This window comes from Oryctolagus cuniculus, chromosome 2 (assembly GCF_051225735.1).
Source record: "Oryctolagus cuniculus isolate XC-2025 breed Fujian yellow rabbit chromosome 2, ASM5122573v1, whole genome shotgun sequence".
Lineage (NCBI taxonomy): Eukaryota > Metazoa > Chordata > Mammalia > Lagomorpha > Leporidae > Oryctolagus > Oryctolagus cuniculus.
In genome coordinates this window covers 99,260,883-99,405,061 of record NC_142868.1, presented here as the reverse complement: position 1 = coordinate 99,405,061, position 144,179 = coordinate 99,260,883, and the positions used below count along the sequence as shown (strand labels likewise).

General features: G+C 40.2%; 1 long non-coding RNA gene across 5 annotated transcripts; it reads right to left on the bottom strand.

Annotated features, from left to right (window-relative positions):
* Positions 1-53,871: 53,871 nt before the first annotated feature.
* Positions 53,872-94,585, bottom strand: LOC138848218 (uncharacterized). 5 transcript variants are annotated; one of them, XR_011386036.2, is made up of 5 exons: positions 94,353-94,555; positions 89,271-89,518; positions 83,059-83,180; positions 69,091-69,230; positions 57,059-58,825 (listed from the first exon to the last, which is right to left on the bottom strand). It is a non-coding gene; the product is annotated as an uncharacterized LOC138848218 (long non-coding RNA). The 5 variants fall into 5 exon arrangements; XR_016230116.1 differs by lacking the exons at positions 57,059-58,825; positions 69,091-69,230 and adding an exon at positions 53,872-55,495; XR_016230115.1 differs by lacking the exon at positions 69,091-69,230.
* Positions 94,586-144,179: the final 49,594 nt, after the last annotated feature.

The window sequence follows — 144,179 nt, the reverse complement described above, 5'->3', positions numbered from 1 at the left end:
GGTAAAAGCAGTTAGAAAACCTCTCTGTGTGTTCTTGGATATAACATATTTGAAATGCAGTAAACCTAATGAAATAACTTGTGATTTCCTAAAACGGTGGCTTTGAAGACAAAGCCACACCATTCTTGCAGACAGTACTACATTGAAAGATGACATTCAAGGGACCAGCACTGTGGCATAGTGGATGAGGCTGCTGCCTGCAGTGCCTGCATCTTATATGGTCATTAGTTCAAGTCTCAGTGGCTCCACTTCTGATCCAGCCCTCTATTTTGGCCTGGGAAAGCAGTAGAATGTGGCCCAAGTCCTTCAGCCCCTGCAACCACATGGGAGACCTGGAAGACACCCCTGGCTCCTGGCTTTTATTAAATTGGTAATATTATTATTTAATTAATCCTCAACATTTTACCTGTTTCTAATTTTTAAGGTCCCATCTCTCTATCAGCACAGTCTACACCTGGCATTTTCTCAGCCCCAGGCCCAGGGAGTTATTGGTCTCTAGAAAATAAGTGGCAGTAACATCAGCAGAAGCTACAGGCTGTGGGGGCTGTAGGAAAAGCAGGGTTCATCCCTCGTGGAAAGGTGTTCTGCTTAACACTCTTATGGAGGAAATATCTTGAACTGGGCTGCCCACTTGACTAGGTACTCTGCCAGCTCCTGCTATTCCGTTGCAGCCTGCATCTCTCCTCATAGCTTCTCCTGCTGTCTTGCCCCTGACCAGGCTGGCAGCTTCTGGCCACAGTTGGTTTCTGGGTTGGCCTGTTATCCTTGTACCTGGGAACTCGGTTGAGATTGTGAAGTTGGCCTGCAGCATAGGCTCCAGGATGAGAATGCATGACATGGGGCTGGTCTCCAACAGCCACACCTGTTTTCTGTAACACTCCTCCCAGAATGTTCCAGAGATTGAAGACAGGAAAGCCCATCCTGACTGGATTCTTAAAGCATGTGAGAGTGAGACCGGAAGGCCATATGGAGGAGAGCAGAGCACAGTTGCAGGAGGCTGAGTGTGCTGCCACAGATGGTGCTGCTTAGTCCATGCAGTGTGTAGTGGGGAGGATCATCTGGGAGCTCCCCAGCTACTATGCCAAGAATGCTATGGATCCACTCTGAGGTTTGCAAGTGGCAAGAATTGGTGCTCACAGCCTTGAGAACACAGTCCACACAATCCAGGTCATAGATGGACTCAGCCGACAGGGTTCCTCTAAGTTGATGTTGCTACCCACGATGCTTGCACTCAGGTCAGGGGTCACAGCAGGACCACAGCTGCAAAAAAGAACATGGTTCAAATATCATGGGCTCCTGTTGCTTTCTGAGGCACTGATGTTTGAAGGCCCCATGACTGATGCACTGATTAACACAAGTGCCTGCTTTCTGGTAGAGGACTTGACCTTGGCCTTGCTTGTGAAGACTCCAACCAACACTCATTCCTAGAAGTTGTCCCTTATATGAGCAGTGGCACCATGGAGCACTGGCAGCAGCTGGCCTGCAGGTTCAAACTGTGCAGGATGATCCTCAGGGATATTTCATGGCAGACCTGGCATTCAAGAGCTATGACATTGAACTTGCTACAGCAGGTCTCTCAGCTGCTCCCTGCCAGCACCACCATGTTTATTCAGGTCAGGCACAGCAACCCTCCTTTGCTCACAGCCTGCAAGGCTGCATCCAGGAAGGGGGCAGGGCTGCCTAGGGGTCCACATGGATGACATTACACAGCTCTGTTTGATACCCTCTGGATCTGGTGATGCAGTATTCAGGGTGAGGCTATATCAGATATACCACTTCATTGAGCTTCACATGGCAGCATATAAGACTTGTGGCCCTGCAGGGGCATCATTGTTAACCATGGGTTGGAGCTGGGACACCTCTCAGGTGAATCAAAGCATTTAATCCAGAAGCCACAAGGCTCTGGAGAACTCTCAATCCTCCCTCACAGATTCCCCTCATAGCCACTGTTGAAGGGTGATCCCCAGTCCCAGGTTTCCACACTCTTTTTGATTCAGCCCTTTCCTCATCTTTCTCTGACTGGTCCACAACCTGTTTCTGCAGGTCCTTCTTGCCTAGCAAGCTAGTTGATCACAACTCACATCAGATCCCCATGATTTTCCTATACAGGGTGCTAGAGGACCTTATTGGTGTTGGGAAAGGTGATTGTCTCAGCCCCCTCAGTTTTTGGCAGTTCCTGAGCCTCAGGTGGACTCTCCTCCATGGAACACTCCATGCCTTTCTCCATTGTTGCTGGATTCAGTGATGCTTGGAAAGGCCCCTGCATAAACTTGGCTGCACAGAGACTTCTTTTGAAATATACAGAACTGAATTAATCTCTGCACCTTTCCGCTGCTTCTAAAATGTGATGTAATAATGTAATTAAATATACTTGAAGTGATAAATATTCTAGAATAATCACCCATGCAGTTTAATTTTAAACATACATAATACTATGTCAAATAACCTTGTTAGGATAAAGGCATATTGTTTTAATAGATCAATAGTAATATTATTTTTAAATTTATATTTTGAGAGACAGATAAAGATGAACAGAGAGACCACCATCTGCTGGTTCTCTTATAAAATGCCCACAGTGGCCAGAGCTGGACTAGGACTAAATTGGGAGCTTAGAATTCAATCCAGGTCTCCTACTTGATTGAAGGAATCCAGTTTTTGAGCCATCTCCTGCCACATCCTGAGGTGTGCATTAGCAGGGCTGCACAGTTCAGAATGAAAATGTGACTCAAGCCTAGGATGTGGAACTTAAACTGTGATATGGAACTCAAGCATCCCAATCCATGTGTTAATTTCTAGCACAAATATTTATCCTGAAAGTACTGTTATTATTTGTGACTTTTTAATACATTTTGTCTGTAGAAATGTGGAAGCAATGAATAATCTCATGTGTTTAATATAATTGTTCTTGGGGCTGGTGCTGTGGTGCAGTAGGTTAATCCTCCACCTGCGGCACCAACATCCCATATGGGCACCAGTTCTAGTCCTGACTACTCCTTTTCTTATCCAGCTCTCTGCTGTGGCCTGAGAAAGCAGTAGAAGATGGCCCAAGTCCTTGTGCCCCTGCACCCAGGTGGGAGACCAGGAAGAGGCACCTGGCTCCTGGCTTTGGATCGGCACAGCTCCAGCTGTTGCAGACATTTGGGGAGTGAACCAATGGAGGGAAGACCTCTCTCTCTCTCTCTCTCTCTCTGTAACTCTACCTCTCAAATAAATAAATAATCTTTAAAAAATGACCGTTCTTTATTACAAGGAAAGGTTATTCCTGCTTTGACATTTCTTTCTAAATACCTTGTATCATTTTTATCATATACTTTTTTATTTTATGTAGACAAAGTAAATTGTTTCTATATAATTTGGTTAATTACTTTTATTTTAAAAAATGGTTTGTGCATACAAAAATATTAGGACAAGATTTTTATTGAGGAATTATAGTAAATATTGTGAGCTCATCAATTATTTTTTGTCTGAGAGTCAGAAACTTACCAATAGATACAAACAGAAAGAGAGATAGATATCTCCCACACACATGTTGACTTCTCAAATGCCTACAATAGCCCAGGTGAGGCTGGGAACAAATGGGAAGTCAATCCAGGTACCCTACTTGATTAATCACTTGCTGCTTCTGAAATGAGGGGTTAGTGTTGGGATTCAAACTCAGCATCCCACCATTTAATGCAGGCATATCAACTGTTAAACAAATGCTCACTTCATAATTTTAAAGTTATTTTGGCTATTTACTCAAATGGAAATTCTTTCTAAAATTGATTTCAGAAAGGCTGATGCTGTGGTATAGTAGGCTTATCCACCTTATGTGGTGCCAGCTTTTCTTATGGTGTCTAGTTCATATCCTGACTGCTCCTCTTCTGATCCAGCTTTCTGCTATGCCTAGGAAAGCAATAGAAGATGGTCTGAGTGGTTGGGCCACTGCACCAGCAAGGGAGACCCCAAAGGAGCTACCGGCTCCTGGTTTTAAATTGGCCCATCTCTGGCCATTGTATCCAATTAGGGAGTGAACCAGCAAATGGAAGACCTTTCTGGCTATCTCTTTCTGATCTTCAAATAAATAAATAAAATCTGTAAAAATGATTTTAGAATGGTATTTTCTTAAAATTATCATATTTGTACATATTTATGGGGTATGGCAAGATAAGGGAACACCTCAGGTTAGCACTTTCATCTTTTTTTTTGATTTTAGAAAAATTACATTTTTATTAAAAACAAATTATTTTCTTAATTTAAGAATCTTTTTTTTAACTTTTATTTAGTGAATATAAATTTCCAAAGTACGACTTATGGATTACAATGGCTTCCCCCCCATACCGTCCCTCCCACCCACAACCCTCCCCTTTCCCACTCCCTCTCCCCTTCCATTCACATCAAGATTCATTTTCAATTCTCTTTATATACAGAAGATTAGCTTAGTATACATTAAGTAAGGATTTCAACAGTTTGCTCCCACACAGAAACATAAAGTGAAAAATAATAGATGATTTTTTTAAATGATGATGAAATCAGATCAGACCTATTGTCATGTTTAATCCCAGTGAGAGTCAAGTTGGGAATTGATAATTTCTTTTTTTTTAACAGAAGATCAGTTTAGTATGCATTAAGTAAAGATTTCAACAGTTTGCACCCCCATAGAAACACAAAGTGAAATATATTGTTTGAGTACTCGTTATAGCATTAAATCTCAATGCACAGCACATTAAGGACAGAGATCCTACATGAGGAGTAAGTGCACAGTGACTCCTGTTGTTGACTTTACCAACTGACACTCCTGTCTATGGCATCAGTAATCTCCCTATGCTCCAGTCATGAGTTTCCAAGGCTATGGAAGCCCTCTGAGTTCTCCGACTCTTATCTTGTTTAGACAAGGTCATAGTCAAAGTGGAGGTTCTCTCCTCCCTTCAGAGAAAGGTACCTCCTTCTTTGAAGACCTGTTCTTTCCACTGGGATCTCACTCACAGAGATCTTTTGCCAGAGTGTCTTGGCTTTCCATGCCTGAAATACTCTCATGGGCTTCTCAGCCAGATCAGAATGCCTTTAGGGCTGATTCTGAGGCCAGAGTGCTATTTAGGACATCTGCCATTCTATGAGTCTGCTGAGTATCTCACTTCCCATGTTGGATCACTCTCCCCTTTATTTATTCTATCGGTTAGTGTTAGCAGGTACTAGACTTGTTTATGTGCTCCCTTTGACTCTTAGTCCTTTCATTATGATCAATTGTGAACTGAAATTAATCACTTGGAATAGTGAGATGGCATTGGTACATGCCACCTTGATGGGATTGAATTGGAATCCCCTGGTATGTTTCTAACTCTACCATTTGGGACAAGTCAGCTTGAGCATGTCCCAAATTGTACATCTCTTCCCTCTCTTATTCCCACTCGTATATTTAACAGGGATCACATTTCGGTTAATTTTCAACACTTAAGAATAACTGTGTATTAATTACAGAATTAAACCACTTTCATCTTCTTAAACATTAAAATGACTTTATTGATAATTGTATATATTTATGAAGTGTAATGTGAAATTTCAACAAAGGTGCATCATGTGCACTGGTAAAATTAGAGTCATTAATATTTTCTCATCTTTGCCTTTACTTGACTTTTGCAGCCAATGAGAACCTCTCTTTTTTTTCCTCAAATAATATCTAATAGGATATTATGAAATATAGCCACCCCACTTGCTTGTGTATCATTAGGAATTTATTCCTTCAAAATCTGATTTGGAACCCATTATCCAATCTCTCTTTAATCTCACACACACACTTACCACACTACAATTATCACTATTTTGTATACGGATTGACTTTTTTAGCTTCAACACATGTAGGAGAAAGTGTAGTATTTATCTTTGTCTGTTTTGCATATTTCAATTGACATCAAGTTTTCCAAATCCATCCATTTTGCTGAAAGTTACAGAATTTCATTCTTTTTATGGCTGATAGATTTCCATTGTGAATATATACTGCATTTTCTTTATCTATTCATCTTGTGATAGCCATTTTGCTTTATTCCATATCTTCCTATTGTGAAAAGCCTCTATAATCCAAAAGTTGTACTTTTGAAATTTATATTTATTAAATAAAAGTTGAAAAAAACCATGATTTTTCATGCCATGATACCTGTTGACATCAAAGTGGTTTTAATTATATTGTAGTTGATTATAACATCATATTGGTAGTTTTGTGACATTACAATGGAATCTTAGGATATCAAAATATTGGTTCATGATTTCACAATTGATGGTGACATCTCAATAGACATTCATGTCATTTACACCCAGTGGTCATTTATTACATTCCAATTGAATATTACCTCATGATGTAGTTTTATATCAGAATAATATTCATTTCATCATGACTACATAATGTTTGGTCTATGACATCACAATTGAATATTTATGGCACGACAATATTAGTATATGACATGAAAATGATTTTCAAAATATCAGAATTTTTTATAACTTCAATATTGTGATTTCTTACATTTTATTATGCCATCAAAATGGTGGTTTTTAACATAGTAATTGACTAAGATATTATAACTATAGATTTATGACATCACAATGGTTTTATGAATTCATAATTGACATAATAGTTTATGGGATCACTATTAATTATGATGTCAAAATGACAAGTTTATGATGTCCCAATTATATCAATGATTTCACAATTGATTTTGAGACTACAATGGTAGTTTTGTGAGATCACAATCATTATGAAATCACTAGTGTTGTTTAAGACATCACAATTGATCATAATCTCACAATGCTAGGTTTATGATACAGGAATTGTTGTTTTATGTAATCATAAGTATTTTATGACATCAAAATTGATTATGACATAACAATGGTAGGTTTATTGTAGTACATTACATTTTATGGCATCTCAATATTGATCTATGACCTAATTGTTTTTATGACATCACTTCCAATTACAGTATTACCATGGTGGCTTATGACATCTCAATTGATTCTAATGTTACATCATTGGATTTATGACATCACAATGGCTTTTATGACTTGGTAATTGATAATAACATCACAGTGGTTGGTTTATGATGTCACAATGGTGATTTATCAAATCCTGATTGATTATAATATCACTAGGATTTTGAGGATGCCACAATTGATTTTATCATAACAATGGTAATTTTATAAAATCACAGATTATACATGTCACAGCATTGGATTTATATTCACAATCATTTTATGACATCACAATTAATTATAACAGGAGGAGGATAGTGAATAAAAATTTATTATGCCACTAGAGTGTTTGTGACATCAGAATATTGGTTTATTACATAAGAATAGTTTTAACATCATATTTTATTATTGCATGGAGGTTCATAACATCATAATTGATTATGATATCAATTATGGCAAGTTTATGATGTCCCAATTGGTTCAATGAATTAACAGAGGTAGTTTTATCATATCACAAAAAGTTATTTTTGATACCACAAAAAGTTATTCATGACATCGCAATTTATTACTACACTACATTGTAGGTTTATGACACCACAATGATTTTTACAACTTTTCTATTGATTATGACATCAAAATAGTAGTCTTCTAGTCATTGTTTTGTTATCACAATGATGGTTTATGACATCACAGTTGATTATGAATCCATAATGGTCATTTATAATGTCATAGTTTTTTTATGATTTCACAATCATTCATGATATCACAACTATAGTTTTATGATACAATCATGGTTTTCCACTTGGTCTGGATGGATGATCTTTCTGATGTGTTGTTGAATTCTATTGGCCAGAATTTTATTGAGGATTTTGTGTCTATGTTCATCTGGGAGATTCTCTGTGATTCTCTTTCTCTGCTGCATCTTTTTCAGGTTTAGGAATTAAGGTAATGTTGTATTTGTAGAAAGCACTTGGGAGGAATACCCTCTCTTTCAATTGTTTTTAATAGTTTGAGAAGAATTGGAGTTAGTTCTTCTTTAAATGTCAGATAAATTCAACAGTGAATCCATCCGTTCCTGGGCTTTTTTTTTTGTTGGGAGGGCCTTTATCACTGATTCAATTTCTGATTGGTTTATGGGTCTGTTTAGGTTTTCTATGTCTTCATGGTTCAATTTAGGTAGGTTGTATGTGTCCAGGAATCTATCATTTTAATAGATTTACCAGTAGTAATTTCTGATGAGTCTTTATTTATGTGGTGTCTTTTGTTACCTGTACAATTTCTTTTCTGATTTTAATGATTTGGGTCTTCCCTCTCCTTTTTTTGGTTAGTTGGACCAATGGTGTGTCAATTTTGTTAATTTCTTCAAAAAACTACCTCTTTGTTTTGATGAGCTTTTGTAATGTTTCTTGGATTCAATTCCATTGATTTCTTCTCTAATTTTAATTATTTCTCTTCTCCTACTAGTTTTGGGTTTGGTTTGCTGTAGCATTTCTATATCCTTGAGATGCATTGATAGCTCATTTATTTGGTGCCTTTTCAATTTCTTGATATAGGCAACTATTGTTATAAACTTTCCTCTTAACACTGCTTTTGCTGTAGCCCATAAGTTTTGATATGTTGTGTTGTTATCTTCATTTGCTTCCAGAAAGTTTTTGATTTATTTTTGTTTTCTTCTATGACCCAGTGTTCATTCAGGAGCATGTTGTTTAGTCTCCATGTGTTTGCATATGCTCTAGGGATTCCTGAGTTGTTTATTTCCATCTTCATTTCATTGTGGTCTGAGAGGATGCACGGTATGATTTCAATTCTTTTGAATTTGCTGAGCCTTTCTTTATGGCCTAGTATGTGGTCAATCCTACAATAAGTTCCATGCATTGTTGAGAAGAATGTGTATTCTTTAAGTATAGGATAAACAGTTCTGTAGCTATCTGTAAGATCCTTTTGGTCTATAGTGTTGATTAAATCTTTTATTTCCTCATTGATTTTCTGTCTGGTTGATATGTCCACTGCTGAAAGTGGAGTATTGAAGTCCCCCAATACTATTGCACTGGAGTTTAAGTCTCCCTGTATGTCTCTTAACATATCTTTTATATATTCTGGTGCTCTGTAATTAAGTGTATATATGTTTATGATAGTTACATCTTCCTGTAGAATAGGTCCCTTAATCATTATATAGTGCCTCTCTTTGTGTATTTTAACAATTTTTGTATTAAAGTCTATTTTGCCTGATATCAAGATGGCTATGCCCACTCTTTTTTGATTTCTGTTGGCATGGAATAACTTTTTCTGACATTTCATTTTAGTTTGCATGCACCTTTGTTGGAAAGATGTGTTTCTTGTAAGCAACAATTAGATTGGTTTTATTTTTAATCCATTCAGCCAGTCTGTGTCTTTTAACTGGAAAGTGAGAATTATTTATTCTATAGACAGAGTTACAGAGAGGGAGATGCATACACAAATGAGAGAGAGAGAGAGAGAGAGAGAGAGAGAGAGAGAGACTTCTACCCACAGATTTACATCCCAAATGACCACAGTAACAAGGAGCTCTGGGCCAAGCCAAAGCCTGGAACTCCTAGGTCTCCATGTGGGTGATATGGACCCAAATGTTTGGTACATCCTCCACCCCTTTTGCAGGTGTCTTACTAGGGAACTGTATTGGAAGTGAAGCAACTGGGACTCAAAACAGAAGCTCATATATGATGTTGGCATTGCATGCCACAGTTTAACATTCTTCACTACATTAGCTCCAAATAACAGTTTTTAAAGAATTGTTTGGCAATTTTCCTGGTTTAAAAAACAAAAAGAATAATATTATTTCATGACAAATGGAAATTATATGGAATTCAAACTTGAATGGCCATAAAATTTTATTGGCACATGGCCAGGCATTATTGTCTATTATACCTGAGACCAGAGTTGAGTAGTTGTGACAGACACTAATGTGGCATACATATCTCATTTTCTTCATTATTTGCCCATGTTTCCACAATCACTGCCTTTTTAGCAATCTATAGTACCCTTTTGTGTGAAATAAGTTGAGTGAATTTCTCTGCTTTCAACCTCTGTCCAACAGGATGAGTGAACTCTTGCCATTCATTGGTTGCATCATGGATTTATTTCTGCATACCCAAGCCATCACACCATCCACTTTCCCTGGAGTACCCCTCCCTTGTGCATCTGGAAATTCCTGGTCATCTTTCAGGTTCTAATCCAAATCTCATCTTTGTAAAGTTTTTCTTGAGTCCTCCAGAAATCATAGCACCTATACCTTGCTTTCACAGTGCTGCAGATGGATTCTAGTGCTTCTGTGAGGGACAAGGGTGAAGGAAAGGGATTCAGAACTTCACACTCCTGCCCCTCTGATATATCCATGTATGCACCTTCCCTTCTAGTCTCAATGGAGTTGGCATGTGAAATCATTGTTTAGAGAAAATGAGTGATATGAGATGTGAACATTCATTACAGTGAGCTGGTAAGTCTCAGCTTCACTCAGAAAATGCTCCAGATAGCCTCAAATCACTTGATGTATCCATTATAGAATTCTCTCTTTTTATTTCATTGCCATTGGTAGGCCAAGCCCTGAGACAAGGAAGGTGTTTTCTATTTCTTTGTTGCTCTATCTCCAAAATGCAGGCACACTCCATAGATGTTGAGAGAATTGAGTTGTATAAGGTGCTTTTTCTCCCAGGATCTTGATATCATGCCACCATCTTGGCAATAGGGCAAAACTACATATGACTTCATATAAATAAATGTTGATGTATAATGAGGGCACCAAAATCTTTAAAAATAGTGGTTCCCAAACTTCAGTGTATATAGAATTTAAAACACAAAAATTCTCTAATAGGCAGATTTCAGAATCTCACCCCAAGCATGATACTAGCATGAGGTCCTAAAATATACTTGATGGTTGGCTTGAACCTTGTAACTCAGGTAGTCATAAGTTGTACTATTTGCAGACCCAGAAACATGTCACTTATTTAGTTTAGGGGGTCACATAGACTCTCACCTTCCTAAACTATTCTCAGGTGTTTACAAAGATATCTTTTTTTTTTTCTTTTTTGACAGGAAGAGTTATAGACCCCAACCAGGACTAGAACCTGTGGTGCAGGCACCACAGGCAGAGGATTAGACAAGTGAGCCACGGTGCCAGCCAGGATATCTTGCTTTAGGATAACTTTAAGCTAAAAGAAATTTATTCAGGAGACAAATCAGATTATATTACTTATATTGCAAACAGATCATTTTAGGAAATATTTGCTACAGGTGTCCATTGAAAGATCCAGAAACCCTGCATAGTCTTCAAAATTGGATATTATTTCAAACATGATTTACACTCAAGTTTTCTAGAACATTGCTGTTGTTATGGCTCTTAAAATTCACACTCATATGTAAATTGCCCAAAAATGTTTTGCTCCCCCGGTGTCTTCTTAAAAATATGATATCATAATGGTGGTTTATCACATTCCAATTAATTATTACATCACCAGAGTCTTATGTCATCACAACTGATTGAGACAATGATGGCAGCTTAGGACATCAAAATGTTTTACAGCATCACAACAGATTTTGATTTCACTCTGATTTCTATGATATCATAAATGTTTATAACATCATAACAAGTTTTATGGTATCCCAAAGTTCATAACATGACAACATCACAATGGTGGTTTATTATATCACAATTATTACATCACAGTGGTATGTTATGCCACAACGGCTTTTATGGCTTCAAAGTTCAATTAATAATGACAACATAGTAGCTGGTTTATGAAATCACATTTTTCTATTTATCACAGTATAAATCACAATATTACTATATGTCATCACAGTGGTTTTCATGACACCACAATTGATTATGACACCAAATGGTGGTCTATGGAATAACAATGACATCACAATGCTAGATTTATAGTGTCACAATGGTATTTTTGACTTTACAATTGGTTATGACATCACAGCAGTTGGTTTGTGACATGACAATCTTTGGTTTATTGCATCATAACATTGAAGGCAAAACAATGGTTTTCATGATATCACAATTGATTATCCTACCACAATGGCAATTTAACACATCAAAATTGATTATCATACCACGATGGTAGTTTAACACATCACAACTGATTATGACTTCCTAAAGTTAGATTTGTGACACTATGATGGTTTTATTAGTTCACAACTTACTATGACTTCACAATGGTATCTTTATAGCATCACAATGCTTTATTGACATCAGAATTGGTTTTAGTGTCGCAATGATAGGTTCATAACATCAATGTGGCTTTTATGACTGCAATATTGATCATGATATCAAATGGGGTATGACATTGCAATGATTATTTATATCCCAGTTGACATATGACATCACAATTGATTATGATAACAATGATAGCTTTATTGCAACACAATTGTATGCTATGCTATCACAATATTGATTTATGGAATCAAAGTAGATTTTATGATATCACAATTGGTTTCAGCATGATAAAGATGTTTTATGACATCACAACTGATATGACATCACAATAGCTTATACAGCATAAATGTTGCTATTATCATAACTATAGTTTATGGCATCACACACTGATTTAGACTTCATTCTAGTGAATGTATTACATCATAATGGAGTTTGTACGTCAGTTGATTAGGACATCACAATTGTAGGTGTATGATTATCATATCCTAGTTGTTTAGGAATTTATAGGATTTTTATGATATCAGAATTGATTATGACATCACAATTATAGCTTTATGTCATTTATATCGTGGTTTTTCATATAATAGGTGTTGACTTCAAAATGATTTTAATTACATCATAGTTGATTATAACATCATATTGGCAGTTTTATGACATCAAAATGGAGGCTTATGATGTCAAACTATTGGTTAATGACTTTACAAATGATGATGGCACCACAGTGGAAAGTCATGACAATACAGTGTTCATTTATGATATCCTAATTGATTATTACCTCACAATGGCAGTTTTATGACATCACAATGATATTCATGGGTTCACTATTTTGTCATGGCTACATAATGTTTTATCTATGATATCACAATTACATATTCATGGCAGCATATTAGTGTATGATATCAAATGGTTTTCATTATAGCTGAATTGGTTATAATATCAATACTGTGTTTTATGACATCACAACTGATGATACCATCAAAATGCTGGTTTATGACATAGTAATTGACTAAGAAATCATAATTATAAGTTTATGACACCATGATGGTTTTTATTATTTCACAATTTAATATGACATTATAATGGTTACATTATGAGATCACAATTAATTATGATGTCATAATGGTAAAGTTATGATGTCCCAATTATTTCAATGACTTCACAATTGATTATGACACCAAAATGGTAGTTTTATGAAATCACAATTGTCATTATGACATCATTAGGATTGTTTATGCATTGCAATTGATCATAATGTCACCATGGTAGTTTTGTAACATCAGAATGGTTGGTTTCTATCATTAGTACTCTGTTTCATTGCAGTACAATACTTTATGCCACCACAATACTGATTTATGACATCACGAGTGTTTTATCGCATCACTACTGATTATAGTATCTCAATGATGGATTAGTATACTTCAATTGATTATGATGTAACAACATTGGATTTGTGGCATCACATTGGCTTTTATGACTTGACATCACAGTGGTTGGTTTATTTTTATGTGTGTGCGTGTCTATTTTTTAATTTTTTTTTATTTTATTTATTTTTTGACAGGCAGAGTGGACAGTGAGAGAGAGAGGGAGACAGAGAGAAAGGTCTTCCTTTGCTGTTGGTTCACCCTCCAATGGCCACCGCAGCCAGTGCGCTGTGGCCGGCGTACCGTGCTGATCTGATGGCAGGAGCCAGGTACTTATCCTGGTCTCCCATGGGGTAAGGCTTTTATTTAATGAATACAATTTTCATAGGTACAGCCTTAGGAATATATTGGCTCCCCCCATACCCACCCTCCCTTTCCCACTCCCATCCCACCTCCTACTCCATCTCCCATCCCATTCTTCTTTAAGATGCCATAAACAAGAGTGTCAATTGGTAAAGTCAACAATAGGAGTCACTGTGCACTTACTCCTCATGTAGGATCTTTGTCCTTAGTGTGCTGTACATTGAGATTTAATGCTATAACTAGTACTCAAACAGTATTTTTCACTTTATGTTTCTGTGTGGGAGCAAACTGTTGAAATCTTTACTTAATGTATGCTAAACTGATCTTCTTTATATAAAGAGAATAGAAAATGAATCTTGATGTGAATGGAAGGGGAGAGGGAGTGGATAAGGGGAGGGTTGCGGGTGGGAGGGATGTTATGGGGGGGAAGCCATTGTAATCCATATTCTGTACTTTGGAAATTTATATTCACTATGAGAAACAGTGACTTGCTCAGCATAGCCCTGACTGTTAATGAACAACTTATTACATTATCCCTCTTAGTAGTTTTTTTGTCTGTTCTACTTAATACGACTGGTTTAATTCTGTAATTAATACACAGTTATTCTTAAGTGTTGAAATTTAACTGAAATGTGATCCCTGTTAAACATAAGAGTAGGAATAAGAGAGGGAAGAGATGTACAATTTGGGACATGTTCAAGCTGACTTGCCCCAAATGGTAGAGTTAGAAACATACCAGGGGATTCCAATTCAATCCCATCAAGGTGGCATGTACCAATGCCATCTCTCCAGTCCAAGTGATCAATTTCAGTTCACAATTGATCATAATGAAAGGAGTAAGAGTCAAAGGAAGCACATAAACAAGTCTAGTACCTGCTAATACTAACTGATAGAATAAAGGGGAGAGTGATCCAACATGGGAAGTGAGATACTCAGCAGACTCATAGAATGGTGGATGTCCTAAACAGCACTCTGGCCTCAGAATCAGCCATTAAGGCATGCGGATCCGGCTGAAAAGCCCATGAGAGTATTTCAGGCATGGAAAGCCAAGACACTCTGGCAAAAAAAAAAAACAAACAACAAACCAACCCTAAATGAAAGATCTCTGTGAGTGAGATCCCAGTGGAAAGAACAGGTCTTCAAAGAAGGAGGTACCTTTCTCTGAAGGGAGGAGAGAACCTCCACTTTGACTATGACCTTGTCTAAACAAGATAAGAGTCAGTGAACTCAAAAGGCAAAAGGCTTCCATAGCCTTGGAAACTCATGACTGGTGCATAGGGAGATTACTGATGCCATAAACAGGAGTGTCAATTGGTAAAGTCAACAACAGGAGTCACTGTGCACTTACTCTCATGTAGGATCTCTGTCCTTAATGTGCTGTACATTGAGACTTAATGCTATGATGAGTACTCAAACAGTATATTTCACTTTGTGTTTCTATGGGGGTGCAAACTGTTGAAATCTTTACTTAATGTATACTAAACTGATCTTCTGTTAAAAAAAATAAAAAAGAGAAGAAATTATCAATTCCCAACTTGACTCTCACTGGGATTAAACATGACAATAGGTCTGATCTGATTTCATCATCATTTAAAAAGTCATCTATTATTTTTCACTTTATGTTTGTGTGGGAGCAAACTGTTGAAATCTTTACTTAATGTATGCTAAACTGATCTTCTGTATATAAAGAGAATCGAAAATGAATCCTCATGTGAATGGAAGGGGAGAGGGAGTGGGAAAGGGGAGGGATGCGGGTGGGAGAGATGATATGGGGGGAAGCCATTGTAATCCATAAGCCGTACTTTGGAAATTTATATTCATTAAATAAAAGTTTAAAAAAGTTAAAAAAAGATTCATTTTTAATTAACTTTATATACAGAAGATGAACTCTACACTAAGTCAGGCTTTCAACAGCTTACACATGTACCTACACACAATGTAAAAAAAATTTAGAACAAGTTTTGAAGTTCTTATAGTACAACTCATTAAGGACAGAAGTACTACATAGGGAGTTAGTACAGTGACTTCTATTGTTAATTAAACAATTTAAACTCTTATTTATGACCTCAGTGATCATCCGAGGCTCTTGCCATGAGCTGTCAAGGCTATGGAATCCTTTTGTAACCACACACTCTGCCAGTATTTAGACAAAGCCATAAGCAAAGGGAAGTTCACCTCCTCACTTCAGAGAAAAACACATCCTTTTTTAATGGCCCCTTCTTTCCACTGGGGTCTCATTCACAGAGATCGTTCATGTAGGATATTTTTGCCACAGTGTCTTGGCTTTTCATGCCTGCATTGCTCTCATAAGCTTTTCAGCCCCATCTGAATGCCTTAAGGGCTGATTCTGAGTTCAGAGAGTTATTTAAACCCATTGTCATTCAATGAGTCTGCTGTCTGGGCTGCTTCCCATGTTCCATTATGTTTTTTTGTTATTAACAGGCACTTGACACGATTTATATGGTCTCTTTAACACTTAATCCTATCTCTATGTTCAATTTAACACTTAATATGGTCACTTTAACAAATAAAATGGCATTTTACAACTTTACAGTTAGAAACTTTCTCCTCCCTGTCTTATCCTCTTTATTTTTACTGAAATCCAATTTCAATTGAATTTAAATATATATATATGACATATAGGAATTTACATATATATACATATATATGTTTGATTAACTCTATGTTAAAGAGTTCACATATAGTATGAAGAAGAGAAAAGGAAAATTTTAAAAACAAATAAATAAATAAAAATAAAAAGTTCCCCAAAGTCATGACAAGGACTGTTCAAGTCCTTGTTTCTCAAAATGTCAATTTCACTTCTACAGCTTTCATTTTAGATGCACTATTAGTTCTCATAGACCAGGGAGAACATATAGTATTTGTCCCTTTTGGGATTGACTGATTTCATTAACTATGAAGTTTTTCAGATTGGTCCACTTTGCTGTAAATGATGGATTTATCTTTTTTACTGCTGTGTAGTATTTCATAGTGTACATATCACATAATATCTTTATTAAGTCTTTTATTAGTGGGAATTTAGGTTGATTCCCTGTCTTAGCTCTTGTGAATTGAGCTGCAGTGAACACTGAGGTGCAGATAGCAATTTTGTTTACTGATTTCATGTCCCTTGGGTAAATTTCCAGGAGTGAATTGCCTGGGTCATATGGTAGTCTATATTCAGATTTTTGAAGTTTCTCCAAACTGTCTTTCATGGTGTCTTAACCAGTTTACATTCCAACCAACAGTGGGTTAGGGTAACTTTCTTTCCACATCCTCACCATCATTTGTTGTTTTTTTCATTTCGATATGAATGCCATTTTAACCCTCTAAATAAATTATTTTAAAAACATTGAAAATGGGCCGGCGCCGCGGCTCACTAGGCTAATCCTCCGCCTTGCGGCGCCGGCACACCGGGTTCTAGTCCCGGTCGGGGCGCCGGATTCTGTCCCGGTTGCCCCTCTTCCAGGCCAGCTCTCTGCTGTGGCCCGGGAGTGCAGTGGAGGATGGCCCAAGTGCTTGGGCCCTGCACCCCATGGGAGACCAGGAAAAGCACCTGGCTCCTGGCTCCTGCCATCGGATCAGCGCGGTGCGCCGGCTGCAGCGCGCCGGCCGCGGCGGCCATTGGAGGGTGAACCAACGGCAAAGGAAGACCTTTCTCTCTGTCTCTCTCTCTCACTGTCCACTCTGCCTGTAAAAAAAAAAAAAAAAAAAAAAAAAAAAAAAAAAAAAAAACATTGAAAATGGAACTAAAAGATTAGCTCATTTTGTTGACAAATTTAAAATCCAGAGAAACAAGTTCTTCAAAAGTTTATGGAAATATTATGAATTATCATGCATAAATTTCAATATTTTGCAGCTAAATAGACATCCTGTATTTCTATTTTTCTCATGAAACTTCAAATTACCCACGTGTATGTAACACAAAATGATAAATGTATAAAATTTAGGTAGAATGAGTGCCATATTTAGTCTGTTCCACAGCAATTGGGAGCTGCTTTCTCATTTATCCTTGTGATTTCTCTGACAGCAGGGTCTGCATTTGGATCTGGGTAAATGCGCTTTAGAATGTAGCTCCAGGGTTTCATGAAAAATCATTGTAGGATTCACTACAGTCTTATGTCTCCAAGCATTTGGTAAATGATTGCATTAGTTTTGACTCCTCTGAGTTGTCAGACTGCATTTGAGAAAATAGGAAGGATTCCTTGTTGTTTGCTAGTTTTCTAGGGCTTCCATCACAAAGCCCCATACCCTGGATGATTCCACACAACACATGTGCACTACCCCCAGTTCTGGAGTCTGCAGATCTGAGATAAAGCTCATCAGGGCTGGCTCCTTCTGAGGGCTGTGGGGAGTATTATGCTCCAGGACCCTCTCCTAGTTCCATGTGGATTATTCACAGTCTATGATGTCCTTGGCTTGCAGACATGTCACCTTGATCTCTGCTTTCACTTTCACATTGTATTCTGCCTGTGCCCATGTCTGCCTCCAAAACTCTCCATCTCATAAGGACACCTTCCATATTGGATTGTGACCCACTGTGTTCTAGTATAACCTCACCCTGATAACATAATGACCCTCCTACCAAATGAGGTCACAGTCTAAAGTACTATACATCATAATTTTAACACAGAATTTGAGTGTTAAGGGGAACAATTCATCATCAGTAGTGACTGTCACCCTTCTGATCTATGTTCCTTGTTTCACACAAATTTGAAAAATGGAGATTGAGGAAGAGTAGAATCTCCTAATGTTAATATGCATAAAACAGAATAGATCATGTCTAGGATTGCCCTAAGTGGACTCAAAATCTTCTAGACATTCAAAATAAGCATGAAATCTATTTACCATGAATATTGCTTAAATAAAGGCAGGGGCTGCCATCATTCACCCTAGAGGTTAAGATGCCTATTAGGACACCAGAATCCTATTTCAGAGTGACTTGATTCCATTCCCAACTTGAACTCCTAACTACAGCTTTCTTCAGATGCAGACCCTGGAAGGCAGTAGTTGATAGCCCAAGAAGTTGAGTCCCAGCCACACACACTGGAGAAACAGATGGAATCCCTGGCTTCTAGCTTTGGCACAGCTTATCCCTGGTTGTTACAGGTATTTTGGAAGTGAACCTGTGGATAGAAACACTCTCTTTTCTCTCCACCCTCTCCTCCTCCCTTCTTGCCTTCTACTATTCTTCTCACACTCCCTGTCAGGTATAAACATAAAAATAAATTTAAAATTAAAAAACATGTTAGGGCTCAATAGAATAAGAAATCATCAGGCTTGGATGTACTGTCCCAATACCAGGTGAAGAAGATTAAAAAAACCTTTTCAGTATGGTCCTTCTTTGCTGTACACAGCTCATACATGTGTATAGTATACATATACTTGCATAAACAACAGATATATTTTCCTTGAAAGCATACACAGCAGGTTATAATTCTACCTTTAAATGTTAAAAAAAATCAGAAATTGCATTTAATACTAACAGCACCTGCTAAAATAAAAACACCAGTACCAACCAATACTGGAAGCAGGATACACAGCAGACTCATAGAATGGCAGATGCCCTAAACAGAACTCTGGCCTCAGAATCAGCCATTAAGGCATTCAGATCTGGCTAAAAAGCTCATAAGAGTTTCACAGGCATGGAAAGCCAAGACACTCAGGCAAAAAAAAAAAATGATCTAAATGAAAGATCTCTGTGAGCGAGATCCCAGCAGAAAGAATGGGCCATCAAAGAAGGAGGTACCTTTCTCTGAAGGGAGGAGAGAACCTCCACTTTGACTATGGCTTTGTCTAAATAAGATCAGAGTTAGCAAACTCAAAAGGCTTCCATAGCCTTGGCAACTCATGACAAGAACCTCGGATGATTACTGATGACATAAACAAGAGTGTAAATTGGTAAATCAACAACAGGAGTCACTGTGCACTTACTCCTCATGTAGGATCTTGGTCCTTAATGTGCTGTACTATGTGAATTAATGGTATAGCTAGTACTCAAATAGTACCTTGCACTTTGTGTGTCTGTGTGGGTGCAAACTGTTAAAATCTTAACTTAGTATATTGTGGGGAGCAACTCAGACTAGACTAAGTTACTGGAATTAAGACTTATTCTATGCATCTGCTCTCCCACAATATGGCACTGAGAGAAAGAGACCAAACAACTTCTACACAGCTGCCTCCAGTTCAACCAAAAACCTGCAGGAGCTGATCCTGCTCCTGATTGGAGGAGAGCAGTGTACTCGGCGTGTGGGTAGCAGAGTTGGGATTGGTGGAAGAGGACTATAAAGGAGGAGAGAGACAACATGCAAAGGGAACATCCGGATAACATCTGAGCAGCCCCCGAGAGAGCCGGCCGGTGGTGTGCCGCTCCTCCGTGGAAGTGCAGGAAGTGACAGGGGGAGCCGCCCCTCCACGGAGGTGGAGGGGTCGGCAGCCAACCCGGGAAGGACCAGCAGCAAACCCGGGAAGGGCCGAGCAGACAAAAGAACAGCGCAGGGTCCTGTGTTGTTCCTCCGCGAATGGGGGAGCGACAGTATATACTAAATTGATCTTCTGTATATAAAGATAATTGAAAATTAATCTTGATGTGAATGAGATGGGAGAGGGATCAGGAGATGGGATGGTTGAAGGTGGGAGGAGGTTATGGGGGGAAAAGGCCACTGTAATCCAATGGCTGTGCTTTGGCAATTTATATTTATTAAATAAAAGTTAAAAGAAAAATAAAAACACCAGTAAAGTATCAGTATTTGGATCTAACCTACTGAAATTTCAAAAAAAAAAAATCAAAGGTGATGGTACAGTTCCATAATGATTCACAATTACTATGAAATCTGATACCTTGAAGTGGGTAATGATCAGATTCTCCTAAAATGGCTCTGAAAAACTGTACATGAAAGTTCCCAGAACAACTTATACAATTCTGTGGTAGTTGATAACCTCATAATGAAAACACCAAACCACATGGCCTAAGGTTCACAGGGGTAGGATTTGCTGAAAATAGATTACTAAAGATATACATGGGTGATAGTTACAAGAACAGAAAAAATGATAAACATAGAGATGCTATGAAATCAAATATACTGTAAGAAAAATAATTTTAGAGAAATAATAGAACAAGTAGATGTAAGTATTTGGCTGGAAACTATATGAATACAATTACCCTTAAAAGGAAAATGGATGAAAAAATTACAAAATGGAAATCAAACAAAGATCAAATAAGTTAGCAGTAAAAATTCAAAGAAGTCTGTGTCTATAACTATTATAATGCAACTCTCATACACTGATAGTAAATGTAGAGTCCCTTAAAATTCCACAAGTTAAAAATATGTTGCATGGGATCCAGCATCATGGTACAGCAGGTAAAGCTACCATCCATGAAACAAGCATCCCAGATGGGTGCTGCTTCCTATCCTTGGTGCTTCATTTCTCATCCAGCTCCCTATTAATGGCCTGAGAAAATAAGGGAAGAAACATCAAGTGTTTGGGCCACTGCCTCTCATGTAGAAGATGGGAAGAAACTCCTGGTTGCAGCCTAGCCCACTCACCCATTGCAGCAATCCTTAGAATTAGGCCAGCAGATGGCAGATCTCTGTCTCTCCTCTCTCTGCAACTCTTTCAGATAAGTAAACAAATTTTTACAAGAGAAAAGAAGAAAAGATGGCTTTAAAATTCATTACATGGATACTGTGAATTATCAAGAATGCCAAGATTTCTCAAAATATATGTACATGATGATTGTCAGTACAACTTAAATAATTTTGTTGGAATTCATGACCTCATAGTCAAAATTCAACTTTTTTATAGGTTCACAATGGAAGGATAAACTTAGATCATGATATTAAAAACACACACAGGTAGTGGTAATAGGAAATATGAAACATAAAGCATTGCATGATTTGTGAAATAAAATATTTGTGATTAAGTGAGAAAAAATGTGTAATCCAGTGGGAGAAACAATAGATTGATAAAAGACATATGGAAAATTGTTGATAACAGACTATTACAACACATTAAAGAAGGAAAATAAAGACTCAAGAAAAACAAAATCAAAGACAATAGTTCTTACCAGAATAGTCTTCAACTTCTTTAACTTTCACAACTAAAGATAAATTTAGAACCCCATAAATATCCATAAAGTGTACAGAATATATTACCTGGAAGTGGTGAATGATTACTCCATCCTAAGGTTTCTCTGAGAAACTCTGTACTTGAAAGTTTCCAGGACAGCTTACAGGACTTTGAGGCAGCTTATGACCTCACAATGTAAAACCAAAGCAAAATGGCCTCCATTCCACCAGGCAAATACTGACTTAAACTAGGATGTCAAAGACACATATAGATGGTATGTAGAAAGTCAAAGAACAAAAAGTTCAAATGTGCTGCAAATATTATGAAATAAAAAGCAATAAGCTGTCATTACTGTGAGAAGGAATGAATACTTTGTTAGAAACAATAGAAATGTTAGGAGGTAAGAGAAGTTTCCTAAAAATAGCCAGTAAAAATTACATTAAATCTATATGGGTAGTTGTTATATATTTAAAGACAGCAACAAAACATAAAGGTTGCAGATGTTTTAAAATAAAATATGGCATTTATCATGAGAAGAAATGATTAATTTTATAGGAGCATTTGATTTAAAATTAAAAAGCAGGATTATGTATTTTCAGTCCTTTCAGAATTTCACTTTTCTAGTGATTAATTTACATTTTACTTAATATTAAATGTTACAAAATATCAATCTACACTGCAATGGGGAAAATGCTGGTCCTTTCTTACAGGTGGCTAAAACAGCAATGTTCTAGCAACAGTCTAGAATGCATTATTAAAAGCTTATTTACATTATACAGAGTACAAATATTTAATTAAATGAATAGTAAACTAATTAAAAGATTAATTCATTTATTTGAAAGGCAGAGTTACAGAAAGGCATAGGGGAAGAGAGAGAAAGGGGGAGAGAGAGAGAGAGGTCTTCTACCCACTGGTTCACTTTGTAGATGGCCAAAATGACCAGATTTGTGCCATTCTGAAGCCAGGAAACAGGAGCTTCTTCCAGGCTTCCCACATGGGTATGGGGTCCCAAGGACTTGGACCATCTTCTATTGCTTTGCCAGGCCATAGCAGAGAGCTGGATCAAAAGTAGAGCAGGTGGAACTTGAACTGGCACCCACAAGGGATGCTGGCACTGCAGACAGTGGCTTTGCCCACTACACCACAGTGCCAGTTGAATAAATTCATTCTTAAGAGAAGGGCCCATAAGCTTTCTATTTATGCCCATATTCCATTTCTCTGAGAGCATGCAGATATGCATATTACTAATTTAATTCTATATTTTCAGTATATATTTACTGTATCACTCTGTGTTCTTAATAGAGGAATTTGCATTAACAAGCATAATCTCTCTTACTAGTAGATGGAAGATGTTAATCATAGCTACAAAATATCTACACAGCAACATCAATAACAATGTTTTGCCAGATTCAGCAAAATAGTGCAACTAAGTTGACTAAGTTGAGTTGTTGATTACAATATTCTCTGTCAATACGGAATCCATAATATGTCCTTAAACCAAATGTAAACTTGAAATAAATAAAATTCCTTCTCCATGTCAAATGATACAACTATACTTAGAGCAAAAATGTTGGTCATTCTTTACCTCATGGAAAAATTTTCATTTCCAATTGGTGTACAAAACAAATCATTCCACTCAAATACTGTCATCATGTTTAGTTGCACTAAACAACACATTGCAAGTTTCATTAAATCTTATTTAAGACTGTGAGAAGTAAGCTGTATGGAGATTTAAAGATTTTATATAAGTAATTATGCCAGAATCCAATGACCTGGGATAGGCTGGGAAACATTCTTAAAAAATGACTGCATATTGGGCTGTACCTAAGTTGCTACCGAGAAAGAAGGCTGACAGTTGGTAGGCATGCATAAGGCAGCATATTTTGCACTCCTCAAACTATTTTACTTCATAAAAAAACAGATCTGCTGGATGGCACTGTGGCTCACTAGGCTAATCCTCTGCCTGCAGCTCTGGCACACCAGGTTCTAGTCCCAGTCGGGGCGCTGGATTCTGTCCTGGTTGCTCCTCTTCCAGTCCAGCTCTCTGCTGTGGCCCGGAAAGGCAATGGAGGATGGCCCAAGTGCTTGGGCCCTGCACCCACATGGGAGACCAGGAGGAAGCACCTGGCTCCTGGCTTTGGATCAGCACAGTGCCAGCTGTAGTGGCCATTTGGGGGGTGAACCAACAGAAGGAAGACCTTTCTCTCTGTCTCTCTCTCTTACTGTCTAACTCTGCCTGTCAAAAAAAAAAAAAAAAAAAAAAAAAGATCTGCTGAACTTTAAGCTGGACCCAAACATGCAAAGAATTTTGTAGTAATTCTGAGCTGTGGATTGTAAAACCAAAACTTGGATTATAAAACCAGGAAGATACTCTGGTAGCAGAGATATTCCTGGTGAGTAAATACTCTTTTTTGTTTCATGGCTAGCCTTGATAGCATCACAACACAAAAAACATTCATGTTCTCAAGAAAGAACTTTTTTTATCTATAGCAGCTAAATATATACCACTTGAAAACTAGCTCTTGGTGTGCTCCTGGGTTCTAGTAAGGACTGGGAATTTGACTATGCTGTATCAAGTGACTATGAGACCAAATAAATAGTCTGTCAGACCTACTAAGTTCTAAAAAAGAGTGGATGGATAGATGAATCAAAGCTCAGGCACCTGCAGGCCCAAAAGGCATATTTAAACTGACAAACAGTGGGCCTCACCTCCCTCTGAGCAATAGTGATTGCATAGATTCTACCATATAACTGTCAGAGAAAGAAAACAAAAAAAATTGTGTCTTGTTCATGGATGGTTGGCTTAATATATTAATATCAGTTGAAAGTAGGTGCATAGAGGCCAGTGCTCTGGTGCAGTGGGTTAACATCCTGGCCTGAAGCGCTGGCATCCCATGTGGGCGCTGGTTCTTGTCTCAGCTGCTCTGCTTCCAATCCAGCTCTCTGCTATGGCCTGGGAAAGTAGTAGAAGATGGCCCAAGTCCTTGGGCCCCTGCACCCATGTGGGAGACCAAGAAGCTCCTGGCTCCTGGCTTCAGATTGGTGCTGCTCCGGCCATTGCAGCCATCTGGGGAGTGAACCATCGGATGGAAGACCTCTCTCACTGTCTCTGCTTCTCTGTATAACTCTTTCAAATAAATTAAAAAATTAAAAAAAAAGAAAAAAAAAGTAGGTGGATAAAGTAGTATCCTGTTAAGGGTCCTGTAAGGTAGTGGTATAAGCAAAGCTCTGGGTATTATAATAATCTATTTCATGGAGAAAAATATGGAAAAAAACATTGATAATTATAGTTTCACAGACAGGACATAATAGTTTACCTGGTTGATCAGAAGAATGAAAATTAAAGATGTGTAACATGGAGTTTTGAGTAGGAGGCATGAAACATGTCTATCAGAGTGGCTATTATGTGTGATCTTTATACTGCTAACTAATGATAACCAGACAGTAACCATGGACATACAGCCAGTAAGTTTCCACATAGACAGAATGAAATGGGCCATTGATTTCAACAGGCCTCTGCCACTGCCCAGTCCCATTTATTACACAGTGGATACACAAATACAGTGACCATGGTGGCCAAAATGGAAATTGATCATAGACTTATTAAACATAAACTTGTTAGCATGGGCTACCACTCACTAATGCTGATCCAGGTGTTGCCACTGGTGTTTTTGCAATCTGCCATCCATAGGGGCAAACACTGACTCTGTGCTTCCCTATTTCATGAAGTGACCATCAATGTAATTGATTGAAAATTAAGAAAATTGTTTGGAATCTATAAACATATCTTAAATCCTAGTTTGCTTTTCTCCCTGCAGGTCTTCAGCCATCACTACTATTTAAGGAATTACTGAGTTTTGACACCATACATGGAATTATATATACAATGAGATTACATGTGCAATTTCCTAGGCATAGAAATAGCATTTTATTTCAAATAAGCTGAGGCAATTGACTAAATATTTACATCCACTGTTTCTGTCATAAATGCCACTACCCAGAATTTGTCATCATAATATGATTTCAGATGACATGATGCTATGAGACAAAGGTGGCATGTAGATCACTCTATATCTTTGAAATTAATGGACTTACAAGGTATTGGCAACTTATTCTGTAGAAGGCATATATTCAAGAAATAAGAATGAATGAAGAAGTATCATTGCTTATCATGACTCCTACTTGGCATTTTTGTTGTTATGGGCACCAAGATTTTAGTTTCTGTGCCCTAAATGTTGTCATTCTCAAAGCAGGAATGCTTTTACAGGGAAGAATATAAAAGTTTAATGAATTTGAATGTGTGGCTGCTGCCAAGTCACTTTGAGCTACCTGTTGTCTCAAAAGACCTGATGCCAAGAAAGCTTTTGTTTCTGACAACAAAGACTCTGAGCATGTAATGGTTGGGGAAAATTTTTCCTGTCATGGGATTTTTGGATATTTATAATATCATCACAGGCCAAACAATTTTATTAACTTAAAGATTAGCTTGCTATAGATTTATTGAATTATGAGACCTTCCTGTGGTTGCCTAGGTAGGACACATCAAGTGATTTCATGGGAATCATTTGGTCTGTGGGCCATACATTCTGATAGGAAAGGTATTGCTACCAAAATGCATATGTTTAGTATATTCATGCACATTAGAATGACTTCTGCTTTTCCAAAGTCCAGTTGTAGGGTATGTGCACTAATACAACAGTCACTTTCTTAACAGCCCACAAAGCTTAGTGTTGTGAGTTTTAACCATCTTAATCACCACTGTAGATTGTAACATAATAGATTAATTTGTACAAATTAACATTTTATTGTGTTGATGGAATAAAGCAAGAATTGGCAAAATTTTTCTATAAGGAGTCAAATATCATCAGGTTTGTGAGTCATAGGATTTCTGTTATGACTTATCAAACTGTTTTTTTAGTGTAAAACCAAGGGTACACAAAGTAAAAATGAGAAGCATGGTAGAAATTATCTCAACTGATATTTGGTCTATATGAATAGATTCACTGTAATACTATAAAGATAATCATACATAGATAATACCATAGAATTTCAAGAAGCTATCATTTTGTTTGGATTTACATTGTAATTTAAATTCTTGTTATTAACATGAGTTCTTTCTGTACAACTAAAATTTGTAATTTAAATCACTTAGTGCCCATTTACTGAACAATACATATTTGTTATATTCAATGACAATGACTAGAAATACCATCTTAAATGATTCAAAAATATATTTATAAATGATTCCCAGAGCTTATACTACCATAAATATGGTAGCCATAATTTCAAAGATCTCTGGGGACTGGTGCTGTGGCATAGAATGCTAAGCCTTCACCTGTAGCACTGGCATCCCATATGGACACAGGTTCACATCCTGTCCCTTTTCTGATCCAGCTGTCTGTGTGTGGTCTAGGAAAGTGAGAGATGGTCCAAGTGCTTGGGCCTTTGCACCCATGTGGAAAACCCAGAACAAGATTCAGGCCCCTGGCTTTGATCCACTCAGTTATGGCTGTTGTGAATATTTAGGGATTCTAGCTTGTGAAGCCAGCTCACTAGGAATGCATTAATGAGTAAGGATAAAACAACTTGAGTTCAGTTCAAACATTGTAAGTTTCGGTTACCTTAAATATAAGAATTACTGATGCCATAAACAAGGGTGTCAATTTGTTAAGTCAACAACAGGAGTCACTGTGCACTTACTCCTCATGTAGGATCTCTGCCCTTAGTGTGCTGTACGTTGAGATTTAATGCTATAACTAGTACTCAAACAGTATTTTTCACTTTATGTTTCTGTGTGGGAGCAAACTGTTGAAATCTTTACTTAATGTATGCTAAACTGATCTTCTGTATATAAAGAGAATCGAAAATGAATCTTGATGTGAATGGAGGGGAGAGGGAGTGGGAAAGGGGAGGGTTGCAGGTGGGAGGGACGTTATGGGGGGAGAAGCCATTGTAATCCATAAACTGTACTTTGGAAATTTATATTCATTAAATAAAAGTTAAAAAACATAGAAAAAGAATCACCAAAATGCAAAAAAAAAAAAGACCTGAAAGAGTTCATTAGAAAAAAAATGAAATTTTTTTGTATGTACAGGAAATTCAAAATTCCTACTCATTTATTCAAAATACAGACTTTTAAACTTCTGTTGGCTGAGGGATCATCAGGCATCACATTACAAAGAAGCATCTGAATATAAGGCTGGATAATACATGCACTTTGGGAAGTCTTTGATGTACAGAGTTGAATCCATAAGACCAAATGCCTGAGAGTTGAATAGGATCTGAATTCCATCATTGAGGAAAATATTACCTTGAGAAAGAGACCCAGAAAGAACAACCAAAGAATGGAGTCAAGAAACTAAAGAGGGGGGACACAGTGACATAAAAGGTAAAGCCATCATCTGCATTGCAAGCATCCCATATGAGCATTGGTTCAAGACCAGGCTGCTCCACATTTGAACTAGCTCTCTGTTATGCCCTGGGAAAACAGTGGAATATGGTCCAAGTCCTTGGGCCCCTGCACCCATATGGGAGACTCTGAGGAATCTCCTGTCTTCTGGCTTTGGATTGGCCCAGCTCTGGCTTTTCCAGTCATTTGGGGAGTGAACAAATGGATAGAAGACACTCTCTCTCTCTCTCTCTCTCTCTTTCCCTCTGCTTCTGCCTCTCTCTCTCTGTAATTCAGCCTTTCAAATAAATAAATAAATAAATATTTAAAAAGAAGCTAAAGGAAAAAAGGAGCTTCATAAAGAATCAGTGTTTAAGAGTGACTTATATGATTGAGAATTCAAGTAAGGTGAGGATGAGGAATGTCCACTACATACCATATGTTAACAGTGATTATAATAATTATTTCACATGAAAAACAGAACATTTCTCTGAAAGAATTTGATTTATGTCTGTGGCTATGACAAATAATGAGGACAATTAAAGTAAATTTAGTTAAATCAAAAGAAGAGGGAAGAAATAAACCTGTGTGTAGTAAGAATCTGTTAAGTAGAAATTTATGTGTTTATTTGCATATTTTGAGTTTTCTAAGAATTTTTTCAGAAATATTTGTTTATTTGAAAGGCAGAGTTACAGAGAGGCAGAGGCAGAGAGAGAGACAGAAAGAGAAAGAGAGAGAAAGGTCTTCCATCAGCTTGTTCACTCTCTAAATGGCTGCAGTGGCCAAAACTGGGCCAATCTGAAGCTAGGGTCCATGAGCTACTTCTGATCTCTCACCTAGGTGCAGGGGCCCAAGGACTTGGGCCATCTTCTACTGCTTTCCCAGGCTATAGCATAGAGCTGGATAAGAGTTAAAATGTAATGAGATGAGAAAACAATCCCTGGAAACTAAGGAAAGAGATGAAATATAAGTAGTTCATAGCAAAATTTTTCATATACATTATTAAAAGTGAAAATAGTTGAATACAATAATACTGTGGTATTTATCTACAAAATAGTATATCAGAAATAGTACATTTTATGTTTTTCTTCTTACTATTTATTGAATTCTTAACTTAATGTAAATTTACTCTTACCAGTATTAAATGGAAAGTAGATCATCATAATAATGAAAATAAACAATAAGAAAGGGAGGAAGAGTGAGGGTGGAAAGATGAGGAGGAGGAAGATTAGGGTGAAAAGTATTAATATGCTCCTTTGTCTGTATATATAAGGTACATTAAATTTTTTCACTTTAAAAATTTTAAATATCAAAAATAAAGAGGAATAATATATTTTAAAAGGGGCTATTTTAAATATAACTTGGGACTGAAAAATCTTTGTTACTAGAAGAAATATAATTTAAACATTTAAAAATTGTACAATTTACAACTATGTGATGACATGGTGGGTGAGATGAAGCCCTATTTTTCTCTATTGTGCTCTATTTGCATGGAAAACATTTTTAGAGCTAAGAAAAGAGAATGAATCTTGGCTTCTTTGAATTGAAGTCAACAAATACTGATGGGATTATGTGAGGAGTAATTTTTTTTCTACTGGCTATGATTAACTATGTCCTTAGTTACTGAGAGAAGCTGAAAATATGAATGCCAACAAGTGTCTATGCTCTTTAATTATTTTTCAAATTAAAGAGACTGAACATGTATTTGAACCCCAAAACTAAACTACTAGAAGTAGATTATATTCCTTCAAGCTCAGAATTATTCTATTTAGTTCTCCATATAATATTCATTATAAAAATGCCATAATACAATGACATAAAAAATTCCAAGAAAGTTTTGCATATATAGGACATTCTTCATGATAATTATTATGAAAAAATACAAGGTACCTGCTATTACAATGAGTTTTTTGTTTGTAGCTCTCAGATACTGGAATATTCCTTGAGAATAAGTGACTCAGCTCATCCTGGCTCTGGCTGGTGGCTACATCTCATGCTCAGACTCCCTCTGCTTCTAGGAGGGAACTATGATGCACACTTCACACACTCGTGTGGGACAGGCCCTAGACTGTTTTAAAAACAATGACTCTGAAACTTTGGTCTTTAAGATCCTTCTTATCCCAGGGCCAGTGTTGGGACATAGCAGGTAAAGCCAATGCCGGCAGTGCCAACATCCATTATGGCTGTTGGTTTGAGTCTCAGCTGCTCCATTTCCCATCCAGTTCTCTGCTATCATCTGAGAAAGCAGCAGAAGATGGCCCAAGTGTTTGGGCCCCTGCACCTTCATGGGAAACCCAGAAGATGTTCCTGGTTCCTGGCTTCAGATCTGCCCAGATCTCTGTTGTGGCCATTTGTTTAGTGAACCAGTGGATGGAAAATTTCTCTCTCCCTCTGTCTCTGCCTCTCTGTAACTATGTCAAATAAATAAATAAATATTTATAAAAAGATACTTTTATCCTATTAATGACTATTGCAGATACCAATGAGCTTGTTTAAGTGAGTTATTTTATTTATGTTTCGTTAATATTAGAACTGAAAAAGTTAAAAATAAGCATTTCAGTAGCCATTAGAAAAATTACCATTAAACAATAGAGTTAATGGTGTTAAGAAGTCATGTCTGTGAAAAACCCCACTGGACATTTTCAAGAGAATTACAGTAAACATGCAAATAACATTTAACATGGACATAACTTGAACTCCAGGGATGCTGAGATCACAATTTTGGGTAATCATTGTGAACCCTATATATAAGGTTTGTGGATAGCAGATAATAAAGAGATTTTAATTATGGAATGATTTTTAAATTTTCACTTCTATCTCCTGGCTTTTATTCACTCATCCTTAAAAATCTTACATATAATTTTGCTCATAAAGGAAAATTTTGTTATATTTCTGTTTTCTGTCTCATTGCCTTATTTTCTATTAGAAGCTAGCATGGATCTAGAATTATCCTCTTATTACATGGGGACAATTGTTTCATTAAGGTTATGATTATTCATATAAGTTTTTAATGATTGTCTCATGCTTAAAAAGTGTATTATGGGGACCAGCACTGTGGCATAGCAGGTAAAGCTGTCATCTGCCATGTCGGCATCTCATATAGGCTCCTGTTCAAGACTTGGATGCTCCACTTCTGAGTCAACTCTTTGCTATGGCCTCAAAAGCAATAGAAATTGGCCCAGGCCTTGGGCCCCTGCACCCATGTGAGAGACCTGAGAAAAGCTCCTGACTCCATGTTTCAGTCTACCCAGCTTCAGCCATTGTGGCAATTTGGGGAGTGAATCAGTGTATGGAAGATGTCTCTCTGCCTCTGCATCTCTGTAACTCCACCTTTCAACTAAATAATTTTTTTAAAAAAATATATTATGAAGATATTGGTTTATTAAAGAAATGTCATCTCATTTAATAAGTTTTTAAAGTTCTATATTCATTAAAAGTATTCAAGCTCATGTCTAAACCATAGACACTATTTTGAAGCATATCTACATGTAAACCAGATACAAACTTTATTATTTAAAAACTATGTATTCATTAAGAATTTTACTTGTTATGAAACAAAGCTGTCATTTAAAAATGAATTATATAGTACAAATTCCTGAGCCAATCAAAGCAATACCAAAAAAATGAAAATGCACAGGAGAGATATTAGTTTAACTTACCTTGGTGAATGATAAGTATAAGACATGTAATATACAATAAGCTATTTATCAGTAGTGTGAGAAAAAAGGGAAGATGTGGGACTACTTTTCTGATGAAAGGGTATATATAATTGACTCAGATTTATATTATTATAAAATATAAATTATATACATTTATAAATATATTTATAGTTATATATAATTATAATTTATAAATATATATAATTTATAAAATATGAATTATAATAATTGAAAACTCTTATTGTGACATTTTTAGTTTATGATTCAGACAGTATGACCTTCTATATTAAGACTTGTCTGGGGCCGACGCTGTGGCATAGCAGGTAAAGCTGCCACCTGCAGTGCCAGCACCCCATATGGGTGCCACTTGGAGATCCAGCTACTCCACTTCCAATCCAGCTCTCTGCTATGGACTGGGAAAGCAGTAGAAGCTGGCCCAGGTCCTTGGGTCCCTGCAACTGAGTGGGAATCCCCAGAATATCCTGGCTCCTGGCTTTGAATCAGCACAGCTCCAGCCATTGTAGCCATCTGAGGTGTGAACCAGCAGATGGAAGACCTCTCTCTCTCTCTCTGCCTCTCCTTCTTTCTCTGTTTAACTCTTTCAAATAACTAAATAAATCTTAAAAAAAGATTTGTCTAAGATATGGTAATTTGAAAGTCTATGCATATACATTTGTATACCAAAGGAATGATCAAAAATCAGTCAACATCCAAAAAATTTGGAGAGATGAGCTTGATATATTAAGAAATTTGAACATTACAGTTGTGGGATTATTAGGAAATTCTACTAGAAAACTAAGAGAACAAGAAAAGATTACAGAGGATTGAGAATACAAATATAGAGTACCTCCACATGACTTCTTAATATGATAGTTCTGGGCTTTTCAAAAGTCATGCTGTGGCAAAATTACTCTAGTTTATTTCTCTTACGTTACCTGTATTCTTCTAACAAAACTATATGTAAATAACAAACAGAAATCAGGAAAATGCTAGTTGAATTTATGCTTATATTAGCATTAATTTGATGGCACATAATAAGATTATGTTTCACTTCAACAGGTTTCCTTTTTGGTGTTCAGTCAGTTGTCACCAATCAGGGAGAACATATGGTACTTGTCCCTTTGGGACTGGCTTATTTCACTCAGCATGATGTGTTCCAGATTCCTCCATTTTGTTGCAAATGACTGGATTTCGTTGTTTCTTACTGCAGTATAGTATTCTAAAGAGTACATATCCCATAATTTCTTTATCCAGTCTACCGTTGATGGGCATTTAGGTTGGTTCCAGGTCTTGGCTATTGTGAATTGAGCTGCAATAAACATTAGGCTGCAGACCGCTTTTTTGTTTGCCAATTTAAATTCCTTTGGGTAAATTCCAGGGAGTGGGATGGCTGGGTCGAATGGTAGGGTTATATTCAGGTTTCTAAAGAATCTCCAGACTGACTTCCATAGTGGCTTGACCAGTTTGCATTCCCACCAACAGTGGGTTAGTGTCCCTTTTTCCCCACATCCTCACCAGCATCTGTTGTTGGTAGATTTCTGTATGTGAGCCATTCTAACCAGGGTGAGGTGAAACCTCATTGTGATTTTGATTTGCCTTTCCCTGATTGCTAGTGACCTTGAACATTTTTTCATGTGCCTGTTTGCCATTTGGATTTCCTCTTTTGAAAAATGTCTATTGAGGTCCTTGGCCCATCTCTTAAGTGGGTTGTTGGTTTTGTTTTTGTGGAGTTTCTTGATCTCTTTGTAGATTCTGGTTATTAACCCTTTATCTGTTGCATAGTTTGCAAATATTTTTTCCCATTCTGTCGGTTGTCTCTTCACTCTCCTGACTGTTTCTTTTGCAGTACAGAAACTTCTCAATTTGATGCAATCCCAATAGCTGATTTTGGCTTTGACTGCCTGTGCCTCCCGGGTCTTTTCCAGAAACTCTTTGCCTGTGCCAATATCTTGAAGGGTTTCTCCAATGTTCTCTAATAACTTGATGGTGTCAGGTCGTAGATTTAGGTCCTTAATCCATGTTGAGTGGATTTTTGTGTAAGGTGTAAGGTAGGGGTCTTGCTTCATGCTTCTGCACATGGAAATCCAGTTTTCCCAGCACCATTTATTGAATAGACTGTCCTTGCTCCAGGAATTGGTTTTAGATCCTTGATCAAATATAAGTCAGCTATAGATGTTTGGGTTGATTTCTAGTGTTTCAATTCTGTTCCATTGGTCTATCCATCTGTTTCTGTACCAGTATTTTGTTAATGAAAAACTTAATACATTATCCCTTTTAGTAGTTTTTTTTTTGTCTGTTCTACTTAATATGACTGGTTTCATTCTGTAATCAATACACAGTTATTCTTAAGTGTTGAAATTTAACTGAAATGTGATCCCTGTTAAACATAAGAGTGGGAATAAGAGAAGGAAGAGATGTACAATTTGGGACATGCTCAAGCTGACTTGCCCCAAATGGTAGAGTTAGAAACATACCAGGGGACTCCAATTCAATCCCATCAAGGTGGCATGTACCAATGCCATCTCACTAGTCCAAGTGATCAATTTCAGTTCACAATTGATCATAATGAAAGGAGTAAGAGTCAAAGGGAGCACATAAACAAGTCTAGTACCTGCTAATACTAACCGATAGAATAAATAAAGGGGAGAGTGATCCAACATGGGAAGTGAGATACTCAGCAGACTCATAGAATGGCAGATGTCCTAAATAGCACTCTGGCCTCAGAATCAGCCCTAAAGCCATTCGGATCTGGCTGAAAAGCCCATGAGAGTATTTCAGGCATGGAAAGCCAAGACACTCTGGCAAAAAAAAAAAAAAAAAAAAAAAAAAACCAACTAAATGAATGATCTCTGTGAGATCCCAGTGGAAAGAACAGGTCTTCAAAGAAGGAGGTACCTTTCTCTGAAGGGAGGAGAGAACCTCCACTTTGACGATGATCTTGTCTAAACAAGATAAGAGTCAGAGAGCTCAAGGGGCTTCCATAGCCTTGGAAACTCATGACTGGTGCATAGGGAGATTACTGATGCCATAAACAAGAGTGTCAATTTGTAAAGTCAACAACAGGAGTCACTGTGCACTTACTCCTCATGTAGGATCTCTGTCCTTAATGTGCTGCACATTGAGAGTTAATGCTATAACGAGTACTCAAACAGTATATTTCACTTTGTGTTTCTATGGGGGTGCAAACTGTTGAAATCTTTACTTAATGTATACTAAACTGATCTTCTGTAAAACAAAAAAAGAGAAGAAATTATCAATTCCCAACTTGACTCTCACTGGGATTAAACATGACAATAGGTCTGATCTGATTTCATCATCATTTAAAAAGTCATCTATTATTTTTCACTTTATGTTTGTGTGGGAGCAAACTGTTGAAATCTTTACTTAATGTATGCTAAACTGATCTTCTGTATATAAAGAGAATTGAAAATGAATCTTGATATGAATGGAAGGGGAGAGGGAGTGGGAAGGGGGAGGGTTGCAGGTGGGAGGGATGTTATGGGGGGGAAACCATTGTAATCCATAAGCCGTACTTTGGAAATTTATATTCATTAAATAAAAGTTAAAAAAAAGATTATGTTTCAAATTCTGACTGCATAAGAAAACTGGGTAGAAATTTAACAATTGCCTACACAAACACAATGTGGAATGCTTTTACTCTATTTTTATAGATTGGATTTTACAAGTACTAATTTGAACAATATGCAATGATATTTTAAAAGCTAACTTTAATGACAATGTTAAATTATGTTTTTCCTAGCATTAATGAGTATGACTCTCCTATTAATGGGTCTGAGAACTCTCATATAATATCTAAAATGCTGTATCTACACAGTCTTTCACTGTATTTCAGTGAATAATATTCATAAGAAATAGTAGAAATACAGAGTTATGTATCATTTCATAATAACATAAAATTTGATGTTTTAGTTCTAGGACACTCTAGGTTTATCAATGGCATCTATTCTATGTGTTCTATTTTAACAAGGCATCATCAATCATATTGTTTTGGTCAGTGATAAACCACATATTTTCATCCCTCTTATAATTTCTTTTACTATCTTTTCTCTTACTACTAACATTATATTTCATAGAAATTTTCAATTGCATTTTATAGTAGTGACTGTAGCCATAACTCTGGAAGGATTTAACTATCCAAAGCAGTGGTTTCTCTTATCTGGGAGATCCAAAAAGCAGGACATTTATAACTAAAGGAGAAGGACATTTCAAATCAAATACCTAAACAAATTTTCTCAAATTTTCACAGGAAGGTGTGAAAAGGGAAAAAAAATGTAAACACAAGCAACTTAAACAGCTCATTTAAGTTTTGACAACGGGGAGATTTATAATACAGTGATCAGATGTTAGTCTTCCAATGACTCATATTTGTTCATCTTTCTCTTTTTATAACTGATTTCTTTTTTTTAACTTTTATTTAATGAATATAAATTTCCAAAGTGAAGCTTATGGATTACAATGGCTTTTTCCCCCCATAACTTCCCTCCAACCCGCAACCCTCCCCTCTCCCTCTCCCTTTCCACTTCCGTTCACATCAAGATTCATTTTCTATTATCTTTATATACAGAAGGTCAATTTAGCATATATTAAGTAAAGATTTCAACATATAACTGATTTCTTACTGAACAGATTTTTATTATATGGTAAGAAATTGTCTATATGGTAACCAGTACTTAGTTATTCTGAATACCTTTGAAGCCAGTTGATTTTGTAGATTTTTTTTGATTTATAAATTTTTTTAACTTTTATTTAATGAATATAGATTTCCAAAGTACAGCTTATGGATTACAATGACTCCCCCCCCATAACTTCCCTCCCACCCGCAACCCTCCCTTTTCCCTCTTCCTACCCCCTTCCATTCACATCAAGATTCATTTTCGTTTCTCTTTATATACAGAAGATCAGTTTAGCATATATTAAGTAAAGATTTCAACAGTTTGCACCCACATAGAAACACAAAGTGAAAAATACTGTTTGAGTACTAGTCATAGCATTAAATCACAATGTACAGCACACTAAGGACAGAGATCCTACATGAGGAGTAAGTGCACAGTGACTCCTGTTGTTGACTTAACAAATTGACACTCTTGTTTATGGCATCAGTAATCACCCTAGGCTCTTGTCAGGAGTTGCCAAGGCTATGGAAGCCTTTTGATTCATCTTTCTCTTTTTTTAGGTTTTTATAGTCTTACAATTAATTTGAAAGGCCTAGTTATAGAGAAATGTAGAAGAGACATTTCACTGCAACTCTGGCTCCATGTGCATTTTTCTTTAATAATTCATTCAGTAGTAGGTACTGACAATATTTCTGGTTATTTTTCCTCAGTTAAGGCCTGAGTTTTGCTTATTTTCCATTCTAGTCTTTTTATTCATCTCACTGCATCTATCCTTGGCCCTCATTCAGAATTTAGAATAATATATTCTCAATGAAAATATGACCATTAGCGATTATTTAAAACCTTAACTTTGAAGCATGAAACATTATGTGTTATGCTTTTAAAATCTATATTCTGTCCAACTCTACTTCTTATTCCTTTCCTGCCTACCCACTGCTTTGCCATTACTGATCTGTTTATTATTACCCTTCTCAGTATCTATATTTTATTTTGTCCATATATAAACTAATATTCTACTTAACATTATACAAATTTAAAAATTAAATAACAAAATGAAAATGTGTACCTTTTACAAGTGTGAGATTAATTAAAATTAAAATTTAAGAATTTGTTTTCTTGAGTTTAACTTATTTGACTGCTAATAATAACAATAAATTTTTCCTGTTAGTAAACTTTAGAAAAATGCCAAAGTGAATTGTGAGTACTCATTATTAAGGATATGGTGAAATAAAGTATTTTAAAGTGAAGAAACTATTCTTTTCTGTTCTAAATATTTTATTATTTTTGTAATAAGGTAAAAAAATAGTGTGTCTACATTAGGAAAATGGAAAATGCAAATAAGTAGAAAAAATAAGGCATTCATAACCCCACCAGTAAGAAACTCTCTATTTCAATCCTTCATAAACCTTCTTATTTCTGTATCTTCCTCTATGAATGTAATTGCCTGTATTATAGATTGTCTCTTCTTTTCTAGATTCAAAATATGATAATGAGATTTGAATAAGAGAATAATGTAGCAGTGGTAAGAGCATCAGGTTAAACATATAAAGATGACAAAGGTATGTCAGAAAAATGCTACTTCAAAAATTTTCTAAGCAATATACCAGCATTAAAGCCATATCAGAACAAAACAACAAATGATTTCTTCAGTTAATATGCCTAGACTGAGTTTAGTCCTCAGTGTAACAATTAAAGTTGGATATGGATCAAGAAGACATTATGACTACATTCATTTGAATACAAAGATCAAGGAGGAACATGCTGATAGTGTTGTTATAGGCCCATAATCCCTTGTCCATGCTGTTTAAATCTGAAAGACCCTGAGAGTGTGGGCCTTTGGCACAGTGGTTAACATGTCACTTGGGAACCCACATCTCATATGTGGAATTTCTGAGCTCAAGTCCTGCCTTCAGTTTCAGCTTCCTTCTAACATCCTTTATCTGATGGCTTAAGTGTTTGGTTCTTGCCTACTATACATGAGACTCAGATTGAGTTCCTAGTTCCTGGCTTCAGCTTAGCCCAGCCCATTTCCATCTGCCAAGCAGCCAGAGAGTAAAGTAGAAGATAAAAGATCTCTGTAGATCTCTCTCTCTCTCATAAAATGAAAACAAATAAACATTTAAAGCCCTGAAAATCTGGTTTGTCAAATAACTTTCAGTGATTAAATTGCACCCCAAATGACCTGATATGAGCCTCCATGTGATTCATAAAGCTACTAATATGATGCTATAATCAAATATTATATAACTGAAACCATTTTAAAGTCAACAATTATTATGAAATAAAAAGTAATTTTATAAATGACAAAGCTATCATTGTTATGTCTTAATTAATTGTGATTGATTTTGAGGTTTTTTTTTAGACAGTTAAGCCCTAGAAAAATAAAATGCAATCTCTGCTGTGCTAGGCTCTCTCATACTAATGTCAGAGAGCAGATGATTGGCCCATTCTCACAAGGTGTGTGGATTGTTCCTTGTGTTTCTTTTGTGGAAATACCATAGAGTAAGGTGTTATCCCATTTCTCTTCCCATCTTTCCATTCTGGTAGTTTGGAATTGGTCACAGGAGCCATATTCATGTAGTTCTTTTGACCCCATTTCATGTGAATATTTAGGCTTTGCTGCAAAGGTCAATGTGCTTGGCTATGGAAAATTAACTGTGTTTCCACTTGGGGAGAGACATATTTACTACCTTTCTAAAACTGAAACAATCTGAATACCAGAATCACTGTCTTAAGAATTTCAAAGAGATTATAGGCTGATATTATCTTCAAAAGAAAGAGAAAATATGATGTTGCAGATGTATCATTTGAGTAGATAGAAAACAGTATTCTCAAAAGGATATGTTTAACAACCCACTGAGACTGGCCAACAACCAATCAAGGGGATTTTCTGCCTTTAGTAGTTCACAAGTATCCAAGATATTTCACTATCAGATCAAGCTATAAAGTATATTCTCCACTCTAAATTTTCACTGAGAGTTGATTGGGTAACAAAAGACTTGCTAAGGTAAACTGTTCATAACTTGTAATTGATTGCTCATGGAAGCAACAAGTCTGGCCATTAAAAGAAGTGTGGTGAACAGTGTAATAAAGTAGAAACATAAGTGATGTGAATATGTATGCTAGTCCTTTTCCATGCATGATTGAGCCTCTCCCCAAAAGTGTTGCTGAGTGTACCTATTTATCACCAAACTGAGAAAGATGGGATGAACTTGCCACAGTTCTCTCACTCTAATACAGTGTGGAGGAAAGCTTAGCACTTAGTCCTATGAATAAAAATCTGGATTTGTATACCAGCTTTGCTTCTCTGTTGTATGTAAATGAATCTCCCTGGATGTTAGTAACTTCATTTGTAAGATAAAAAAGCTGAGATTAGCTCCTTTCTGAGATTTCTTCCTGCTGTAGCATTCAATTATACGCCATTATCAATGTCATACATTAATTTGAACACAATAGAGAGCATGCTGTGAGGGCCATATTACTTCTGAGAACTTAATCATGGACTCTAGATGTTTGAGCCTAAGAATGCTTTACAATACATTTTGAGCTAAGTTTTGAGAGTGTGAACATTTTGTTAAGACAGTAACTTAGAGTACACATATTTCCATAGCTGACTTTACAGAAAGGTACATGAAATCTGTTCTTGTTTTAGCAAGGTAGCTTCTAAGCTGCAGGAATCAGCCCTGGAAAAATAAAATGCAATCTCTGCTGTGCTAGGCTCTCTCATACTAATGTCAGAGAGCAGATGATTGGCCCATTCTCACAAGGTGTGTGGATTGTTCCTTGTGTTTCTTTTGTGGAAATACCATAGAGTAAGGTATTATCCCATTTCTCTTCCCATCTTTCCATTCTGGTAGTTTGAAATTGGTCACAGGAGCTGTATTCACACCAGGGAATTGGCAAATACTAAAAGTCATGGCTTGATTTATTATTTTGTTGATTGTCTTAGAGTAATGAAGTGATATTAATCATGCAAATGAAACTTTAAAACTTAAAATGTGTTGTGCTGTAGCCATTACATGTTGAATTGCTTCTTGAGGTCATGCTTTGTCAATATTTGCATGGTATTATATGATTCAATCACAAGATTACTGTGTTGTTGACAGATGAAGTTAAACTATGTAACTCAACTCACTCCTGTTTCAGTCAGTAACATAGACAAATGTTAACATTCATGCCACAAATACACTCATTTCTAAATGACATAAACAGTGTCTTTACTTAGTTGGGTAATTATCAGCCATTTATTCATAGTCCTTAAGGATAGTGACTCCCAAGTTTTAGTGTGCTTAGGATTCATCCACAGAAATTTCCAATTAGCAGATTTCAGAACCTCATCCCAGGCATTCTGAATGTTACTAGCATAAAGTCCAGAAATAACTTGCTAGTCAGTTTGAACCTTATAACTCCAGTAATCTTAGGCTGCAGTGTCTGGGAATGCAGAGACATGTTGCCTATTTACTTTGGAAGTTCACATAGACACACTCCTTCCTAGAATACCCTCAGATATATACTAGGATATCTTGTGTTAGCATAACTTAAGTTAAAAAAACTTATTTGGGAGAAAAAAGAGATAGTATTTTTACATTTCAAATTGATGTTCATTCTTTGAAAAGATTTGCAATAAGTGTCCATTAAAAGATCCAGAAACCCATCAAAGTCTTGAAAATTGGATGTTATTTTAAATATCATTTACATTCAAGTATTCTGGAGCATTGCTGTTGTTATGTTCCTTAAAGTTCACATTCATATATAAATTGCCCAAAAAAGTAACATTAATTCCATGGTAACATTAAAATACTGAGGTTTATCATATCACAATGGTAGTTTATCAATTCTGATCTAATATTACATCATCATGGTGTTTATTTTTTTTTTTTTTTTTTTTTTTTTTTTTTTTTTTTTTTTTTAACTTTTATTTAATGAATATACGTTTCCAAAGTACGAATAATGGATTACTATGGCTTCCCCCCCATACCGTCCCTCCCACCCACAACCCTCCCATTTCCCACTCCCTCTCCCCTTCCATTCACATCAAGATTCATTTTCGATTATCTTAATATACAGAAGATCAGCTTAGTATACATTAAGTAAGAATTTCAACAGTTTGCTCCCACACAGAAACATAAAGTGAAAAATAATAGATGATTTTTTTTAATGATGATGAAATCAGATCAGACCTATTGTCATGTTTAATCCCAGTGAGAGTCAAGTTGGGAGTTGATAGTTTCTTTTCTTTTCTTTTCTTTTTCTTTTTTTTTTTTTTTTACAGAGGATCAGTTTAGTATGCATTAAGTAAAGATTTCAACAGTTTGCACCCCCATAGAAACACAAAGTGAAATATATTATTTGAGTACTCGTTATAGCATTAAATCTCAATGCACAGCACATTAAGGACAGAGATCCTACATGAGGAGTAAGTGCACAGTGACTCCTGTTGTTGACTTTACCAATTGACACTCCTGTCTATGGCATCAGTAATCTCCCTATGCTCCAGTCATGAGTTTCCAAGGCTATGGAAGCCCCTTGAGTTCTCCGACTCTTATCTTGTTTAGACAAGGTCATAGTCAAAGTGGAGGTTCTCTCCTCCCTTCAGAGAAAGGTACCTCCTTCTTTGAAGACCTGTTCTTTCCACTGAGATCTCACTCACAGAGATCTTTTTGCCAGAGTGTCTTGGCTTTCCATGCCTGAAATACTCTCATGGGCTTTTCAGCCAGATCTGAATGCCTTTAGGGCTGATTCTGAGGCCAGAGTGCTATTTAGGGCATCTGCCATTCTATGAGTCTGCTGAGTATCTCACTTCCCATGTTGGATCACTCTCCCCTTTATTTATTCTATCGGTTAGTGTTAGCAGGTACTAGACTTGCTTATGTGCTCCCTTTGACTCTTAGTCCTTTCATTATGATCAATTGCGAACTGAAATCGATCACTTGGACTAGTGAGATGGCATTGGTACATGCCACCTTGATGGGATTAAATTGGAGTCCCCTGGTATGTTTCTAACTCTACCATTTGGGGCAAGTCAGCTTGAGCATGTCCCAAATTATATATCTCTTCCCTCTCTTATTCCCACTCTTATGTTTAACAGCGATCACATTTCAGTTAAATTTCAACACTTAAGAATAACTGTGTATTAATTACAGAATTAAATCAGTCATATTAAGTAGAACAGACAAAAAAACTACTAAGAGGGATAATGTATTAAGTTGTTCATTAACAGTCAGGGCTATGCTGATCAAGTCACCGTTTCCCATAGTGTCCCTTTCACTTCAACAAGTTTCCTTTTTGGTGTTCAGTCAGTTGTCACCGATCAGGGAGAACATATGGTATTTGTCCCTTTGGGACTGGCTTATTTCACTCAGCATGATGTGTTCCAGATTCCTCCATTTTGTTGCAAATGACTGGATTTCGTTGTTTCTTACTGCAGTATAGTATTCTAAAGAGTACATATCCCATAATTTCTTTATCCAGTCTACCGTTGATGGGCATTTAGGTTGGTTCCAGGTCTTAGCTATTGTGAATTGTGCTGCAATAAACATTAGGCTGCAGACCGCTTTTTTGTTTGCCAATTTAAATTCCTTTGGGTAAATTCCAAGGAGTGGGATGGCTGGGTCGAACGGTAGGGTTATCTTCAGGTTTCTGAGGAATCTCCAGACTGACTTCCATAGTGGCTTGACCAGTTTGCATTCCCACCAACAGTGGGTTAGTGTCCCTTTTTCCCCACATCCTCGCCAGCATCTGTTGTTGGTAGATTTCTGAATGTGAGCCATTCTAACCGGGGTGAGGTGGAACCTCATTGTGGTTTTGATTTGCATTTCTCTGATTGCTAATGACCTTGAACATTTTTTCATGTGCCTGTTGGCCATTTGGATTTCCTCTTTGGAAAAATGTCTATTGAGGTCCTTGGCCCATCTCTTAATTGGGTTGTTGGTTTTGTTTTTGTGGAGTTTCTTGATCTCTTTGTAGATTCTGGTTATTAACCCTTTATCTGTTGCATAGTTTGCAAATATTTTTTCCCATTCTGTCGGTTGTCTCTTCACTCTCCTGACTGTTTCTTTTGCAGTACAGAAACTTCTCAATTTGATGCAATCCCAATAGTTAATTTTGGCTTTGACTGCCTGTGCCTCCCGGGTCTTTTCCAGAAACTCTTTGCCTGTGCCAATATCTTGAAGGGTTTCTCCAATGTTCTCTAGTAACTTGATGGTGTCAGGTCGTAGATTTAGGTCTTTAATCCATGTTGAGTGGATTTTTGTGTAAGGTGTAAGGTAGGGGTCTTGCTTCATGATTCTGCACGTGGAAATCCAATTTTCCCAGCACCATTTATTGAATAGACTGTCCTTGCTCAAGGAATTAGTTTTAGATCCTTGATCAAATATAAGTTGGCTGTAGATGTTTGGGTTGATTTCTGGTATTTCAATTCTGTTCCATTGGTCTATCCTTCTGTTTCTGTACCAGTACCATGCTGTTTTGATTACAACTGCCCTGTAGTATGTCCTGAAATCTGGTATTGTGATGCCTCCGGCTTTGTTTTTGTTGTACAAGATTGCTTTAGCTATTCGAGGTCTCTTGTGCCTCCATATAAATTTCAGCACCAATTTTTCCAGATCTGAGAAGAAGGTCTTCGGTATCTTGATTGGTATTGCATTGAATCTATAAATTGCTTTTGGGAGAATGGACATTTTGATGATATTGATTCTTCCAATCCATGAGCATGGAAGATTTTTCCATTTCTTGGTATCCTCTTCTATTTCTTTCTTTAAGGTTTTGTAATTTTCATCATAGAGATCTTTAACGTCCTTGGTTAAGTTTATTCCAAGGTATTTGATTGTTTTTGTAGCTATTGTGAATGGGATTGATCTTAGAATTTCTTCCTCAGCCATGGCATTGTCTGTGTATACAAAGGCTGTTGATTTTTGTGCATTGATTTTATACCCTGCTACTTTGCCAAACTCTTCTATGAGTTCCAATAGTCTCTTGGTAGAGTTCTTTGGGTCCCCTAAATAAAGAATCATGTCATCTGCAAAGAGGGATAGTTTGAGTTCTTCCTTCCCAATTTGTATCCCTTTAATTTCTTTTTCTTGCCTAATAGCTCTGGCTAGAACCTCCAGAACTATATTGAATAGCAGTGGTGAGAGTGGACATCCCTGTCTGGTTCCAGATCTCAGTGGAAATGCTTCCAACTTTTCCCCATTCAATAGGATGTTGGCTGTGGGTTTTTCATAGATTGCTTTGATTGTATTGAGGAATGTTCCTTCCAAACCCAGTTTGCTTAGAGTTTTCATCATGAACGGGTGTTGTATTTTATCAAATGCTTTCTCGGCATCTATTGAGAGAATCATATGGTTTTTCTTCTGCAGTCTGTTAATGTGGTGTATCACATTGATTGTCTTGCGCACATTAAACCATCCCTGCATACCAGGGATAAATCCCACTTGGTCTGGGTGGATGATCTTTCTGATGTGTTGTTGCATTCTATTGGCGAGAATTTTATTGAGGATTTTTGCATCAATGTTCATCAGGGATATTGGTCTGTAATTCTCTTTCAGTGCTGCATCTTTTCCCGGCTTAGGAATTAAGGTGATGCTGGCTTCATAGAAAGAATTTGGGAGGATTCCCTCTTCTTCAATTGTTCTGAATAGTTTGAGAAGAATTGGAGTTAGTTCTTCTTTAAATGTCTGGTAGAATTCAGCAGTGAATCCATCTGGTCCTGGGCTTTTCTTTGTTGGGAGGGCCTTTATTACTGTTTCAATTTCTGTCTCAGTTATGGGTCTGTTTAGGTTTTCGATGTCTTCCTGGTTCAATTTAGGTAGGTTGCATGTGTCCAGGAATCTATCCATTTCTGATAGGTTTCCCTGTTTGCTGGCATACAAGTCCTTGTAGTAATTTCTGATGATTCTTTTTATTTCTGTGGTGTCTGTTGTTACATTTCCTTTTTCATCTCTGATTTTATTGATTTGGGTCTTTTCTCTTCTTTTTTTAGTTAGTTGGGCCAATGGGGTGTCAATTTTGTTTATTTTTTCAAAAAACCAGCTCCTCGTTTGGCTGATTTTTTGTAATGTTTTTCTTGATTCAATCCTGTTGATTTCTTCTCTGATTTTAATTATTTCTCTTCTCCTACTAGATTTGGGTCTGGTTTGCTGTAGGTTTTCTAGATCCTTGAGGTGAATAGAAAGCTCATCTATTTGGTGCCTTTCCAATTTCTTGATGTAGGCACCTATTGATATAAACTTTCCTCTTAACACTGCTTTTGCTGCGTCCCATAAGTTTTGGTATGTTGTGCTGTTATCCTCATTTACTTCCAGAAAGTTTTTGATTTCTCTTTTGATTTCTTCTATGACCCATTGTTCATTCAGGAGCATGTTGTTCAATCTCCATGTGTTTGCGTATGCTCTAGGGATTCCTGAGTTGTTCATTTCCAACTTCATTCCTTTGTGGTCTGAGAAGCTGCATGGTATGATTCTAATTCTTTTGAATTTGCTGAGACTTGCTTTATGGCCTAGTATGTGGTCAATCCTAGAGAAGGTTCCATGTACTGCTGAGAAGAATGTATAATCTTTAGCTGTAGGATTGAAAGTTCTGTATATATCTGTTAGATCCATTTGGGCTATAGTGTCGTTTAAATCTACTGTATCCTTGTTGATCTTCTGTCCTATTGATCTGTCTATTTCTGAGAGTGGAGTATTGAAGTCCCCCAGTACTATTGTATTGGGGTCTAAGTCTCCCTTTAAGTCCGTTAACAAATCTTTTAGATAAACCGGTGCCCTGTAGTTAGGTGCATATACATTGATAATTGTTATATCTTCCTGTTGAATTGATCCCTTAATCATTATGTAGTGTCCCTCTTTGTCTCTCTTAATGGTTTTTGTGGTAAAGTTTATGGTGTCTGATATTAAGATGGCTACGCCTGCTCTTTTTTCATTTCTGTTGGCATGGTATATCTTTTTCCAGCCTTTCACTTTCAGTCTGTATGGATCTTTGTTGGAAAGATGTGTTTCTTGTAAGCAGCAAATAGATGGGTTTTGTTTTTTAACCCAATCAGCCAAACGGTGTCTTTTAACTGGACAGTTCAGGCCATTCACGTTCAATGTGACTAATGATAAGTGGTAACTTTGCCCTGCCATTTGCCAAAGATAAGTTCTAATATATGCTTTGAATTCCCTGTGATCTTTTGCTGTGAGCTTTCCTTCCTTGGTTTCCTTCCTTTACCTTCTTTCATATTGATGACCGTGTTTCTTTGTTTCTGTGTGTAACACATCTTTAAGCATCTTTTGCAGGGCTGGACGCGTGGCAACAAATTCTTTCAATTTCTGTTTGTTATGAAAAGTCTTTATTTCACCTTCATTCACAAATGATAGCTTTGCAGGATATAATATTCTGGGCTGGCAGTTGTTCTCTCTTAGTACCTGGGCTATATCTTGCCATTCCCTCCTAGCTTGTAGAGTTTCTGATGAGAAGTCAGCTGTGAGTCTGATTGGAGATCCTCTGAGAGTAATCTGACGTTTCTCTCTTGCACATTTTAGGATCTTTTCTTTATGTTTCACTGTGGAGAGTTTAATTACAATGTGCCGTGGTGAGGGTCTCTTTTGGTCGTGTTTATTAGGGGTTCTGTGAGCTTCCTGTACTAGGATTTCTCTGTCCTTCTCCAAACCTGGGAAATTTTCTGCTAATATCTCACTAAAAAGGCCTTCTAATCCTTTCTCCCTCTCCATGCCTTCAGGAACTCCTAGAACCCGAATGTTGGGTTTTTTAATAGTATCCTGAAGATTCCCGACAATATGTTTTAGATTCCTAATTTCCTCTTCTTTTCTTTGGTCTGACTGTATCCTTTGCTGTTCTCTGTCTTCTAAGTCCGATATTCTCTCTTCTGCTTCTCCCATTCTGTTTGTAAGGCTCTCTATTGCGTTTTTCATTTGATCTATTGAATTCTTCACTTCAGTCACTATCCCAGTTTCCTGTTGTACTAGTTGTTTCGTTTCATTTTGATTCCTCCTTAATATTTCATTTTCACGAGAGAGATTTTCTATCTTGTCCATTAAGGATTTCTGTAGTTCAAGAATTTGTTTTTGAGAACTTCTTAATGTTCTTATCAATTTTTTGAGATCTGCTTCTTGCATTTCTTCTATGTCATCATCCTCATAATCTTGAATTGGGGTGTCTTTTTCATTTGAGGGCTTCATGGTGACTTCCTTGTTTTTATTACCTTGGTTTTTGCGTTTGTTATTTGTCATATTGGAGATATTTGGTTTCTTCACTGTGGTGCTTTTTCTTGTTATACTATGACTCTAGATTAAGTGGACTATCTGTTTTTGATGGAGCCTTAGGGCTTGAGATGGGTGTGGCCTGAGAGCTCTGTTTGGTGTGCCAAAGGTGACACTCCCAGGTTAGGCGTGGTAAACCTCTCTCTCTCTCTCTCTCTCTTTTTTTTTTTTTGATTCAACAGGGAAGTTATTCTGCACAGCTGAACAAAGTTGGAGGTAGTTAGCAGGCAAATGATATACCCACAGGAGCCAGAGATCAGAAGCTCTTTCCCAAGGACCACACAGGGAATCTGTTCGGCCCTTAGAGTGGGCTCAAATTCTCCTTCAGTCTCCCACTGGGTTGCCAAAGTTACGGAATTGTAGCGTCTCTGGAGAGTGCTCACGTGAATTCCGTGAGTTCTCTCCCCCACCGTCTCTTTTTTCACAGTCTCAGTTCAGTAGCACCATAAATTTACTAAGTCCTAATCTCCTGTTAATTCGCCCCACCCAGAGTCAGGTTTTACTGCTAGGCTCAGGGCCGGTGCAGACCTGAGGTCGCTCTGCTTATGACGTATGTCCAAGGTGGCGCCTGCTCTTTGTCTTGCTCGCCCTTGAGAGGTGAGCGGAGAGAGAGAAACCCGTGTCCATACCAGTCACCTTTTTCTTTTTTTTTCCCTCTCTCTCTCTTCCAGTTAGCTTGGTGAAGTCCCCCCCGCCCCGGGGGTCGTTCCCTCTAGTCTCCTCTCTCCGCTTGCCTGCCGGTGTCTCGGGTTATTGAGGTTCGGCTCACCTCGCGTTCCAGCGCTGGTGTGTTGAGTCTGCCGCTGATGTCCCGAACTGTGGGCTCCCACGCTCTCCACGCAGGTCTGCTCCCCTTCCAGCGCCGATGTGTGGACTCGGAGCCCTGGACTTCCCAAGTCTCCCCGCTGTTGCACTCCCCTTCGAGCACTTGCGCACAGCTCAGTCCCGCGGCTCGGCTTCCGCGGCTCCGTCCCGCGGCTCGGTCCTGTGGTTCGGCTTTCGCGCGCGGTGGGCGACCTTGTTCTCCCAGTAGGTCCTCCGATTCACGCCCACTGGATCCAGAAGAGTTTTGTCTGCAATATTTTCCTGGTTCTTTTTTCTGAGGCTACCGTAACTCCCCTTTTATTAAACTAAATTTTCCCGGACTATCGGTGCGCGCCCTCACTATTCCGCCATCTTGGCTCCGCCCCTCATCATGGTGTTTATGACATCACAATTGATTATGAGACAAAAATGGTAGCTTAGGACATCACAGTGCTTTATAACATCAAAATAGATTTTGATTTCACAATGATTTCTCTGATTTTATTGATTATAACACAATAATAGTTCATGGCATCACAATAGCAGTTTATAACATCGTAATAGTGACTTATGATATTGCAATTGAATACTACATCACAATGGTAGATTTGTAATGCCACAATGGCTTTTATGGCTTAAAAATTCAATCAATAATAACAACACAATACCTGGTTTGTGAAATCACATTTTCCATTTATCACAGTAGAAATCATAATATTGGTATATGTCATCACAGTGATTTTATAACATCAAAATTGATTATGACATAACACCCGATTATAAAATCACAATGGTGATTTATGGAATCAAAATTGTGACATCACAGTGTTAGGTTTATGATGTCACAGTGGTATTTATGGCATAATGCTTGATTATGACATAACAATGATTGGTTTGTGATATGACAATTGCTTGTTTATTGCATCACAATATTGGTTTATGAAAAAACAATGTTTTTTTTGACAGGCAGAGTGGAGAGTGAGAGAGAGAGAGAACGGTCTTCCTTTTGCCATTGGTTCACCCTCCAATGGCTGCCGCAGCCAGCGCCACACAGATCTGAAGCCAGGAGCCAGGTGCTTCTCCTGGTCTCCCATGTGGGTGCAGGGCCCAAGAACCTGGGCCATCCTCCACTTCACTCCCAGACCATAGCAGAGAGCTGGCCTGGAAGAGGGGCAACTGGGATAGAATCCGGCGCCCCGACCGGGACTAGAACCCGGTGTGCCCGCGCCACAAGGTGGAGGATCAGCCTATTGAGCCATGGCACTGGCAAAAACAATATTTTCATTATATAAATTATCATGAAATCATATGGTAGATTTATGACATAACAATGATCATTTGACATATCCCAATCGATTATGCCATCACAGGGATGTTTATAATACCACAATTGATTATGGCATAACAATGGTTATGTGCTTCCTGGAAACACAATGGTATATTATATCATCACATTATTGTTTTATAGCATCACAATATATTTTATGACAACACAATTGGTTGTAACATGATAATGGTGGTTTATGGCATAACAATTGGTACAACATCACAATAGTTTATATGGCATAAGAATTGCTTATGATATCACAATGACAGTTTATGGTACCACAAACTGATTGTGACTTTATATGTATGACATCCCATTGGTTATTTTTTTGTTAATTGATTATGACATCACAATGATAGGTATATGGGTTATCAATCCTAGTTGATTGAGAAATTACAAAGATTTTTATGAAATCACAATTAATTAAGACATAGCAATGATAGTTTTATGTCATTTATAAAATTACTTTTTATTTCATAATAATTGTTGACTTTAAAATGGTTTCAGTTATATAATATTTGATTATAGCATCATATTAGTAGCTTTATGAATCACATGGAGGCTTATGATATAAAATTATTGATTCATCATTTCAGAATTGATGATAACACCACAATGAAATTTCATGTCCACACAGTGGTCATTTTTGGAATCATGAATACACATATATTTTCATCATGAATATACAATGTTTGGTCTATGACATCACAATTATATATTTATGGCAGCACAATATTAGTGCAAGGCATCAAAAAGATTTTCACAATATCAGAATTGCTTATAACATCAGTATTATGGCTTACAACATCACATTTTATTATGCCAAAACAACAATGGTTTATGATATAGTAATTGACTAAGACATCATAATTATAGGTTTATAACATCACAATGCTTTTTATGATTTCACAATTGAATATGAAATAATAATTATTAGTTTATGGATTCAAAATTAATTATGATACTACAATTGTAATTTATTAAGTCCCAATTATTTCAATGACTTCACAATTGATCATAATACAACAATGACTGTTTATGATGTCACAGTGGTCATTATGACATCCCAAAGGTCATTTATGGCATCACAATTGATCATAATATAACAATGATAGGTTTGTGACACCAGTATGATTGGTTTATGTCATCATGAGTATTTTATGATATCACATTTTATTATGACATAAAAATGGTAAGTTTTTTGCAGTACATTGTTTTTATGACATCACAAAACTGATATTTTTATATGTTGTTTTTGTATAATGTTTGTATGATATCACTGTTGATTATAGCAGCTCACTGTTAGCCTATAACATCTCAATCTATTATGATGCCACATCTGAATTGTGATGTCAGAAAGGCTTTCATGACTTGACAATAGATTATGACATCAGTTATTGGTTTATGATCTGACAATAATGGTTTGTTAACTCTTGGTTTATAATGATATCACCAGGGTTTTGACAATGTCCCAATTGATTATATCATAACAATGGTAATTTTGTAAAATCACAATGATTTTACATGTCACAACTATATATTTAAAATTCACAATCATTCTTACCATTTTACAACATTGAAATTGACTACGATATGATAATATTGGTTACTGACATGAAAATTTAATATGACATCAGAATGCTCATGACAGCACAATATTGGTTTTTGATATAATAATTTTTGACATCATTATTGATTTTGATATTGCATGGAGGTTCATAACTTCACAATCAATTATAATGTCACAATGGTAAGTTTTGATGCCCAGTTCAATGTTTTCACAATTTATTATGAGAACACAATGGTAGTTTTATAGCATCATAATGATCATCATGAGACAACAATAGTTGCTCATGACATCATGATTCAATATTACATCACAATGGTAGATTGATGACACACAATGGATTTTACAAATTCTCTGTTGATTATGACATCACAATAGCAGACATTGTCACAGTTTTGGGCATCATAATAGTGGCTTATGGCATCACAATTCATTATGACTTCATAATGCCATGGTTATAATGTCACAGTTTATTTATGATTTCACAATTGATTATGACATCACAATGATAGTTTAATGATAAGAGAATTGTGGTTTATCACATCCAAAGATAAGATATCACAAGGAGTTTTCAACCTAATAATTTATTAATAAATAAGAATGGTAGCTTTATTTATGTCATACTATTGTTTTATGAAATTAGTGGGATTAATGACATCACATCAGAATATAATATAATAATTGTGTTTTATGACATCATAATTTATTATGAGATCCAAATCTATTACAACTGGTAGGTTAATGATACACTAATGGTTTTGATGACTTCACAATTAATTTTAAAGTTATCATGATTTTTATATCCCAATAGATTTTGACTTCACCATGGTTTTGATAGCACCACAATTATGATATTACAATGTCAGACTTATTATTTCACAATGGTTATTTGTTGCATTCCAAAAAGTTATGGCATGAAGAGGATCCTTACATTATAAATTACTGTAACATAACAATGGTAGCTTTATGATATCACAATGGATTTTATAACCTCACTGTAGACTTTGGGATAACAATTAGATGTCAATGTTAAGATGTCACAATTTGTTTTTTTTCTTTTTTCTTTTTTTTTTTTTTTTTTTGACAGGCAAAGTGGACAGTGAGAGACAGAGAGAAAGGTCTTCCTTTGCCGTTGGTTCACCCTCCAATGGCCTCCGTGGCCAGCGTGCTGCGGCCGGCGCACCGCACTGATCTAAAGGCAGGAGCCAGGTGCTTCTCCTGGTCTCCCATGGGGTGCAGGGCCCAAGCACTTGGGCCATCCTCCACTGCACTCCCTGGCCACAGCAGAGAGCTGGCCTGGAAGAGGGGCAACCGGGACAGAATCCGGTGCCCCGACTGGGACTAGAACCCGGTGTGCCAGTGCCGCAAGGTGGAGGATTAGCCTAGTGAGCCATGGCACCAGCCAAGATGTCACAATTCATTTTAAAATCATAGTGGTGGCATGGGGCCTGCGCTATGGCTCACTTGGTTAATCCTCTGCCTGTGGTGCCAAGATCCCATATGGGCACCGGTTCTAGTCCTGGTTGCTCCTCTTCCAGTCCAGCTCTCTGCTGTGGCCTGGGAGGGCAGTGGAGGATGGCCCAAGTGCTTGGGCCCTTGCACCCACATGGGAGACCAGGAGGAAGCACCTGGCTGCTGGCTTCAGATCAGTGCAGAGCCAGCCGTAGCGGCCACTTGGGGAGTAAACCAACAGAAGGAAGACCTTTCTCTCTGTCTCTCTCTGTCACTGTTTATAAATATACCTGTCAAATAAATTAAAAAAAATCATAATGGTGGCTTATGAGATGACAACTGATTATGATATAACTATGGTGGCTTTATAATATCAAAATAGTTTTATGGTATCGCAATTAACTATGGAATTACAATAGTGATTCATGAAATCATAAGTTATAACAAATTTAATGAGTCCTTGATTGAGTGATATCAATTTACATATATGACATCACAATGGTCAATTATTGGTTTATGTCACCACAATTATTGTTATGACATCAAAATTGATTGTGATGTTACAATTGGAGCTTTGTGATATCACAATTGCTTTTATGTCATAATGTTTATGAAATCACAATGGATTTTATGCTAACATAATTACAAAACCCTATTTGTGGCTTATGACATCAGAATTGGTTATTGCATCACAATGAGGGATTTATGGTGTAATAATTGACTTATAACTTCACAATTGGTTATGACAATAAAATGGTTGGTTATCACATCTGAGTTAATTTTGATATCACAAATGTTTGTCAATATATCACAATTGATTATAACATGGAAATAACAGCCTATGATGCCACCATGTTTTTTGCATTATAACAATTTATTTTTGACCTCAATCATTTTCATGAAATCACAGTTCATAATAACATCATAATGGCTGCTTTATTACATCACAATGGAAGTCTATGATGTGACAGTTGATTGTAATTTTAGAGTTGTTGGTTATGTTGTCATAATAGTTGTATAACTTTGTAATCCATTATGACAGCACAATAGTTTATGACATTGTTTTAGTACTTTAAGGCCTTATAATATCTGTAAGGCATCAGAATTGATTATTACATCATAATACTGGTTTATAAATTCATAATTTCAACATACAACATACATCATTATAACATCATACATCATTACATCATACATTACATCATACATCATTACAACATACATCATTATAGTTTATGATATTATAATTGAATATGATGTTCAATGCCAAGTTTATGAACTTATAATGGTTTTATGAATTTACAATTCTATGAATTCACAATAGTGTGTTTCTGATGTCACAGTGATTTGGTTGACTTCACTGTAATTATGAAATCACAATTGTGGATTTAAATCACAATCACACTTTATCACATCCCAATTGATTATGATATCACAAATGGTTTTGCATCACAATTGACTAAGAAAAAGGATAGCTTATGACAAAACAATGCTTTATGACAGCATAATATGTTTTTAAATTACTGTAGTTGTTGAGACCACAATCACAACATCATAATGATAGATTTATGACAACATCATTATTGGTTTATGACATCATAGTATATTTTCAAAGCACAGTTGCTTTTGCCATCACAATTATTGGTTTATGACAGCACAATAGTACACTAATTACATCACAATATGGGTATATGATGTCACAATGGCTTTCAAGGGATCACAAATTGATTATAAATTCATAATGATGGTTTTTGACATTCAACTGATTATGACCTCACAATGGTGGTTTATGCATCACAATTGATTATGTCACAGTAGACTTAAGATTTTGTTTGATTGTGATGTCATAAGCCTACTCTCATGACATCACAGTGGTTGGTTTATGGTGTCACAATAACAGTTTATGAAATCACAATGGATTTTTATGATATTACTATTGAGTATGATATCACAATGGTGGTTTATGAAATCAAAATTACTTTGTAATGATATATTTATGATATCACAAGGTTTTAATATATTTTTCAATTGATTATTACATCAGAAATATAGGTTTTTGATACAATTGTGTTTTTTATTATCCCAGTTGATTATGACATCACAAGTGTTTACAACATCACAATTGATTATGACATGAAAATGATAGATTTATAAGAACACAATGGTTTTCAAAATAATCAAAATATTGGTTTATGACATCATAATTGATTTATGATATCACAGTTGATCACATCATAATATATGTCTATAACATAACAATTGATTATGAGAGGTCCTGTGATTCTTTTTTTAATTCCTTCCTGTAGCTACTTCCATTAGTGGCTGAGCTTGGCTCATCTGGGCACTCAATAGTAGATTTGGTGTCACTGTTTGCAAATTTGTTCTTGGAGATCATATTGGCAGCTTGAAATTGGCCTTGGGTGGGGATATTTACACCAAAGTAATGGTCTGGTGTTGTATCCCAGTGGCTCTTCTCCACCTATGGAACAGATTTATCAGCATGGTACAGCACTAATCTTTGGTCTTGTTTCTCACAAAGGCCTATATTTTCCTATCCACAGAGTATATTTAATTTTCTATTTCTGTTTGTTAGTCAAAAGCTAGTTTAAACTTCAATTTCTAGACTGGGGATAGAGTATTCATTTCTGCCTGTCTCACAGGTTCAGACCCTGTGCAGATTAAGCATTATCTGCCAAATCAGCAACAGGAGTCGCTGTGCACTTACTCCCCATGTAGGATCTCTGTCCTTAATATGTTGTACTATGTGAATTAAAGTTATAACTAGTACTCAATAAATTTTTCAACATTTCTCTTTACCCCCCAACTAGGATCCTTTACCATGATATTCAGAAAAGAATCTCAGTTGAAAACAGTTAATTCTCCAAGTACAATGACCAGGAGATGGAGGAAACACTGGTTTCATTGTAAGAAGTGTTTCCCCTTCTGATTTTAGAAAGCCATATTTCCTTCCAAGTATGTCTTTCTCTTTGAGGCTGAAGTTTAAACCCAGAACAGAACCCATTCAATGCCTGCAGAGACCACGGAAGTACTGAATACAAGTACCAGTTTACAGCTTTGTCACCTAAACAGAAATAAAACAAAAGGGAGCAAGAGATTTTTGTTAATTCATATATAGCTTGCCAGCAAAATAGGACAAATGGAGGTGAATTTACAGACCTCCTTCTTAATGTTTCTGCTGTGGCCCATATATTTGGTAGAATGTATTGTCTTCATTTGTGGAATGAAAAGTTTTGTAATTATCAGTTAAATCCATTTGATTCATAGTGTAAATTAATTCTGTTGCATCTTTGCTGAGATTCTCTCTATTTGATCTGTCCATTTCTGAAGGAGGGGTGTTGAAGTTCTCCACTGCTACTGTATTAGAGTGTATGGCTCCTTTTAGATCCATTAACATTTGTATAAATAGCCAAGTACCCTGCCATTAGGTGCACATACATTTATTATAGTCACATCTTCCCACTGAGTTGATCCTGTAGTGATTACAAAGTGTCTTTCTTTATCTCTTTCAACAGTATTTGTGTTAAAGTCTATTTTGACTGATATTAATATGACTACAGCTGCTCTTTTATGTTCTGTTATCATGGAATATATTTTTCAAACATTTCACTTTCCATCTGTGTGTATGTTTGCTAGTGAGATGTTTTTCTTTTATGCAGCAAATAGATGGAATAGATTGTTTTTAATCCATTCAGCCAACCCATATCTGTTAACTGTAGAGACTGGATTGTCAAGGTGATTAACATTCAAGGTTACTGCTGATAAGTAACAACTTTGTCCTGACATTTTCCATAAATACTCCTATTATTTGGATTTTTTCAACTTTTATTTAATAAATTTAAATTTCCAAATTACAACTTTTGAATTATAGTGGGCTTTTCCCCCCTTAACCTCCCTCCCACCTGCAACCATCCCATCTCCCATCCCTCTCCCATCCCATTCTTCATCATGATTCAAATTCAAATTAGTATATATTACATAAATTTCAACACACTGCACCCACAAAGACACACAAAGTATAGAGTACTGTTTGAGTATCAGTTTTACTATTAATTTGCATAATACAACACATTAAGGACAGAGTCCTACATGGGGAGCATGTGCACAGTGACTCCCATTGTTGGTTTAACAACTGAAACTCTTATTTATGATGTCAATAATCACCTGAGGCTCTTGTCATGAGCAGCCAAAGCTATGGGAGCCTCTTGAGTTCACCAACTCTGATCTTATTTAGACAAGGCCATATTCAAAGTAGAAGTTCTCTCCTCCCTTCAGAGAAAGGTACTGTCTTCTTTGATGGTCCGTTCCTTCTGCTGGGATCTCACTAACAGAGATCTTTCTTTTAGGTCATTTTATTTTTTGCCACAGTGTCTTGGCTTTCCATGCCTACAAAACTCTCATGGGCTTTTTAGTCAGATCTGAATGCCTTAAGTGTTGACTTGGAGGCCAGAGTGCTGTTTAGGGCATATGCCATTCTGTGTATCCTGCTTCCCACGTAGGATTATTATCTCCCTTTTAATTCTATCAATTATTATTTGCAGGCATTGGTCTTATTTATGTAATCCCTTTGACACTTAATCCTAACTTTTTGATCAATTATGAACTTAAACTGATCACCTAAACAAGTAAGATGGCATTGGTACATGCCACCTTTATAGGACTGAATTGGAATCCCCTGGCACATTTCTAACTCTACCATTAAGGGTAAGTCCAAGTGAGCATGTGACAAATTGTACATCTCTTCCCTCTCTTATTCACACTCCTATATTTAACAGGGATCACTTTTCAGTTGAATTTAAATGACTAAGAATAATTGTGTGTTAATTAAAGAGTTCAAACAATTGTATTAAGTACAATAAAAATACTAAAAGGAATAAAATAGTCACTTGGTCCTCGAACAGTCTGGACAAGTGCTGATCAAAATGTTGCTTCTCTTAGTGTCCATTTCACTTCTACATGTTTCCTTTTAGATGCTCAGTTAGTTGTCACTGACCAGGGAGAATATATGATATTTGCCCTTTGGGACTGGCTTATTTCACTCAGCATGATGTTTTCCAGATTCCTCCATTTTGTTGCAAATGATCGGATTTCATTATTTTTACCACTGTGCAGTATTCTATAGTTTACATATCCTATAATATCTTTATCCAATCTTTTGTTGATGGCCATTTAAATTGATTCCATGTCTTAGATATTGTGAATTGAGCTGCAATAAACATTGAGATATAAAAGAGATAGCTCTTTTATTTGCCAATTTAATTTCCATTGGGTAAATTCCAAAAAGTGGGATGGCTGTGTGATGTGGTAGTTCTATATTCAGGTTTGTGAGCAGTCTTCAAACTGACTTCCATAGTTGCTTTACCAGTTTGCATTCCCACCAACAGTGGGTTAGTGTCCCCTTTTCTGTACATCCTCACCAGCATCTTTTGTTAGTTGATTTCTGTATGTAAGCTATTCTAACCGGGGTGAGGTGAAACCTCATTGTGGTTTAGATTTGCATTTCCCTGATGACTAGTGATCCTGAACATTTTTTCATGTGTCTGTAGGCCATTTGGATTTCCTCTTTTGAAAAATGCCTATTGAGGTGGTTGGCCCATCTCTTAAGTGGGTTGTTTCTTTTGTTGTTGTGGAGTTTCTTGATCTCTTTGTAGATCTCGTTATTAATTCTTTATGTTTGCATAATTTGAAAATATTTTCTCCCATTCTGTTGGTTGCCTCTTCATATTCCAGACTGTTTCTTTAAAAGTACAGAAACTTCTCAATTTGATGTAATCCCAATTGTTAATTTTGGCTGCAAAAGAAACAGGAGAGTGAAGAGACAACTGACAGAATGGGAAAAATATTTGCAAACTATGCAACAGATAAAGGGTTAATAACCAGAATCTACAAAGAGAGCAAGAAACTCCACAAAAACAAAACAAACAACCCACTTAAGAGATGGGCCAAGGACCTCAATAGACATTTTTCAAAAGAGGAAATCCAAATGGCCAACAGGCACATGAAAAAATGTTCAAGGTCACTAGCAATCAGGGAAAGGCAAATCAAAACCACAATGAGGTTTCACCTCACCCCAATAGAATGGCTCACATACAGAAATCTACCAACAACAGGTGCTGGCGAGGATGTGGGGAAAAAGGGACACTAACCCACTGTTGGTGGGAATGCAAACTGGTCAAGCCACTATGGAAGTCAGTCTGGAGATTCCTTAGAAACCTGAATATAACCCTACCATTCGACCCAGCCATCCCACTCCCTGGAATTTACCCAAAGGAATTTAAATTGGCAAACAAAAAAGCGGTCTGCAGCCTAATGTTTATTGCAGCTCAATTCACAATAGCCAAGACCTGGAACCAACCTAAATGCCCATCAACGGTAGACTGGATAAAGAAATTATGGGATATGTACTCTTTAGAATACTATACTGCAGTAAGAAACAATGAAATCCAGTCATTTGCAACAAAATGGAGGAATTTGGAAAACATTATGCTGAGTGAAATAAGCCAATCCCAAAGGGACAAATACCACATGTTTTCCCTGATTGGTGACAACTGACTGAACACCAAAAAGGAAACCTGTTGAAGTGAAATGGACACTATGAGAAACGGTGACTTGATCAGCATAGCCCTGACTGTTAATGAACAACTTAATACATTATCCCTCTTAGTAGTTTTTTTTGTCTGTTCTACTTAATATGACTGGTTTAATTCTGTAATTAATACACAGTTATTCTTAAGTGTTAAAATTTAACTGAAATGTGATCCCTGTTAAACATAAGAGTGGGAATAAGAGAGGGAAGAGATGTACAATTTGGGACATGCTCAAGCTGACTTGCCCCAAATGGTAGAGTTAGAAACATACCAGGGGATTCCAATTCAATCCCATCAAGGTGGCATGTACCAGTGCCATCTCACTATTCCAAGAGATCAATTTCTGTTCACAATTGATCATAATGAAAGGACTAAGAGTCAAAGGGAGCACATAAACAAGTGTAGTACCTGCTAATACTAACCGATAGAATAAATAAAGGGGAGAGTGATCCAACATGGGAAGTGAGATACTCAGCAGACTCATAGAATGGCAGATGTCCTAAATAGCACTCTGGCCTCAGAATCAGCCCTAAGGGCATTCGGATCTGGCTGAAAAGCCCATGAGAGTATTTCAGGCATGGAAAGACAAAACACTCTGGCAAAAAAAAAAAAAAAAAACACCATCACCACAACTAAATGAAAGATCTCTGTGAGATCCCAGTGGAAAGAGCAGGTCTTCAAAGAAGGCGGTACCTTTCTCTGAAGGGAGGAGAGAACCTCCACTTTGACTATGACCTTGTCTAAATATGATCAGAGTCGGAGAACTGAAAAGGCTTCCATAGCCTTAGAAACTATGACTGGAGCATAGGGAGATTACTGATGCCATAAACAAGAGTGTCAATTTGTAAAGTCAACAACAGGAGTCACTGTGCACTTACTCCTCATGTAGGATCTCTGTCCTTAATGTGCTGTACATTGAGATTTAATGCTATAATGAGTACTCAAACAGTATATTTCACTTTGTGTTTCTATGGGGGTGAAAACTGTTGAAATCTTTACTTAATGTACACTAAACTGATCTTCTGTAAAACAAAAAAAGAAATTATCAATTCCCAACTTGACTCTCACTGGGATTAAACATGACAATAGGTCTGATCTGATTTCATCATCATTTAAAAAATCGTCTATTATTTTTCACTTTATGTTTCTGTGTGGGAGCAAACTGTTGAAATCTTTACTTAATGTATGCTAAACTGATCTTCTGTATATAAAGAGAATTGAAAATGAATCTTGATATGAATGGAAGGGGAGAGGGAGTGGAAAAGGGGAGGGTTGCAGGTGGGAGGGATGTTATGGGGGGGAAGCCATTGTAATCCATAAGCCGTACTTTGGAAATTTATATTCATTAAATAAAAGTTAAAAAAAAGTCAATATTTCTCTTTTTAAGTAAGAACCTTGAATACCTGTTGAATTGACTCTTTAAATTTGTAGATCCATTCTTTTGAAATGATTGCATGATATTCTCCTTTCTTGTGTAATTCCCCCTATTCTTCCACCATGCAGTCATCATCCTCACCCTTCACCTGCAAGGGACACCCAGTGCCTGCAGGGTTTATCTGTGAAGCTGGGGATGAAAAACTGACTTTTAGAAAATAAATATCCTGTGTGTTTGTTACAGATGTAGCATTAAAGTCCATGCTAGTCTGATACTGTGTCTTTTTAGAAATGATAAATGTTTCTGTCATTTATTTAATCCCAGGCACTATAAGATTTAAAAATGGTGACATATGATGTATTATTGCTTAATTCTGGTGTGAGCAGGGAAGCCATGGCCAATCCAGTTGGAAAACTTGGTGTTGAGGAAAACCGTGGTACCTGAAATCTAGTCACACAGCCTGCTCCATGGCCCTCATTTACTGAACTCTTATAGCACTCCTGGGTCTGGAATACATTTTGTCAGGTGTATGATAGTTAAACAGAGAGAGTTCACTTGACACTAGTCCTTGACTTTAGATTTGGACAGGGACCATTCATGCACGTGCCATCAATATATGAGAATTTTTTAGTTTAATCCATTTAAGAGAAATGGCATTATTAACATTATAATGAAGATTAACAGAAAAAAGAATCATACCCACTTTTATTTCCTACCTTAGCATTTAATAAGTGCTTACTATGCACTGGGTGAGTCCTTCATTGGGAATCACTCTTTTGTAAGATTTATTTATTTATTTGAAAGTCAGAATTGCAGAAAGGGAGACACTGAGATGAATCTTCCATCCACTTGTTCATTCTCCAAGTGGGTGCAATGGCCAAGGATAGGTCAGCCTAAATCCAGGAGACATGAGCTTCTTCCTGGTCTCCCACATGGATGCCCAAGCCCAAGTAATTGGGCCATCCTCTGCAGCCTTCCCAGGCACATCAGCAGGGAGCTGGGTCAAAAGTGGGGCAGCTGAGAATCAAACTGGTGCCCATATGGAATGCCGGCAATACTCACTATGCCACAGTACCAGGCCCAGAAATCACCCTTAAATTCACACTAACCCTGATAAAGGACCATTATCTTGTCTAATGCTGAGATGAGGAAACTGGGTTCTGGAGAGGTTAGGTGTGTCCTAGACATCATACATTAGTCAACAACACAGCTGGCATATTTAAATGAACCCAGGTCTTATGCTCTGTACTGCTAAACTATTTGAATTGCATCTTGTGCTATGAGCTCCTTGTGTTATACATAGCAATCAGTGAGTCATAGACGGTTGGGCTGGAAATGACAAAATTCTCCTTTAGTTCACTGAAGTTGGGCTTTCCCTTAAATGTCCTTTAAGACAAAATCTATAAATTCTTACTTGAAAAGAAAATGTCAATAATGAAAAATAATTAGAAGGGGCTGGCACTGAGGCATAGTGGTTAAAGCTACTGCCTCCAGGGCTGGAATCCCCTATGAGTGCCTGCTGGAGTCCCACCTGCTCTGCTCCCTGTCCAGCTCTTTGCTAATTTGCCTTGGAAAGCAGTGGAAGATTGCCCAAATTCTTGGGCTCTTGCATCTGCATAGGAGATCCAAAAGAATCTCCTGACTCCTGGCTTCAGAACGATCCATCTCTGGCCATCACAGTCATTTGGGGAGTGAACCAATGGATGGAAGATATCTCTCTCACACTCACAAACATACACACTCTCTCACTCTCTTTCTCTCTTGCTCCCTCTAACTGTGCCTTTCAAATAAATGAAAAAAATCTACACACATACACACATGCACATACGTTCATACACACATATATATGGGGGGAGGCTAGAAGCAAATGACTGTTTTCAAATTTCCTTAACTAATCACCTGGAACAATCTATTTGTTGAATATATACAAGTGTCCTTCAAAATGCCTTTGAAAAACTGAAATTTAAAGATAAGTTTATTTTGTTACAAGAAAAATATAAATCTATGCATAGTTATTTTCACCGCAAGCCATCCAGGAACTTTTTGAAATCCTTTCATAAGCAAGGATTTCAAAAGAATTCATGCAGTAAGATGAACTCACTTTTTAATTTTTTCCCATGAACATTTTGAAGCACTTCTTAGAGTGGGGTAACTCAAGCCAGTTTACATCCCCCAGTCAATACCATCCCCAAACTGTTTATCTGAGGTTCATAGTGTATTTAAAAATTATTTTAAAGATACTTTAAAAAGAATTGTAAAAATTCCAATGATTTCTTTAACATTTTTGTTTATTTTATTTCAAAGAAAGAGTGAAAGATGAAGTTAGTTAAAGAGAGTTCATCTAACTGCTGGTTCACTCCCCAAATGCCTACAATAGCTAAGGCTGACTAGGATGAAGCCAAGAGGCAGCAGCTCAATCCAGGTCTCCCACATGTGTATCAGGAACCTAAAAACTGAAGGAATCACTTTCTGCTTCTCAGGAGCATCTTAGCAGAAAGCCAGAATCTAGAGCAGAGCCAAGACTCAAACTCAAGCATGCTGATATAAGATTCAGGTATCCCATGGAGCATCTTAACCACTGTGACAAATGCTTGCTTTGAATATATTTTAATACATCTGTTCATCATAACACATTTAACACCAAAAATTGTAATTTAGTACAGTTATGCTAGTCACAAAATAGAATATTTTGGGGGAAAAATGTTTAGATGCAGTTCAATGATGGAATAAAAGCTTAAATTTTTATGATGCTTATCTATATTAACTTATTTGGAGACAACTTCAAAAGTCCAAATTAGATCCTGTAAAGCCTGTGTTTACTTGTTCATTCAACATTTATCAAAATCTGTGCCAGACACTGTCCATGGGGATGAACACAGCAGAACGAACAGCTCCCCATGGAGCTTACAGGTTGGATTTCATGAGAGGTGGGCCCCTCTTGGGAATCTTGAGGGCATTCCATGCCTAAGAACTGACACTAAACTGTAAAGTGGTCAAGCTATGATAACTCTTGATTGAATCAAGAATGTGATAATATGAGTCAAAGTGGTCCTGTGGTGAAGTATTGTTGATTAAAATGATGATATTGATATATCAAAGGGTCTTGTTTTATTTTCAGGGCCAGAATACACCAAGTTCTCGTTCACCTTGTTGCTCTGTCCTCCCAAAACATCATTTAACTGAAATCTCTATGATCCTTTAAGTTTAATTTAATGCTCACCTACTCCACACAGCTTTTGTGCTTGTCTAGCTAGAATTGACATAAATTTTTGAATACAAAATATAGTTATTTTCTTATTTAATTTTATTTCAGCAATTATTTTCTTTCTTATTTATCTTAGTACCAATTTTTGAGTCATTAAATATTTTAAAGGTTTGGTGAAGGCATTTCTTCTTCTTTTTTTTTAACTTTTATTTAATGAATATAAATTTCCAAAGTACAGATTATGGATTACAATGGCTTCCCCACCCATAACGTCCCTCCCACTGACAACCCTCCCCTTTCTCACTCCCTCTCCCCTTCCATTCACATCAAGATTCATTTTCGATGCTCTTTATATACAGAAGATCAGCTTAGTATACATTAAGTAAGGATTTCAACAGTTTGCTCCCACACAGAAACATAAAGTGAAAAATACTGTTTGAGTACTAGTTGTAGCATTAAATTTCAATGTACAGCACACTAAGGACAGAGATCCTACATGAGGAGTAAGTGCACAGTGACTCCTGTTGTTGACTTAACAAATTGACACTCTTGTTTATGGCATCAGTAATCACCCTAGGCTCTTGTCATGAGCTGCCAAGGCTATGGAAGCCCCCTGGGTTTACCAACTCTGATCATATTTAGACAAGGCCATGGTCAAAGTGGAAGTTCTCTCCTCCCTTCAGAGAAAGGTACCTCCTTCTTTGATGACCCATTCTTTCCACTGGGATCTCACTCGCGGAGATCTTTCATTTAGGTTTTTTTTTTTTTTTCCCCAGAGTGTCTTGGCTTTCCATGCCTGAAATACTTTCATGGGCTTTTCAGCCAGATCCGCATGCCTTAATGGCTGATTCTGAGGCCAGAGTGCTGTTTAGGACATCCACCATTCTATGGGTCTCCTGTGTATCTCACTTCCCATGTTGGATCGTTCTCTCCCTTTTTTATTCTATCAGCTAGTATTTGCAGACACTATTCTTGTTTATGTGATCCCTTTGGTTCTTAGTCCTATCATTATGATCAATTGTGAACAGAAATTGATCACTGGGACTAGTGAGATGGAATTGGTACATGCCACCTTGATGGGATTGAATTGGAATCCCCTGGTATGTTTCTAACTCTACCGTTTGAGGTAAGTCAGCTTGAGCATGTCCCGAATTGCACATCTCTTCCCTCTCTTATTCCCACTCTTATATTTAACAGCAATCACTTTTCAGTTAAGTTTCAGCAATTAAGAAGAATTGTGTATTGATTACAGTATTCAACCAAAAGTATTAAGTAGAACAAACAAAAAAAAAATACTAAGAGGGATAACATATTAAGTTGTTCATCAACAGTCAGGGTGAGCGCTGATCAAGTCACCATTTCTCATAGTGTTCATTTCACTTTAACAGGTTTCCTTTTTGGTGCTCAGTTAGTTGTCACCTATCAGGGAAAACATGTGGTATTTGTCCCTTTGGGATTGGCTTATTTCACTCAGCATAATGTTTTCCAAATTCCTAACAGGGATCACTTTTCTACGGCCATACCACCCTGAACGCACCCGATCTCGTGTGACATTTCTTCTTCTTAGATAAATTGTAAACAATAACAAGAGACCATGTTTATACTTCTCTTCATAATGAATGTTTCCTATAACACAAATCTATGTGTGTAAGGTGTGGAGGAACAGAAAAAACACTCAAGTAGGAAAGAGGAGATGATGGAGAAAGCCCCACTCAGGACTCAGAGCATGGCTTACTACATCAAGGGCAGCAGTTCACCTCCTCGGTTTTGGAAACTGTTTCCAGAAACAAATGGAGAGTGGTTTAATCAAAGACGCATGCATGAATGAGTTTGATGAATAAATTCAGAACATCAATCTGATAATTCACAGAAAGAAGTGAACTGCCATAAATAGTCCTATGTGCAAATCCCAATATGATCATAAGCTTGCTGAGAGAGGCCAAAGTCAGATCAAGGGAAACTGCTAAGTGATTTGAATATTTAGTGGCATCATGGGAAGAGAGTTTGATGCAGTTATCTCTGTACTCATAATGATCCTGATAATGGAATAACACTCCTGAGCATATTGTTCTCAGGCTACTGTGTAATGTGTTTATCCAGAGTTTTATAATCTGGGATAATACTTTCCTTTTAGTAACCAAATAAAATACTCCATGGGTCCGATATGGCCTGACTATTGACAACTCAGCACCTCTCAGGTATTTATGAGTTTCTCCTCCTGCTTCTCCTGTATGATCTCTCTTTTTTTTAATTTTAATTTTTTATTTTTTTGACAGGCAGAGTAGACAGTGAGAGAGAGACAGAGAGAAAGGTCTTCCTTTTGCAGTTGGTTCACCCTCCAATGGCCGCCGCAATCGGTGCACCACACTGATCCGAAGGCAGGAGCCAGGTGCTTCTCCTGGTCTCCCATGGGGTGCAGGGCCCGAGCACTTGCGCCATCCTCCACTGCACTCCTGGGCCACAGCAGAGAGCTGGCCTGGAAGAGGGGCAACTGGGACAGAATCCGGTGCCCCGACCGGGACTAGAACCCAGTGTGCTGGCGCCACAGGAGGAGGATTAGCCTATTGAGCCATGGTGCCAGCCTTGTATGATCTCTCTATTCTGCTGCTCCCAATCTCTGCTTACCATCTCACAATTCCCTCTGTGTTGCTTCAGTTCTCACTGGTCTACTTTGTCTCTTCACTTGTCTCTAACATTTTCTGAATTCTCCAGGCCAAGAAGATACTTGACATAACTAACTAGATTGCTATATATCTGTGTTACAAGGAAATTTGAAAAGAGTAAAGGAAAAAGTAATCAATCCAATCCCATTCTCCCGGAGTTTATTATCCATGATTCATAGCAGATTATGGCATTTCTCCAGTGTTGTTGGGAAACCACTGGTCTATTCAAGTCAGAGATCTCTTTTTTATGTTATCTCTTGCTCATTTTGGCCCCCAAACTTATAAGCTACCTTGTCCAATCCATGTGGAAGAGGCATAGCCCTCATTATATGATTAGAATATCATTTCCAGAAAATACTTACTGAGTCCTTACTAGATCCCAAACATGTTCTCAGAAGTATTAATCCACATACTGACACAAATGAGAACATAATTATAAAGTGAGGTTAATATTCTGAGATAATAAATGTGTTATTTTCCATTTACATTTAAAACATGTATTTAACAATGGTATCTAGTCTATGCTAAGCATCAGAGAGGTCCTCTGTCAGGGAGTCATGAAGACACCATCCATGGGCAATTAAGATATGAAGATAGAGAAAGTAATTGAAAGGAGCCCTCAAAAGTACACTGATGCCTGTAGGTTACTACATTTTCTCCAACTTCACATGATGATATTTAAAGGGGCAAGAATTACATGTTAAGTTTTATGTTCACTTGAGATTAGGATAATGCCAAGTTAGACAACTAAAAAACTTCTTACGCACTTCAAAATTAGAAAGCTAGAAAACAATGGACAATCCAGTGCCAGAGATATTATATGTCAGACAACAAATTAATAACAGGTATGAAAGAGGCAGGGAGGACAGATTTGCCAGAATGATATTGAAAACAGTTCAAGACATTATGTGTGTGTGTGTGTGTGTGTGTATCACATGGAAAAAGTGGAGTTAATTATGGTGATTGAGCTATCTCTAAAAAATAATTTTCAGTAGCATTGTGGCTAAAGCCACTGTCTGTGATGGCAGAATCCCATATGGGTTCTGGTTCAAGTTCTTGCTGTGCCACTTCCAATGCAACTCTCTGCCAATGCACTGGGGAAAGCAGTGGAATCATTCCAAATACTTGGACACCTGCACTCACATGGGAGAACATGAAGAAGCTTCTGGATCCTGGATTCAAACTGGCCCAGCTCTGGCCATTGGGTCCATTTGAAGAGTGAACCAGTGAATTTTTCATGTAGAGGTGATACTAGCTGCTCCAAAAGTACTGAATCACAAAGGTGAGCACAAATAAGGGGATGCAGTAACTCCAGGGTGATGGTGGCACACACTCTGATACACTAAAACTGTTCTCTCTCCAGTTTGTTCCCCTGCTGCAGATCCAGATACAGAACAAGATTGTAAAATTTGAGGAAGCCTATTTCTCTACACATAAGCTAAGGTAAAAGAAGTGTTCTTCTGCTGAAGAAAACATATTTATCATCAAGGCATTACCACTTACTGGGAGAGAATTCAGAGGTCATATTGTATATCCTTGTAGGTGGCAAAGATTGCCATGGTACTTTACACAATTTAAGAGAGGTGGAGTAACTTGCCTAATGGATTTCATTTCAAATGGCTTTGGTGAGGAAGTATAGTTCAAACATGCCAATAGAAAGTTGTCAGAAAAAAAAAAAGTCATTGAAATTTTTTGATGTAATATGACACCTCAGAACAGTATCTATCTTCTTTGAAGTTTTGTTTTACTTTTTACAATCATTATTTCCTTATGTTAACTATATAAATATTTCAATATCACATAATTTCCCAAAGAAGCATGACTCCTTTTATACTGATAGAAAGTTTTGGGGGATACTGCTTGGTTATAATTTTAAAAGAAAGAATTCTACTCCTGACTCAGTGGTGCACAAATTAAAAATACATTTTGCTGTATGGTGGCATTATTTTTGCAACCATCTTCACATCCTATCATCTCTCTTCTTCCATACTATATCCACAGGTAACTTTTAAAGTAGCTAAAACAGGAGTTCTGAGCTATCTTAGAGTCAAAATATTTAGAAAAAGCAAGAACTGGGACCAGTATTTTGGCATAGCAGGTTAGGCCTCCACCTGCAATGCTGTCCTCCCATATGGGCACCAATTTGAGACCCAGCAGCTGCATTTCTGAGGTAGCTCCATTCTAATGCACCTGGAAAACAGAAGAATATGGTTTAAGTGCTTGTACCTCTGCACTCGCATGGGAGAGTTGGAAAAAGATTCAGGCTCCTGGTTTTAGCCTGGCCCAGTCCTTCCTGTAGTGGCCATATGGAAAGTAAACCAGTTAATGGAAGATCTCTCTCTCCTCCTTTTCCTTTCTTTGTAACTCTGCATTTCAAATAAAAAAATAAAGAGAATAAATATTAAAAAAAACAGAAAAATAATATGTGACTCTTGTCAGGGGGGTTTATTGAAGAAATCTGCAGTTCTAAATACTTAGATTTGTGTTTCCTGACCACAAAGAATTAGGTGTATAAACAAAGAATAATATGTAGTGCATAAGCTGAGTTTATTTGAAAAACACAGAGAAAAATGTGTCAGAGGAAAACGAAAAATCACATTCAGAGGTAATCTAATCAGACTCACCCTGGACTTCTCATCACAAACCTTACAGGCAAGTTTTAAAAAAACACTGCCAACAGAGAACACTGAACCCTGCAAAGCTATCATTTATGAATGAAGGGGAAATAAAGATATTTCACAACAAACAGAAACTGAAAGAATTTGTATCTTTGCATCCAGCCCTACAACACTGGCTCAAAGGTATGCTTCATGCAGAAACACAGAAACAGGAACTTTACTACAAAAGAAGACCAATGTAGAAAATGACCCAGCTAAAATACAAATACCAAAATACATAAACAGCTCTACTTAAGGAAACATGGCAGGAAAAAGACAGTATTTATGAATAGTCACACTGAATGTAAATGGTCTCAACTCTACAGTCAAAAGACACAAACTAGCTGAATGGATTAAAAAAGAAAACCCATCTATCTGTTGCCTTCAGAAATCACACCTCACCAGCAAAGATGCACACAGACTGAAAGTGAAAGGATGGAAAAAGATATTCCAAGCTAACAGAAACTAAAAAAGAGACAGTGTGGTCATCCTAATATCAGACAAAATAGACTTTAACACAAAAGCTATTATAAGAGACAAAGAAGGATACTAGGTAATGATTAAAGGATCAATCCAACACAAATATATTACTTTTATAAATGTATATGCACCTAATTACAGGGCACCTGCTATTTGAAAAAAATTATTAAAGGATTTAAAGGGAGATGTAGACTCAAATATAATAGTAACAGGGAACTTCAATAGCTCACTTTAAGCAATGGATAGATCAACCAGACAGAAAACCAACAAGGAAACAACAGAGCTAATTGACACTAAGATCAAATAGACCTAGTAGATATCTACAGAGAATTCCGCCCCACAGCCACAGAGTACACATATTTCTTCCCAGTGCACAGAACTTTCTCTAGGATTGACCACAGGCAGGGCATAAAGGGAGCCTCAGCAAATTCAAAAAAAATTTTGAAATTATACCATGCATCTTTTCAGAGCACAATACAATGAAGCTTGAAATCAACAACTTAAGAATCTCTTCATCATAGGCAAACACATGGAGAATGAACAATTTGATTCTGAATGAACAGTTAGTCATAAAAGAAACAAAAAGAGAAATCAAAAGATTCACAGAAACAAATGAAAATGACAATGCAGCTTATCAAAATTTGTGGGATACAGCAAAAGCAGTGCTAAGAGGAAAGATTATAACAACTGGTACCTAAATCAAGAAATTGGAAAGGTACCAAATAAATGATCTTTCTATGCACCTCAAGGATCTAGAAAAACAGCAGCAAACCAACCCAAATCTAGTAGAAGAGAAGAAATTATCAAGCTAAGAGAAGAAATCAACACAATTGAAATCAAAAAAACAATACAAAAGATCAGCAAAACGAAGAGCTGGTTTTTTGAAAAAAAAAAAAATTAACACACGATTGGCCCAACTAACCAAAAAATTGGAGAGAAAAGGCTCAAAGCAGTAAAATTAAAAATGGTTATGGAAATGTAACAAAAGACACAACAGAAATAAAAATAATCATCAGAAACCACTACAAAGAGCTGTATGCCAACAAATTTGGAAACCTAGAAGAAATGGATAAATTCCTGGACACATACAAGTTATATAAATTGAGTCATGAAGACATAGAAAACCTAAACAGACCCATAACCATGAAAGAAATTGAATCAGCAATAAATGTGCTACTGAAAAAATAGAGCCCAGGACCAGACAGCTTCACTGCTGAATTCTACCAGACATTTATAGAACAATTAATCATAGTTCTTCTCAAATTATTCAAAACAATTGAAAGGGAGGGAGTTCTCCAAAATTCTTTCTATGAAGCCAATATCACTTTATTTCCTAAACCAAGAAAAGATGCAACAGAGAAAGAAAAATATAGATCTATCTCCCTGATGAACATAGACGCAAAAATAATCAACAAAATCCTGGCCAACTGAATCCAATTACAAATCAGAAAGATTGCCGGTGCCATGGCTCAATAGGCTAATCCTCTGCCTGCAGCACCAGCACACCAGGTTCTAGTCCCGGTTGGGGCACCAGATTCTGTCCTGGTTGCCTCTCTTCCAGTCCAGTTCTCTGCTGTGGCCCAGGAAGGCAGTGGAGGATGGCCCAAGTCCTTACACCCTGCACCCACATGGGAGACTGCATAGCTCCTGGCTTTGGATCAGTGCAGTGTGCTGGCCATACTGGCCATTGGGGGGTGAACCAATGGAAAAGGAAGACCTTTCTCTCTGTCTCTCTCTCTCACTGTCCACTTTGCCTGTCAAAAAAATAAATAAATTAAAAAAAAAGAAAGACCATTCACCCAGAACAAGTGGGGTTTATCCCTGGTATGCCGGGATGGTTCAACATTCAAAAATCAATCAACGTGATACATTACATTAACAAATTGAGAAACAAAAGTCATATGATTATCTCAATAGGTGCAGAGAATGCATTTGACAAAATACAACACCATTTCATAATGAGAACTCTAAGAAAATTGGGTTTAGAAGGAACATTCCTCAACACAATTAAGGCAATTTATGACAAACCCATGGCCAGCATTATATTGAATGGGGAAAAGTTAGAGGCATTTCCATTGAAAACTGGCACCAGACAGGGGTACCCACTCTCACCATTGATATTCAATATAGTCTTAGTGGTTTTAGACAAAGCTATTAAGAAAGAAAAAGAAATCAAAGAGATACAAATGGGAAAGGAGGAAGTCAAACTATCCCTATTTGCAGATGACATGATTCTATATTTAGAGGACCCAAAGGACTCCATTAAGAGACTGTTGGAACTCATATGAGTGTAAAGCAGCAGGATACAAAACCAATGCACAGAAATCCACAGCCTTAATATAGGCAGACAATGCTGTGGCTGAGAAAGAACTTCTAAAATCAATCCCATTCACAATAGCCACAAAACAATCAAGTACCTTGGAATAAATTTAACCAAAGATGTCAAAAGATCTGTATGATGAAAATTACAAGATATTAAAGAAAGAAATAGAAGAAGACACAAAAAATGGAAAAATCTGCCATGTTCATGGATTGGAAGAATCAATATCATCAAAATATCCATTCTTCCAAAAGCAATTTACAGGTTCAATGCTATACCAATCAAAATACCAAAGACATTCCTCACAGACCTAGAAAAATTGATGCTGAAATTCATATGGAGGAACAAGAGACCTCACATAGCTAAAACAATTCTATACAATAAAAATAAAGCTGGAGGCATGACAATACCAGACTTCAAGACACACTACAGGGCAATTCTAAGCAAAACAGTCTGTTACTGGTACAAAAACAGACGGATAGACAAATGGAACAGAATAGAAACACTGGAAATCAATTCAAACATCTACAACCAACTCATATTCAACAAAGGAGCTAAAACCAACCCTTGGAACAGGGACAGCCTCTTCAACAAATAGTGCTGGGAAAACTGGATTTCCACATGTCAAAGTATGAAGCAAGACCCCTACCTTACAACATATACAGAAAGCCACTCAACATGGATTAAAGATCTAAATCTATGCCACAATACCATCAAATTAATAGAGATCATAGGGGAAACACTTCAAGACATTGGAACAGGCAAAGAATTCCTGGAAAAGACCCCAGAGGCATAGGTAGTCAAAGCCAAAATGAACAAATGGATTACCTCAAATTGGGAAGTTTCTTTACAGCAAAAGAAACAGTTAGGAAAGTGAAGAGGCAACCAACAGAGTTTTTTATTTGCAACTACACAAATTATTTGCAAACTATACAACTGAAAAAGGATTAATAACCAGAATCTATAAGATGATCAAGAAACTCCACAGTAACAAAACAACCCAATAAAATGATGGGCCAAGGATTTTAACAGGCATTTTTCAAAAGAGGAAGTCCAAATGGCCAATAGACACATGAAAAAATGTTCAGGATCTCTAGCCATCAGGGAAATGCAAATCAAAAGCACAATGAGAGTTAGAGTGGCCCTCATACAGAAATCAACAAACAACAAATGCTAGAGAAGATGTGGGGAAAAGGGCACCCTAACCCACTGTTGGTGGGAAGGTAAACTGGTAAGGCCACTGTAGAAAACAGTATGGAGATACCTCAAAAATCTGAATATAGACCTACCATATGACCCAGCCTTCCCACTCCTGGGAATTTACCCAAAGGAAATGAAATCAGTAAATAAAAGTACTATCTGCACCTCCATGTTTATTGCAGCTCAATTCACAATAGCTAAGACATGGAAGCAGCCTAAATGTCCATCAAACGAAGACTGGGTAAAGAAATTGTGGGATATGTACACTGTGGAATCCTATACAGCAGTAAAAAAGGATGAAATCCGGTCCTTTGCAACAGAATGGAGCAAGCTGGAAAACCTCATACTTAGTGAGTATGATCTTTGTCCCAAAGAGACAAACACCATATGTTCTCCCTGAATTGGGAGAATTAATAGTGCAGATAAAATGAAAGCTGTAGAAGCAAAATTGTCCCTTTTAGAACCAATGTCTTCAAGAACCCTTGACCTGATTGTCGAGAGGCAGTTTACCATTGTTACTTTTACTGTGTATATCCTTTTTGTTTTGTTTTGTCAGTTTTTTCTGTTTTATTTCTTTCTCTCTCACTTCTCTACTTCATACTAAATGCTGAACTCTCTATGTAACAGAGAGTTAATTATATGTATTTTAAGGCAATTGGAAAAAGATCCCAGTTAAAAATAAGGGAGGGAATAAGAGATGGAGGAAGTAGTATAAAATTATAAAATTGTATAGTTCTGCATACAGACATATAGACTTCCCTCTCAGGGTAAAGCCTAGGAACTAGTCATGGGGCTCCAAACCCATAAGAATTGATGGTATAAACACCATCTTCACTGTTAAAATGATCATATTATATGTTAAAGGCAACAGATAGCTCAGTCCAAGTTTAAAAGGGATAATATAAATAACATCAAGTACACAGTAAAAATAATAGAAATAAAAAGGAAGGAAGGACCAACATGGGAAGCAGACCACACAGCAGACTCCTAGAATGACTTTCTCAGTAAATAACACTCTGACCTCAGAATCAACCCTTAAAGGCTTCCTGGTTGGGCTGAAAGGCCTGCCAGAGCATTTCAGGCATGGAAAGACAAGACTCTGTGACAAAAATTACCCTACGTGGAGGATCTCTGTGAGACCTCAGAGGAAAGAAAGGGTCATCAAAGAAGGAGACAGTCTTCTCTGAAGGGAGAAGTGAACATCCACTTTGCTTATGGCAGTGTCCAAATACCAATAGTCTGTGGTCACAAAAGGCTTACAGAGCCTTGGCAGCCCATGGCAAGAGGATGATCACTGATATCATAAAAAAAGAGTGTTAATTGTTAAAGGAACAACAGTAGTCACTGTGCACTTGCTCCCCAGGTGGGACCTCTGTCCCTGTTGAATTGTAATATGAGAATGGACTGGGGGGAAGAACCACTATATTCCTAAAGTTGTATCTATGTAAAAATATATTCATTAAATAAAAATTTAAAAAAAATTAAAAATTTTAAAATTTTAAAATTTTAAAAAAATTAAAAATTAAAAAGGAAGAAAAGAAAAAACACAGAGAAATCAAAATCAAAATATTCCCTGTAGAAGACAGCCATTAATGAGTGATTTCTAGCTGTTTTTTAATAGGTTGTAAAATGGGAAGTTCTTGACTGTCAGGGAGAAGGACAGTTTTGATTGGTTAATTGGGGAAAAGCTCCACTTGAAACTCAACAGACACAACAGAAAATGCGTGAAACTTTCCCCCAAGATGTGTAGAATTCTCATTATCTAAATCAGTTATGACACCACAGAAAAACCTTGATTACAAGGACTAGCACAAGATATCAACATCCTTCACAGCACCCAGCTATTGATGTTTTTAAATAGTTGTTCTGAACTTTGGTTTTTTTTTTTTTTTTTTTTTTTAAATCCTTATTTGAAGGAGATACAGAAAAAAAGGGTGAGACAGAGTGAAAGATACATTCCATCTTCTGGTTCATGCCCAAGGTGGCCAAAATGGCCAGGGCTGAGCCAGACCCAAATCAGGAGCAAAGTGCTGATGTTGCAAGTGGCAGAATTACCTGCTATGCCATAACAGTGGTCCCCATGTTGGTTGACATTTCTCAGGTCCTGAGACTCTTCTCCAGATTGGGAGAGTGGGAGACAGGAGGCTAGCCAGGATTCTATCAGTTTCTGGTGCTCTACCACCACACTACTATGAGAACATTTTGCATACTAAGATTGAGAACTAACCAAGTTATTGCTTATTATCTAACTTGCTGTATGTAGCACTCCAATATGGGAGGTTTAGGCCCACAGAATTCTACACCAATACATGTACTTTCTATTCATTTGGGATCAAGGAGAGGGGAGAGAGAGTACGCCTTTCCAATGTTTCTCCCACCAAATGCCCACAATGGCCAGGACTGGCTGGGCCAAAACCAGGGACCACAAACTCAAGCATGGTATTACAAATAGGTGGCAGGTGAAATCATTTACCTTTATTCTAAAATTATTAACTATTTTATTATTAATATCACAAGGGACCTCTCTATATAGATAAGAATTCTAAATATCAGCTTAATGAAAATAGGCAACATGATAAGTTTAGCTTTGATTTAGAGAGTGAGAAAAATACACAAGAAAAGGAGGGCTTTATGAAAGGGAAAAAGAGTTTAGAAACATGAACTGGGAAGTCAATACCAGGTAGAAAGCAGGCCAGGAGCCATGTTTGAGAAATTCATAAGCTGGAGCTGCACAAATCAAAGCATGTGATTAGGAGTTATCACAGGTAGGCTAGCCCATAGGCAGAAAAGCAGGGTAGGGGTGGCTAAAAGGCTATGGGCCTAGAGGCACAGGAAAACATGGGGCAGGCCCAGCATGTGCCACACCTTCTATTCACTTACAAAGGGGAGTGCTTATATCATCTAATCAACAGTTGGATGTATGCATGTAATATTAAGTAGGGGCATGAGATCATGCAGAGATCAGGGGTATGATTTTCCAGCTCATGAATCTAATTAATTTAATCCTATCTGCCTGCCCTTATCACAGGGACTCAAACACACGAGTCAACAACACTGTCTCTCAGAGTCTGCATTAGCAGAAAGCTGTAATCAAAAGCTAGAGCTGGGAATCAATCCCAATCCCAGGGAATCAAATATGGGATGCAGACATCTTAAAAGCTAGGCTAAATATTTACCCCTGTGTAGGTTTCACTATTTTAACTTTAAGAAAATATATTTAAAAAAGGAATCATTTATTTTCACTGTGGTACAATTATCATGAGTTATTTAAGATCAATCTTTAATTAAGCTTAATAATGGCTGAATTTTCTATATTAACAAAGTTTAATTTTCAAAATACCTATTGTTTTTATGGCTTTTATAATCATTAAACAATTTTCCAAAAATAACTTGAAATGACTGAAATATAAAGGTCTACAACCTCTGACACAAGCAAACTTACATCAGTTAGAATTTGAATGTAACATTTTTCAAGAAAAAATGTACTGGTTTGATCATTATTGTCTAATCATAGAGTGAAGAAAAGGAATTCACTTGTAATTTGTTTCCCTAACCCCCTCAATGTTGCCTGAAAATGTGCTACTTGGAAGCTATTCACAGCCTGCAGCCTTCCTCCCATGGCTGAGTGTTTGCCACCCTGACACCAGGCAGCAAAGTTTTCTCAAGACTACTGAAAAAGCTCATGAGCACCTGCTCCAATCTTGGCTAAGCCTATAGATCAGATCCATTCTACTGCACCTTCATTCTGACTTGCCTTAATAACAAGAGGAGACCCAGGGGGGAAAGCTCATACAGTCTTAGGGTCTAAAATGGTTACCATGTTCCTTCAACAGAGATAGAACACACAGACTCAATTCTTCCAGGTAGTCCTTGCTTCCTGAAGGTTTATTTTAATTTTAGATGTAAATTAAAAATATGCACTGAAAATTGAATGGACATTTGGAGAATTACACATCAGGAAAATTCATTGAGAAATCTGTATGGTTTGGTCTCTTTTCTGATACAATTTCCATATTTTGCTTTTTGGAATGGAATTTGCAAGCTATAATAGTTGAGGGAATTCTCATCTATAGATTTCAAGATTTTCTTGTCTGACATATTTATCACCCATCCAAGAGCAAAACCAAAGAAAATCTGCCTTGAATCCTTTGGAGTACTGAGCATTTGGAAGAGTTCATCTTTGGTGATAGCAGTTTAAAATAGAGCCATATTTCTTGGTAAGTTCAAGTTTTGTTTCAGGAAATTTGGCAAGATCTACCAGGTGATGACAGTACTTGACACCAGGTGGAAACATGCATTTGGAAAGGGCTATCCACACAGAAAGAATGGAACAAGATTACATAGAATTTCTTTTAAAAGGTGGGGGTGGTAAACAAAAAAAAATGCAAATACTGGCTTCTACACACTGATGGTTATAATTGTTTAGTGTTTATTTTTATCTATTAAAAAGGCAGAGCAACAGAGAGATCTTCCATCCATGGGGCACTTTCAAAATGCCCAAAACATCCAGGATTGGGCTACAATGAAGACAGGATCCAAGACTTCCATCATAGTGTCCCACATAGGTGGCAGTGTCCCAAGCATTTCCAACACAGTATCAGGGAGCTAGAGCTAAAGCAGAACAGCCAGGATTCAACCTGACAATCAGATATGGGATGCCAGCATCACAAGCAGCAGCTTAGCCTGCTATGTCATGATACTGGACCACAAGAACTCTTTTTAAATCTTATCTTTCTCACCAGTTTAGAAATTAGGAATGTAGGGGCTGGCGCTGAGGTGCAGCAGGTTAATGCCCTGGCCTGAAGAGCCAGCATCCCATATGGGTGCCGGTTCAAGACCTGGCCACTCCACTTTTGATCCAGCTGTAGAAGATGGCCCAAGCCTTTGGGCCCCTGCACCCATGTGGGAGACCCAGAAGAATCTCCTGACTCCTGGCTTCAGATTGACACAGCTCCAACAATTGCAGCCATCTGGGGAGTGAACCATAGGATGGAAGACCTCTCTCTCTGCCTCTCCTCTCTCTGTGTAACTCTGACTTTCAAATAAATAAATAAATAAATTTTTAAAAAAAGAAATTAGGAATGTGGCTGAAACTGTAGCATAGTACGTTAAGCATCCCTTACGGGCAAAGATTTGAGTCCTGGCTGCTCCATTTCCAATCCAGCTCCCTGAAGAAGACCTTGGAAAGCAGTAAAAGGCCCAAGACCTCGGGCCCATGCCCCTATGTGGGAACCTAGAGGAAGCTCCAGGTTCCAGGATTCAGATTGGCCTGGCTCTGGCCATTGTGGCCATTTAGGGAGTGAACCAGCAGATGGAAGACCTCTCTCTCTGTCTCCCCCTCTCTTCTGTAGTTATATCTCTTAAATAAATAAATAAATAATTCAAAAAAGGAAATTATGAAGAAGCGTTGTTATTTCTGAGAAAGCGAGTTATAAAAATGAATTCTCTTAACCAAAAAGCAGGAGAAGATATCTTAGTGACAGCAACCAACAGAGGAATGCTGACCAATCCTGATTTGGCCTTAAACTTTTTAAAGTACCTGAAATGTCTTAAGTTTAAGTAGTAAGAGAAGTCCTATGCACAAAATACCACCAATGTTACAGAGTCTTTAGTTGAGGTTAATACACAAATAAATAACTCTATAAGTACAATGATGGCCTACTTATTGTGCTTTAAATAATGCAAACTTACACACAACTGGAAATATTAAAGAGCTCACAGAAATCAAAGTAGTACTAAAGAACTTACTGAGAACCTTAATATAACAGCACTTACATTAATGGGGCCATTATGAAATCTACCTGATTTAATCTATATAATTCATGCATGCATGCACAGTACCTGTAATTCAGTAAGGTAAATGTTAACACTCACCAAAATATAATATCTGTTTTGGAAAGCTTCACAACTCAAGTTAGTCTCTCTCCAGACCATCAGTGTCTGACAAACACTAACCACTGACTAAATATCTGTTAAATGCAAGCATGTGATAGTTACTCTAGCACATTTCATGTTCTAGCAGAATGCCAACACAGGGTAAATGAGAAACAGCCACCCAAAGAAATGAGAACTGGAAAATGTCTTCTGGAGTCAAGACTTGTAATTACAGAAACAAAACTAGCAAAAGCCAACAGAGGCTCTGGATAAGCAATCCTATATTATTTCACTTAACAGGGCTACTCAGTATTCCAGTTCTTTTTTTAAAGATGTATTTATTTAAGAGGCAGAGTTAGAAACAGAGAGAGAGAAAGACAGAGAAACAGGTCTTCAATCTGCTTGCTCACTGTCCAAATGGCCGCAAAGGCCAGAGCTAAGTGGATTTGAAGCCAGGAGCCAAAAGCTTCTTCTGTGTCTCCTATGTGGGTGCAGGGGCTATATAACTTGGGTCATCCTCCTGTGCTTTCTCAGACAGATTAGCAAGGATCTAGATCAGAAGTGGAGTAGCTGGGCCTCAAAGCTGCGCTCTTATGGGATGCTGGCTCTGAAGGCAGACTGGGCCCACTACATGACAGTTCTGGCCCCAGTATTTCAGTTCTTGACTCAGCAAGAAATTATTATCAAGTAGTATTAGGAAAGGAGGTTGAGAAATACTTTAGTTGAGCACCTTTTTCTCTTAAAATATTTTTGAAGGAAAATAGGCAGCATAGAAAGAAGTGCAGTGTACTGGAATAATGTAGTCTGAGAGGAATCCTTCTTCCACTGCTAAATGGCTTGTGTGCTTCACTCCACCACCACCAAATAAACCACATGCACTAACTCACTCCAAATTCAGCAGGTCCAAAATACACTGGATATTATAGCCACCCAAAGCTCCAATAAGTTGAGAAAAATGTGCTTCTGGCTGCTGAATCCTACATAAATGCTGAAAAATAAGGCAATGACTTACTGATATCAACATCTTCCCATTAAAACAATAGGTAGAAAACCTCAAAAAAAAAAAATAGACTATTCCAAGCATTTAAAAATTAGATGGCATAAACTTTCTTCCATAAAGTTCACCCAAGATAAATAACTCTTTTTATTCTGAAATTGGCCCTCTAAGAAAGAGAAGAAAAATGTGACCTAAACATTTTTTCTAGGGTGGACCTATGGTGTAGTGGTTAATACATAGCTTGGATGCCTGAATCATGTATCAGTGTGCCTGGGTTCAAGTCCTGACTCAACTCCCAATCCCAGCTTGTAGCTATTGTAGACCCTGGTTGCAGCAGATGATGGAAGTGGTTAGGTCCCTGCCACCCATGCAGGAAACCCAGATTGAGTTCCCAACCTCTAGCTTCATCGACCTGGCCCAGCTCCAGCTGTTGCTGCAATTTGGGGACTGAATCGGTGGACGAGAGATCTCTGCATTGTCACACTTTCACATAAATGTATTTTAAAAAATTCTTCCATAACTCAGAAACCTATAGTACAACCAACTAAATTATTCAGATGTGAAATTACAACTTAACAGTCAGCCTGTGGTAAGGCTTATTTTATTGCTTTTCAATGAATACCTCCTAGGATGACTGCAGAGCTGCCCAGCAGGACCAAGCCCAAGATTCTGAGGATACTGATTCTGCCCAGGCCTCCCACCCAGTCACATCAGGTGATTTCTGGCTGCTGCACAACCACCACTACCAAACTGTGGTGACAATGACTTCAAAAATACTCTATATTGCAAGACATTCCAAAATGCTTGTGACTGTTTTACAGTAAAACATTCATCTTTGTATTTGAGGCAGCTCACTCTGAAACTGGTAAATGATGGAGCTCCTCTATAATAAATAGCTCCTCTATAATAAATTAGAGTGAAATGAGAATCATATGGTGAATATTTCTAGAAAGCTTCCAATTATGAAGAAAATGAAATAGTAGCTATTTTTCTCAAATTCTTGATTTTCAGAGAAAATGAGTACAATCCATTTTACCTTTTATATATTGAATTTAAAAAAAAATTCAGGGTCTGGCACTGTGGCATAGCAGGTAAAGCCACTGCCTGCAGTGCTGGCATCCCATATGGGCACCGGTTTGAATCCCAGATGTTCCACTTTAGCTCTCTGCTATGTCCTGGGAAAGAAGCAGATGATGGCCCAAGTCCTTGGGCCCTGTACCTGCGTGGGAGACCTGGAAGAAGCGCCTGGCTCCTGGCTTCAGATCGGCACAGCTTGGGCCACTGTGACCAATTGGAGAGTGAACCAGTGGATGGAAGACTTTCTCTCTCTCTCTCTCTCTCTCTCTCTCTCTCTCTCTCCCTCCCTCCCTCCCTCCCTCCCTCCCTCCCTGCCTCTCCTTCTCTATATGTGTAACTCTTTCAATTAAATAAATAAATCTTTAAAAAAAGAATTTTCAATTGGGTGGTTTGATCAGGAAATGTTTAACTCATGTTTGAATGTAAGAGCACTCAAATCCTGGTAAAAGCATTTAGCCAACAAGCTGCACTTGATTTTCATGTCTGTAGCTTATAAAAACCCAGTTCATTCATTCAACAAATTTTAAGTGAGTCACTTCTATACATTAGACAACACTCTCCAAGCTAGAGATAGAGCAGTGAGCAAAGATCCCCATCATCATGAGATTAGAGACACAGAACAAACAGAAGACAGGGAAAATCATACTTAGACCATTTGTGATAGCTGCCCAGGGAAAACACCACACAGAGCAAGGGGAGCAGAGTGACTGTGTGTGTGTGCATGTGTGGGCTTGTGCAACTATGTGTTCTCTTCTGTTTAGCATAGTCAGGAAAGATCTCCCTAATAAGCAGAGACCTGGAAAAATGGGGCTCAGAACCATAAAGATTACAGGTGGACAAGTCACCACTTAGAAGGAACAGCAGGGTCAGAGGCCTGAAGGAGCTCAGCCTGTGAAGAAAGGCTGGGGAAGCAGCCAGCGACAGATCTGCACAAGCAAAGGAAGCATAGAAGGGGATGGGGTGGTGCAAATTACATCCAACCTCATAGAATGGCATGGACACCACTGGAGGTTCTGTAAGAGTGGCAGTCCATGCCTTAGAAAGAACCCAGAGCTATGTTGCTCCACTGTAAGCAGGAGTGCAGCAGAGAGGTCAGCTAGAAGGTACCACCACCACTCAGGCAAGAGGGTGGGGAAGAGCAGCACCCAGAGAGGCAGGAGGATCATAAGCAAAGTCTGAAGACAGAACTCACAGGGGGTGCAGGGTTTAAAGAAAGTCCAGAGGACACCACATTTTGGGCTAAAATACCCAGAAATATAGAATTGTTGCTGACTTAGATAGAAAATACTGCAAGAGCACATTGAGGTGAAATAGAAAAATGGATACTCCAGAAATGTTAGGCTTGAGATCTGTATGAGGTATTCAGTGGGAGGTGGTTCAGGCAGTGTCTGGAGAACACAGAGGAGGTTTAGAGGCTCTTTGTGCCTTGGTCCATCTGTCAGCAACATGCCCTACTCATTATTAGCCCATGTGATACATGCAGCCCAAGCAATTACCACCAATAATTATTATTCACCAACTAATTCAAAAGCAGCAGGCAATATGAGACAAAGAGGGAAAGGAGAAAAAGAAATAGACATGAAGCTTACCCAGATGTTTTGGGTCAGAGGGTGTAGTGACAACACCACCATTTTTCCCCAAGTGCAGCAATGGCTAGTTCTGAAGCCATCTGTACTTCAGTATTAACTTTCCCCTTGAAGGTACCAGCACCCTGTATGAAGTCCAAATAGTCTGTTAGTAAACACAGTGGCCAAAACCAAATTAATGGCACCAGGCTTCCTTTCTGTGTTTTCCCTTTAAAGTTCCTGTAATAAAAAATAATTTCTATTTTAAATATCTGTGCTTTAGAGGCCAGCATTGTGGTTCAATAGGTTCAATTTCTGCTTGTGATGCTAGGATCTCATAAGAGCATCCACTCAAGTCCTGGCAGCTCCATTTCTGATCCACCTCGCTGATAATGTACCTGGAAAAGCAGCAGAAGATGGTCCAAATTCTTGGGCCTGGGCTACCTACATGGGAAACTTGGACAGAGTTCCAGGATCAAGATTTGAGAATGGCCCAGTCCCAGATTTTGCATCCCTTTGGGGAAGGAACCAGAGGATGAAAGATATTTCTCTGTCTCTCTGTATCTCTCTAACTCTGCCTTTCAAATAAGTAAATCTTTAAAAATTAGTAAACAAATACAGAAATATCTCTGCCTTGAAATGCTATCATTGTTTTTACATTTGTTCAGGATACTCTATTCCACAAATCTTCAGTCCTTGGAAGTACAATGGACTACATTTCCATTCCATTTTATGTACTCAGTAGACACAGATTCTTGGTCCTTCAATAAAAGGAATGTTCAGGCTTCACAACAACCCTGTGACAGGATCACTGCTTTATCAGCTTCATAGACAGGAACACTGAAGCACAGATTAAGTACTTTGCAGGGGGTCACAAAGCTGGGATTCTACTCCAGCACTCAATTCACAACATTTGTGTGAACACATTTGTGTGTTCTTAAAACACATTGCACTGCATGATGTAAATGAGATGTATTCTTACTTATCCTGCATCAGTAAGAAAAGTTGGTAAGAAGAGGTTGATGAGGTAGAGAAGTAAGCTGGAACAGCAGGAACAGAATTTGAAACTGAACTTCAGAGGACAGAAAAAAAAAAAAAACCAGAAGACAACAAATAATCATCTTGCATTCAATACTTTTATTAAAGTCTCAAAGCTGAAAATATTAGAAATGCCAGGAATGTCCTTATGTCAGTCATGTGGATCTTTGTGAAATTTCCTAAAACTTGGTGGGAAAAAGCCTGGAAGAACTACCCACATTTTCTCTCAAACACAACCAGTTATTTCAATATATTTTGTTGAAAAATTAATTTTAACTTATATGAAATGTCATATTACCTTCTAATATACCTGTTTCTCTCATGTGGGCATGGAGATTTTTTCCCCATCGAATTTAACTCTGTTCCAGAAGTAAATCCAAATATCTAGGGGTTTGCATTATTCTACTTTACATTATTTTAACTACAATACCTGAGAAGAGTTTCTTTGGAAAGAAAGGATTTGTTTCAGCTTATGGTTGGAGGCTACAGAATCTGGTGGCTCCATAGTACATCGTGGATAGACATTGCTCATGGATGTGGAGGCATCATCATATATTGTCAGGAAGGGGAGATACAACAGTTAGGCAGAGCCTGAACTCAAATGATCAAATCTCTCTTGAGAACTGCTATCTCTGTGTGCTGATATCACAGTTTCACACATAGAAAATTCTAAAGACTCTATCAAAAATATATTAGAACTTACAAACAAGTTCGGTAAGTTTTAGGATACAAAATCAGCACACAAAAGTCATTTCTATTTCTATACATTAAAAACAAACTGAAAAATAAAATAAGAAAATAATCCTATGATGGCCTTAATGCTGGTAACAATGTCACAGGTATATGCTTATCACCAACAGAGCAAGCTGTGAATACCTATTTTTATATCAATCATACCACAGTAAAGTGTTTTTTAAAAGTTTTGTGTAAGGTAAGGTCCAGAGCTGTGGCGGGCAAAGCTTCTGCCTGCAGTGCCAGCAACTCATATGGGCACTGCTTCAAGTCCTGGCTTCTCTAATTCTAATCCAGCTCTCTGCTATTGCCTGGGAAAGTAGTAGAAAATGCTCCAAGTTCTTAGGACCCTGCATCCATATGGGAGACCTGGAAGAAGCTCCTGGCTCTGGATTGGCACAACTCTGACCATTGCAGGCATCTGGGAAGTGAACCAGTGGATGGAAGTGCTCTCTCTCCCTGCTTCTGCCTCTCTGTAACTCTGCCTTTCAAATAAATAAATAAATTTTTTAAAAAATTTTTTGTGTATGTCTGTACATGCATATATACATATGTATACATATATTTTTAAAATATTTATTTGAAAAGCAGAATGGAAGAAAGAAGGAGATAGACAAAGAGATCTTCTATTCACTGTTTTACTTCCAAAATGGCTCAAATCAGTTCTGGTCAGAACAAAGCCAGGACACTGGAACTCTATCTGTGTCTCCTAGATAAGGGTCAGGGGCCCAAGCACTTGAGCCAACTGCTGCTGCCTTCCCAGGTGCATTAGCAGGAAGCTGGATTAGAGGCACACCAGCCTGCATCCTAACTGACTCACTGATATGGGATGCCAGTGCTGCAAGTGGCAGCTTAACCTGCTGTGCCATAATGCTGACTCCTAAGTATGTATTTTTGAAATCCCCTCTGTGGAATAAGAGTAATGGTGCAACAATGCCAGCATCCGTGTCAGTACTGTCAGTCAATTTCTTTTTTTAACTTTTCAACTGTTTTCTTTTTGTAGAAAACTTTTAATAAATATAAATTTCAAAAGTACAACTATTGGATTATAGCAGTTTTCCCCCCATAACCTCCCTCCCATCTGCAAACCATCCCATCCCCTACTCCCTCTCCCATCCCATTCTTCATTAAGATTCATTTTTAATTATCTTTATATACAGAAGATCAACTTAGTATATATACTAAGTAAAGATTTCAACAGACTGTACCCACACAGACACACAAAGTATAAAGTACTGTTTGAAGACTAGTTTTAGCATTAATTGGCATAGTACAACAAATTAAGGACAGAGATCCTACATAGGGAATAGGTGCACAGTGACTCCTATCATATTGTAGAATACTCACAAACACTATTTGGTTCCATTATATTGCTCCTGGGCTAAAGTCTCTAGATGTGTCTAGGTGTAGTTTCATAATCAAGCCCAGTGTGGTCAGTGGGTATAGTTACCAATGAAGGTAGTTAAGCTACACAACTGGCAGGCAACTCATTGCACAAATCCTCTGACTACAGTGCCAGCATCCCATATGGATGCTATTTCCAGTCCTGAAAGCTCCATTTCTGATCCAGCTCTTTGTTCCATCCTGGAAAAACATAAGAAGCTGGCCCAAGTGCTTGGGTCCCTGCACCTATGCGGGAGACATGAAAGAAGCTTCTGGCTCTGGCTTCAGATTGGCCCAGCTCCAGCTGTTGCAGCCATTAGGGGAGTGAACCAGTAGATGGAAGATCTATCTCTCTCTGCAACCATCTCTCTGTAATTCTACCTTCCAAATAAGTAAATAAATCTTTAAAAATTTACTTTTCTATTTTAAATGAATTATTTATCTGAATGGCAGAGAGAGAGAGAGAGAGAGAGAGATCTTCCATCTGCAGGTTCACTCCCCAGATGGCCACAAAGGCCATGGCTGAGCTTGGTTGAAGCCAGGAGCTTTAGCTTTTTCCGAGTATCCCACATGGGTGCAATACCTAAGCACTTGAGCCATCTCCCACTGCTGTCTAAGGCACATTATCAGGGAGCTGAATCAGAACTGTACAGCTGGGATTCAAATTGGCAATGATATGGGAGGCTGGCACCACAGATGGCTGCTTTACTTGCTACACCACAATGCTTGCCCCAAGATCTATTAAGAAGGGATCATTTCATTTACTCATTGAAATGCCAGTACTTGAAGTCTGGCATTTTTGTTTATTTTTAGATTAATCAGTGTTTAAATTATGTTTTATTACGAAAGCACATTTTTAAATTAATTTTTGAAACTAATTACATTGTTATGTAAACCAAAACTTCTCATTAAGTTGTTTTTGAATGTTGGGTGAATTTAGTGGGAAGGAAAAGTAAATATCTTTACTTTTGTTTATAAAAACATAGTCTACCAGAGTGTTATAAACTCTAGAAATCACAGTAAATCTTTAAACTTGAGAGAAAACATTTAAGTAGAGAAGCAATGCTCTAAGTAAAAGAAACAGAAACCTACAACTTGACTAGTTCAAGTCTCTATGAATTTATTCTTTTGTATGATCTAAAGTAACAGTTTTATAAATCTGTCAGCTTTCTTTAATCAGAATTTTTTAGTTTGTTCATTTCATCAGAAATCTGTATTTATAAATACTTGATAGAATCTTCTCTGTTTGTAAATGTTTTTAGCAAAGAAACAGCACTATTGATGGCAAAAAAAAAAAAAAAAAAAAAAAAAAACTTAAAATCACCATAATTAAAATTTGAGTAACAATTTACTGGAAAACAAGGAGACATAGTTACATGTATTGTATATAGGATTTTGATAAAGACAGAAGTGTTTTTACAAACTCTTTTATGTTTTTTTAGGCCAGCATAATCTGGGTGTGAATTTTCTTTTGCAGAATTCTGATAGGTGACAGGCAAAATGCTCAAAAGCAAGAATACACAACAAACTAACAAGAGTATTACAAATCAAATTGTATCTTAAACACAACAAGCAATATAATTGTAGGCATATTATTGCTGTCTGTATAAGTACAGTAAGAAAAGCTTATTTGTTACAAGATTAATCTCAGATTTAGAAATTTTTCAATTTTCCATTTTTATGTATTAAAATATTATATTTAGTATTTTTAAAGCACAATAGTATTTTCAAAACTATTTAATTTTTGAGGTCTCTATTGTGAAGGGAGGGGCAACTCCAAGGATTTTTACAGACTCCAGTCTTTTATTAAGAAGATAACAATCATGAAAGATAACATTGTATCAGAACTACCAGACATTATTGTCATATAACCTATAGAATACTTACATCAATAATGTATCTATGTGAAAGTAACTTTAAATTTAGCATGAATCTACAATTCAGCAATGCTCCATATATATCACTAGGTGTCTAATTAGCAATCATCTCTACTGAATGACAGATAGATTCTTTGAGGACCCTTGGGCTTCCAGCTGGAAATCACAGTCAAATGACTTAATTTGAAACAACTAATTTTTCAAAATACATATTAATAATCTTAATTCTTGAAGTTAAAGTGAATTAGCAGGAAGCTAATGTAGCCTTCCAAGCCTCAGCTTAACCCACTGTGTCATAGCACAAGCCACTATCTGAGGCTTTTAAGATAAGCATTTTTAGGGTCTGGTCATAACAGAGTCAGGAGCTCCCTCCAGGTCTCTCATGTGGATGGCAGAGTTCTAGCACTTAAGTCATCTGCTGTTTCTTAGGCCATTAGCAGGGAACTGGATCTGAAATGAAGCAGCTGGGATTCAAACTGGCACACATATGGGTTGCCAGCATTATAGGCAGTAGCTTTGCCTGCTACACCAGGACTACCCCATTACTAACAATGTTTTAAGAAAACCTTGTTATTTTCACACAGGGGACTAAATTTTAGGGTTTTTTTTTTTAAATTGTATATCTGAAAGACAGAGTTACAGAGAGAGGCAGAGACACAGAGAGAGATGTCTTCCATCCGCTGGTTCACCCCCCACTGGCTGCAATGGCCAGAGCTGAAGCCAGGAGCCAGGAGCTTCCCCAAGCTTCCCCCAGGGCTCCGATGTGGGTGCAGGGGCCGAAGGACTTGGGCCATCTTCCACTGCTCTCCCAGGCCACAACAGAGAGCCAGATCAGAAGAGAAGCAGCCAGGACTAGAACCGGTACCCATATGGGATGCAGGCCAGGGATTTAACCTGCTACACCACAGTAGCAGTATACTACTAAATGTTAGGTTTTATAAACATATATCATTTTAATCTAGTCTCTGTCAATGCAATCTCTCAAAAGATTTCATTTTTTACAAACTTTTAAAATATTTTTCCTTATTTTTAGGATAATTATTATCATTAGTGAAAATATGTCTCTTTTATCCTATAGTTTTACTTAAGAAAAACACATTTTTATAATTTTAAAACATTTTTAGAAGCTATTGTAATCCATAAGCTGTACTTTGGAAATTTATGTTCATTAAATAAAATATAAAAAAATTTTTTTAAACTCCTTACCTAGTTTTCTTTTATATTTTATATGCTTCCATTTAATTTTTCTTTTATTATTATTAAAGACAGAGTTACAGAGAAAGGTAGAGATAGAGAGAGAGGTCTTCCTTCCGCTGGTTCACTCCCCAGTTGGCTTCAATGGCTGGAGCTGTGCCGATGCAAAGCCAGGAGCCAGGAGCTTCTTCTGGGTCTCCCACGTGCAGGGGCCCAAGGACTTGGGAATCTTCTACTGCTATCCCAGGCCATACTGAAAGCTGGATTGGAAGAGGAGCAGCTGTGATTAGAACCAGTGCCCATATGGGATGCTGGCACTTCAGGCCAGGGCTTTAACCCACAACACAGGCCTCTCCATTTAATTTGAAACATTCCCTTAAAAATATCTAAAAGCAAAACATTTTTAACAAAAGTATGATAGCTTTTTTATTATAATTTATATATTTTTCCTTTTTCTTTTACATTTTTTTGTTTTTTTAAATTCATTTTTGCTTTACTTTTTCTTTTTTGTTTGTTGTTACATATAGAAATTTTGCCTTTCGTTACTTTGAAGCAGTCTTGAATTATTTGTCATATATGAATAATGTTAATTAAATTTTTAAAATGTATATAAAGGGAACAAATTTCATGTATTTCTTATGCACATTTTTAAGAAAATAATATTTCCCACCTACCCTCATAAGCTTCCCTGCTCTTACCCTCCCTCTTCCTTCCTTATTTGAGTTCCTGTAATGACATACTTCTAATTTATTTTATAATCACAAGATTAACTTTCCACTAAATAAAGAATTCAATAAGTAGTTAGAAAAACCACTGTTCCCCAGGAGTAAAGAATATAAACAATCATCAAATCCAAAACTGTAAATTTCATTAATATAAATTACATTTTTGGATTCTGTATATTAATGCAAGTCAGAGAAAACAGCATTTGGCTTATTTCATTGAGCATAATGATCTCCAATTGCATCCACTTCTGTTGTGAAATCAGGGTTTCGCTATTTTTTATGGCTGGGTAATATTTCATCATGTGTATATAACACAATTTCTTTATGCAGTCCTAAGCTGATGGATATTTGGGTTGATTCCATATCTTAGCTATTTTGAATTGAGCTGCTGTAAACATGAGGCCACAGATAATTCATCATATGCTCTATATCAACAATGTATATAAGCATACTTGGTAACAGACCCAAAAATACTATTTTATACAATTTAAGAAGCCAAGGCATTAAACTGATATCAAAATATTTATTACATTTACATTCATCTAATTTATATTTTTTTAAAGATTTATTTTACTTTATTTCAAAGTCACAGTTACACAGAGAGAGAGTCAGAGAGAGAGTGAAGTCTTCTATCTGATGGTTCACTCCCCAGATGACCACAACAGCCAGAGCTGCGCTGATCTGAAGCCAGAAGCCAGGAGCTTCTTCTGGGTCTCCCAAATGGGTGCAGGGGCCCAAGGACTTGAGCCATCTTCTACTGCTTTCCCAGACCATAGCAGAGAGCTGGATGGGAAGTGGAGCAGCCAGTTCTTGAACTGGCACCCATATGGAATGCTGGCGCTTCAGGCCAGGGCGTTAACCTGCTGAGCCACAGTGCCAGTCCCATCATCTAATTTATATTTAACAAATTTTTTTACTTTAGTTATGGAAACTGAAATATCAGACAAGCATATTCTAGTTCAACTGCTATCCTTGAGACACAGAACACTATTGTATTTTGACATAATTTATTTATATTTTTATAATCTTAAACATCTAACAGATATAACTTTGATCCTAATTGGCCAATAAACACAGGCAAACATATGTTAACAAACTTGAAGAAATCTTTTTTATTTTACCAACAAACTTTAGCTATTCATCAGATTTATAGAAGTCCTGTGCCACACAGCTTAATTTAATAGTTTTAAATGTATGTAAATATGTATGTTTTAAATTTTAATGTTTTAAATTTAAATGTTTTAAATAGTCTTAAATTTATGTAAATATGTAATATCAGTAAACCAAGCAAAATACAGCTCTTAAGGGATTTTTAAGGGATTTTTAATAAGTAGACACAAAATACAACATGTTTATAATTTAACATATATATAACATATATCACAAGAAAAATCAAGCAGTTCTGTAGCAACTTAAAAAAAAAAACTTACTGAGACTGGCGCTGTGGTACAGCAGGTAAGGCCACCGCTTGCGCTTGCAGTGCCAGAATCCCATACAGGTGCTGGTGCAAGTCCCAGCTGCTCCATTTCTGGTCCAGTTCTGTGCTATGGTCTGGGAAAGCAGTAGAAGATGGCCCAAGTCCTTGGGCCCTGTTCACCCACATGGGAGACCCAGAGGAGTCTCCTGGCTCTCGGCTTCAGATTGGCGCAATTCCAGCCGTGCAGAGGACCTCTCTCTCTCTGTAACTCTGACTTTCAAATAAATAATCTTTTTTAAAAAATCTATTACTTTCTTCTTTTAATAAAATTAATTTATTTCTTTCTCTTAGTTATGATATTTTTCACTAAAAATTGTGTTTAATTAAAAAACAAAGTGATTTTAAACTATAACATCAACACCTCAACAGGAATATGCAGAGGGAAAAAATGTAACTTGAATATTTATGTCAAAAAAAAAAAAACAACCCTAATCCCAGCAAAGGAGCTGAACATTTTCTCATGCAATGAATACTACACCTGAATTTCCGAGCCTTTGACACTCTAATAGAAAGATGTTTTCTATGGCATATTCTTATGGGTCTTGTTCCCCACTGGCAACTGCACCAGGGGCTTCTGTGGGGAGCTCCAACTGGCTTTAAGAGAACAAAGGGAGTCCTAGACCTGAGTCTTTGGAATCTACTACATACATAATAAGACCATGCAGTATTTCCAGTTTTGTTCTCATACGACAATAATTACAGGGTGCACAAATCAGCTGGGATATCTCAGAGGACTTTCAGGTGAATTGAGTTGCCCATTTTTTTTTTTTTTTTTTTTTTGACAGGCAGAGTGGACAGTGACAGAGAGAGACAGAGAGAAAGGTTTTCCTTTGCTGTTGGTTCACCCTCCAATGGCCACCGCGGCCAGCATGCTGCAGCCGGCGCACCACGCTGATCCGATGGCAGGAGCCAGGTGCTTCTCCTGGTCTCCATGGGGTGCAGGGCCCAAGTACTTGGGCCATCCTCCGCTGCACTCCCTGGCCACAGCAGAGAGCTGGCCTGGAAGAGGGGCAACCGGGACAGAATCCGGCACCCTGATCAGGACTAGAACCCAGTATGCTGGCACCGCAAGGCGGAGGATTAGCCTATTGAGCCGCGATGCCGGCAAGTTGCCCATATTTTACCAAAGATTAATTCTCACACAGTGTACTCATGGAAACCAAATCCTCCTTGCTGAGGGACTAGGACTAACTAGAGTCTTAAGATTCTTGTCTCACATCAACCAGAACTAAGACACATGACCTTAGTGAGGCCCAACTGGCAGGAAGCCCAAACAAATGGCACAGAAACAGGATTCCCAGTGTCCACTAAGTTCAACTTAGTTATTGAGCCCTGGGATTCCAAACAGTACCATTTCCTTGTACCAACAAAGTGCTTATAGGCAGCTGATGTCACAGAAGAACAGAAAGTAAAGCGTACACAAAAATGGACTCAGCAGCTTCTGGAATATCCCTGAAATCCCAACCATGCGGTCAGCTCCCCAAGAGCAGCCTGGAGAACACAAGCAGTGCTTGCCTTTCCCCAGTAACATGTGAGGACTAGACCCCTACTGCTGACTGCCATTTGTTATCAGTCAAAATGTGGCCCAGGCTGCTCACCTCTGAACAGCCAGTTCACCAGAGATGATTGCTGATGCAAGTGCACTGCTTTATTTAAGACACCAGCATTCTTGGAGTAAAAGCAGACCTCTTTGATGCCAAATATGCTCTTTCCCAAGAATGATGGCTTCTTGAAGAAACCTGGTTCTTAAGGGAACCTGGTTCCTTTCACTGACATCTCTGATGAACTGTCTAGTGGTGGGCAGCCTGGACCTACTTTTGACCCCTAAAATACACCCTGGCACTCTGAAAAGAAATGTGGACATCTCAACCATTCACTAACCACTAGCCCAAATGTCCATTCTTTTCTTAGTAAGTTTTGATAGCTCTTATTGTTTTTTTTTTCTTTGTACTATAACACCATCTGAAATAATTTTTTCATTACTATATATAAAAATATAATTCATTTTCTTACCTAAGAGAGATCATTTAATTCAAACAATAAGAACAACAAAAAATGCTTCTTGGAGGATTGAGACTTCAGTGACTCATGTGGGAACCAGAGCATTTGGTTTGGGAAGCAGAGGTAGGCAGCTGAGACACCTCCACTTGAACTGACCTACTCGCCACTTACCAAGGTGAACTGATGCAATGATTGTTGGTCCCTGGAAATACGTACGCCATAACATAGGAAACTTCACAACAGATTTGTTCATAGTAAGGACTAAAAATAATTTTCTCTACTAATATCGCAAAGAAATCACTTAAAACGCTGAAATAAATGTGTAGGGTTAGCTGACATGTGAGTCCTACCAATATATCATCAATTTAACACGTTTGGGTCCATAAAAATTCTCATTTAAACCAAGTCAAGCATGATAAAAGTACGAATAAGACGCCGTGTCCCCGCACAAGTCCCCAGATCGCCTATGCACTGTGGCGATCTCCTGCAGTAAAGCAGGGATTTCGCCCCAGCCCCTCCCCGTCTGACAAAGGTCTCTCAACATCAAGTCCTCCGGATTTCCTCACTACCTCTACACTTCTCAAGCTCGGGGCGCCCGGGCTCAGCTGCGGTCCCCCGTGCCCTTGGGGAACCGCACCACGTATTAGATCGGTAATGGAGCTGCTGAATAAACTAAATAGTAAGCGACTGAAAGACCTGGGCGGCAGGGGTTCCTCGAGCCCCGCGCTGAAATCAGTGGGGACGCTCGAGGAGAAATCCGAGTTCTCTTTTCCAACTGTTGAAAGGAGACGGGGAGCTGACCCCAGATCTGCACCCTGGGGTGAACCCCAAGGTGAACACAGCAACAGCCGCGCCCGCCTCCCCAGCCCAAACCTCCGGGCTTGCACAAACCAGTAGACTCTGGCAGCGAGAAACAGAGGAGCGTCTGGAACTGGCCTCAGGACGCGTTCTTCTCACACCAGCGCCGCAGAGTGGGCGACCAAGCCGGGCTCCGGGAGCGCCGTCCCCGAAGTCCGCCGCGACGCCCACCTGGAGGCGACCTCGCAGAGGGCCCCTGAGGCCTGGCGCAAAGGGCGGGTCAGCTCCGCCGCAGCCAATCCCGGCGGAGGGAGGAACTCGGGCTCTGTGACGCGCGGAGGGGGAGGGCGGAGCGCCAGTCCTGGAGGGGTGCGCGCGAGCGCACAGGGGGAGGCGTGGCCCGGGTTAGTGCGCATGCGCCGCACGCTGCGCGGGCCGGGGAGGGGGGGTGGGGTCGGCCTCACGCAGCCTCCGATCAAGGCCTGGAGCCGGTTTTCTGCATTTGGCTTCTGACTCGCTGTCGGCCAAGCAGTTTTGTGTGTGGGGTGATACCATGTCTGCGCTGCTGGCCTTCTGCTTACAGCCTGGAAGAGCAGATTCGTTCCGGTGTGAGCACAGTAAAACAGCTCGGCTGTATAGAATGCAGTGTGCAGTTTTGTGTAAGCCTCGGGTAATTAGCCGTGGTTGGTGGTGGTTGTCGGGTTCTAGACTTTGCGTTCTTATTTTCTTGGTATGTTTTCTTTCCCATGTGAACTAGTTATGCCTGCTACATTAAATATGAATGTGGTAGTAAGAATTTCCTTATTCAACAAGCACTTGTTAGTATTATCAGAAATGCTTGGGGCCGGAGCTGTGGCTCACTTGGTTAATCCTCTGCCTGCGGAGCCGGCATCCCATATGGGCGCCGGGTTCTAGTCCCAGTTGCTCCTCTTGCAGTCCAGCTCTCTGCTGTGGCCCGGGAGGGCAGTGGAGGATGGTCCAAGTGGGAGACCAGGAAGAAGCTCCTGGCTCCTGGCTTTGAATCGGCGTAGCTCGGGGTGTAGCGGCCATTTGTAGGGTGAATCAATGGAAGGAAGACCTTTCTGTCTCCCTCTCACTGTCTAACTTTATCTGTCAAATAAATAAAAATTAAAATAGAAATGCTGTTGTGTACACAGATTTTTTAATTAGCTATTTTTGAGTTGCGAAGAGACGGTATAAGTTAACCTTACGTATTTAAGTTCTATAGTTTAGACTTCTGAATAAATCTAAGTAGCCGTCCAGAGAGAGAAGCAGGAGAGAATGAGTGAATAGAAATATTGTGGGAAAATATATCCTGTTGATTGCTGGACCCATGTTGTGGTGTAGCAGATTAAACCTTCACCTGCAATGTGGTCATCCTGTATGGACACAGGTTCAAGTCCTGTCGGCTCCTTGTCGGGTTCAGCTCCCTACAATGTGCCTGGGAAAGCAGCAGAGTTGGCCCAAGTGATTGGGCTCCTGCCACCTGGGAGTCCTGGATGGAGTTCATGGTCCTGGCTGCAGCCAGGCTTAGCACTGCCTTCTGTGACCATTTGAGTAATGAGTGAGAGGATGGAAGATCTCTCTGTCTCTCTCTTCTCTGGTATCTTGTATTTTAAATAAATAAATACATTGTTACAGAAAAATGGTTACTGTGCCATTTGATTGATAGTTCTTTTCCTACTCTAGCTCCTAGGGCTATTTTATCCTTTGGTTAACTATAGGCTTCAATGTAAATGGTCCATTCATGACCTTGATTGACTTGCCACTTCCTTGGCCTCTTCTCTCCATCAGGGACATTTCTCTTCCATCAGCCTGAGTCACCCGCAGTCATTCTTTGGGTCCTGTCATCTGGAAGTCTCCTACTTTCAAGGCCACTTCATGGAGCCCTGTTAAGCATTCTGACTGTGTATCCTCTCAGTTTGCTTCTCTGTATCTACACTGCTCTGAGACCTTGTCATGACGTTCACTCTGGATCTTCTTATCCCCTCTACCTGTACCACCTATCTCCAACTCATCCCTGCATTCCTTCTTTATCCACTTCAGATTCTTTAGCAACCTTTCCAAGTTTCCATCCACCCAGGCTTTCCTCTTTGCTGTTGCTGTTTGAACAGCAGACAGTGGCTGAACATTACATTTACCTCCTTGGATTGCTACACCTGGGTGTCCCCAGAACCAGTAAATACTCATCCTTCTGAGAGGGAAGAAATGGCAGTTTCTGCACAGGGCAACAGTGTGACACAAGCAGCAGTGGTGGCAGTGATGACCTGCCATTCAGGTTCTGAATGGGATGGGATGGGATGGGGAGGGATTCCCATGCCATGACCACCAGACTGCAGCTCTTTGTCTTTTGCAATGACAGCCTCAGGACATGTGGCTTCCTGCCCTGGGTGTGGCTTCTCACTTCATCATCATCATTGAGTTCACTTCCCCTTGAGGAACTGCAGGGATGTTTCAGTTTTCTCAAATGTGTAAGGATTCAGTGTCACTGTTCTCAGCCTGCTTGTCACCTCCAACCCATGACTCTCCTGCTAACAGAAAGGTGGTGGGGAGAAGCAATGGTGAGATGAAAAGATCAAGAGGCAGCTATATCCAAAAAGAAGCAGAACTGGGATACTGGAAAATGCTAGAGGTGTCCAATGCAGAGTTTAGAGAACAACATCCAAACCAAACATCTGAGACAGAAAAGGCTAATTTTGCTGCTGCAGTATGGTTTCCAATAAACCAGTACACTTTCCTTGATTAACTATCCTAAGTTCTGTTCCTCTATCAATTTTAGTTAAGTAAGCAGAGCTTCAAAATGGAAATGAAAAACTGAACTTTCAGTGTGTCTGAGGTAATCATTTACCTCACTCAAGCATATGAAGCTTTCCAGAATGTCATAATATTAGTAAAATTACTTCAGGGTGAGCGTATGGTGCTGTTGTTAAGTTGCCCCTAGGGACACCCACATCTCTTATCTAGAGTGAGTGCCTTTGAGCCTCAGCTCAATTCCCAATATCAGCTTTCTGCTAATACACATCCTTGCAGGCAGTGGGTGATGGCTTAAGATATCAGGCCCCTGCCACTCATTTGGGAGAGGCAGAATGCACTCCACATCCTGGCTGTGTTCTGGCTCAGCCCTGGTCATTGCAGGCATTTTGGGAGTGAACCACTGAATGGGAGACATCTCCCTGCCTGTTTCTACCTTTAAAATTAGTAAAATTAAAATAGTGATTGGTGTGGTCTGTGGGGTTAGAGCCCTGGCTCTACCACTGCTGCTTGCTGACTGTGTGATTTACAAGTGGCTAGATCTCATGGTGCCTTTGTTTCCCCATGTGTAAGATGGGGTAAGAGTAGTGGCTCTTCCTTCATAGAGAAACTGTGGGAATAGATGACAATGATCTGGACCAGTCGTTGAGTACATAGGAGAAAATTACATTGGAGAAAGTTATACAAATCAGAAGATGCTCTGATCTTTTAATTTTAAGTACAATTTAAAGACCAACTTCAATTGCAAAAGACTTTTGCTTAGAATAAGCCTGAAATGGTCATTAATCACTAGGTGGATTCTAAATTCCCTGGGCTAAAACAACTATATGGTAGCAAGGTGTTCTTGTTGCACACAGATGTCTGGTCATATGACATCTTTGTATGGTCACTGTACAAGGGTTAGACAACCAGCTACCCGGAAATGCTTAATAAGGAGGCATTGAAATGATAGGAAAGGGATTGCAGATAATTTACTTTGTATCTTACCTCCAAGACAGGGCAGGTGATGGCTTTAGTCAGGGAGGTTTTGCTTGTTGATGGTTTCTACAGAGCCATAACAATAGCCATGGCTGATCCAGGCCAAAGATAGGAACCTGGAACTCCATCATTGTCTTCCACAAAGGTAGCTGAGGTTTAAACCCTTTAGCTTCCTTCCACCACTTTCCCAGGGGTATCAACATGGAGCTGGATCTGAAGTGGGGCAGCTGAGACTCAAACTGGCTCTCATTTGGGATGCCCGTGTCCCAGGAGGCAGCTTCACCTTCTCTGTCAGGATGTCATCTCTTTTGGTCTTTGGATCTTGATTTAGACTGTCTTGGTAATGAGCTCCAAGACAAGAATTCCCACCAGGCTAGGACAATTCAGAAAGACATGCTTTCTTGTGTCTGTTAGGATGGTCCTTTAGGTTGATCCTTTTGGGAAGAATGACTTTTGGTGTCTAAAATACATTTCTCAGTCTGCTCAGGGTATCTGTGAAATGTAGTCTGAGGAAAAGCATCATGATCTTTCCTTTCTTTCCACCATGATGGCAAACTCTCTGTGTTGGCATTTCTAGACTACTACTGTACAGATCCACACACCCCTCTGGCTGCCTCAATTTGTCAAAGGCAAAACTATTTTCAGAGTTAGATTTTTCAGGATATAATATGTTTCTAGCTTCAGATTCCAACTGTGCACAGGTAGATGCTATACATTCATTGTTTTCTGATGAACTGAGCACCTCTTGAATGGGAGGATCTTCAACAGTAGTGCTAGTGCAGTCTGAAGACAGTGTGGGTTTTTTTAAGGTACTGCTGGAACACTCATTGTGGAAGCAGTATCCATCACTCTTTTCAGTTTTCTATTGTGTATTAACAGAGCATGTTTGAAATCTATCCTTACTTTTCCTAATAAACAATCTGCTTTTAAACTGTGGTGACTCCAAACCCCAAATTCCAATGTAAATCTGTGGGGTTAGCTGTTCATTCCATTTAGGATTATAAGGACTACTGAATTTTGCTGGTTCTTTTCCCTCTATATACAACTACAAATATATATATATATATGTGTGTGTATATATATATATGTATATATATATATATATATATATATCTTCCAAACTAGTTCTTTTTTCACTTAAACTTGGTGTTAGAAACAGTTCCCTGCAACTGCAACCTTCCACTGTCATTATTATTAATATCAGACCCTGGTAAAGCGGTGGCCATGTCCCAAAATTCAGCAGAAACTGTGTATCAGGAAATGTAGTAGACTCTGAAGATGAAAACATGAATAAAACATAATTCCTTAGCATAATATAAAAATAACATGCAAAAGTCACGTGCAGGAGTGGGAATTTAGTACAGGGAATTTAGTAAGCATGCACATGTTTGACGTCGGAGTATGTGGGGTTGTTTCTCAGCTTTGGGACTTGACCCCAGCTCCCTGCTAATTTGGACCATGGGCAGGAGTGATGATACCTGAGGTGTTTGGATTCCTTCCATCCTCATTGAAGACTCAGACCAAGTTTCCAGCTCCAGGCCAAGGTCTTCTTCCTTCTTTTCTTCTCTTCTTCTCTTCTTCTCTTCTTCTTCTTCTTAGGGAGGGAGGGAGGGAGGGAGGGAAAGAAAGAATACACTGGCAATCTGGGGTGACTGAAAAGGAACAAACATAAACATGACCCTTTTCTTAATGGAAAGATCCATGAAAAAATGGTCTTTCTTTCTATCTTCAGTTTTTTCAATACAATATCCTCATACTCTCAGGCAGGTGTTTTCAAAGGAATGCAGCCTCTTTTGGAAGTTATCCATGGTGTTGAATCAGTGGTTCCTCTTTGCTCCATCTCAGGAACACTTGAAACAGAATCAAGATTTCTTTTCTGATACAGCAATAGTAGGGAGCTGTTCATGTTATTTGCTGATTGTGGATCTGAGTAATCTTCCATATTTGAGTCATCATCAGAATAGCCTTCAGAAGATCTCAGTCCTTATCCTCTTCATATTGTCTTGCTTTTTTTGCCCTATTCTTAAAATCCTTCTCACTACCAATTATGCTAAAGGTATTTTCCCACCTTAATCCTAAAAACATTTCTCTTTTTTTGCTCATAATCTATACTGCACATTGCTTGTAAATCAGGTGCTCAGACTTTAGTGTCCACATATTTGCCACATTTGTTACTGGGGGGGATAATGGATAATGTGATGCTTAGTTGATTATCTATGAAACCTGGGTCTGAGTTTCATCGTATCTCACCTTTATGATTTCTTTCTTTTTTCAATATTTATTTTATTTATTTGAATTGCAAAGTTAGAGAGAAAGAAAGAGAGAGGGATGGAGAGAGAGAGCACACGAGAGAGAGATCTTCCATAAGCTGGTTCACTTCCCAAATGACCACAGGCCAGGGCTGGGCCAGGCTGAAGCCAGGAGCCAAGTGCCCCATCTAGGTCAAGTGCCCCATATGGTTCAGGGGCTGAAGATTTGAACCATCTTCCACTGCCTTCCCAAGCATATTAGCAAGAAGCTGTATCTGAAGTGGAGTGGCCAGGACTTGAACCAGTGCCCATTCAGGATGCCAGCATTGCAGTTTGTGGCTTTACCAGTTAAGTCACAATGCCAGCCCCTCCAATTTCTTAATGTAGGCACTAACAGCTATAAAATTCCCTCTTAACACTGCTTTTTCTGTATCCTGTAAGTTTTGATATATTGTGTTATTATCTCCATTCACTTCCAGATTTTTTTTATTTTCCTTTTTATTTCTTCTATGACCCACAGTTCATTTAGGAGCATGTTGTTCAGTCTCTATGTATTTGCATATTCTCTAGAGTTTCTTAAGTTGTCAAATTTCAGCTTCATGCTTGTTGTGCCAGAAAATATATATGCTATGATTTCAATTTTTTTGAATTTGTTGAAACTTGCATTATGGCCTAGCCTATGATCTATCCTACACCTTCAAAGGGTTAGGTGATTAAGCTATAAATTCAACAAGAAGATATGATTATAGTAAATGAATATACAGTTAATGTATACACTTAATGCTAATGGATCTAAAAAGAGATATAAACTCCTGTACAGTAGTAAAGGGGGACTTTAACACCCCACTTTCATCAGTGGATGTGGGGAGCAACCCGGACTGGACTGAGTTACTGGAATTAAGACTTATTCTATGCATCTGCTCTCCCACAATATGGCGCTGGGAGAGGAGAAAACAGCTTCTACCCAGCTGCCTCTCACCAACTTGACAAGCTGCAGGACCTGCTCCTGATTGGAGGAGAGCAGTGTACTCAGTGTGTGGGCAGCCGAGTTAGGATTGGCGGAGGAGGACTATAAAGGAGGAGAGAGACGGCATGCACCAGGAACATCTAAGGGGAACATCTGAAGGAACACCTGTGCAGCCCCTGAGAGAGCCGGCCGGCGGTGTGCCGCTCCCCTGCGGAAGTGGGGAAAGTGGCCAGGGGGAACCGCCCTTCCACGGAGGTGAAGAACCAGCAGCAAACCCGGGGAAGGCCGAGCAGACGAAAGAACAACGCAGAATCCTGTGTCGTTCCTCCACGAAGATGGGGAGCAACAAATGGACAGATCAACTAAACAGAAAATCAACAAAGAAACAGCAAAGCTAATCAATGCTATGAACAAAATTGACCTAATTAGTAATATAGAACACTTTATCTCACAGTTGCAAAATATACATTCTTCTCAGCAGTACATGGAACCTTCTCTAGGATAGCCTTTGAATCAGCTGCTCCACTCCTGACCCAGCTCTCTGCTATGGCCTGGGAAAGCAGTAGAAGATGTCTCAAGTGCTTGGGCCCCTGTAATCATGTGGGAGATCAAAAAGAATCTCCTGGCTCCTGGCTTCAGATCAGCTCAGCTCTGGCCCTTGTGGCCATTTGGGAAGTGAACCAGCAGATGAAAGACCTCTCTCTCTCTGCCCCTGCCTCTCTATAACTTTGCCTTTCAGATAAATAAATAAATAAATTAAGTAAATCTTTGACAAAGTGTCTTGGCTTTCCAGGCCTAAAATATTCTCATGGGTTCTTCAGCCAGATCCAAATGATTAAGGGCTGATTCTGAGACCAGAGTGCTATTTAGGACATCTGCCATTCTATGAGTCTGCTGTGTATCCCGCTTCCCATGTTGGATCCCTTCTCTCCCTTTTTGATTCTATCAGTTAGTATTTGCAGACACTAGTCTTCTTTGTGTGATCCCTTTGATTCTTAGACCTATCAGTGTGATCAATTGTGAACTGAAATTGATCACTTGGACTAGTGAGATGGCATTGGTACATGCCACCTTGATGGGATTGTATTGGAATCCCCTGGCACATTTCTAACTCCACCATTTGGGGCAAGTTCGATTGAGCATGTCCCAAATTGTACATCTCCTCCCTCTCTTATTCCCACTCTTATATTTAACAGGGATCACTTTTCAGTTAACTTTAAACACCTAAGAATAATTGTGTGTTAATTACAGAGTTCAACCAATAGTATTAAGTAGAAAAAAAAATACTAAAAGGGATAAAGTATTAAATTGTACATCAACATTCAGGACAAGGGCTGATCAAGTCACTGTTTCACATAGTGTCCATTTCAAAAAAAAAAAAAAAAAAAAAGAGGACCTAAATGAAAGATCTCTGTGAGTGAAATCCCAGTAGAAAGAACAGGCCATCAAAAAATGAGGTACCTTTCTCTGATGGAAGGAGAGAACTTCCACTTTGACTATGACCTTGTCTAAATAAGATGGAAGTCAATGAACTCAAAATGCTTCCATAGCCTTGGCAACTCAGGACTAGGGCCTAGGGAAATTTCTGAAACCATAAACAAGAGTGTCAAATTGTTAAGTCAACAACAGGAGTCACTGTGTACTTACTCCTCATGTAGGATCTGTCCTTAATGTGCTGTTCAATGTGAATTAATGCTATAAATATTACTCAAACAGTATTTTACACTTTATGTTCTTTTGGGTGCAAACTGATAACTTCTTCTCTTAATATATACTAAATCGATCTTCTGTATATAAAGATAATTGAAAATTAATCTTGATGTGAATAGAATGGGAGAGGGAGCAGGAAATGGGAGGGTTGCAGGTGGGAGGGACATTATGGGGGGGAACCATTGTAATTCATAAACTGTACTTTGGAAATTTATATTTACTAAATAAAAGTTTTAAAAAATTACAAAAAACAAAACAAAACAAAAAGATTTTCAAGTCTCCAAGTGCTGTTGTTGAATGATCTATGCATACCTTTTTCTTTTTTATATAACATTAAACATTATGGTAAACAAATATGTTATAAATAATATGTATATAATTGTTGTTCTAAAAGAATTGTGTTATTCCTTTTTTAAAAGATTTATTTTATTTATTTGAAAGGCTGAGTTACAGAGAGAGAGGGAGAGACAGAGCTCTTTCATCTGCCTATTCATTCCCCAAGTGGCTGCAATAGCTGGGGTTGCACTAAGCTGAATTCAGTAGCCAGGAGATTTTTCCAGGTCTCTCACATGGGTGCAGGGACCCAAGTGCTTGGGCCATCTTCCACTGTTTTCCTAGGTACATTAGCATTGAGCTAGACTGGAAGTGGAGCAGCCAGGACTGGATCCAGTTCCCTATTAAAACCAGTTGTTTTATCCAGATTGCTTGAAGCCTCCATTACTGTGAAATGTCCCCACTTATCTCTATTTAACATCTTTTGTTTAAGTATTATTCTGTTCATTGTTTAGATAGCCAGCCAATATAACCATCTTTCTTACATGTGGGTATACTTTTTTAACTCTTAATTTTTATCTTTTTGTATTTTTTAATTTAAAATTTCTTTTCTCATATAAGCAGTGTATTGTTTGATCTTTAATTTTTTTTAGATACTTATATGATTTATTTGAAAGGCAGGGTTACAAAGAATGGGTGGGGAAGAGAGAGAGATTCCATGTGGTGGTTCACTTCCCAAAGGGCTGTAACTGCTGGAGCTGGGCCAGACTGAAGCATGAAAGTTCATCTGAGTCTCACAAGTGAAAGCAGGGGCCCAAACACTTTGCCCACTATACCACAGTGCTGGCCTCTTGGATGGACTTTCCAGCTTCTGGCTTCAGCCTGGCTTGGCCATAGATGTGAAAATTTGAGAAGAGAAACAGCAAAATAAAGATTTCTCTCTTTCTCTCCCTATGTCTCTGTCTCTCTTTTAAATAAAGAAATTATTTTAAAAAGTTAAAGGTTTTCATAAGGATTTAAGTAACAAAGACGGGACTGTAGTTGTGACATAGTGAGTTAAACCACTGCCTGCAATGCTAGCATCTCATATGGGCACCAGTTTGAGTCCCATTTGCTCCTCTTCCAATCTGCTAATTGCCGCTCCCCCTCTTCGTGGAGGAACGACACAGGACCCTGCGCTGTTCTTTTGTCTGCTCGGCCCTCCCCGGGTTTGCTGCTGGTTCTTCCCGGGTTGGCTACCGTCCCTCCACCTCTGTGGAGGGGCGGGCCCCCAGCCACTTTCCCCACTTCCGCAGGGGAGCGGCACACCACCGGCCAGCTCTCTCGGGGGCTGCACAGGTGTTCCTTCAGATAGATGTTCCCGTTAGATGTTCCTGGTGCATGTTGTCTCTCTCCTCCTTTATAGTCCTCTTCCACCAATCCCAACTCTGCTACCCACACGCCGAGTACGCTGCTCTCCTCCAATCAGGAGCAGGTCCTACAGTTTATTGGTTGAACTGGAGGCAGCTGTGTAGAAGCTGTTTTTACTCCTCTCCCAGCACCATATTGTGGGAGAGCAGATGCATAGAATAAGTGCTAATTCCAGTAACTTAGCCTAGTCCAAGTTGCTCCCAGTTGCTCCCCACAAATGTTCCTGGGAAAGAAGTGAAGATAGCCCAAGGGCTTGGGCCCCTGAACCCATATGGGAAACCCAGAAGGAGCTCCTGGATCCTAGCTTCAGACTGGCCCAACTCCTGCCATTGCAGTCATTTGGGGAATGAACCAGCGGATGAAAGTTCTGTTTCTCTTTTTCTCCCTCTCTTTCTCTGTCTGTAACTCTCCCTTTCAAATAAATAAATAGATCATTTTTAAAAGTCCATCCAAGTGCTTGTGTTTCTGTGTCTGTCTGTCATTAATGATATTCATCCTGCAGTTCTGAAATTTAAAAAATTATAATAAAGTATCATATTTTTACCTGGAAAAAAGTCCATCTGAGTCTCCCACATGAGTAATAAGTAGCTAAGTTCTTTCTTTAGCATCCACTGTTTCCCACACAAACATAAAAAGCTGGATTTTGAGTGCAGAATAGTGGGAACTGACACAGGCACCACATCATGGGCTGTGAGTATCCCAAACAGTGGCTTTATCTACTACACCACAAGGCCTGCCCCAATCTTTACCTTTTAATTTTATTTTTAAAAGATTTTGTTTTATTTATTAGAAAGGCAGAGTTGCACAGAGAGAGAGAGAGAGAGAGCCATTCATCTGCTGGTTTACTCTGCAGATGGCCATGATAGCCAGGCTGGGCTGGGTCATCTTCTGCTGCTTTCCTAGTTACATTAGCAGGGAGCTGGATTAGAAGTGGAGCAGTTGAGACTCAAACCCATGTCCATATGTAATGTCAGTAACACAGGTTACACACTTGCTGCCTGGCATTTTGCTCTTACAAATTTTAAGATATTCCTCTTATGTTTCACTTTTGAAAATTTGACTCTAATGTGTCAGGGTAGGGGTCTTTCCTTATTGTATCTATTTGAGGTTCTATGCATTTACTGTATTTGGATATCTATATATTTCTCCAAAATACAGAAATCTTCTACTGTTATCAATAGATTTTCCAAGCCTTTCTTTTCCTCCTTTCTTCAGGAATTTTTGAGACTTTTATATTTGATATATTTGATCATTTGATGGTATCCCATAGATCTTGAAAACTCTTTTTGTTTTAATTTCTTTGTCTCACTGAAATATTTCAAAAGACCTATCTCATGGATCAGATATTCTTTCTTCTGCCTCATCTAGTCTTTTAAGGCTTTCAACTGTATTTTTTATGTGAGTTATTCAATACACTTCATTTCTAATATTTATGTTTAGTTCTTTTCAATAAATCTGCGTCTAGTAAATCTATCAGCATCATGTATTGATTCCTGATTTCCTTTAATTGTTTCTCTGTCTTTTGAATTATTTTCAAGCATATTGGTTATCTCACTTTTTTCATGGTCCAATATTAATGCATTATTGTGTTCCTTTTGGGTGTTGTAATGACTTCCTTGTTCATGCTTCCTATATTTCTACATTGATTTTTGAATGTCTGGGGTATTCATTGCCAGCTTTACTTCTGGAGATATTTCTCCACATATTGGTTTGGTGGGGTGCTTTATATTTAGTTTCAGTTAGATTTTGTGGTGTACTCTCCCTGTGCTTTTATTTGTTATTGTTGACATAGCCATAGCAGGAATCTGCATTTTCCCTGTGGCTCAGTGTAGTCACTGAGACTCCTGTTATGCAGGTCTGCAGCCATCTCTTGAGGGCAGGACTGCTATAATGAGCTTCCTAGGTATTGGGAGCAGACCATGCTGGTGTTGTGGGTGTGCCTGGCAGATAGATTCCCAGCCAGTATATCAAATCAACTGGAACTATGAGGTGAGTGCTTGGTCTAGGATCTGAGTGCATTTAGAGACTGTTGGCCAATATCCAGATGCAGAATTGCAAGAGTTGCACTAATGATGGGTGGAGGAGTTTAATACTCACAGATGCTTGCTGAGAGAGTGCTCAGATGTGAGGGTGACTTTGGCTTTGTATCAGCAGGACAAGATATCTTGGGCCACTCTGTGCTGCTTACTGGTTTGAGTTGGGTGCAGCTATCCAGGAACCAAGTATCAAGTGAGCAGAGTACCAAAACTCTGTCATCTTCTATGGAAGTGTTAGAGCTGGGAGCTCTGAACTTCATGCTTTACCTATACCAAGCACAGATTCTTTATGCCAGAGATCCTGGCAAGCCATAGTGTTGTATTGTTTTAGGCTCTGCAAAAAGAGCACTGTCATAGTCCTGTTGGTAAGGTATTAGGAAAATTTTCAAAGTTCTTTCAGAGTTTGGGTGTGTGTGGCATACACAAAAATCTAAATTTCCTTCTATTTCTATTATGTTTCCAATATAAATCAAGGAATTTTCATCCCATCTCCCAAGTCAGACTGTATGACCCCAAGTAATGGAGAGAAAGAGGAGAAAAGAATATCCTGATATACATCTTACATTAGGAAGTGGCACCATTGAGTCAGTCTCAGGAGACAGAAAACAAAAGAATAGGATAGTATTATTGAGAAACAATGGGTGTTAAAGTTAAAAGGTACATGTTATGAGGCTTCAGAGAGGCAGGTAAGCAAAAATAGAGGAGCAATCAATGTGATGATTAGCATAAAGTGCACCTAGCATTTCAGTCACATAGAGTTGAAGCAGGGACTCAGAGAACTGTACAAAATAAAGCAGAATGCAAGGACTATAAATAGAATAAAAAGAAACAAGATGCCTAGTATTTCAACCGTTGGCTCACAGAGATAATTAAATTTAACTTATGATGATAATTTCTTTTAGAACAGCAGCATGAGTTACTCTGTGGCCTCGCAAGAGTAGTCAGCTTTTTCCTCAAAAGCACTGGAGTTGTCCTTCACAGCTGGACCAATGGTCATTTCAGAATAGTGGATGCAGGATGTTAATCCAGACACTTTTACTGCAGTGAGGATATATAAACTTGCTGTTTAGGGTCCCTCCTGGGTTTCTGATAGTGAATGAGAATGACTGGAAATGGTTTTAATTTAAACAAAGTATCCACGGTTAAATTTTGGAGTCCTCATGATTTGAGGCTGTTTCCCTGGTAATTATAGAAGAATCTGTTGAAATTGAGCCAAGACTGTCATTTACTTAACTAAATCAAAGACCTCTTTATCCCCAATCAGATCCTAATAAGGAAAGGACATCCACACAGCACTTGGAAGGCTTAAATCTAATTTTGAGGGGGAGGGTGATTCTGATTCATATTAAAACTATAGGCAATAAGGTGGTCTAGGGAAGGTGTGTTTCTTGGGATAACTTTCTTAGCGATCTCTTGAGGAAATAGTCTTTTCTCCCATACCCTAAAGACCAAGATCTTCAGGCACAGAGGAGATGGTATTGTATATATAGTGCCATAGAAACCCTTTGAGTGACAGCTGACTTGAAAGAGAGACTATGGTAACTTTGCAGCCTTTCAGAAATGTCTTCAGAACTGAAGTTCTGAGAAGAGCTTCCTTTGTGGCCATCTCAGTTCTGCAAAGAAATGTTTCTACCTAATTATTAAAGGCTTCTACCCAAACTAGGAGGTACTGAATACCTTTAACTTTTGACATGTATATGAGTTTAATTGCCTGACTTCCCCTGGGTAGCTTGCCCATCTTTAAAGGAAGTGTGAGTCCCTGGTTTACATGATTGTTTTTTTTTTAACTTTTATTTAATGAATATAAATTTCCAAAGTACAGATTATGGATTACAATGTCTTCCCCCCCATAACTTCCCTCCCACCCGCAAGCCTCCCATCTCCCGCTCCCTCTCCCCTTCCATTCATATCAAGATTCATTTTCAATTCTCTTTATATACAGAAGATCAGTTTAGCATATTTTAAGTAAAGATTTCATCAGTTTGCACCCACACAGAAACACAAAGTGAAAAATACTGTTTGAGTACTAGTTATATCATTAAATCACAATGTACAGCACATTAAGGACAGAGATCCTACATGAGGAGTAAGTGCACAGTGACTCCTGTTGTTGACTTAACAAATTGACACTCTTGTTTATGGCCTCAGTAATCACCCTAGGCTCTTGTCATGAGCTGCCAAGGCTATGGAAGCCCCCTGAGTTCACCGACTCTGATCATATTTAGACAAGGTCATAGTCAAAGTGGAAGTTCTCTCCTCCCTTCAGAGAAAGGTACCTCCTTCTTTGATGACCCATTCTTTCCACTGGGATCTCACTCGCGGAGATCTTTCATTTAGGTTTTTTTTTTTTTTTTTTCTGCCAGAGTGTCTTGGCTTTCCATACCTGAAATACTCTCATGAGCTTTTCAGCCAGATCTGTGAACCTTAAGGGCTGAATCTGAGGCCAGAGTGCTGTTTAGGACATCTGCCATTGTATGGGTCTGCTGTGCATCTCGCTTCCCATGTTGGATCATTCTCTCCCTTTTTTATTCTGTCAGCTAGTATTTGCAGATACTTGTCTTGTTTATGTGATCCCTTTGGCTCTTAGTCCTATCGTTTTGATCAGTTGTGAACATAAATTGATCACTGGGACTAATGAGATGGCATTGGTACATGCCACCTTGATGGGATTGAATTGGAATCCCCTGGTATGTTTCTAACTCTACCGTTTGAGGTAAGTCAGCTTGAGCATATCCCGAATTGCACATCTCTTCCCTCTCTTATTCCCACTCTTATATTTAACAGCGATCACTTTTCAGTTAAGTTTCAGCACTTAAGAATAATTGTGTATTGATTGCAGTATTCAGCCAAAAGTATTAAGTAGAACAAACAAACAAAAATACTAAGAGGGATAACGTATTAAGTTGTTCATCAACAGTCAGGGCAAGGGCTGATCAAGTCACCGTTTCTCATAGTGTTCATTTCACTTTAACAGGTTTCCTATTTTGGTGCTCAGTTAGTTGTCACCAATCAGGGAGAACATATGATATTTGTCCCTTTGGGACTGGCTTATTTCACTCAGCATAATATTCTCCAAATTCCTAACATGGATCACTTTTCAGTTAAAATTTAAAAACCTAAGAATAATTGTGTGTTTTTTCTACATGATTGTTTTTAAGACAAAGTTCTCCAACCCCAAAAATATTCTTAATTGTCTCTTGACTGTCACTTCCAGTAAATAAATGGTGAGGTGTCTGTAGAGTTTTATCTCTCCCCAGGTGGAAGGCCTAATGAAGTGTTTGAAGGAGCTTCCACTGCTTGGGGCAGAAGAATTTTATCTTCCTTAGATTCAAGTTATCTGGAGGCTGGATAATATAACCTCAGAAAAGTGTCCATTCAGGCTCTTCAGGTGAATATTGGGGTTTGATCTCTTGTAGGGGTACTGCCCAAAGTAAAGAAGCTTCCAAAGCCTCAAGTGATGGGGTCCTTTTAGTTGCTGATTGAGTTGCTAGGTTTTTTTTAAAGATTTATTTATTTACTTGAAAGTCAGTTACACAGAGAGAGAAGGAGAGGGGGAGAACAGAGAGGTCTTCCATCCAATGGTTCACTCCCCAATTGGCTGCAATGGCCAGGGCTGCACCAATCTGAGGCCAGGAGCTTCTTCCAGGTCTCCCATGCAAGTGCAGGGGCCCAAGCACTTGGGTCATCTTCTACTGCTTTCCCAGGCCATAGCAGAGAGTTGAATTGGAAGTAGAGCAGCCAGACCTTGAACTGATGCCCATATGGGTTACTGGCACTGCAGGTGGCGACTTTACCCACTATGCCACAGCACCAGCCCCATGACAGTATTTCTTTATCAGAGCCCGAAGGCAGAGAATGTCAGTAAAGCTCAGCACATGGGCATATTATTTTCCATGAGTGTGGCATGCTTCACACTCCTGCCTGTATGTAATGCAAGATGTCATTCAGTGTCCCTCATGAATGTTACCTGTCATGGTGAAAATGCACTAATATTGAACGGAAACATTCCACTGATGATTCAGAATTCTAGGTAGTAAATGTATTCTTGTGTGAATGTGATCAAATTGCCTGACTTTTGTGAACTCTCTGATAAGGTCTTTTGGCATCATCTTGGTGCTGTTTCATTTTTTACTTCAATCAAGTTGTGAATAATTTCTATTAACTTTTTTTAAGGTTTATTTATTTATTTGAAAGAGTTACACAGAGAGAGGAGAGGCAGAGAGAGAGAGGTCTTCCATGAGATAGTTCACTCCCCAATTGGCTGCAATGGCCAGAGCTGCACCGATCCAAAGCCAGGAGCCCGGAGCTTCTTCCAGGTCTCCCATGTGGGGGCAGAGGCCCAAGGACTTGGGCCATCTTCTACTGCTTTCCCAGGCCATAGCAGAAAGCTGGATTGGAAGAGGAGCAGCCAGGTCTTGAACCAGTGCTCATATGGGATGCCAGCACTTCAAGCCAGGGCTTTAACCTGCTGTACCACAGCATTGGCCCCCTTATTAACTCTTCATATATTAAAGATAATAACCTTTGGTGTGCCACATTTGAAATATCTTTCCTAGCTTGTTTGTCTTTTGAATACTTAAAAAAATGGTTGTTTTGGAATTTTAATTTCATCTGGGGGCCGACTTTTTGCCTGGTGTTCTGACACCGGAGTCCTACAGTGGAGTACCTGGGTTCAATTCCTGGCTCTGGCTCCTAACTCCAGCTTCCTGCAGATACAGATCCTGGGAGCAGCAGTGATGGCTCAAGTCAATGGTTTTCTGCCACCCATCTGGGAGAACTGGTTGAATTCCTGGATACTAGGAATTTGGGGGAGTTGAGCCAATGAATGAGAGCACACTTGCTTTCCTTCTCTCTCTCCTCTTCTGTCTCTCAAATAAATAAATTAGTTATAATTATTCATTCAGTACAATATACTGATATTTTTATGATTTATTTCAGAGCTTTATAAAAACAGTAACATTGTTATTTTTCTGAATGCAGAGAGAATAGCAAGAATCACACAGCGGTTCTCCACCCATGTAACTTTAACTAACAACAAGAAGGTGGTATCTGTGTGTAGATAGCAAATGTAGTAGTAAAATTGCCTCCAACTCTTTTTCTCTTCTGTGAGATATTCTTTCTGATTTCTCCCAGAGAAAGCACAAGGTGTATTTGCAAATAGTTTCACCTGTCCTGCACCTTGCATTTAATCATTAAAAACACATTTTGAAGATACTACTTCCTTATAGACAGTGTACACCTGCTGTGTACATATGCCATAATTGTCTACCACTGTATGTGTTGTTTTTTTTTTTTTTAGATCTATTTATTTATTTGAAAGTCAGAGTTACACAGAGAGAAGAGAGGTGGGGGGGGGTCTTCCATCTGCTGGTTCACTCTCCAATTGGCCACAATGGCTGGAGCTGCACCGATCCGAAGCCAGGAGCCTGGAACTTCTCGGTCTCCCATATGGGTGCAGGGGCCCAAGGAGTTGGGCCGTCTTTCACTGCTTTCCCAGGCCATAGCAGAGAGCTGGATTGGAAGTGGAGCAGCCAGGTCTCGAGCCAGCACCCATATAGGATGCCAATGCTTCAGGCCAGGATGTTAACCCATTACACCACAGCATAGTCCCCTGGATATGTTTTATAGCTACACATGCACAGACAGACCTTCAGTCTTTTCCAGGTGGTTCTATAGATTTTAAGCTAAGTTTTCCACCTCCAGAGGTTTAAGAAGTACACTTTTTTTTTTTTCCTTTCAGGGTGCAAAATCCCTCTTTGTGCCCAGGACACTTTTTTTTTTTTTTTTTTTTTTTTTTGATGGGCAGAGTTAGACAGCAAGAGAGAGACAAAGAGAAAGGTCTTCCTTCCATTAGTTCACCCCCCTAATGGTCGCTGCAGCTGGCGTGCTGTGCCAATCCAAAGCCAGGAGCCAGGTGCTTCCTTCTGGTCTCTCATGTGGGTGCAGGGCCCAAGCACTTAGGCCATCCTCCACTGCCCTCCCGGGCTACAGCAGAGAGCTGATCTGGAAGAGAAGCAACTAGGACAGAACTGGCGCCCCTACTGGGAATAGAACCCGGGGTGCCAGCAGGTGGAGGATTAGCCTAGTGAGCCATGGTGCCAGCCCCAGGACACTCTTGAGATGTAATTAGCAGAAGACAAATGTCTGCATCAGAATGGTGGGACATAAAAAGGGCTTGGGAATTGTGAAGACTTAACTTTGTGTTTTAAAACAAGGGTGATTTTTAAAATTGTCTTTTGGGAAACATGTTGAAATGCCATCGCTTCCTCATAATTGCACATTTCACAGCTTAATTCATCCAACATCCTGCAAGGCAATGTTTAATCATAACAAGAATCACAAATCTTACAGACAGGTAAAAGCACCTCAGATCAAAATGAGACTGGCAGTGAAGATAGTGCCATGGCATGGAAGAAATGCATGGAGAATAATCGATGATAAACTATATCTCACAACCCCAGCTGCCCTCCAGATGGGCATCTGCCAATACCAGTGTGACAGTTTCCGTTTCTGTCCTGTAATGAAGCCCTTGGCCTCCACTCTTTAGTGTTTCTTGGACCTAAGCTTGGCTGGTTTGCTCAGGAGCTGTGTCCCTTGGATATTTTGTCCCCAGAGTGAGGGTTAAAAATTTAAGCCATTACCCACACTGTTTGGTTTTCTCTGTGCTTAGTGAATAAAGAATGGGTCTAACCCAGCATACTAAAATGTGTTTGACCTGGAAAAACTGTAAACAATGAAATCTGCTACAATTGCCCTGTGTTCAAAACATTTGGATAGAAGCTAAAACAGTCAGTAGTCAGGTTCTTGACAGAATAGATTTTTCACAGGGCTCCCCGAAGTATTTGGTCTTTATTTTTTTTTTACAGTTTTATATTATTCATTTGAAAGGCACAATAACAGAGAGATGGGGAGAGACAGAGCAAAAGAGGTCTTCCATCCACTGGTTCACTTCCCAAATGACTGCAACAGCCAGGACTGAGCCAGCTGAAGCCAGGAGCCCTGAACTCCCATGTGGGTGCAGGGGCCCAAGTACTTGGGCCATCATTCACTGCTTTCCCAGGCATGTTAGCAGGGAGCTAGATGAGAAGGCGGAGCAGCTGGGACTTGAACCTGTGCTCCGATAGGCGATGCTGGCATTGCAAGTGGCAGCTTCATCTGCCATGCCACAACACTCATCCCAGTGTTTGGTCTTTAAAATTCTTTATTTCATACTAAATACTCAAATCAATGCAGACAAATGCAGGTCACATTTTCACTGAACATGTTATTTTCTTTTTTTAATATTTATTTATTTTATTTGAAAGGCAGAGTTACAGAGAGCAGAGGCAGAACAAGAGAGACAGAGAGAAGTTTTCCATCGCTGGTTCACTCCCCAAATGGCTGCAATGGCTGGAGCTTTGCCGATCTGAAACCAGGAGCCAGGAGCTTCTTCTGGGTCTCCCATGGGGTTGCAGGGGCCCAAGGACTTGGGCCATCTTGTACTGCTTTCCCAAGCCATAGCAGAGAGCTGAGCAGCTGGGACTCAAACTGGTGCCCATATGGGATGCCAGCACTGCAGGTGGCAGCTTTACTCAATATGCCACAGTGCCAGTCCCTGAACATGTTATTAAAACATAAACTTGTTAGGGCTCTTTGGACTCCTGTCCTCCATGCTGTAGCACAGCGTGGCTCAGGTGCCTTTGGTTCAGGAAGATGGTTCCTCATGAATTGATTGCATGGGATGAACTGAAAATAGAAATGTGCACTTTTCCAAAACAACGTTGTGATGACCCAAATGGCTCACTGGGCTTCTGAGAGCCAGGCCGTTTTGTCCCCAGGGTACAGTCACAAGATATGGGCTACAGAGCCCTTAAAGGGTGTACCTGTCCCTGCATGCTGACACTGCTCATCCCCCGATGGCTCGTGAGTGGCACAGCCCTGGTCATGCCTCTCTCATACCCCCAGGATGCTGCCTCTGTAGGACTGAGCAGGTGCTGTTTGGAATTTCTCTGTCTTACTAAGACTCTGTGACTGTGCTCATCCAGCTTTTCCCCCTGCCCAGGGAAAACACTCGTGGGTACACCGCCTGCTTTCCCCTGGGGACTACATCTCTTTTCTCCTTGTAAGGCAAGGGGAAAGTCCTCTTTGGAATGTGCCTTCAGGCTGTGGGGCCAGGCCTCACTTCAATCAGGCAAAGCCTATCAGTAGCCAGGCTGCCCCTCCCAGCCTCTCCTGGAAAACCAAGGATCCCCGCTTTGCGTTAGTGGGTACAGTCTGAAAAGCTTACGCAAATAGCAGGGGTGATCGTGTGTTGGTCATTGACAGGGCCGTTCAGATTCACCTGCTTCCAGGAATCCATAAACGGCCGCATATCCGGCCCCAGGTGTTCCAAGGAAGGAGGCCACACCTTGGAATCCTCTGCCATCCCTTTTTAAGTCCGTAAGTCTTGTGATTTATTGGGCCAACTGTGGTGTGAGGTACGTTTATTCAGGGGGGCATCTCCACTGGGATCACAACCCACTGTAACCCATGAGGAGGAATCAGGCAATAGAATGGCATGCATTGTTGTCTACTGGAGAAGAATCCTGATTCTGCAGCTGCAGACAGATATTTGCTTCTGAGGAAGCTGGTGGCTTTGTTCCCATTGGCAGGAGCACATGCTGTCCTGCCTTCTGAGCATGCAGAAGCATGGCTGCACAGATCATCCTGGAACACCTGGAATCCGGATGCCTGCTGCGACTCGAAGCTGGATAACCCGCAGCTTCATCCTCTGGCTTCTGCCTCCCCTCTGCTGACTAAGCTCATTTCTATTATGGGATCTACCTTCACCCATGCAGGCTGGAGGGTGCTGCAGACATGTGTCCCTGTAGCTGCAGCCAGGGGTGAATATTCCTCATGTGTTCTTGCTGTGAGCCACCTATCATCAGAGAAAGAGGCCTCACATCCTTTATCTCTGGATGAGGTGAGAAGCAGTGGCTTGGGAGTAAGGAGGCTGAGACTTCTGGGAAGCCACTTAGCCTCTCTGAGCCTGAGTTACCTCCTCTGTCTATGAGGAAAAAGAATTCTAACAGCTCCTGAGTATTTGCTCCTACAGTCACAGTGTCCTTAAATGAATTAACGGCTATCATGTGCCCAGAGCAGGCTCCCCCGTGGCATCAGGACTCTGTAAATGTTAGCCCCAGGGCAGGTATCTGTCCTAGCAACAAAAGACACCAAAAAAGATGCCTGTTTCTGTATTGGAGTCCTGGGTTCTAGTCCCACCCCAAGCTTCTGACTCCTGGTTCCTGCTAACGCAGACCTGGGAAGCAAGGATAATGGCTCAAGGGATTGGGAGTTTCCAGCTCCTGGCTTTGGCCCAGCCCAAAGCAGGCATTGAGGAATGAACCCACAGATGGGAGCTATCTCTGTCCCTCAAATAAATAAATACATGCATACATAAAAATGTTAGTTCTGAATGCCATTGTCCCTGGCACAGGAGGGCTCAGAGTGTACCTTGGCCGGGTGCACAGAGAACCCAGGCTACCCTGTAGCAACTACTGTCTCTACCATCAGCCTCTACTGCTTCTCAGGAAGATAACAGCTTTCCACCTGTCACACAGTGCCATTATGTAAATGAAAAAAATGGGACAATGTGTGGGAAATGTATGTGGTTGTTTTCACTCGGCGGAAGTGGACTACACACTTTCCCTGGGGTCTGCAGGGGCTAGGTGCTAGGCAGGTCACGGTGTCAGAGGGAAATGAAGCCTGATCCCAAGCCGCTGCAGTCCAGAGAGGCTGAGTGAGCCATGAACCTACAACCATGGTGCTGTGTTGCAAGTACCGAAAGGACTAGGTCTCAGGACTAGGAGTCTGCCAAGGACATGTTTCTTGAACTGGGAAGGTGAGGTTGAATGGTTAGGTGTGTTATGGGTGTAAGTATCTTAATTTTTATTCCAAGTTCTTGTGCCCCTCCCCAAATAAGAATTTAAAGCAGAGGCATAAGTACAGTGCACAAGTTAGAGTAGGATTTATTTATTATTATTATTTATTTACTTGAAAGTCAGAGTTACACAGAGAGAGAAATAGAGGCAAAGAGAGAGAGAGAGAGAGGTCTTCCATCCACTGGTTCACTCCCCAATTGACCGCAATGGCTGGAGCTGAGCCGATCTGAAGCCAGGAGCCAGGAGCTTCTTCTAGGTCTCCCACATGGGTGCAGGAGCCCAAGGACTGGATGGGAAGTGGAACAGCTGGATGGGAAATGGAGCATCTGGGTCTTGAACCAGCACCCAAATGGGATGCTGGCACTGCAGGCAGAGGCTTTACCTGCTATGCCACAGCACCAGCCCTGAGAGCAGAATTTATTTACGAGAGAGAGTGAGCAATCAGGTGAGACTGTGGACCACCCATACAGAGAGGTGCCCATCATGTGAGTGCCAGAGCATTGCCTATGGGGAGGGAGAGTGGGAGGAGACCAGGGAAGGGCCCATAACTGTGGGAGAAAAGGGGCTGCTCCCACATGACCCATCCTTTCATGAGTTCCGGGGTGGTACCCTACTTGACTATTCAGATGGGTGGGGTTTAGTGCATGTGGGGCTTTCTGGGGGTTATGGGTGTCTCCATGTGGCACTTAACTTCCATGTGGCCATCATCACATTCTTCCTTTCTAGCCCCAGATGAGACACGGGTCACCATGGGAAAGTGGGCATACCAATTGACAGGTAAGGAGGTGGAGTTCCAGTGTAGGGCTATGCAGAAATTTTGAGAAAATATTCCAGCTTAGGGATGCCTTCCGCATCAGGTGAAAGGGTCCAGAGGAGGTGATGCTTTGAGGTCTTTGTGCAAAACGCCAGTGTAAGGCACAGAAGGTGTGAGGATTGTACCAAGTGCTTGGAGCCCAGCTATTCGCTTCTCAATGCATGTTCCAGGTTAAAAAGAGGTGTTTTTGTTTGTTTTTGGCATAGCTACCTGATCAGCTAAAATTTTTTTCACCAGAAGAGAGCTCTCAGTAGCTCAGTGTAAAGCTAAAGTAAAGGCTGAGGAATTTTTCTTTGTTCCTGAGGAGGAGAGGGAAAACACTGCAGAGTGAACCAGGGAGGGGGGGAGGGGTCAGGTTTGTAATTTGTAAGAACACTCAGGGTGGCAGCATGGAGGATGGATGTGCATGGAGTAATACTGGAGACTGGGGGACCACTGGGAGGCCATTCAGCCAATAATAAATGGTGCAACTCGCAGGCAGGACCCTGGGGACAGAGAAAACCACAATGTCATAGAGGTGGAATCCCGGGCTCTTGTCCTCCTAGCTCTGAGATCTCCCAGGGAAGGAATCTCTTCAAGCCTCAGTTACCTTGTGGGTCAGATCCAAAATACGACCCTTCATTTGAGAGTATGGTTCACCACAGACTGGGGTGTTTTAAAATAAAAGCAGGAGTGATTGAATACAATGGAGTGCAACATAACTGGTACGCGCTGCTGGCTGGCCTTATTGGCTTATTCAGGATGTTGGCTCACCCTCCCATGCTGTATACCAAGTGAATTCTAGAAGGTAGTCTTAACATTTGTAACTGTTGCCATTTGCAAAAGAATGGAGTCCCTCATTTCTTAAATTTGGAAGAGTCAGGTAGAGATGAGAGACTTCATAAATACCTCCTAACCTTTTGCCACTTGAAAATATTGAAAGGATAAATGATGCTGATGGAGCTTGCTTTGCATTACAAATTATGCATGTGACATGCCCTGGAGTTCTTTATGGCTGTGCATAATGAATCATCTTTTGTTCTAGCTTATTTTGGTGGTGGTGCTTGTCAAAGAAGAGGTCAAAGCAGATGCATTCAATTCAAGGAATCTGTTTGGTAGAGATGATTGGGTTTTGCCGTCCTATTCTGTGTGTTGCTTTTGTCTGTGCTTTGTATCTTCATTATCAAATTTGGGGGGAGAAGTCCCCAGTGGCGTTCACAGCTGCGGGTTGGGCTGATGACAGCGCACAGACTGGACTCACCTCCTCTTGGTCCATTGCATCTGCAAAGCAGCTCTCCTCCTGGCCTCTTCCCCCTCTTCTACCTTTTAAAATTCTGCAAGGCAGTGGACCCCTGTGAAGATCTTGATACTTTATGTAAAAGAAATGAGCTCTTAACTACTTTCTTACCTAATAATAAATAAAGCAAGTTGGAGTACATGATTGGAAGTATGCCCATGATTGAGTCTCCCATGAATTTTCTCTGGACTCCAAATATAATTAGGGAAGGCTAAAAAAGTAGGAAGCACAGCAGAGAATTATTTTGAGGTTTTTCTCTCTTTCTCCCACTCCCCTACCATTGATTTTTCAGCATCTGAGCGAGAGATCAAAGGTACTGTTTAAGTTTCACACATGAAGTATTTGATGTCTGTAAGTGGAAACCAATTGTAACCACCCACCTCAGTCTTTCATAACTTCTTTCTATAGTGAAAACTGTGGAAGTATGAAGGAGGAGCCTCCCAGACACAGGTGTCATGCCTGGCTCACCAGTAATGAACTAGAAAGGGTATGGGGCAGGCATCGTGGTGCAGCAGCTTGTGCTTCTGCTTGGGATGCCCTCTTCCATATCAGAGTGCCAGTTTGAGTCCTGGCTGCTCTGCTTCCAATCCAGATTTCTGCCAACACATCCTGGGAGGTAGCAGGTGACAGATCCAGTGACACCAGAAGGAATTCCACCTCCTGGCTTTGGCCTGGTCCAGCCTGGCTATTGCAGGTATTTGGCAAATGAACCAATGAATGGGAGTTATATCTATCTGTCTGTCTGTCTCTCTTTGCCTTTCAAGTAGATGAAAATAAATATTCTTTTTTTAAAAATAGAAACTTGCATTTTATTTATTTGAAAGAATTATGGAGAGAGAGGGAGGGACACACACACACAGAGATTCAGGACATGAACATCTTAATTGCTATGACAAGCATCTTTCCTAACAAGCTTTTTTCTTAACAGCCAGATACTGGAAAGAACTTGTCTAGTGAATGGGTAAGTGATTTGTGGTATACTACCTTCCAGTAAAAAGACATGAAGGACTGATAAGCAACATGGATGAGTCTCAGAAGCATTCTGGTACATGAAAGAAGTGAGACATAGTAGACCATGTACTGAAAGAATCCCTATGAAATTCTGCACAAGGCAGAACCTCTATACCTCATACTATGAAAAAAAATTTCTGCACCAACATAAACTCATCCTGCAATTTTCCTGCAAGCTCTTTTGGAAACACCCTGATATCCATACATAACCAGGTATGCATATGAACTAGAAAATAATGGTAAATGGTAACAAAGCCAGTTTGCCTGAAAATAAGAGTGGTCAGCCCAGTGCCTCACCTCTCTTAACCTCTTCAGGAGAGGGTTTGCCTTTATTTAGCGGGTGACCTGGTGCTGAGTATTCCTTTGTTACTGAGGGAATCCCTGAACCATTTGTCCTCAGTGAGACAGCCTGGCTGTCTTCTTGGCCTTTCATTTGGAGTGGGGAAGACTCTGGGAAAGTGGCTTTCACTTCATCCCCAAAGCCCCGGTGTGCTGTGTGTCAAATGAAGAGCCTGGAAGCCTGGACTGCTATCAAGAGCACACAACACAGCTGTGTCTCTGGGCTGATGGCCTTGGTCCATGTTTTCTTAGATCCCTGCTGGAAACTGTCCTGGGGAAGATGGACACCAAGAGGATACAGACGTTCAGTTTCCTAAGTATGGCATGTTTCCTCCTTTCCTGTTTCCAGTGCTTAAGGACAGGCATCTGAGAAGGCAGGTGGTGGTTATTATTTTTATGTGGACTGAACTCAGCACCTAGTGAGCTGAGCTGAGCTGAGACTATTGACACGTAGTGCGTGGTCTGTTGTGGTTGGACATCTGCCACGGAGCAGAGTGTACCCAGGAAGCAGTGTTGTGAAAGTGGGATGGGTTTCCATGTGTTCCATGCTCAGCCATGGATTCTCAGGCCTGTGTGTGAGTCCCTCCGAGAACACCTTCACTCTTGGTTGAGGGCCCACAGCTCAGGGAGGGAGCAGGCATACCCAATTTCATGTCTTCCCTAGTTGTTTTGTGGCTCTTTGGGACAATGGAACCAAATATAGGCTATGCTGCCAGACAAATGTGGCTTCAAATCTGAGATCCTCCTCCTGTTGTGTGTGCTCCTGGCCAAATTCTTTGAGCTCTTTGAGCTGCTACTTTCCTTGTCTGAAAAATAGAATTAATATCAGCTGTAACCTTAACATTTAAAAATGTAAGCAGTACTATTTAAGAATATTTTAGAAGTTATCATATAATAAAATTGATTCTTTGGTGTACAATTCCACAAGTTTCAACTCATTTATAGATTTATTTCCCTGTAATGAGGGCATAGAATATTCTATTACTCCAGAAAATCCCCATCCTGCTGTCCCTCTATGATCATTGTCTTGCCCATCATAAAGACTTATTTTTAAGAATGGTCTTGGGGTCCAAACCACTCTTAACATATTTCATGTTATCATCAATTTAGGAAATCTTTATCAAATAAAAAAAATCCCCTTGCAGCTAGAATGAGATGTGCTTTGAGAAGTATTAAAGAAATCCAGCTTGTGTTCCTGGATAGCTTTTTTGTCTCATCAGTATTTTCACTTTCCTTGTCTTTATTACATCTGATTTGGAAGGTTTGTTTGTTTTTACACCACTGTATGCAGGTGTAAATGACATACAGCAAACAGCACATGTTTCATATGATCAATCTGATAAGTTTGGGCATAGGTAATTATCCATGAGATCATCACCACAATCAAGATAATGAAGGTATCCACTTCCTGAAAGACAAACATTTTTATTATTGTTGTAATCCTAACATTGCATAATTACTGTAAGTGGGATGGACATAGGCTGTGGTTCTAGGTCCTAATAAAATAATTCATTCACTCAATATTGAACCCTTCTTAGCTGTCAAAACTGGACAGACCATTCAATAGAATTTGAAAATATTTAATACAATGAAAAATTTTAAGTTTTAAGTCTTCTTTCACATTATAAAATTTTCAGAGGGTAATAAAAGGAAGTATGAAAAAAAGAATTTGATATTTTTAGATTTAGATGACATGGAGACATCTGAGAATGTTTCTCTAGCTATAGAGTAGACTGTGTAACAGCATAGTCAGGGCAGCTGTATGACCTAGTGGTTAAGAGACCAGTTAAGACACCTGCATCCCATTATCAGAGTACCTGGCTTCCATGTCTACCTCTGGCTCTGGACTCCAGCTTCCTGCTAACACAGACCTGGGAGGCTGTGGTGGTGGCTCATGTAATTGGGCATCTGCCACACATGTGGGAAGGCTGGATTCAGTTCCCAGCTCCCAGCCTCTGCTTTGGCCTAGCCACAGCCAAAGAGGGCATTAGGGGAGGACACCAGTGGATAGGAGCTGTCATTTTCTCTTTCTCTTGCTACTGTCAAATATATATTTTTAAGACTTATTTATTTATTTGAAAGGCAGAGTCAGAGAGAAAGAGAGAGAGAGAGAGATCACCCACTTGCTGGCTCACTCCCCAGATGGCTGCAGTGGCCAGAGCTTGGCCAATCTGAAGCCAGGAACCAGGAACCAGGAACTTCCTCTGGGTCTCCCACATAGGTGCAGAGGCCCAAGCACTTGGGCCATCCTCTACTGCTCTCCCACGCCATAGCAGAGAACTGGATTGGAAGTGGAGCAACCGGCACTCAAACCGATGCCCATATGGGATGCCGGCAGTGTAGGCAATGGCTTTACCTGCTACACCACAGCGCCAACCCCTGCTGTCAAATATTTTTAAGAAAAGCAAAATCTACGTCATAAAGCCATTATCAGATTAAATAAGATAATGTGTGTAAGGTACATCACACAATGCTTGCACATAGTTTTTCTGTTCCCTTAATCCCTTCTTGCCCCTTCCCTGCACTGCCCAATTTGTGGTCAGGTAATTTGATAGATGACTGTTGCTCTGGGATAGGACAGGAGCTTTGGTCTTGGAGGCAAGGAGATGGCCTCCTCAGTTTATGCCTCTTATTGTATTAGTGTATTTTGTTTGGTGCCTCTCTCTTGAGTCACCTTGCTTTTTGTCATCTCTTTAGGCAATGGTTTATCAGAAATTGGTGCTGGTTTATTACTGGTGGTGACGCATGGGTATCAGCAAGTACAGCAGTCAACAGGTGGAACTTACCCAACGGTAGAGGAAAACTTGCTTTGGGCACTTAAAAATTAACTTATCCAAGTTATCTTTTGTTAGGTAAACCCATAGTTGAAAGAGAGTTCTGTATCTCTTCAGTTTATAAATCAAAAGACTGACATTGAACTTTCTGATTAGAAATACTATTTAAATTTATTTCACTTGGCAGTTGTCTTACTTTTTAAAATTTTATATATATTATTTGATATATACTACTTAACCTTACTTATATACATATACTCATCCATGTTTTTAATTATATGCTAGCAAATGTTATTAAATGTAGTCAAGGGACTGTACCATTTGTGGGATGAATGAGAGGAAAAAGAAGGTATGTAAGCCCAGAAGATTCACAGATTTGTTTCAAGCCCAAAGAAAATTAATGTATTTGACTTGGAAGATAGCTTATTATAGAAAAAGGGTAGTAAATTTGAAGCAACTTCTGGTTTGGTTAACCAGTGGAGGTTGGACTGACTGTTTTCATGGAGGAGTGGCACCGGTGAGCTCTCCGACCGACTTTCTCAGGGGGGCCGGTGTCGTTCTCCTGTGAGCCCTTGGAGGAGCGACAGGTCTTGCTGCCTTTTGCCATTTCTAGGACACCTGGAGCTCAGTGCCATTCCCTGGAGAAAGCTGATCCCCTGGGGAATGCAGGGGCACCTGGAAATCCTGGAGATAGGGCTGGGAGCTGAGAATCAAATCTGGCAGGAGCCAGGAATCTCTGGTCCTGGGAGTCCAGCACCAGCCTCTCTGCAGGGCCGTGCTACTGTGTGCTCCCCATTCTGGTTCCTTAGGGCCTCGCCTCTAGCTTGCTCACCTGTTCTCTGACCCATTTTCTTTCCTTAAACTTCAGAATTATTTGCTTCCAACCCACTTTTTTTTTTTTTAAGATCGATTTATTTGGGGCCCATTGTGGCATAGTGGGTATGACTGCCACCTGCAACATCAGCGACCCATCTGCTCCACTTCCAATTCAGCTCCCTGCTGGTGGCCTGGGAAGGGTGGTGTGGGGCCCTGCTACTCACGTGGGAGACCTGGATGAGGCTGCTGGCTGTTGAAGCCATCTAGGGAGTGAACCAATGAATGGAAGCTTTTTCTCTCTTTCTGGCTCTCCCTCTCTCTCTGTAACTCTGACTTTCAAATATGAATAGATCTTTTTTTAAAAATAAAGATTTGTTTGACAAGGAGAGTTAACAGAGAGGATGTCAGGGAGAGAGGGAGAGATCAATCATCCATCCGCTGATTGATTCCCCAAATGTCTACAACCCCCAGCCAAAGTCAGGAGCCCGGAACACAGAACTTGGAATTCCATATGGGTCTCCCACGTTGGGGACAGGAGACCAGGACCTTGGGCATTGTCTGCTACCTTCCCAGATGCGTTAGCAGGGAGCTTAAATCAGCACTCCCATATGGGACAGAGTCAGCAGTGGCAGCTTAACCCACTGCACCACAGTGCCAGCCCCACCTCCCTCTGCCTCGATGCCTTGCCTTGTCTCTGCTGCTCCCTCTTGGCTGCACATGGCTTCATCTTCTGGGAGGGACATGCATCTATTTACTGGTGAGATCCAAGAGCGAGACCCGGGTTACACAAGGGACCTTGTGAATAGCAGCAAGCATCTCATTTTGCTTGTGATGGAGCAGAAAGGGATGCCTGTGTCAGTCCCGTTGCCCTTCCGAGCATCACTCCAACACTGCATCTGAGCCAGGGCCAAAGGAACCCCCAATGGTGTGCAGGGAGTGTTCCAGTTAAAGGGAGGCTGAATTTTTTCTGGTGCCAGCAAGGGCCTCCTTTCCTTGGCTGGAGTAGGAAATGGCTCCAGGAGCTCCCATATTTCTTTTTTTTAAACTTTTATTTAGTAAATATAAATTTCCAAAGTACAGTTTATGGATTAAAATGGCTTTTCCCCCCATAACTTCCCACTCACCCGCAACCCTCCCATCTCCCGCTCCCTCTCCCATTCCATTCACATCAAGATTTGTTTTCAATTATCTTTATAAACAGAAGATCAATTTAGTATATATTAAGTAAAAATTTCATCAGTTTGCACCCACGCAGAACATAAAGTGTAAAATACTGTTTCAGTACTAGTTATAGCATTAATTCACATTGAACAACACATTAAGGACAGAGATCCTACATGAGGAGTAAGTGCATGGTGACTCCTGTTGTTGACTTAACAAATTGACACTCTTGGTTAAGGCGTCAGTAATCTCCCTAGGGCTTGTCATGAATTGCCAAGGCTATGGAAGCCTTTTGAGTTCACCAACTTCGATCTTATTTCGACAAGGTCATAGTTCTCTCCTCCCTTCAGAGAAAGGTACCTCCTTTGATGGCCCGTTCTTTCCACTGGGATCTCACTCACAGAGATCTTTCATTTAGGTGTTTTTTTTTTTTTTTGCCAAAGTGTCTTGGCTTTCCATGCCTAAAATACTCTCATGGGTTCTTCAGCCAGATCCAAATGATTAAGGGCTGATTCTGAGGCCAGAGTGCTGTTTAGGACATCTGCCATTCTATGAGTCTGCTGTGTATCCCACTTCCCATGTTGGATCATTCTCTCCCTTTTTAATTCTATCAGTTAGTATTAGCAGACACTAGTCTTGTTTATGTGATCCCTTTGACTTTTAGACCTATCATTATGATCAATTGTGAACTGAAATTGATCACTTGGACTAGTGAGATGGCATTGGTACATGCAACCTTGATGGGATTGAATTGGAATCCCCTGGCACATTTCTAACTCCACCATTTTGAGCTCCCACATTTCTAACAGATGCTCAGCTGTCTGAAGCCAAGCAATGGGAGGTTGGCCTCTGGCCACCCTGCTCCTTCTGCATGCTGAGCTGAGAAGTTGGCTTTATCTGGGAGGTAGACCAGTTCCCTCTCACAGAGGCAGGCCGAGAGCCTGGCTGGGAAGGGAGGCCTGGTCAGTCCCATGTCAGAGCTGAGAGCAACCTAGAAATAAATATTGATGTCCACTCAAAGACACGAGCCTGGGCTCCTGAGGGGACCCTTGGCTGTGTGAGGAGGGAAGAGGACATGTACAAGGATGCATGGATTTCAAATGTATTTTGCACCAAAATAAACTTACCTTTTCATACCATTTCCCACAGCCTTTTGCAAGCACCCTCCTATTTCTAAGGTAAAGGAAGACTCGCCTCTTTTTCTACCATTTACCTTTGTTTCCTTGGCTCAGGGGAAATCCACAGGGATAGGGACAAGACACCAGCCTGTGCTGTGAATGCAGCTTGGTTCTGGGCCACCAGGAGACGGGGGCTTTTGCTGGAGAGGTGGCTCCTTTTTTTGGCCCTGACAGTCCTCTGTGCTAGATTGGAGGCTGAGCATGGTGCTGTGGGCCCCGCTGGTGTTTCACAGATGACACTGTCCCTGGTGCCCATGTGTCCAGGGATGAGGAGGGGAGAGGTAGGGAGGTGGTGGGAGGGTGGCCAGGGAGACTCAAGGACATGTTCATGGGGTAGACGATTCTACCTCATGCTAAATTTTCAAGGTGTTTAACTTGAGAAGCCTGGAAAATTTGGGAGAAAACACATTTTTAACAGTGTTTTAGGAGGAACAGACCATAGGGAGAAACCAGTTCTGCCTCTTCATTTTGTTGTGGAAACACTGAGGGCCGGCGCTGTGGCTCAATAGGCTAATCCTCCACCTTGCGGCACTGGCACACTGGGTTCTAGTCCCGGTCGGGGCACCGGATTCTGTCCCGGTTGCCCGTCTTCCAGGCCAGCTCTCTGCTGTGGCCCAGGAGTGCAGTGGAGGATGGCCCAAGTGCTTGGGCCCTGCACCCCATGGGAGACCAGGAGAAGCACCTGGCTCCTGCCATCAGATCAGCACGGTGCCGGCCACAGCGGCCTTTGGAGGGTGGAAACACTGAGGTGGGGGTTGGGGGAGCACATAGAGGGAGTCAGTGCAGTGTCAAGATCAGAACCCAGAGCCCACGACCCCACTCCTTTCTTTCTGGGTGAGCAGAAATGCTGCCTGTTCACCCATTTCTTTGCAGTGCATTTCTATCTATGGAGAGACAAACATTATTCATCTTAAAGCATGGTTTCAAAAGCTATTTTGATGGCAGATTTTAAAGCCCCATAATAACTTGTAAATAATACTGTAGTTAATGAAAGGAATTGATGTTTTCTGTAAAAGCTGTTTATATTTTCAGGGACAGACAGAATTCTTCCATCTGCTGGTTCACTCCCTGAATGCCCACAGCACCCAGGACTAGGCCAGGCTAAAGCCGGGAACCAGGAATTTAATGTTGCCCACATGGTTGGCAGGGGTTCAAGTACTTGTGCCATCACCTGCTGCCTCCCAGGGTGCAGATTAGCAGGAAGCTGGATCGGAACTAGGCCACTCTGATATGGGGATGCAGGTGCCCCAAGCAACAACTTAATTGCTGTGCCATACACTTGCCCCCTAAAATCCATTGATTAATTAGTATGTTGTAGTCTGAGCTCTAAGCTAATTTCAGTGAAAAGCAGTGTTGTGGCAAAGGGAGAATGATCCACGGTAACCAAGTGTAGGCTTTCCTTGTGTGATTGTGGCTCAAAACTGCTCTGTGTCTGTCTGTCTGTCCCTCCACCCCTGGCTTGTCTCTGTGTCCTCCATTACATGGCTCATGTCTGTCTCCACTGGCCCCAGCCCCGTGTACTGGCACCTCCTGTCCTGCCTGTTATTCCGGTTGCCAGTCACCCTGTCCTCATCTCTGTTGCCCTGTTGTATGTCTCTTGGCCCCTGCCCCAGCTCTGTCTCCCTGACTTGGTCCCCTGCCCACATCCCAGACCCTGCCTGGTTCTGTCCTTGTGCCTCAGGCTGTCTCATCTCTCCTTGAGGTCTTCCTCCATTTCTTTTCTCCCTGAGACCAGCTTCCTCTGTGGCTTGCACATAATCCACATGACTGCTCCAGCCTCCCTCTGCTCCAGTCTCACCCACAGACTGTTCTGTCCCACCCTAATTTCAGGTGCCCCAGGGAGCCAGCTGACCTGCCTGCTGCAGCCTTGCTCAGCACAGTGTGTGCTGCTGCCACTGAGGAGCTGGCTGCCCGTAGCCAGGTGGATTGTCCTGGTCTCGATGTAGGGCCAGGGACACAGGTGCCTGGTGCAGAAAGCTTGGGCGTATGCATTCTGTCCACCCTGTGAGATGTGCAGAGCTGTCAGAGCCATTTGCCCAGGAACCCACTGCTGAACGTGGCAGATTTCAGAGCCAATCTCTGCAAGGTGATGTACCTGCTACCAGGCTTTTCTGGAGTTCATCAGTGGTATCATGATTACAATAACCCCCTTATCCTCCAGTGATATGACCCCAGGCCCCCAGCCGATGCTTGAAGCCGCAGCTGGAAAAGAACTCTGGAAGTACTATGCTGTTTTCTCCTGGAGGCCCCGCAGTGGGGCCACATGGTAGCAGAGTTAGTTTGTCCTTCTGTTCACGTCCCCTGCCTCCTTGGCATCATTCCCCTTGTGCTTCTGCTTCATGGTTAGGTGAGATAAGGGTTACTTGAACACAAGCACTGCCATCCTGGGACAGTTGTTCCAGCACATGGTGAACAGGAGGGGAGTGTATACAGTGTGGATATGCTGGACAAGAGGGTGAGTCATGCAGTTGGAGGGCAGAAGCCATAAGTCAGAATGTTCCCATGCTTAGAACCCCAACTGTCTTCTGTGCATGTGTTGAAAGTGACTGTTTGGGCACTTGGTCTGATACCAGTGTTGTTAAAACCCTGTGTAGTATCCGCTAACATCTTCACATGCGTGGGGCAGAGGAGGATTGCTTTGATTCTGGTCAGGTTCCTAGAGAAACACTGGAAGAAGATTTAAACATTGTTGGCTAGTTTGTGGAACTTTTCAAAGCCTCCCTCCATCCTAAAAATTTAAAGCTGTGGCATAAAACACATTTTGATTAAGCACTGGTGTTTGACTTGTACGTTCATAACCACTGGCAATAGTCAAGATCTTGTAGGGTTGATGGTTGGCTGACCCAGTTAGGGTGTCTGGGTTCAGTTCCTGGCTGCTGCTACTGACTCCAGCTTCCTGCTAATGCAAACCCTGGGAGCCAACGGTGATGGCACCACATGATTGGGCTCTTGCTACCCACGTGGAGGCATGGATTGAGTTCCCAGCTCTGTATTGGCCCTGGCTCTATTTTTGTTCTCTCTCTCATTCTCAAAAAAAAAATATCATTTATTAAAAAGAAGAATGGCTGTGTGTGGACATGAGAATTATGAGGGAGGAAGATGGGCCTTCTGCACTGTTCTCCTTGCCTAACAATGATTGTAAGAGCAGTAGTCCCCTCACCCCCAGTTTCCCTACCCCCAGTTTAAATATCTTGCAATCAAGCATGGTCCAAAAATACTAAATGGAAAACTCCAGAAAGAAACAGCTCATAGGTTTTTAAATAATGTTTTTTCCAGTATATTGTTATATATGTCATCATCAGCTAATGTTCATCTCTTAACTGTGCTTAATTCATAAATTAAGCTTTCTCATGGATAATGTGTTATTAGAAAAGCAAAATCAAGGTACCTCTAAAAGTTCATGGAGAGATAAAAGAGTTTATTTTGCTTCAAAATACTCAGAGAAAATCATGCATGATTTCAGAAGAATTTTGTACCAGCAAAAGCGCGTTTTTCAATTTCATTTTCCCCTGAACTCTTTGAAGGGCTCCCTTGTAAACAGAATTGAGTGCTGTCTAGCTGTAGGCAGCCAAGGACCCAGCCTCTGTGGATAAGAGGGCCAAGGACTCACTTGCATTCTGAACAAATCACTGTGATGAAATCTAAGAACTGGGAAATGCAGAATGGAAACTGGCTTAGTTGTGTGCGAACTTCTATTTCCACCCCCTCCTCCTTACTGAAATTCTTTGACCTCCTACCACTGAGGGCCTTAGCATGGCTTCTGCTAATCCCCCAGCAGCTGCTCCCTGTCACCCCCAAGGCCTGCAGGCCAGGCGGGATGAATGTGTTTGTCACTGAGCGCCAGATGCCTTCCCCGTGCTGACTCACACACTCTGTCCCCTTGGCTGGCTTGTGACGGCAGAGGGGCAGGAGGACCCGAGAGCTGCTGGCTTTTACCTGCTGGACAGCCTTGCTCAGCCACCTGTGCTAACATTCCTTAATCAAATTTGAGAGTTGTTAAAAGCATCCGGTGACATCTCCCTTTTGATTGTTCCATTCCTTGCTGCACCCAGCCCGGCAGCCTCAGCCTGGAGTTGCACTTCATGCTTGGCCCAGAGCCCATGTGTCACAGAGCAGCTGGTAGGGGCTGGCCTTGGGGACACCCTTGGCATCATCTTGCCCCTGCCTGTGAGATGCTCCCTGCAGGAGCCAGCCCCAAGTGGCAGGGCCTGGGACCACAGGGTTGGGACAGAGACCTGTAGACCCCTGGCTGAGGTAGACACAAGTGGATTGTTCATGGAAGGAGGGATCCCATTGAAAAAAATAATGTGTGACAGGAGTGCATTTTGCAGCATTGTTTGTCAGGGGTAGGAAAGAGAAAGACATGGAGATTAGATGAATAAGGAAATTGGGGACAAATATGCATGGACTTTGGAGAGTTTGTGGGAAAGCAGAATGAAAAGTCATTTTAGTAGGAAAAAAGACTGAAATGCATGCAGAGTTTCTTCCTAAGGCGTTTTCCACAAACATTTTGAAGACCCCCTCATACCATTCTCACCCTCACTTGACCATCAGATGACATAACTGTCAGATGAAGAAGAGAGTGCAGCAGCTGGGCTGATGGCATGATTCTGTTTGGAAGACATCAGACACTCTTGCTGTGTTCCTGGGCTTTTGGAGAAAGAGAAGGAAAGGCTGATGGCCAGCCACCAGGCACTTAGGGGTGTGTGGGGGATGGGGAGTGGTTGTATGCTTTTCTGTACACATCTTTATATTCACTGACTTATTAAGATAACCGTTGTGACTTCTGTAATTCAATAAAAGTGAAGGGAGTAGCAGTACTGGTTAAGACTCCAGTTAGGAAGCTCAGCTGCCCTGTGAGAGTGGTTTGAGTCCTGCCAGAGTGCTCAGGCATTTATTCCACTCTCAGAAAGGCACAAGTCTGGGGCATCTGTCGTGGAGAAGCAAGTTAAGCCACCAGCTGCGATGCTGGCTTCCCATGTGGGCACCAGTTCAAGTCCTGGCAGCTCCAGTTCTGATCCAGTTCCCTGCTAATGCACCTGAGAGAGCAACAGAAGATGGCCCAAGCTCCTGGACCCCTGCCACCCTTGTGGAAAACCTGGGAGAAGTTCCTGGCTCCTGATTTTGGCCTTGCCAGTACTGGCATTGTGGGCATTTGGGAAGTGAACCAGCAGATGGAAGATCTCTGTCTCGTCTTTCTCTCTTTCTATAACTCTAACTTTCAAATAAATAAGTCTTTGAAAAAGAGAGAGAGAGAGAGAGAGAGAGAGAGAGAGAGAGAGAGAGAGAGAGAGAGAAACCTCTGTGGTTCTTGCATTGTGAAAAATTGAGGGTTGCATTGAGTAATGACCAGATAGAAGAGCAGTTTGACCGGAGGTTCGTTATGATGTGTGACTCTGCTGGTTCCCCAGGAGTCCCTGGTAACAGATTTGTGGCTTGTCTTCAACTGCAAAGCACTGTGTTCCAGAAATTCTCTGTAGTCTCCTGCTCTTAGGGAGGAGACACAGCCCTGAAGCAGCAGTGGTATCTGTCAGTGCTGGTCAGGCCTCAGGGCTGGCCCAGAAAGCCATGTCCTTAATTTCTTGGCACTCTCAGTCCACAGTAGAATGCATAGTGAGAACGTGTGAGGAATGGCAAGGAGAAAAATCAGGAGGAGCAAGAAGAGCTCCCCCATCCGTGGGCCAGGACCAAGTTCAGGACCATGGATCAGCACTCAAGGCTGCAGGGAGGCTGGGGCTGGGGCCCAGGATCCCGGGCTGCAGACGGCCTTCTCAGGTAGAGCTGCCAGCAGCATTCTAAAAGGACTGGAGTGGAGTATTGTTTTTGGATGCCAAGTATTTGTAGGTTAGCGACTGCCTGCGCTTTGTATTTCAAATACCTTTATTTAGACCAATCATCTCTGATACACCTGATACACATGGGCTCCCACTAAACAGCCTGGATGTAATTGGGTGCAATTACTCAGCTCAAGAAATAAAGTGGGTTTTTTTTTTTCCACAAAAGCCGCAGTAAATCTTCTCATGGATGATAGAGATTGTTGCAGTAGTTATGCACTTTTCTGCTCGTTTTATCCAAAACGCTGTAATCCCCAGTCTAGGCGGAGAGCAGAGGATGCTTCTTTGAGCAGCCAGGTTGCCTTGTGCTTCAGTACCAAAAGGAGCTGGTGTCCTGTCTCCATTCACCCCAAGCCTGGATTTCTCCTCAAAGTTTGAGGGTAGTGGTGGATGCCCCACTTTCATTTTATGATGCTCTTAACCTCTTAGCAGGCAGGGAGTAATTGAGGTGAAAGGGGCACAGGTGTATGTGTCTGTAGGTGATTAGAGGCAGGCTAGAGGCAGGTGAGGTGTATTTACCATGACTTACCTTACCTGAATGTCAGCTTTTCGTGCCTGTCTTTCATCAGGTCACCAGGTCATCAGGTGTCCTGTGAGAAGTTACAGCCACTCATTAGCTTTAACTAGCTTGACCTACAAAGTGTAACAGCCACTGGGGGGTGGGGTGGCCAGCCAATTAGTATGAGGTCTTATCCAGTATTATTAACATTAGAAGTTTCTACAGGACTGGGTATGGCTTGAGCTTGATTTTTATCTAACAGTAAGTACATTTTGTCTTTACCCATATTACAGGGAGGCATGAATGAAATAACTGTAAATAAAAGCTGATGAAAGGAACCTCAAGATACAAGCTTAGACGATTTCATGCCTTTCTGAGGCATTGATCTGTGGGAGTCAATGATCCTTTAGCAAGAAACTCACAGGATGGGGACAATGGGTGAGAGCAGCGAGGGGCCGTCCGTGACGCAGAGAGCCCTCCCCAGACTCCTCCCTGGCACATGCCCTGGTCTTGTACTTCCCAGTTCCAGAACCATCAGCAGTGCCATTCTCTTTGTTACAGCAGCCTACATGGACTGAGACGCTGGTTATGTTGTAACAGAAATTGGTGTTTCTTAGTGATAGTTTAGTTTTGGGGCTAATGTTTAGGGTTTTTTGTTTGTTTCTTTGCTTGTTTGTGTTTGGTTTTCATTGAAGATATAGTGGTCATACAGTAAAATGCATAAATTTTCAAAAATTGTAAAAGCATACAATGGGTATTTATTAAACTCATGTACACCCATAAAATCATCATCGCTGTCAAGATAACAAATGTAGCCTTCACCCTCAGCAAAGTCCTCTTGCTCCCTCTCACCCCTGCCTAGACCCTGGCAAGAGCTTGGGCTCTGTTCTCCTGAGAGTTCAGGCTTCTGAGCACAGGGTCATGTGTCAGACCCGCTGCATAGGAGGGGCAGGGTGAGCAGGTAGGAGGCCGCTGGGCAGTGCAGCATCTGTGTGCAGCCCTGGGAGGCCAGTGCATACCTTGCAAGGAGATCCACAGGAGATGCTGCTGCATCCACAGTTGGGTACGGTGTGGCAAGATGGTGTGAAACATGATGGGGGTGGGGAGCATCCTGGGAAAAGAAGAACTTAGAGAGGGGACTGAGAGTCTGCTACTGACCCTCACAGCATCCACAGGCAGCCGTGTCCTGGTCTGTGGTGCAGAGGAACAAGTCAGGACTGCAGGGCAGCTGGGGCCATTTAGGGATGTGTAGGTGGGGAGCCAGTGATGGTCTCTGTGTCGGCTGAGCCACAGCTGAGAAATGGCTTCTCCAGGTACCACCCAGGTGCCCACTCCTCTTAGCTAGTGAGGACCTTTTGGCTCTGGTGCCTTCGTGGGGACATTCTCTTGTTTTTAACATTCAGATTTAAATTGTACTTACTTGAAATGCAAAGAGACACACAGAGAGAGCTTCTGTCTCCTGGTTCACTTCCCCAGGTAGACACAACAGATGTTGCTGGGCCAGGCCAAAGTCAGGAACCTAGAGCTCAGGCAGAGTATCCCAGGTGGGTGCCAGGGACCCCAGCACTTGAGATATCATGGGCTGCCTCCCAGGGTGGGTATGAGTGGGAAACTGGAATTGGAAGCAGAGCCAGGACTCAAGTTCAGGCACTGGGATAAGGGATTCAGGCATGCCAGGAAGGGATCAAATGCCCAGCCCAAGGACCTTCTCTTCCTGTTGGTCTGCGTTTAGAAGTCAGTTTGCACATCCGCTGTGTCTGCTCACAGGTGAAGGTGTCACTGAAGCATAAAACAATTAACCTTGTTCACCCTGAGCGCTGGGTGAGGCTCAGGAGTGCTGAGTTCTGGCTGTTGGCTCAATGTCATGCTTCTCAGGCCATCCTAGATGCTGCGTTTAAAATGGCCTCAAGAACCAGACTAGACCTTTTCTGCATGACCCTGGGGACAGATCAGGAAGGAGGAACTCCTGTTGGGTGAGCCCAGCCGGGGTGCTTTGCCCTTCTTGCTTGTGCATGTGTGTGGGAGCGGGAAGGATCCGGGGGTCTGACTCAAGGCTATGGTTGTCTTTCTGTTGCCCACTGCCCCCCTGGAGAACCCCCAGCCCTGCCAGTGCACCCGGCCCTGACTTTACACTGCTCCTCCTTCATCCCCTTCTCAGAGAGGCATGAACTTGCACACACGGCCTTCGGCCTTCACAGTACTTTGTAAGGAGGCAAGAGCAGGTATTTAACTTCTGGCCTTAGTACTTCAAAACCAGGGGAATTTGGGGGGTTGGTGCTGTGGTACAGCCAGTTAAGCCACCACCTGCGACACCAGCATCCCATGTGAGTGCAGGTTTGAGTCCCAGCTGCTCCACTTCCCATTCCACTCCCTGCTGATACACTTGGGAGCCTAAGCATTTGGGCCCCTGCCACCCATATGGGAGAGCCAGAAAAAGCTCCTCCTGGCCCCTGTGCTGAGTCCTAGCTGTTGCAGCCATTTGGGGAGTGAACCAGATGATGGAAGGTCTCTGTCTCTGTCTTCTCTCTCTCTCTGTAACACTTTCAAATAAATAAATCTTTTAAAAAATGCTAGGGGGATCCAGCCACTGTATGAAATTGCCGGCGCCGCGGCTCACTAGGCTAATCCTCCGCCTAGCGGCGCTGGCACACCGGGTTCTAGTCCCGGTTGGGGCACCGGATTCTGTTCCAGTTGCCCCTCTTCCAGGCCAGCTCTCTGCTGTGGCCAGGGAGTGCAGTGGAGGATGGCCCAGGTGCTTGGGCCCTGCACCCCATGGGAGACCAGGAAAAGCACCTGGCTCCTGGCTCCTGCCATCGGATCAGCGCGGTGCGCCGGCCTCAGCGCGCCGGCCACGGCGGCCATTGGAGGGTGAACCAGCGGCAAAAAGGAAGACCTTTCTCTCTGTCTCTCTCTCTCTCACTATCCACTCTGCCTGTCAAAAAAAAAAAAAAAAAAAAGAAATTGCAGGCTGTAAATGTTCCTGTTCTTTTCCTCAGAGAAGGGAAGGGAACGTGTCAGTCCCAGTTTTTTCCTGCTGTCTGCGTCTGCTTCTCTGAGCCTGGGACCACTTGCCAGGAAGAAGTAGGTGATAGCCTATGAAAATAAGGAGCAGCCTTTGGAAAGTAAGTGGGCCCAGTTGTGTGGGCTTTTTGCAACCCTGCAATGCATTTGGAGAGCAGACAGGGGCGGGCTGGGGCTGAAGTCTGGGCCACACCCCCACCCCACCCCTACTTTGATCTTCGAAGCTTGTCTAATCCCCTGCCAAGTCTATGGGACTTTATCCAGGGCAGGAAAAGGGAAAATAGTTTTCCTTTCTTGGGTGGATTTGTGTTTCTATAAACCCTTTACGGTGAAAACCAGGCAAAGTGGCAGAGGCACACATCTGCAGGCAGGCTCTGGGGTGGGTGAGTGGCTGGAAGGGGCCTGGGTGCTCTGTCCCTGTGCCCTCATCAGATTTAACCTGGGTCAGACGCTGTCAGTCCTCTCCAGGGGCAGCAAGGGGAGGATGGGGTGAGCCCAGTGCACAGTGTCCTAAAGACATACCCAGAATTACAGCCATGATGGGGCAGCATGCATGCAGCTGAGCCCATGGCCAATCACATCACACCAGCATGTGGGTGTGTACGTGTGTATGCACGAGGGAAATTCAGAAAGTTCATGGAAAGTGAAATTAAAAGACATGTTTATTTGGTGCAAAAAGGATTTTGAAATCTAAGAGCAGGTGTCATGGCGTCACAGGTTAATCTGCCACTTGGGCTACCAGATCCCCTTTTAGAGTGCCTAGGGCTGAGTCCCAGCTCCACTTCCCATCCAACTTCCTGATAATGCAGCAGATATTGGATTGGGCCCTTGGGTCCCTACCACCCATATGGGAGACCTGAGTGGAATTCCTGGCTCCTGGCTTTAGTCTAGCACAACCCCTGGCTGTTGCAGCATTTAAGGAGTGAAAAAATGGATGGAAAAATCAATCTCTCCCTCTCTCTCTCTCTCTCTCTATTTACCTTTGAAAGAAATAAAAATAAACAATATAATGAAATCTGTGCATATGATAAGTCTTCATGAAAAATGTGTATTATATCGGCCGGTGCCACAGCTCAATAGGCTAATCCTCTGCCTTGTGGCACCGGCACACCGGGTTCTAGTCCCAGTCGGGGCACTGGATTCTGTCCTGGTTGCCCCTCTTCCAGGCCAGCTCTCTGCTGTGGCCAGGGAGTGCAGTGGAGGATGGCCCAAATGCTTGGGCCCTGCACCCCATGGGAGACCAAGATAAGTACCTGGCTCCTGCCATCGGATCAGCGTGGTGCGCTGGCCGCAGCGTGCCGGCCACAGCGGCCATTGGAGGGTGAACCAATGGCAAAGGAAGACCTTTCTCTCTGTCTCTCTCTCTCAGTGTCCACTCTGCCTGTCAAAAAATAAAAAAAAATGTGTATTATAAAAACTGCCTGGCTTTAGAAATGTTTTTTGCACCAATGGGCACAGCAATTGAGACCCCGCTTAGGACTCCTGCATCCTATATCAGAGTGCCTGGGTTCAAATCCTACTCTGCTCCTGATTCTAGCTTTCTTTCTTTAATGTGCATCCTGGCAGGCATCAGGTAACTTCCTGCCACCAATGTGGGAGACCTGGATGGGGTTCCCAGCTCCTGGTTCTGCCTGAGCCTAGCCCTGGCTGTTATAGGCCTTTCAGGAGAGAAACAGCAGACATAGGGGTGTGATAACGCTTCCTCTCCCTCTCCCCCTTCCTCTAACTTTCTATCTCCTTTTCCCTCTCCCTCTGCCTTTCAAATACCTAAAATAAAAATCTTTAAAAATAATATTATGAAAAACCTGTGCATGAATTTGTCTAAACTTTTTAGACCTGCCCTTTCCATATCCTATAGAAATGTGCATGCCAGTGCTGCAGGCTCTTTCTTGTCATAAAGCCACCTCATTTAAGGTTGAAGCAGTGGATGGGAAGTGAAGCTGGGACTCTGCACCCTGATACAGGATCCGGGTTTCCCAAGTGGCCCAAGAAACTGTGACACCTACCCCGTGCTTCTCATTTCCTAGCAGGAGGGCTGACTCATTTTTAGACATTCTGAATACAGAAACCTCAGCCGGAATTTGAAGAAAGAATTTCTCAGTCTTGGGCACTTCAGTTTGCATAGTAGCTGGGCTAATGAGACGGCCAGAAGCACTGAGAACAGTGAGCTTAAAGAACGTGGATATAAGGCAGTCTTTCCCTCTGCTGAGCCCGAAGCGAAGCCCTTCCTAGCAGGAGAGTGAGCTTCCTGCAGCCTTGCCAGGGTAATCTCTCCTGTACAGTTACAGACACCAGGGGCGTCCATATAACCTGCTGCCCTGGGATGTTGGCTCTGGCCTGCAGGAATATTTATTCTGTGTCTGTTAGAGCCTCACACTTGCCAGTGGATTCCTCTCCTTGGAGTTGCAGCCCAGTCCTGGATGGTCCAGTTGGGAATCTCCTTGGGAACCCTGGAGCTTTGAGGCCCTGAGGGTTTCACAGCAGGTGCACACCTTGGACAAAGAGCAGCCTGGAAGTGGAAGTGGGGGGCTCTCCTCTCCCACAGGTGCAGAAACAGGGGAACTAAAAATATCCTGGCCTGAAGAGGGTGTGGGGCAGAGTGTCATGGAGGATTGGATTTGTGTGTGTGAATAGAAACAAGGGGATAAGAGACATTGATAAAAGAGACGTGTAGGTGTGCAATGTGGGCAGAAGGAGATGTGAAAAAGAAGTTTTGCGATCGGTCTTTTCCCCTTTGCCAGATACTTTGGAAAAGGCACTTTAATATAAGGCCTCTGCTTTGGGGGGGAATATTTATTCCAGACATTCACACTGTAACAATATTTACTCAAAGCGTTCCCTTTGTAAATGGGGAAAAAACACCAAATAGCAAAGCCCCCTGATATGTGGGGATGCCTGTTGAGTAAGTACCGTTATAAAAAAACAGCACACTCATCATCGTGGTGGTGGAATTAGGAGCAGTGGCACTTTTTATGTTAATTCTATACCTTTTCTGTTTCCCTGGTGAGCCTGTGCTCCTATAATCAGAGAGAAGTTCTTAGTTTTTGTGTGTCAGGTAGGCTTCCTTCTGTTGCCTTACCAGCATTTGGAAAGCACCTGGCACACAGGCGTTAGTGGCCGGTTTCCCCTGCCTTTGCGCCGCTGAACAGGCTATTTTTTTTAAAGATTTATTTATTTATTTGAAAGTCAGAGTTACTCAGAGAGAAGGAGAGGCAGAGGGGGAAAGAGAGAGAGAGAGGTCTTCCATCTGCTGGTTCATCCCCAGATGGAAGCAACAGCTGGAGCTGTGCCAATCTGAAGCCAAGAGCCAGGAGCTTCTTCCGGGTCTCCCACGTGAGTGCAGGGGCCCAAGAACTTGGGCCATCTTTTACTGCTTTCCCAGGCCATAGCAGAGAGCTGAATTGGAAGTAGAGCAGCCAGGACTCGAACTGGCACCCCTATGGGATGCCAGCACTGCAGCATCCCACAGCCACAGCACTGGCCCCTGCTGGACAGACTTTGCTCAGAGCACTCCCATCCCTGTTGTACAATGATGTTTCAGAAGATGTCATTTACACAGACACAGCCAATGGAAAACTGACAACACTGTTGTTTTATCCCTCTTTTCCACTCAGGTGCTTAGGTTTGGGCACACATGAATCAGAGAGAGGTCCTCAGTCAAGGACAAAATATGACTCATTCTCCAGCTTTGCCTTCCCAGCTCGGCCTGGGGATTCTCAGGCTAATGCCCCCCAGCCCTTCTCCACCTTCTCCACAGGGAACTTTCCTGTCAGTAATCAGGCTCCTCCCACATGGGTGTGCCAAGAAGGAAAACCTTTCTGGGTGCACTGGGCCTTTCTGAGGTCACAGCTGTTTTCTCAAGAAGGGAGCTGAGTCAGCAGGTGAATGGTGAACCAGTCGTAGCCCTTTCCTCAAACCAACCAATCAGTGGAAGCCAGAAGGCAGGCTTGATGTGATGAGCATGCAAGCTGAGCTTGCCAGCTGTGGCCAGGGCACCTGCCTTCAAGTGGCTTGTACCCAGTGTGTGCATCACAAAGGTCAGGGAGCAAACACACTCAGGGTCATAGTGAGAATCGCAGGGAGCCACTGAGGTGAGATCTTTGTTTTCCCTCTGGCCTGGAGCTGCCCTCACCATCATGGCATTGGAGGATGTTAGCAAAAGTGTTGAAATGAGGGTTGTGTAGTGTTGATTGCACCAGGCTGTGAAAAATCACAGAAAGACAGGTTCAGAGTTGCCCCTTTTAAGTCCAAGGGCTTCTCCAAGGACCCTGGTCAGCCTGATCCTGCTCAACTTGTCAGTTGTATTTTCTTACTGTTAAGACTTAACAAAGCATCAATGCACAGGAGGCCATTTCTGAGTAGTTGTTGTTGTTGCTGTTGTTTTTTAAGAAGTCCCGGTATTCAGAATCAAAGTGTGCCTTGGCTAGAGATGGCAGGCACTTTACATTGTTAAATTGTATTTCTGAATTTTGCAGGGGTATTCCGGAAAGCATGTGTTCCTGCCCCGGCTGCCTTAGCAATGACCAGGCAGGCACGCTGCTGCTGAGTCTGTGGGTAACTGCAGCCAATTTCCTGGCGGGTGCAGCAGCAGCTCCCATGAGCCCCTTCCCAGAGTGTTTTGAGGTGTTCCAGCACCCTTCCCCATGAATTCAGCAAGACTTCCAGGTACTGGTGCTGTTCCTAGTCCAACAGATGCTCCCCAACCAGATGACTTCTCCAGGAATTTTGTGGGCACTGAGGGCAGTTCCCTGGCCACTAGCTGCAGCCAGGTGACTGTGGATTGCTCTGGCTGGAGGCAGCCCAGCAGCCTTCTCCAACATCAAAATGTCCATGCCTTATCCAAAGAGGTCTGAATCTCAGCTGGGATGGGCTCCCTTGGATATTATCCAGAGTCTTAGGGCATTCTTTAGAGTCTTTTCCTATTCCCTGTAACCAGCTAATAAATTATTTGTATTAACAATTAGTCTGTCAATGAGACCTTGACTGATTTATGCATTCATTTGTTTGTTCATTCTGTCTTTCATTCAGTCTCTCCTTGCCATGGTCTAAATATTCCCCCAACATCCATAAGTATAAATTGTTCATTTTTAATTGTTTTAATGTATAGACCACCTTTGATATTTTGAAGGATGCTTATAACTTTGGTCTTTATCCTAGATCAGGAAGTAGCTTTTGTGTACACTGAAAACATGTGGGACTTCTAATACTGTGATTTGGGTTGTTGATATGCTGCACTTGTAGTGTTTTGCCTCATGTGCTCGATATTTGAGAATTCCGATGACTAGCTCATTTCACTTTCTGTTGATTAAAAAACAAATCATCATGAAACTTGGTATTGTGTTCTTCTGTGGGGGTGGGAGGTATCAGCTGATAAGGGTGTGCTGGCATTCTCCTGGCAGAAATGTTGGGCCAGAGTAATTAAGCACATTTTTCATCAGTTTAATGGGCACAAGGAGCCTGGGTAGTGGTCTCAGCTGCCATAAGAGCCGTGTTCCATTCAATGGGCCAGATTTCTGTGTCTTCAGAAAGTGATTGCATTGTAAACTGCAAGCAAGTAGGAAGTCTCTGATGGAGGAGAAAGCATCAACATTTGAACCTCGCTATCCCCCAGTACAAATAACACCCTCGTCTCTTTGTTATTGATTCACATGTAAACATAAAAAATAACCTCGGGGCCACTTGATCTTTTCTTATAAAGGTTTATTTTATTTACTTGAAAGGCAGATCTACAGAGAGAGAGAGAAAGCTTGCATCCAATGACTCACTCTCTAAATAGGTGCAAAGGCCAGGGCTGGGCCAGGCTGAAGCCAGGAGCCTGGAGCTCTGTCAGGGTCTCCCACATAGATGGTGGGGGCCCAGATACCAAGGCCATCTTCTGCTGCTTTCTCCAGGTACAATAGCAGGCTTCACAGGCAGCAGCTTAACCCACTATGCCACAATGCTGGCCCCTGGACCACTTAATCTTAAATGACCCATTTCCTTCTGAATTCATCTATGTCCTTTGTTGGTTTGCATTTCTAGTTAGAATGTACTTTTAGATTTAAATTTCCATGTAGAAATTTTGGTCTCATAATATGAAACAAATATTCCATTTTTTGCTCTTGTGTCATAGTTGGAACCACTTCCCCATTGTTGGACACCTGGGAGGGTTACTTAGTTTTGCTGTGTTATAAATAGTGTTGCTGTGAGCAGTCATCATATAATTTTTTTTTGTCAGAAAGAAAGACCTACTTCCTTTAAGCAAATTCCTGAGGGTAGAAATATACCAGGTCACATGTGTACTTCTTCATCTGTTGTTACCATGTTCTCTGTTAAGTCCTTTTTTTTTATGTAGCTCCCACCAACTTTGGTATTTATCTTTTAAATTTACTTTTGCTAGTGATGACAGATGTGTAACAACATCTAATTTTTTTTTCATTTGAGGTGGTGCTTTGTGAACTAACACTGGTCTGTTGCTACTGCACAGAGACTCAGGATGCTGGCTGCATCCTATGTGAATTCTTTGCCTTCTCTCTCATCACTGTAATAATAGTATAAGAACTTCCCAGGTGCCAGATATGATCTTTAACATTTTTCCATATGTTCTCTAAATTAATTATGATGGAGTTCTTATCTCAGGATACTGTGATCTGGTGGTTGTGAGCTCACTCAGAGTCCTGGGTTCAAATTCTAGCACTGCTACCCTGTTCTGTGACCACTGGCAAATGACCAATCCCCTCTGAGCCTCAACTCCCTCTTCTGTATAACAAAGATAATAGTTGTCCTGAGACTGAGTGAGATTATACACACAGCAGCAAGCACATAATTAATGCTCATGAGTGTCTGTTTTGTCATGGCGAGCATCTTTGTGTCCCTCTTGGGTTAATTCTGGTGTGTTTTTCTATTTGCTACATCTCACAGCATGATGGTAAGGTATGTACACAATACATACTGTTGTCCAGTCTAGTAATGAGCTGGACAAATACTAATAACTACTACTAACAACACTGCTGGGACTTTCAGCTAAGTGTTCCCCACTTGAAGTAACACCTTGACAGTAGGGACTCCATTTTTGAGAACCTGAGACTCCATTCTGGGAAGGTACCTCCCCCTCCCGTGAGATCATGAAACCATGATCTAAAAAAGTTGGACAATAGCAGTCCACTACATCACAATTGGCAGAACATAGAAACTCCCTAGCATGATCATTCAAGCTTGGGAGTGGATAGGCTGCACCTGGGTTAAGGATAAAGATGTAATTTGGCTATGTCCTACATATGATTAAAACCAATACCTGGATTAATGTCAAGATTATAATTGAAATTGTAAAGATTGTAACTGGTATTGTCAAGATTATAATTGATACTAGTTTCACATAGGTTTTAGGTCAGCTTGACACTGGTAATCATGCATTCCCCCTGATCCTAGCAATCATATATTCCCCTCCTGATTTTGCAATTTTTGTCTTTATAAACCCTGTTGCTTTGGGTTTCATGGTCAAGAGTTCTTTAGGGCATGAGCCCACTCTCCACCGCCGGCAATAAAGGACCATTAAATTTGATCAATGTGTGGTACTCCATTGTTTACACTCACTCAGGTACAACACACTCTTTGAGACCTTTGCCAAACCTGTGAATCAGAATTGATCGCCCCTTCTGGTGACTCCATGGGTATCTCCTGTGCTTTGCCCTGGGGTCCAAACTTGCAACATTGTGGCACTCATCTCTGCAGACACTGAGCCCCTGCATGGTGGAGGCTATGTTCCTGCAGCCCCCCCACCCCCACCCCCCAGCTCCTGCAGTCCTCTCACACAGGAGGGGATCAGTGTCTAGCTGCTCAGCCAGAGGACACTCTGTTTTGGAGATCAAGTTTGTAAAGTTGTATTTGAGGACAGTTAGCTTCTGCCATTTTCCCAGATAAACATACATGTTATAAACTTAAGATAGATTGGAGAGGGAAAAGGCTGTTTCCCTTTTGTCCTTAACCTAGGAACTGTGTGTATTTCTGACATCCTAAGGATAGTGGTACCAGGCAGTGGGTTTTTGGAGCATACAGATGTCCTGAGGATTCTGAACAGTTCTGCCTGTGGCTCAGTGTTTATCTGCATCAGTAACTTTTTCAACTGTGTGAAACTTCTCCATGCCTCCCCCTTTTGTGCTGTGTTTCCATGACTTGGGGCACTGCCAGGGTTAGGACCCAGCAACCAGTTACTGGCTAGACTGAAACCTAGGGGGCTGGCGTGATGCTGAGAGTCTGGGGAGAGTAACGCTACTGGTTTCATACAAACGTGGCCCCAAGGCTTAGTAGTCTGCTGTAAATTACTTCATTCTCTAGCAAACTGATCTGCCCACTGAAAGCTGCAACATCCTTAGCAATGACTTCAACTATGCCAGGCTGTGCCAGGGGACAGGGCTTGGCACTGTGATGGTGATCCTAGGTACTCAGGTAGTTAGAAGCAGATGGAGCTGAGATCACATGAAACCAGGAGAGTTTTCAGAAGAAACCAGAGAAGCCCAGTCTATGGTGCAGCCTTGGAAAGGCTCTCAGGACAGAATGTGGAAGTTGACAATATCAGGGGAGGGGTTGGAGTAGGACAGTTCAGGACCAAGGTTCTGAACAGCCTGGGGATGCTCAGAGCATCCCTGGTTACTGTTGGAGCTCCATGGTCCACAGTGGGTTGATTGGTTTACAGATACCAGCTCTCTGTGGGACTTGGAGCCAGTCTGTTTAACTCAGAGAGGCTCCTGGCTTCTGAACTGATGATTTTGCCTGGGTTCCAGGTTCCTTTCCTTTCCTTTCCTTTTCTTTATTTAATGATAAGGCTGTTTATTTTTTTTTTAATTTGACAGAGTTAGACAGTGAAAGAGAATCAGAGAGAAAGATCTTCCTTCCATTGGTTCACCCCTAAAATGGCTGCTACGGCCAGAGCTATGCCGATCTGAAGC